Source organism: Glycine max, chromosome 17, assembly GCF_000004515.6.
Source record: "Glycine max cultivar Williams 82 chromosome 17, Glycine_max_v4.0, whole genome shotgun sequence".
In the NCBI taxonomy this organism is placed as follows: domain Eukaryota; kingdom Viridiplantae; phylum Streptophyta; class Magnoliopsida; order Fabales; family Fabaceae; genus Glycine; species Glycine max.
This window is the reverse complement of record NC_038253.2, coordinates 38,305,133-38,428,984: the sequence shown is the minus strand read 5'-3', so window position 1 is coordinate 38,428,984 and position 123,852 is coordinate 38,305,133. Positions and strand designations below refer to the sequence as shown.

The 123,852-nt window shown below is 30.7% G+C and overlaps 11 protein-coding genes across 23 annotated transcripts; 3 read left to right on the top strand and 8 right to left on the bottom strand.

Annotated features, from left to right (window-relative positions):
• Positions 1 to 4,570: 4,570 nt before the first annotated feature.
• LOC100812097 (abscisic acid receptor PYL2) lies at positions 4,571 to 5,662 on the bottom strand. The gene has a single exon (XM_003549308.5). The coding sequence runs from the start codon at positions 5,442 to 5,444 to the stop codon at positions 4,878 to 4,880; it is 567 nt and encodes a 188-aa protein (XP_003549356.1). The 5' UTR covers positions 5,445 to 5,662; the 3' UTR covers positions 4,571 to 4,877.
• A 16,156-nt stretch (positions 5,663 to 21,818) lies between these two features.
• On the top strand, positions 21,819 to 23,950 carry LOC102666362 (transcription factor MYBS3). Its single transcript, XM_006601177.4, has 3 exons — positions 21,819 to 22,099; positions 22,613 to 22,806; positions 23,435 to 23,950. Exons 1-3 carry the CDS (start codon positions 21,907 to 21,909, stop codon positions 23,669 to 23,671), a joined length of 624 nt encoding a protein of 207 aa, XP_006601240.3. The 5' UTR covers positions 21,819 to 21,906; the 3' UTR covers positions 23,672 to 23,950.
• A 3,236-nt stretch (positions 23,951 to 27,186) lies between these two features.
• LOC100811030 (K(+) efflux antiporter 6) lies at positions 27,187 to 39,096 on the bottom strand. 2 transcript variants are annotated; one of them, XR_419247.4, is made up of 21 exons: positions 38,642 to 39,096; positions 38,207 to 38,250; positions 37,105 to 37,163; positions 36,956 to 37,019; positions 36,802 to 36,863; positions 36,644 to 36,719; positions 36,460 to 36,534; positions 34,739 to 34,810; positions 34,557 to 34,640; positions 33,617 to 33,685; positions 33,423 to 33,500; positions 33,185 to 33,273; positions 32,335 to 32,431; positions 32,072 to 32,125; positions 31,228 to 31,323; positions 30,242 to 30,430; positions 30,078 to 30,155; positions 29,309 to 29,353; positions 28,560 to 28,649; positions 27,948 to 28,287; positions 27,187 to 27,349 (listed from the first exon to the last, which is right to left on the bottom strand). XR_419247.4 is itself a non-coding variant. In XM_003549307.5 (20 exons), exons 1-20 carry the CDS (start codon positions 38,916 to 38,918, stop codon positions 28,204 to 28,206), a joined length of 1,782 nt encoding a protein of 593 aa, XP_003549355.4. In that variant the 5' UTR covers positions 38,919 to 39,096; the 3' UTR covers positions 27,651 to 28,203. The 2 variants fall into 2 exon arrangements, 1 of the variants encoding a protein (XP_003549355.4); XM_003549307.5 differs by lacking the exon at positions 27,187 to 27,349 and having other exon boundaries at positions 27,651 to 28,287.
• Positions 39,097 to 42,804: 3,708 nt separating this feature from the next.
• HDA18 (histone deacetylase) lies at positions 42,805 to 48,715 on the bottom strand. Of its 2 annotated transcripts, XM_003550229.4 has the most exons (14): positions 48,548 to 48,709; positions 48,300 to 48,459; positions 48,168 to 48,223; positions 47,966 to 48,083; positions 47,431 to 47,493; positions 47,085 to 47,153; positions 46,846 to 47,012; positions 46,713 to 46,777; positions 46,585 to 46,631; positions 44,749 to 44,793; positions 44,570 to 44,620; positions 44,165 to 44,251; positions 43,943 to 44,030; positions 42,805 to 43,044 (listed from the first exon to the last, which is right to left on the bottom strand). In XM_003550229.4, the coding sequence occupies exons 2-14, from the start codon at positions 48,387 to 48,389 to the stop codon at positions 42,944 to 42,946; spliced, it is 1,047 nt and encodes a 348-aa protein (XP_003550277.1). In that variant the 5' UTR covers positions 48,390 to 48,459; positions 48,548 to 48,709; the 3' UTR covers positions 42,805 to 42,943. The 2 variants fall into 2 exon arrangements, with proteins under 2 accessions (XP_003550277.1, XP_040867420.1); XM_041011486.1 differs by having other exon boundaries at positions 46,585 to 46,777; positions 48,548 to 48,715.
• A 2,364-nt stretch (positions 48,716 to 51,079) lies between these two features.
• LOC100810494 (calcineurin B-like protein 10) lies at positions 51,080 to 55,929 on the top strand. 4 transcript variants are annotated; one of them, XM_006601175.4, is made up of 9 exons: positions 51,080 to 51,404; positions 51,691 to 51,883; positions 52,690 to 52,772; positions 53,962 to 54,021; positions 54,468 to 54,576; positions 54,657 to 54,709; positions 54,799 to 54,879; positions 55,276 to 55,388; positions 55,489 to 55,929. In XM_006601175.4, the coding sequence occupies exons 1-9, from the start codon at positions 51,375 to 51,377 to the stop codon at positions 55,541 to 55,543; spliced, it is 777 nt and encodes a 258-aa protein (XP_006601238.1). In that variant the 5' UTR covers positions 51,080 to 51,374; the 3' UTR covers positions 55,544 to 55,929. The 4 variants fall into 4 exon arrangements, with proteins under 4 accessions (XP_006601238.1, XP_040867417.1, XP_040867419.1 ...); XM_041011483.1 differs by having other exon boundaries at positions 51,182 to 51,404; positions 51,701 to 51,883; XM_041011485.1 differs by lacking the exon at positions 51,691 to 51,883 and having other exon boundaries at positions 51,182 to 51,404.
• A 1,291-nt stretch (positions 55,930 to 57,220) lies between these two features.
• On the top strand, positions 57,221 to 59,913 carry LOC100780200 (uncharacterized). 3 transcript variants are annotated; one of them, XM_006601173.4, is made up of 6 exons: positions 57,221 to 57,574; positions 57,702 to 57,772; positions 57,860 to 57,918; positions 58,545 to 59,018; positions 59,269 to 59,359; positions 59,668 to 59,913. In XM_006601173.4, exons 1-6 carry the CDS (start codon positions 57,433 to 57,435, stop codon positions 59,752 to 59,754), a joined length of 924 nt encoding a protein of 307 aa, XP_006601236.1. In that variant the 5' UTR covers positions 57,221 to 57,432; the 3' UTR covers positions 59,755 to 59,913. The 3 variants fall into 3 exon arrangements, with proteins under 3 accessions (XP_006601236.1, XP_003550275.1, XP_006601237.1); XM_003550227.4 differs by having other exon boundaries at positions 57,857 to 57,918; XM_006601174.3 differs by lacking the exon at positions 59,269 to 59,359 and having other exon boundaries at positions 57,857 to 57,918.
• Positions 59,914 to 61,263: 1,350 nt separating this feature from the next.
• On the bottom strand, positions 61,264 to 65,004 carry LOC100779664 (transmembrane protein 222-like). Of its 3 annotated transcripts, none has more exons than XM_006600100.4 (4): positions 63,367 to 64,648; positions 63,108 to 63,191; positions 62,642 to 63,016; positions 61,264 to 61,819 (listed from the first exon to the last, which is right to left on the bottom strand). In XM_006600100.4, exons 3-4 carry the CDS (start codon positions 62,924 to 62,926, stop codon positions 61,397 to 61,399), a joined length of 708 nt encoding a protein of 235 aa, XP_006600163.1. In that variant the 5' UTR covers positions 62,927 to 63,016; positions 63,108 to 63,191; positions 63,367 to 64,648; the 3' UTR covers positions 61,264 to 61,396. The 3 variants fall into 3 exon arrangements, with proteins under 3 accessions (XP_006600163.1, XP_006600164.1, NP_001241013.1); NM_001254084.2 differs by lacking the exon at positions 63,367 to 64,648 and adding an exon at positions 64,687 to 64,819 and having other exon boundaries at positions 61,310 to 61,819; XM_006600101.3 differs by lacking the exons at positions 63,108 to 63,191; positions 63,367 to 64,648 and adding an exon at positions 64,687 to 65,004.
• A 5,792-nt stretch (positions 65,005 to 70,796) lies between these two features.
• Positions 70,797 to 80,602, bottom strand: LOC100779137 (probable serine/threonine-protein kinase SIS8). The gene is made up of 13 exons (XM_003550225.5): positions 79,962 to 80,602; positions 79,216 to 79,656; positions 78,695 to 78,798; positions 76,943 to 78,033; positions 75,933 to 75,973; positions 75,001 to 75,069; positions 74,818 to 74,918; positions 74,462 to 74,540; positions 73,982 to 74,080; positions 72,353 to 72,421; positions 72,155 to 72,204; positions 71,896 to 72,072; positions 70,797 to 71,276 (listed from the first exon to the last, which is right to left on the bottom strand). Exons 1-13 carry the CDS (start codon positions 80,346 to 80,348, stop codon positions 71,183 to 71,185), a joined length of 2,802 nt encoding a protein of 933 aa, XP_003550273.1. The 5' UTR covers positions 80,349 to 80,602; the 3' UTR covers positions 70,797 to 71,182.
• A 6,585-nt stretch (positions 80,603 to 87,187) lies between these two features.
• On the bottom strand, positions 87,188 to 91,937 carry LOC100778600 (protein CHUP1, chloroplastic). Its single transcript, XM_003550224.4, has 7 exons — positions 90,911 to 91,937; positions 89,296 to 90,240; positions 88,935 to 89,066; positions 88,512 to 88,693; positions 88,274 to 88,385; positions 87,765 to 87,908; positions 87,188 to 87,538 (listed from the first exon to the last, which is right to left on the bottom strand). Exons 1-7 carry the CDS (start codon positions 91,655 to 91,657, stop codon positions 87,458 to 87,460), a joined length of 2,343 nt encoding a protein of 780 aa, XP_003550272.1. The 5' UTR covers positions 91,658 to 91,937; the 3' UTR covers positions 87,188 to 87,457.
• Positions 91,938 to 99,324: 7,387 nt separating this feature from the next.
• On the bottom strand, positions 99,325 to 101,366 carry LOC100778066 (uncharacterized). 4 transcript variants are annotated; one of them, XM_003550223.5, is made up of 2 exons: positions 101,330 to 101,366; positions 99,325 to 100,676 (listed from the first exon to the last, which is right to left on the bottom strand). In XM_003550223.5, the coding sequence occupies exon 2, from the start codon at positions 100,644 to 100,646 to the stop codon at positions 99,699 to 99,701; it is 948 nt and encodes a 315-aa protein (XP_003550271.1). In that variant the 5' UTR covers positions 100,647 to 100,676; positions 101,330 to 101,366; the 3' UTR covers positions 99,325 to 99,698. The 4 variants fall into 4 exon arrangements, with proteins under 4 accessions (XP_003550271.1, XP_006601235.1, XP_006601233.1 ...); XM_006601172.4 differs by having other exon boundaries at positions 101,317 to 101,338; XM_006601170.4 differs by lacking the exon at positions 101,330 to 101,366 and adding an exon at positions 101,086 to 101,305.
• Positions 101,367 to 109,930: 8,564 nt separating this feature from the next.
• LOC100777528 (glycine dehydrogenase (decarboxylating), mitochondrial) lies at positions 109,931 to 116,553 on the bottom strand. The gene is made up of 15 exons (XM_003550222.4): positions 115,069 to 116,553; positions 114,176 to 114,421; positions 114,018 to 114,095; positions 113,833 to 113,933; positions 113,558 to 113,753; positions 113,301 to 113,426; positions 112,848 to 113,033; positions 112,617 to 112,730; positions 112,137 to 112,289; positions 111,751 to 111,939; positions 111,562 to 111,639; positions 111,351 to 111,476; positions 111,150 to 111,248; positions 110,868 to 110,985; positions 109,931 to 110,351 (listed from the first exon to the last, which is right to left on the bottom strand). Exons 1-15 carry the CDS (start codon positions 116,332 to 116,334, stop codon positions 110,257 to 110,259), a joined length of 3,171 nt encoding a protein of 1,056 aa, XP_003550270.1. The 5' UTR covers positions 116,335 to 116,553; the 3' UTR covers positions 109,931 to 110,256.
• Between the last annotated feature and the right edge of the window lie 7,299 nt (positions 116,554 to 123,852).

The following is a 123,852-nucleotide window of genomic DNA, read 5'->3' as shown; positions in this document are numbered from 1 at the left end:
GCCAAATTGGGTCAATTAATACGAAGTAGATCATGAACACTCGTAGCATCTATGGTACTACAAGGGTTTTCTCGGTGGAATATTGTAGGAAAATTTAGGATGATTTTATCTATATAGTTATTTGGTCTTTGAAATTTTGATTGTGAACTTTAGTTTAACCCAATAATAGATAGAATGAGATTGGGTCAACATGACTTGCAGCATAATATATTAATATTTACATTATTTTTTTATATTATTATAAAATATCTATCAATTTTATTAATGATTAATTTTATCGAAAAATCTGACCGATAATCTTTAATGAGATTTATCTTCTAATCACACCTTTTTCATTCACAAAATTTAAATCTAAGACCTTATGAGATCAAATTCAAGACCATTCAGATTAATGATTTATTGGTTATTAATATTAACATTATATTTTATATTTATTGTTTGAAATTTTGATAATATTAAGTGTGTGAACTTATATTTGACATCACAACATATAAATTAAAATTAGGCCAACGTGACTTTAGTTTCAATTTCAAAATTATTGTTTTCTTCATTTTCTTTCAGGAAGGAGTGATATAAAATCATTATCAAAACTAGAAAGATTACCTCTAATAAGTGAAATAAAAATACTTGGAATGCAGAATAAAAGTCATTTTACAATACTTATTTATTATTTTCAAATATTTCATGAAAAATATTAAATAAAAGCTATCATTTTAAAATGCAAAATATTCATTATGTTATATAATAATTAAACAACTACTATAAATATTTAGAATTATTTAACAATTAAAATATGACAAATGATAACAGGTTGGGTGTCCTTTTGCATATATTCTGGGATTTTACTTTGTGTCGCAAACCATAGATCGGTGTTGTGCACGTCTCCGTACTCTCTTCTCTAGGTTGAGAATTATCATTTTTCATTTACATAGATTACTTAGGGTTAAAATGTTATTTTGATTCATTATGTTCTTGTATTTTTTATATTTTAAAAGTTTTATTTTGATTTTTTTTTGTGTGAATGGACTCAAAATTATCCTTTTGCCCATTAAATTATGATGTCACATTAATTTTATAATTATTTTATTAAATTTTCTGTCAGATATTTTTTGGAGGTTGATAACCATAAAAAATTGCTTGTTTGAAACATATAATAGGCATTAAGCAATTTAATTAGATCTGAGATAATTTGTTAATACCTATTAAATCTTGAGATAAACAATTTCAGATAGTTTTAAATAGTCAGAAAATGAAACAAAAAAAATTAACATCACATAAAAAAAACTTTTAAAATTTAAAGAATTAAAATAAAAATATATAATAAATCAAAATGATATTTTAGTCCTTTGTTTTTGGAGGTCAAGGTATTTTCAATCAAATAACTCTAAATAGTTGTTACAAATGATTAAGTTTTTATTTATTTATAAATTTATATTTTTTTGTAACATCATAATTTATATTAATTTTATAGTATCATATTCTTTTTGTGACATCATAATTATTTTTTTAAAATAATTCATATTACTTTATATAATTTCAATAAATATTTGTATATCTTCTTCCTGAAAACACTTGATCATGTAATGCAAAAATATAAGGAAAGTTGGTTTGTTACTACAATAACAATGTCCTTATCACTCGATATATATAAAACACAATGTCCTTATCCATGTTGTCTGTGGAAATTATTTTCTTCTCAATTTTCATGAAAGGTTATTCCATTAATTGTGAGCACATTGTGCTAGCTGCTTGCACTAATGAGATGTGGTGAATAATTTTTGCAAGTTTAGGTAAAACTGCTATTCCTAATGTAAACCAAGAAACATTAAGTCAACATATCAAATCAAGTGAGTCTCTAAAAAAGTACGAGTATTGTCCCATTTTCTTCTCCATTTATCCTGTTGTTATTTTCTTCGATTATTGGTTGGCTCATTAAATGATACAAGACAATATTCTACCATAGGGACATCAAATGTACCAATGTGTATAACTCGTGCTCGTTCCTAAAAAAAAATTACAAAGCCATGTCCGCGACGTGTGCATTACGCTCTTAATGCACCTTGGATCATCATTCATTAACATTAGACTTAAATATGTTCGTGGTTTTATATGCTTTTTCTTAATTTGATTCGTATAATTTATTTTTAGTTCTTATAAATTTATATTTTTTTAAATTTTAGTTCTGACAAGATTTTGCCTATTTTTAGTTTCTAATTTATAATTTTTTTAATTTTAATTCCTATAAACACAAGCTTATAAGAATTAAAAATAAAAAATAAGGGACTAAAAATAATTTTTTTTTTATAGAAACCAAAATTGAAAAAAATAATTATAGTAACTAAAAATAAGTAAAAGAAAATATATCAACCAAAATTAAGAAAATGTAAACTTTCAAGATAAAAACCTTAATATTATTAAGCCATTGTTGAGTCCACTATTATTAAGTCTTAACCAAGATTAACGTGGCCGGAGAAAGTTTACTTTTCTAGTCGTCGTTTTATTTTTAGGCCCAAATACGCATGGACATGCAGTGATGACCGGACCCAAAGAATAAGGGAGTTGCTATTGGCCTTTAACCTCTTTGCTATTGGCCCCTACTAACATTTTAAATTTCTAAAAGTATCCTTCCCCACAATGCACAATAGAAACACACTTTTGTTGCATTTGTGAGGTGTTGAATAAGCGGGGGTTGATAAAAAAGTGCACAATAGAATCACAGAGACAGATTCTGCAACACAAAGAAACTATGATTCCGTGGGGTTGCCACAAAATCGAAAAAAAAAATAGAATCACAATTTCATTGTGTAATTTGAACAATAGAATCGTGATTTCTTGTGTTGATAAACATGGATAAAAAAATACCGTGCACAAGAGAGAGCTGGGTGAGGCAAGGAGGGAAGAGAGGGAAAGAGAAAAGGAAGGAAGAAATGAAGAAAGGGTGATGCCAATAATTGGAAATGATATTTTTGTCTTTGTCATGATTTGGTAGAGATCAAGAGCAATTTAGTTGGGGGGTAATAGTAACTGTCAAGAATAATAGTACTAAGAACGGCCCAAGCCCATCTTCAAGAGAGTTTCTAGCTAACTCTCTTTCGATTCAGACTACCAACCTTAACGTTGCTTGTGTCTTATGTCAACATGTCATGATCAATGCTTCGTCTAGGTTTGTTAAAAACTTGTTCAAATACGACGTATTGAATTAAAAACTTACAATAAAGTTATTATACATATACTTGTAATGAAAGCGAGTTATGTAAAGTCAATGTGCTTAACTTATTGTTCGCACTTTATTGTACTATACCTAATGTTATAGATTAGTTAGTTATGCCAAGGCTCAAAGTGGAAAATAAGGTTTGAAGTTGTATTTTGTTCTGTATAGGAAAAAATGCCGAGCCATTTTCAATTGACTTTTATCTTGCTTGTGCTTTAAAAGCAAAATAATAATCTAGTTGCAAAAAATAAACAAAATTAGGGGAAAGAGAAGCTTTCATACTCATGTTTCGTAGTCACATGATCTTGAAGGTTGGTCACAAGTGATCACGAGATCTTCTCTCTTAGTTGTGCTTGCCGTTGAATTAGGTGTTTGACATTAAGCAGCACAAAAAGGCGTTTAACTCAACTACCATCCACCTATTTTTTTTTTTCTTCTTTTTCTCTTGAATATTAATCAATGCTAAGATAATACAAAAAAACATTAGAATTATTCGTGGAATCTAATGCCACTTGAGCTATAAGTTTTTTTTCTTTTCCCTCTTTAGTGATTATGTCATCAGTATAAAGTGTTTATCAGATTTAATGATGACTAATTTTCACTTAAAAATTTGACTGATGACTTTGAACCTTTACACCAAATATATATATTTTTTAACTTTATACAATTGAGTTTTTTTTTTTAATTCTTATTTTAAAGGAGCACGCAAAGCCCAGTCGAACCCACAGGCTAGAAGCCCATTCAAATAACATGCACAAGCAGATCGCAAGTCAAATTTTACAATTATACTAATTGACGTCAAATTTCTCGACTTTTATATACAAGGGAACTTACGAACAGAAAAAAGTATATGCATGGGAACTTCATCAGTAGCATTTTTTTTCCCTTCTTCTTCGTGTCAGACTCAGTCAATTGCTTAACAAGAAGGCCAAATCCAAATATTTTAAGACCCATTCCACGTTAAGAAAGCTTGAAATCCAATGCAATCCTTGTTAGATTCCAACCATTTTTCTTTTCCATATATCCAATTGACTAAATTAACATTAAAGGGTATAACATAACCACCACACATCTAATCAACTGCATTTAAAATTGCAACCGTGCCAACGACGATACTATAAAACCGAAGTAAACCTCACGAACTTATCATCATCATTATTGGTGTATTGAACTTATGAACTAATTAGTCCAACATATACAAAATAAAAACCAACTGTCTAATCAAAAGCTCTAATAACAAAAATAAATAAACTATATATATTCTTATATAGTAAAGAATATCAAGAAAGGAATAAGAAACAAGGAGAAAAATATATTCCAAGATACCATGCAATATTACTAATCATCAATGGACAAATAGATTCCAAGTGCGTGTTTGTTTCTCCATTTTGGTACATTAGAATTCGTACAAACATGAAAACAAACACATTAATTAACCTAGCTACCCCAGTTCCTAAACATTCATGATCAATAGAGAAATTGCTATGATACCAAAAGAAATCTAAGAATTTCGTACATATATATATTTTTTGCGCCAGTAATTGAATGAGTTTGAACATGTTAAAGAAAGAGAGAGAGAGAGAGAGAGAGAGAATTTCTCAATAACAATACCAAAATCCTTGAATTTCATGATGGTACCATAGAATTTCTCCATTCACTGTTGTTGTTATCGTCCATTCATTGATGAAGCCATGGCCACGACCCCAAGTTTTTGAAGATTGAGTTTCACCACGGTGTCAACAAACATCTTGGTATCTTCCTCCGTATTCCCTTCAGGTATATCTACGATGTAAGATTCCAAAACAATAGTATAAACCTTACCCTCTTTGTGAAATTCGTTCACGGATGTGACTGAACGATAGTTTTGGAGTCGGTGTTCGCCGCCAACGACCCTAAAACTTAGGACGTGTTTGTCATCGTCCAAAATCTCGAGCCTCTCGGTACTGGTTGAGGCCGGGAGGCCCGAGACCACAGTTACTTCCCTAATACTTCCAACGCTGCCATCCCCTTTCATGTTGCACCCTTTGATGAAGTGTTTGTACTTCTGAGGGTTGTCGAAGTTCCGGACCAAGGGCCACACGCTGCTCGCGGGTGCTTCAATCCGGTGTGTTATTATGGAAAAACATTTGTTGGAAGATGCTTCGAATAGATGGTATTTTTTTATGATAGGTTCAAGTTGGGTTAGTTCCTCGGGTGTTAGGCCTTGCACATGATGGTGGGTTTCCGAGGCCATGTAATTTTGGGGTGTTACGAACTTATGATTTGATGATTTGATGATTTTTGGGTTGAGTGATGAGGCAAAGTTATCATGCAAAAGAAACAAGAATTGAAGATGGTAGAGGGAAGAGAGGGTTGTGAAATGAATAAGGAGGGTTTAGGTTACCATATCAATTATGATGTTGATATATAAATGGTGATGGGGGTAGTAGACAAAATAATCATAGGAAAAAACAACACATGACGATCGATGAATAAGCTTATTTATGTATGGGGTTGCCTTTTTTTTTTTTGGACGGATATGCCCTGGACAGTTCAGTTTTATATGACACCAAAAGATCACTTGCTACGTCATTGCTCCGGAGTCAGGATCACGTTAATTAATTTGCAAAGTATTTTTTTTTTCCACAGTGCACACATATTGCTTGAGAACAAAGAGAGAAATATGAAGGAAAAAGAAAAGAAAAAAAATAATCGATGCAAAAGTGCATTATTGTATTTGTTGTTTGTAGTCTGAATATGAGATTTTTAATGAAAAGTATATATATATATATATATATATATATATATATATATATATATATATATTTATTATACAAAAATAAATAAATAATATTCTTACTTCTTAAGTAAGGGATATAATTTGAATAGATTGGACCTCAACTTTAGCTATATGAGGAAAGGTGTTGGCTTCAAGACTCTAGCACTAAGTTTTTTTTTAAATCTTTTTTTTGTATTATGGTGATTTGAAGCTGATTCGGTGGTGCTTTTGAGGTTTGTTTCTTATTTTATTTTATTTCTCTTATGGGCATCTAGTATTCATATGTAAGGACAGGTTTATAACAAATTGTGCGTCATGTTGACCTTTGCCTTTCCATTCTTAATCCCATTTCTTTTCGTAAAAGTGAGATATTTATAATCGGATATGTCAAAACCAAGGATAACTTTGTTTACTTTAATAATTCATGTTTTGATATTTAATATAACTTGTTTACCTATAGAAGTACACAGCAGAATTAAATCTGTAGTAGACTATATAAATTGTGGAGCATATAAAAAGGAATGTGATTGTGGTTTAGAGGGTAAGATTGGATAAGAGGAGTAGTCGCAATCGTTGAAAAGGGTAAGTTGGGAGATTCACAAATCATGTGAGAATTGAAGTCTAACAACAAACTCTTATCCGCGTGATCTAAACTTCACTTTGCAGGTTGCAGGATTCCCCACCTCTCATTTGGACCCAGCCATTCCTCCACCACACGTCTAAAATTGTTCCATTTATTTAATTAACTTCATATTAGTTATTTATTATTTCGGCTAGTGTGTATATATATAGAAAGATATGAGTCATTATTATTGATAGGGGATGCTTATCATTGATCTCAATTCTCAAGTGGTCTCGATCGTCATCATCATGTTTGTTGGGCCCTTTTTGCTTGGGACTTTCTTCCATACAAAGATTGAGAGACACAGCTTTTGCATGTGTGTGGCTAGCTGTATGCATGCGGAAATGTCAGCAGCAGTAAAGTGACCATAATTGAATTGCTTCAAAGCAAGAGAATCTATCAATATGTATTGCCTTTCTCTATCATTTTACACATATAAAAGTAATTAACAACATTCATATATATATATATATATATATATATATATATAGAAGTGCGATGAATTAACATAGTGTGGTGTAAGTAAAATTAGACTTGAATCTTTTTAACCAGGTATTTGGCCGATTCAAGTATTTTAAATGAAGAAAAATATAATTAAAAAAGGAGATCAATTAAAGGTAATCAACCAACACAAATTAATTATAAATAAAATTGATAAATATTTGATATCAATAACATGATAATTAAAAAAATAAATTGTGATGAGTTAATCTTAATGATACATTTATATGTGTATGTGTGTAAGTTAGAATACTTTCAATTGTAAAAACGAGAATTTTAAATTTAAGTAAACTAGAAGTATAATGATGAATGAAATAAAAAATCATTTTTACATTATTTTAAAAAAAGTTATGCATTTTTTTTTAATTTTAATTATTTAAATATGGTATAATAAAGGAGTGTTTGTGACGTGGTTTTGTTTGATTTTTAACTAAAAAGTTATTCTCAACTAAACATAAAAACTATATGTAGTTTAGCTTCATTTGGTTTTATTTTAATTTTAAATTCAAATCAAATCAAACTTTTTACGGTTTGATTTGATTTGATTTTTGTAATTTTTATTAATATATTCAAGTTCTCTTCCATAAAATAAGTGTGCATTTTCAATTGAGTTATATTTGTTGGATTAGTTAATTTTTGTTTAATACTCTCTAACATATATTGACATGCATAAAAAAATATTGTAAAATTCAAAATTATTATACATCTCCATGGTTTCAATCCATTTTCACAAGATAAGTAATCATATTTACTTTTATAAATTAAAATTTAATCATGTGTCTTGTTAATATCATCTGAAACCATAAATAATGTATAATGATATCCCGAGCAATCCAATAATTTTCTAACACAGTCAGGTCAATAATTAAGGTGAGAACACTGGCTAGTAAATTAATGTGTTGAGTTTGTCCCTCCTGAATTTTTTTTTGTATTGAGATTGAGAAGAGACGAATAAGTGCTCAGAAATTCAAGAAAAGCTAGCTAGCTATATACGCGGGTTTGAAGATTCGACTTCAAACAGAACACTGACACTGTCTTACTGGCAATATTAATTATGAGCAAAAGGCTCATTGGACTGACTTGTGCTTTTGCATTTTTGTCCATTCTTCATGTAAAAAATGTTACCATTATTTTATTGTTAATAACATAAATATCTATGTTACTACACAATAATGTGTTGATGATCTATATTTTTTAATTTACTCGATTTGTACAAAGAGAATCTAAGTACTACACAACTATTTCTCCTACTCTAGGCAAAAACAAAACTAGTCAATGGTAGCAAAAGATGACTCATTCATTCAACTTTCAACAACGTTCCCGATTTGGTATTGGTGGAATTGCCTTATTGCTAAGTAAAGGCAAATGGGAGAGGGAGACACAGTTCTTGAAGTTACAAATGCCAACCTTTGTTGCTTCCAATCAGAATTGGAGCAAGTTTATATATCATTGATGCTTCCGCATGGGTTACCACTTTTCACTCACATTCAGCAGCGCTCAGCATACAGAAGTGGACACAGCCTCTAGAAGAACACTTTTTTATTTTATAAAATTAAACTTGCAAGTATCAATTATTACCCCCATCAATTAATAAATAAATATTTTAAGTATAGCACAACAGCAACACAACGTGATATCGTATTAACAAAAATCTACCATTCTTGACTACGAAACACCAAATATTTATTGTTTTCTGGTCTTATTTTAATCTCTATATACTCCTAACTAGTTTAAAGTTATGCATACGTTTTCAAAAATGAATAATTATATTAAATTTCATAATAAAATATACTTATTTTGTAAATGATTTATTATACTATGTAGATGAATGTTAGCCATACCCAATTTAGCCAACCGACTTTCTTCTCTTAGAAGTTTGGTTTAGATAATCAGTTCAATACCTGTTTATCGAATCTAACTTTGATTTTGGTGTTGGGTTACCAATTTGCATACCTAATGCAAGTGTGAGAGTAAAAAATCTAGTATTGGATTGGAATGAGTTTGTGAAATAACATTTAAGCAAGAATGATGCATAAATTTAACTTGTTTGGATTGGATGTGAAATTAAATTTACTTGTGTATTTTAATTACAACCTATTGATAGAGATTTTCTTACAATTTATCTCATCATATTGTTAAACAAGTGATATCAAAGTTAATGGTGTGATTAAGTGATAAAGTTCCTATTAAAGTGGAGGTCATGATTTAACTTAGTGACTAATTCAAATTACCATTGAGATGTAGTGAAATAGGCAGTGGTCCATTTATGAATAAAGATTCTTTTAGTTAAAAGTCTTCTTGATAATATAAAAGTTGAATAACTTGTTTCGTCAATATGAGCTAACACGATACTATAATGTTAAAGAGCGCTAAGAAAAACACTTAACATTATACACAAATTAAAACACCTTATTGTTTATTTGCCCTTAAGAAAAAAATAATAATAAAACAACCTAATGATACTTGGAAAATATATTAATAAGATAACATTCCATCATATAAAGAAAGACTGTAAATACATAAAGCTGGGTCAAGCTAGATTAGCTAGTGCACTAAAACACACATGCATGACACACCAAAAGCATGATCAAATGCATTATGCAAAATTTGTAGAAATTAGTATGAGAATTAAAAAATTATTGAAGCCAAACTCACCATTGCATGTTTTAAATGACCGAGATGAAATCTAGCTAATTTATAATACTTCACAATGTCCTTTCAATCAGTGATTAAGGTATTTAGCCTAGCTCTTATTAACCAAGTCATTGAAAGCATTGGAACAAAGTCCCCTTTTTCAATTTTTTTCACATAAGAATATATACTATAGCTTTTCCAGATTCAGTTGTCAATCCATGAAATAAAATGTTCATAAATAATAGTTCAATCAACGAAATATACTAAAATAAGTATAAAAAGAATGCAAAAGAATTGCTCTTAAAACACGCTTATTTACAAAAAATGAGCTTACATATTTAGCAACATAGTATTATATCAATTGTATCTCAAGAATGTGCAAAGGCAGCGAAAATAAAATAGAATATTGATAATAAAGATTGATGCAGTTGGTAAGGATCGAGTTCAAATCCCATAAAAATATGAATTCAAATTCTATTGTCAATGTAAGAATGCCTTTTTGATAGATAGTTTATAAGTATTTCTATAAATATTCAATGAATCTTTCAGACATGTCCTAATCTTAATAAATTCTCATAATCTAACTCATCCAAAATTTGTAGGTTTAAAAAAAAGGCACATTCTCAAACTAATACATACACCATATCATGGGCCTAAAAAGTATAGAAGAAATTTGACTATATGTTTCAAACATCAACCTGTAAGAAATGCAAACAAAATGTACTTAAGAAAAATAACTAGAAATAAAAATTGAGAGAGAAAAGTACTCCCTTATCCTTGGGCCACAAGTTTCAAACTCATCTTCGCATTTGTAGAGATCATTATCGTTATCAGCATTAAGGCATGCGCAATTGCTTCCTGCACTCCTTTTTTGCTTCCTCCACCTCAGAAAACCCAAACAGACAACAATATCCCTCCATCGAACCACCCAACACCACCGCTAAATGCAAACATCACCACCCAACATTGTCGTTGACCACTGTGGTGCAGGGAAGAAGGCACGCAGAGTCGGAACACGAGAGAAGTGTAAAACGCGACAGCATTTCCAAAAATGGTTTTCTGGAATAGTAAAAAAAAATTAACATTCTGAAAAGGGGTTTCAGAAATTGGGATTTTAACATTTCCAGAATGATGCTAACATAATTTTAAAATGATTTTTCATAATAGTGATTTTTTTAACATTCTAAAAAGGGTTTTCTGGAATGTTAAAAAAAATTCACTATTACAGAAAAACATTCCCAAAATGTTGTCGCGTTTCACTTCTCTCATGTCCCTGACGCCATGCATGGCTTCTTTCTTGCACCACAGTTGTGGACGATGATGTTGGGTGGCTTTCTTTGTCTATTATCAAAACATCCCATCTCTGATATCTCGTGCGTGAGAAAGTAAAATTTCTACCTTACTCACAAGAATGACAATTACCAACAAATGGTATATTTGTATCCTTAAAATGGGACAAATGGTCTGAATTCTGAAATCTATTCCCAAACTTGAACTAGGAGTTTAAGATTTAAACTTTCACATTTATGAAATCTCAAAATATTTTGTTAGCCAAATGGAAATTCTAAGGATATATGTCAAACTGGGAATTTAAGATTTAAGGCTATTTTTTTTCATTAAAAAACCCTTATGTGAAATCTATAAATATTTAATTTCGTAACCAAATACAAATTGTAAGGGTATACGGAAAATGAGAGGAGGTATAAGGGAAATCGGGGGGGGGGGGGGGGGGGGGGGGGGTGTTATAGATTTGAATATTTTACTAACAAAAAAAAAATTAACGATTAATAACTACTGTTGGCTAATAAAAAATAAAAACAAAAACCAAAAATGAGTTAAAAAAAATTAAGAGAATCTGAGTTGCTAAAATCAGCGGTTTTGTAAAAGGGAAATCACGAGGGCCCCTAGCCAGCGACAGTGAGACTAGTTGTTGTGGTCCTCTTGATGTAGCCTAGTCCTTGTGTTGCAGCTACCTAATTGGAGTATTATTTTTCTTCTCATACAAGTTAAGAAACAAAGTTGGCCTTTAAATTGTTGTTTTTTCATTCATTAAATGATGATGTTTTTTTTTTTAATCCATAAGAATTGAATAACAGAGAATTATAATACTCATATATTTTACTTAATCAACAGGGTTAAACCTTGTTTATGAAAATGACTTGATTGTACACTCCTCACACTAATGCTATATTTTTTCACTATTTTTCACGAGAGAATTAGGGTGCATATGAATGGAGATAAGAGGAATTCGTGAAAAAAAGAATATTTTAAGAGTGTTTGATTTGAAAGAAACAGGGAAGAGAAAAATAAAAAAAGAAAAAGAAAAAATGAAAGAAAAGAAAAGAGATATAGAAAATAAGGTGATTATTTGTGTTTGGTTATGGGAAGAAAATGAAAAGAAAGCAAGTGAAAAAAAATAGAGAAAAGAAAGGAAAAAAATGAAAAGTAAAATGATTTTGTGTACTGTTTGATAAGAAAGAAAGAGTTGAAAAGTAAAAAAAAAAAATAGTGTATATAAAATGCCATAGATGTTTATGATAAAAAAAAATATGTAAAAATAAGGATATTTTAATGTTTTACTACAATAATACATTATCCTTTTTCTTTCCCTCCCACAATGAAAGAGTTGTTGTAAGAGTGGGTCTCACATGTTTTTTCATCCATCCTTCCAATTGTTGCTAATACCATACCGCTAAAAAATTAAAATGAATATTGTTTTTTATCCTTCTAGCTTTCTATGTTCATTTTCATTGTTTTCAAATTAGAGTCTTAAGTTATTTGTAACTTGTGCGAGAGAAATTGAAAGAAAATAAAATTGTAAGCTTAACTCCACATTTTGACCTTAGGTTTCATGATGGTGAAATTTTGGTCCTTCAAAATTTTTTATTGCACATCTAATCATCATTGTTTTTAAAATTTAATAATTTTAGTCCACCATTAGTGTGTCATTAATTTTTTTAAAGAAAATTACTAGTGTGACATATTATTAATGACATAAAACTAATATCATGACATGCCAAATGATATCATAGTACAATACATATATTAAGTGGCACTAACAATGTGTTGTGCATAGATAAAAAAAAAAAATACTACCATGCAACACCAATCCATTATTAATACAACATCAACATATATGTTAGATTATCACATCATCAATTACATTAATATGTCAATATCATATCATTATTAATGTGTCATATTAGTAATTTCTGTTAGAAATTACTCACACACTAACAACGACAAAAATTATTAAATTTTGAAAATATAAGAACTAAATGTGCAATAAAAAATTTAAAAACCAAAATGCACAATGGTGAAGCTATAAAAATAAAAAAGGAATTTAAGCCAAAGTTATAACTTTTTCTTCATCTTATTTGACTGTACAGGAAATTAAAGAATATATATATATATATAATGACATAAATATCTTTGATAAAAAAAATTATAAAAGCATGAATAATTTCATCTTTTAAATGTAACAAGATACTTTCTCTATTTTCTTATTATTTTCAAATTAGAAAGAACCCAACAAGTATGAGTTCTACATAAATTCTAATATTTCCTTCAATATTATAAACATATCAAATAAGAGAAAGAAACATATTTAATTTCTATCTTTCCCATTCTTCCTTCTCTTTATTCTTTTTAGCCTCTTCCTAAAACGCATGCAGCATCATATGCATTGAACTAGGGGGGAAATTTTGACACTTGTTTTGTCGATTCATTATGGAAAAATCCTGAACAAGAGTAACAGGATTCAATTGAATTATAAGGTGGTCTTTCCCTGTAGGGAGGACCATACTCAACTCGGGACCATTTAAATTGGCCAGTCGTACGTTAAATCTTGTGAGGTCAGACAAACAATAAATGTGAGATCTTAGGCAACAAACATTTTCATGCCTCCAAAACTTGCAACCAATTACTGGTTCAAAATTAACAAATCTCCAACCACAATTAGGTTGGTTTATCACCATCTCACTCTTAATTCCTCTTACAGATTCCCAATGAGACTTCTTTAATTTTTTTATTTTCAAATAAAAGCTTATTAATCAGTGTCTTTAGAGCATTAATTAAAAACTAAAAAGAAAAAAATATTTTTTTTATCATAAGTAATACAATTTTTTATTTTCCAATAAAAATATTTTTATTTTAAATTTTTTAACCAAATATTCTTAAGATACCAATTAACTTTTATGTTTCAAATATGACATTTTATTTCAGTTACCCACTTTTCAAGCATTGCTGAACTCTGCAGCTCCTCAACAACCACGTGTTATATCAAATGTAATAATGGAGACAAAAATAGTATTACATCAATGAGAAAAAAGTCATATATTAATAGTATGACATTTAAAAAGTTTCAGTCGATGTAATGTATTTTCTATTATTATCAATGGGATATAAACGCCTATAATTAATACAAGATTTATCAACAAAAAATAAATTAATAGTATATAAAATAATATATTATCATTATATTAAATATTAATATAATATGTAGTATGTCTGTTCTTAAATACAAAATTATTTTTATTATTATTTTTTATTTTTAATAAGATTCTTTTCTCGAGTTATCACTTATATTAATATTTTTTATAATTAAAATACACATTAATTATAAAAATAATAATTTTATGAAAATTAATTATGGATTCAGGGTCTAAGGTATTTTTACAAATTAAACTTCAACCATTTAAACTGATTATAAAATTAATTATCAATACTTAATGTTTCTCATCCCTTACTAAGGATGTGCACATTACTCAGTAATCATAATGTGTTGATTATTGTTAGTAGGTACAATTTAATGAAGAATAATATCTTGGGTCCCTTCCTTTCTAGCATGCCTACGTACTGTGCCATTATGGGTGGCTTTTGTGTGTATATATATATATATATATATATATATATATACACACACACATATAGTAGCTTCCTTATGATGGTAAGTTAATTTATCTACTGAAATGAAACTGAGAGAACTTGACTTTTAATTGCCGTCCTCAGTTTGCAATTGCAAAACATTGGGTGGGGGAAAGGTCCAAAATGAAAACTGTGTACAATTCTGTAATTTTTTTTCTGCACACTTCCCTTCCCTAAAAACTGCACCTTTCTGCTTCCACTTTGCTCGTTACTAATATATATCCACCACCAGAGACGACAAAAGGTTAATGGGGATTGGTGATTCCTCCTTTACCTTTTCCTCTGATTTCTGAGCCACACACACATGTAATATATACTACTCTATCTATCTTAATTTCTTTTGAGTGTTAGCTAGGATTCATGTGATGAGTCCATGCAGTTTGTACAATTGTACTATATATACATAATAATAATTACTATATAGTATAGTAGGATATTGTTATATTAATTACATCATTATTGTTCTGGTCAGTGAGAAATGAGGACGGGAAGAAAATGCTCCTATTGTAGAAACTTTGGTCACAATTCAAGGACTTGCAACACTCATCACAAAGGAGGACTAAAGCTTTTTGGAGTGCAACTTATGTAAAAATATACATACACTGATCTAAACATGCAAATAAATTTAAATAGCATATTTAGATCAAACAGCGGAAATTAAAAGGAATTACAAGCGTACCTCCAGCCATTGCAAATCGAACGGGAAGCGGCTCACACACAAACCTGAAAGACAGTTTTGTTCTTCCAGACCCTTACTCACTCTGAATAGATGGTGTATTTTTTTTTTGAATAGAGAAGTGGGTTTGGTGATACAAAACTGAGAGCACCCCATCCTATTTATAGAGTCTGTCCATCACAGAGCTCTCTCAACTTGTTATCAGAACGTGAGATAGGAAGTTATCAGACGTGAGATAAGAAGTTATCAGTACGTGAGATGATGGGTACGTGATTTGTTACTGAAGGTAGTTGCAAATATATTTTGCAAAGATATGGGATGAATGTGGATGGAAAATGGACCAGATTCAAAATAACTAATTTTTTCAAAAATAATAAAATTAATTAATTAAAAGAACGTGCACATAACGTGGGCCTCTAACATTCTCCCACTTGGTCCATTTAACTCAACATCAACCATAACAAGAAACATAATATATGAGTCATGGCGATAGGTCCTCTGATGATGAGTAGTATCTTCCATGTACCACAATATATCGAGTCTCTCAACACTAGCTCTCAACTTAATGAATAAACCATATGTTTATTCTATATCTAAACCGAATGATTTTTCTCGAAATAAATAAATATGTGCACAAAACGATATGAGAAAATATCTAACTGAATAAGAGTTTCATTGAAAATAACAAATGTACGTACAATGAAATTACATCATGGAACCAAGTCCCATTCGTACTACATGATCCTTAAAATTCTTTGGTGGCATGCCTTTAGTTAAAGGATCAGCAATCATTAACTCAGTGTTAACGTGTTCAATGACCACTTTCTTTTCTTTAACACGTTCTCTTATGACTAAGTACTTGATGTCGATGTGCTTACTTCGACTTCCACTTTTGTTGTTTTTAGCCATAAACACTGCAGCAAAGTTGTCACAATACAACTTTAATGGCCTAGAAATAGAGTCCACAACTCTAAGGCCAGATATGAAACTCTTCAACCATACACCATGCGAGGTAGCCTCAAAACAAGAAACGAACTCAGCCTCCATAGTGGAAGTAGCAGTCAAGGTTTGTTTGGCACTTCTCCAAGATACAGCTCCACTGGCTAACATAAAAATATAACCAGATGTTGATCTTCGTGAATCAACGCAACCAGCAAAGTCTGAGTCGGAGTAGCCAATCACTTCCAGACAATCAGTTTGTCTGTACATGAGCATGTAATCTTTTGTTCCTTGAAGATATCTCATCACTTTCTTTGCAGCTTTCCAGTGGTCAATACCTGGATTACTTTGATATCTTCCCAAAACTCCAACAGCGAATGCAATATCAGGTCTAGTGCAAACCTGAGCATACATAAGGCTTCCGACTGCTGAAGCATATGGAATATTTTTCATGTGTTCCCGCTCAAAATCATTTTTGGGGCATTGACTCAAAGCAAGTTTGTCACCCTTCACAATGGGAGCTACACTTGGTGAACAATCTTTCATATTAAATCTCTCTAAAACTTTGTTGATATAGGTTTCTTGAGACAAGCCTAAAATGCCTCGAGATCTTTCTCTATGGATTTTTATGCCTATGACATAAGATGCCTCTCCCATATCCTTCATATCAAAGTTCTTTGAGAGAAATTGTTTCACCTCATATAGCATACCCTTATCATTAGTCGCAAGCAGAATGTCATCTACGTATAATACAAGGAAACAAATCTTACTCCCACTGACCTTCTGGTATATACAGTGATCCATGACATTCTCTTCAAAGCTAAATGAAGAAATGACCTCATGAAATTTTAAATACCATTGGCGGGAGGCTTGTTTCAATCCATAGATGGACTTATTAAGCTTGCAGACTAAGTGCTCACCAACACTAGATAAGAATCCCTCAGGTTGTTTCATGTAAACCTCTTCTTCTAGATCACCATTCAGGAACGCCGTTTTCACATCCATTTGATGCAGCTCAAGATCAAAATGAGCTACTAATGCCAGAATTACTCGAAGAGAGTCTTTCTTAGATACAGGGGAAAAGGTCTCTCTGTAATCGATTCCTTCTCTTTGAGTGAATCCTTTAGCAACAAGTCTTGCCTTATGTCTCTCAATGTTGCCTTCTGAGTCTTTCTTTGTTTTGAAGACCCATCTACATCCGATGGCTTTTACACCAACAGGCAACTCAACGAGATCCCAAACTTGGTTAGATGCCATAGAATCCATCTCATCCCTCATAGCATTATACCACAAATTTGATTCCTTAGAACTCATGGCTTGTGAAAACGTCTCAGGATCATTTTCGGCTCCAATGTTGTAGTCTGATTCTTGTAGGTACACTACATAATCACTAGGAATTGCTGTCTTTTTTATTCTAGTAGATCTTCTTAATGTTGTTTGGTCATCTTGCTGAGGAACTTGTTCAACTGGTTCTTCATCAGTTTGTTCAATATCATCATGTTGTTCCTCACAAACAACTCGATCTACATGATCACTTTCAACAGCTTGTGGAACTTCAATCACTGGTTGTCTAACACCCATTTTAACTTGAGGGGTGGGAATGACTACCAACCTATTACTTGTCCCAGAAGGTTCAGCTTCACAGTGATCCCTTTCAGAAGAAATGTTCTGAAATTGATCACTCCCACTGATCAAGTCATTTTCAAGAAACTTTGCATTCCTTGATTCCACAATCCTAGTGTTGTGGGATGGACAATAGAACCTATACCCTTTAGACCTTTCAGCATATCCAATGAAATACCCAGTAATAGTCTTAGGGTCTAGTTTCTTCTCTTGTGGATTATAGATTCTTACTTCAGACGGGCATCCCCAAACGCGTATATGTCGCAAACTTGGTTTCCAACCCTTGAATAATTCAAAAGGTGTCTTTGAGACAACCTTGGTTGGAACTCGGTTTAATATATACGCAGCCGTCTTAAGAGCATCAATCCACAAAAATTGAGGAAGCTTTACATTACTCCTCATGCTTCTCACCATGTCTAATAAGGTTCGATTTCTTCGTTCTGCCACACCATTCTGATCCGGAGAACCAGGCATAGTGTATCGGGCAACAATCCCATGTTCTTGAAGAAATTTCGCAAATGAACCTGGTGCTTGTCCATCCTCTGTGTATCTACCATAGTACTCCCCACCTCTATCTGATCTCACGATCTTAATTTGTTTTCCACATTGTTTCTCAACTTCAGCCTTAAAAACTTTAAAGGCATCTAAAGCTTCATTCTTAGAATGAAGTAAGTAGAGATACATATATCGTGAATAATCATCTATAAAGGTTATGAAGTATTTCGGACTATTTGCATCCATGTCTGGACAACATATGTCTGTATGTATGATTTCTAATAAATTAGAACTCCTCTTTGCACCCTTTTTAGACTTGTTAGTTTGCTTACCCTTAATGCAATCTACACAAGTCTCAAAATCAGCGAAATCCAAAGTACTAAGTACTCCTTCATTTACTAATCGCTTGATTCTTTCAATAGAGATATGTCCTAATCTCCGGTGCCACAACATAGAGGATTCTTCATTCACAATACATCGTTTTAACCCAACAGAAACGTGCATAGAAGTAGCGTCATTTTGCAATTCAATCGAATAAAGACCATCAACCAATTGACCACAACCAATAATTTCAGATTTATTTAGTAAATTAAAACCAAAGTCTGTAAAATTAAAATAGAATCCCAAAGGTGCAAGTTTAGAAACAGAAATTAAGTTTTTACAGAAACTAGGAACATAAAAAACTTTCTCCAAATGTAATTTAAAGCCACTACTTAAGACTAAGACGCACGTTCCAATGGCCTCTACATGTGAGCTCATCCTACTCCCTGAGTAGATGCACTGCTCACTTCCCACTGGCTTCCTTAGGCTTTCCATACCCTGCAAGGTATTAGAAACATGGATTGTAGAACCAGAGTCAATCCACCATGTATTATGATTCACATTAATCATATTAGATTCATAACAAACAAAGGCAAATGGTGTACCTTTCTTCTCAAACCAACTTTTAAATTTGGGGCAGTCCTTCTTCATGTGTCCTTTCTTTTTACAGAAGAAACACTTTGACTCCTTTTTAATTGTTGGTTGAGTCGGAATCTTTCCTTTATTGGTGCCTACAGACTTCTTCCTATCCTTTCCAGAATTAGAAGTAGTCAAATTTACCTTCTCACCCTCTTCCATTATCAATCTCTCCTCTTCTTGAACACACATGGTCATCAATTCATTAATAGACCATTTATCCTTATGTGTGTTGTAGGAGATTTTGAAGGGTGTATACTGTTGAGGTAGGGTGCACAAAATGAAATGTACCAGGAAGGATTCAGACATGGTAACTTCCAAGGTTTTCAACTGAGCCACTATGTCCCTTAAGCGCATGATATGTTCACGCACACCTCTCGTTCCAGTAAGCTTAATGGAAGAGAATTGCATAATGAGTGTGCTAGCAAGTGACTTCTCAGAGGTTGTAAACTGTTCATCAATGGCTTTCAACAGATCTCTGACCTTATCATACTGGTCAACTGAACCCCGGATACTAGCGGATATGTTGGTTTTTATGAACATAACGGAGAGACGATTAGATCTCTCCCACTTTTCATAAAGATCAACAGCATCAGGTTCGCTAGTTTCAGTAATAGCCGGTGGCTCATCCTTCCTTATAGCATAGTCAATATCCATCCAGCCCAAATGAAGGAGAACTTTTTCCTTCCAAACCTTATAATTATCACCTTTCAAAATGGGAAGGTCACAAGAAATATTCATAGATTGTGAAACTGCAAACAAACACACATGCTCATTAAGAAAATTTGAGACTAAACAAATGTCATGTTTTGCCAATGCAAATCATGTCTCAATATATGAATCTAGTGACACAAAACTTGCCTGTGGGCTAAAGTCCTACTCAATTAGATTCATCATGCAACTTTATGATAAAACTATTAAATCATGTTCTTTTCTTTAATTCCTGTGGGTAAATTAAGAAATATAATTTAATATTTTATCCTAATTAATCATACAAATATAACAAAATTCCTGTGGGTAGATTTCATCACATTACATATGATTAATCACAATTAATATTTCTAATGTGATTATAAATTTAGTATATAATTTTACTCAATTAAAGATGTTGTGGCTATTCTCTAATTTAATAAAATTATATTAATCACTTAACATTTAAAAATAAACCTTGCATAAACATACTTAATAATGCAAATATGTTCAATATTGAATCATAAAAATTACATGTATACCAATTCAAAATAACATTGCACGTATATTCATTCAACATGTAATAAACTTTAAAGGATTAAATCCAATGCATACCAATATTTAACATAATATTGCATGTTCAACATAACTTAAGAGACAAACAATTTTTAAATAGTTTGTGCATAAATGATTTATCCTTCAGAAGTTATAAATACACGTGAACTGCAGCTAATAAACAATTAAGTTGCAGTAGCTTAGCGGCAAAGGGAGTCCTTTCATGCTTGTAGGGTGAGGGTTCGAAACCAGCATAAGGCGTTTTCGTTTCATTTATACTTCCTTTTAATTAATTAAAACGAAAACAAACAACAAAGGCAGCAACAAGATTCGAACCCAGAACAATGAGGTAATACACATCACATCTACCACTAGACCAAATCGTGCTTTGTTTAATATTGTTAATTTAAAATGTATATTAACAATTCCAACACAGTAAACAAAACCCGCAAGACTTCGTCTTCAACCTCCAGCAGTGGTAAAAAAAAAATATTATTACCTCAATTTCGAAAAACCCACACATTATATACATTTTAGACACCCAAAAATACGTTTTAAATCATAGAAAAATTAGAAAACTCACATCATTCCTAATTTTGATGTTATTTTGAATTAAGGAGGCTTAAAACATAACACCCATATACTCAGAAAATAAACTCCACATAGGAACGACCCAATAAGCAAGACAGAGGTACAAATAGGCTCTGATACCAAATGTAAAAATATACATACACTGATCTAAACATGCAAATAAATTTAAATAGCATATTTAGATCAAACAGCGGAAATTAAAAGGAATTACAAGCGTACCTCCAGCCATTGCAAATCGAACGGGAAGCGGCTCACACACAAACCTGAAAGACAGTTTTGTTCTTCCAGACCCTTACTCATTCTGAATAGATGGTGTATTTTTTTTTTTTGAATAGAGAAGTGGGTTTGGTGATACAAAACTGAGAGCACCCCATCCTATTTATAGAGTCTGTCCATCACAGAGCTCTCTCAACTTGTTATCAGAACGTGAGATAGGAAGTTATCAGACGTGAGATAAGAAGTTATCAGTACGTGAGATGATGGGTACGTGATTTGTTACTGAAGGTAGTTGTAAATATATTTTGCAAAGATATGGGATGAATGTGGATGGAAAATGGACCAGATTCAGAAGTAACAAATTTTTCCAAAATAATAAAATATAAAGGAATGTGCAACGTGCACATAACGTGGGCCTCTAACAACTTAACCTTTCTAATTGTCGTTGTTGTTCTTCATTATCATCAACTAATTCATCCTCTTCCTCTTGTTCATCAACACTCATTGATATCATGAAAAGAAGAAGTTTGAGCATGAATTACCACCTTGTATCTTCACGAATCACCTCATCATCACCCTCTTATAATTTTCTGCTTGGTGGTGGTGTGGATGAAAATTCAGATAAAGCAATATCTGATGGGTACATAGCCAATGTCGGTGGTGGTGGACTCACTTCAACAACTCGTCATCAAGAAAGGAAAAAAGGTTCTCTCCCAACTTTAACTCGCGTTTGTTACGGTGTATGGTTCCTAATAATAAATTTTGCATTACTTCTAAACAAGGAGGGAAAAACAAGAAAAAGAGCCAAGTGAGTGATGAGATGGCTAATATATGTATTATATAAGATAGATAAAAGAAAGCATATACTGTATAAATAATTGTAGTAATTGTGTTCTAAACTCGAACAAAAATCTAGGAATTGGTGCTTTTGAATTAAAAATGTTTTATTAGACAATGGGAGGAGAGTCAAAGGAATTAGTAAATGTGGTTTGAAATTATTACTGTCTTAATCATTCTTTACTTAACATAATTTAGTGTATATTTTATATTAATATCATATTAGATTCACAAATTTAATTAGGATCACGACTATATAGTATATAATGATTTGAGATTATATAACAATTCTTCCGGAGACTTAGATATATATATATTTTTAGCTTTGTTGCTATCTTTGGTTGAACAAATTAAGTACTGTTACTATATGTTTATGATCAGGTGTGCCATGGAATGAGGAGGAGCACCGGAAATTTCTTGAAGGACTGGAGAAGCTGGGGAAGGGTAATTGGAGAGGCATTTCTAAACATTTTGTTACAACAAGAACACCATCCCAAGTGGCTAGTCATGCACAAAAATATTTTTTGCGTCAAACTAGCTTCAATAAAAGAAAGCGCCGTCGCAGCCTCTTTGATGTGAGTAAATTTAATTAGAATGATGATACGTGGATATAATCACATGTTATAATATATTCCATCAATGCCTATTATTAGGTTTTATTTCTTATACTATGATTTTTTCTGGTTTTTATTATAGGCAACAAAAATCACTTATTTTTTTTATTTCAAATATAAATAAAAATGAACTAATTTTACCTTATTTTATGAGATTATCTTTAAAATGAAATTCATTTAATAGGGTTAAAGAATTTTTTATGGTTGATATCAAATTCTAATGAATAATAGTTTAATTAGGGAAAAAATTATTTTTTGTTTTAAAATTAACACAAATTAATGAAATTAACTATTTTTTTTAACAAATGTGAAATTAATTATTTTTTTGCTTATAACAGAGATAGGAGGATGTACTATCATTTATTATATTTAGATTTTTTTTCCTCTTTGAGTGTTAACTAGAAAAGTAGAAATAGAAATTAGTATCCACGCACCAATTAATATTTTCCCATCCAATTATCGTGTTCCATTTACCATTCATATGCAATTGGTTGTTTTTAGTTCTCTTTTTCTTTTTTTGCCCCCTTAAATGCTAGTTAACAAAATTGTTTTTCTATGGAATTGTGCAACATATGTTGTTCGATTTCAGGTGGGAAGATATGAAACCACAACTACACTTGAACCATTAAATACTTGTTTAAAGGCAAGTGGTCAATTTGGGTCCCTATTTGGGACTATAATTACTTGTCCTCAGTGGGTTTCTTACAAACATTCAGTGATGAATTGGGCCACCACTTCAACAAACTACACTCATCAAAGTGCTGCCCCAGATCTAGAACTCAAGCTTGCTGTTCCCAAACAAACAGAGCCATGCGAAAGAACTTAATTATAAGTACGTGTGGTGTTTGAAATATTATTGTAGCTTCCATTAAATGTGCTAATTAGTTTATGTGAATTGGGCATTCAGAAAAAGTTAAGTGCAAGTATATTCTGATTATTGAATCTTTAAAAGAGTAAGCAGTTTAATTATTAGTTAAAGTGTGAAAGTACTTGTGACAAATTGTGCTTCTTCTTCTTTTTATGCTGTGAGGAAAATAAAAAAACAAGAAGAACAAACAAGCTACTCTCTTATGGAACAAAGTTGTGGAGGACAAACACCCCAGCTATAACACAGAATGAAAGTTCGGAGGATCCCATCTTCGCTAACTTGTCCACGCAGAAATTTCCTTCGCAATAAATTGTGTTTAGAAGAATTGATTTAAAAAGGTAAAAAGTTATCTTTTAATGATGAGAATTTACTTTAAATACAAGATTTATATATTTTTATATTTATTCTATAAAATTTATTCCTTTTTATGGTCTAAATAAAATTAATTATCTTTTTAAATATACTTTAAAATATAAATGATTTTTTAAAAGTAATTTTACTCAAATTTAAAACAAACTCATCCGTAGTTTCGTGAACTTTAGATGATGTTTCATGTTTACCTAGACTAGGTTGGTTATTTGCTTGGTTTTGTGGTTATTTTACCAAAGCAAAAGTTAAGTTGTCCCTTCACGACATTAGGAGTTATTTAGAGGACATGCCAATTATCATGACGTTTTCAACTGCCAAATGATGAAGTATCATGAATTGATCAGTGTCAAAATTATAAAAAAAATAAATTAAAATCATATTCCATGCATAACATATATGGGGTCGAGATTGGTCAAGCTGTCTGAGATATTATTCATCTAGCTTATATGGGATAGAGCTCTGGTCAAATTTTTTGAAAAATAAATTTGATCAATATTTTTTAAACCATTCAAAAATTCTTTTAAATTTAATAAGTTAAACAATTTACATAAAAATAAACAATAACATTTTATTAGTGTGATTACTATATTAAATTTCATATAATATATTAAAATTCTATCTGTATCTTTTTTTGCATAAAAAGTCAAACTATAGACCTATTAAAAGATAAATTTATGCACATAAAGGTTGAATTAGATCTCAAAAATAGATTTATATCATTTAAAAGAGTTACACTCAACTTTTTTAACTCCTACTTATCTATTTCCACCTTTGTTTCATATTTTAAATAATTGGAAGTAATTTTAATTTTCATAGTTTATATTTTACTTTATATAAAAAAATTCTCATTATTTTATCAGCCAAACCTATTTAAAATTAAAATACATCATAAAAAGTTTTAACATAAATGGATTTTAATTATTAGGCTAAAACGTTAGATTGAGCTTAAAAGAATAGCACATAACAAAATAACAAATATGGGGAGGCTTATAATGCAAGTTCTTTAAACAAGTTTATTTAAATGAAGTCTTTTTTTAAGGATTACTTCATGTGGTTTGGTTTGGTATTTGAACAAAAATTTACTGAATCAAACATAAAATAATAAATAGTTAAATTTGATTTTACTATCAAATTCAAATCAAATCAAACCAATCTCGTACAATTTGATTTAGATGGATTTTTTGAATTTTAGTAAAAATATGATTCCATTAAAATTAATATGCTTTCTTTTCATCTTTTAAATCAAATTATATTAAAAAATTATTAATAACAATCTACAAAAGTTGTTAATATATATGCTAAACATTATATAATAAAAATCCTGTAAAAATTTCATATATTTTAAATCAAATATATTATGAAAAAATCATCTAAAGTGATACATACCCTATAAATTTCATACACATAATAGTATATAAAACTTGAGTGATATACGTGTAAAAAGCATAACATTAAAATAGTATATAAATGCTGCGTTTCCGTTCGATGTTAGAAACAAAAACTACAACCTGGACCAAATCGATGGGTTTGAAGTTTGAACACAAAATCATTCAAACAAATTAAAAAACTATCGGTCTGATTCAATTTTTTGGGGTTTTTAAGCATAATTTTGATTTTGGATATATTTGGATTTGAACATTCTTATTTTTTTAATTGAATATAATAGATTGCAACTACGTATTTTTTTGGATAAATAACCAGATTTACCCCAAAAAAATATGATACGATGATAAATTAGTTATTAAAAGATGAAAAATATAAATTTAATCATTAAATATGTAAAAAATAGATAAATTAATGTTGTCATTAAATTTCTTAGACCAAGTTATAATATTCAAGTATCAATTTAATAATAAATTATATTTTTAAATGACTAATTTAATATCAAATTTCAAAATTTAGAGACCAATTTATTATTAAATTTTCTTACACTTTTTGGTTTTTCAGACATTTATAAACTAAATTTGAATTTTTTTAAGTTTTAAGAACCAATGTGTGTGACTGTCTCGCACTTGGAGAGATTATTTACCTTTTTGTTTTTATATGCCATAGTTATTTTTAAAATATAAGACAATGATATTAATGCCCTAAGTGAAAGAACATGAAACCCTAATAAGAGAACCTCAGTTTCGCAAGTCTAAAGATTGCAATGTCTATGAAAGCCTGAAGAGGGTGATCATCAACCCACACGATGGAGGTTTGAAGTTGATGGGAGAAGCAACTCTCTGGCAAATGAAGGTGTGGTGGCTTTGGTGATGCAATTAGGGATAAAATTGAATAGAAAATGGAAGATCAAGGGGGAAATATGGGATGAAGAGCAAGAGAGAGGGTACGACTAGGAAATAGGGAGGCGACGACGTAGTCGCCACTATTTCTAGTTCAAGTCAGAAAAAAAGAACGAAAGGGGAAGAATAAGGGGGGACTGGAAAAGAAAACAAAAAAATGGAAAAGACAACAAAAAAGGGATAGAAGAAGGCAAAAAAAAAGGGCATTGTCACCCAATTTTTTTTCACTCTCTTCTCTTTCTTTCGTACTGCCTTTTTTTTTTTATTAATGATTAATAATTAAATCCATCAAATTTGGTTTTATTTTTATTATATAATTCTTATTTTTTTTATAAAAAAAACTAGTTTTGTTTAGTCTTATTAATGTATTAATGATTTCACAGGATTAAATTTTTATTACAAAAAAATATTTTGAAAAGAAATTATTGTATTATTTGTTTCATATTTTTTCTGAGCAGTAACTTAATCTATTATTTGTTATACATTTTTTCTGAACTTGTCATTTCTAAACTTTCACTCTATCCTAACATCGTTAGAGACTTAGTTCATGACTAATTACTTACATAACTCACTTCGATTTTACATTCTTACTATCAAACATCTTACCACAATAAATTTTCCGTAAAAAAAAATTACAAGACTGATGTCAATTTTCAATTTAGAGGACAGAAAAATACTTATCCCAGCTTTGAGAGATTAAAAACATATTGTCTTTCATTTAATAACTTCGCCCATAATTCTATAGTCTCCAGTAAATTTTAGATCAATAGTAGATTGCTAGAAAGAGTATTAGAAAATGGATTGCTAGCACTCCAGAAAAAAGGTAAAAGCAATTTACATTAATTTTAAAAAAAACTCGTCCAAATGCTTCCTAAATATAAATTGTTTTACTAATAAACATCCAAGGGTTCAATGGATAAATGTTATGCATCTCGAAGAAGCACCTTGCTCTTCTATATCTCGTGGTACTCACCTCCAACACCTGTCCATTTGCCATTTTTAAACAATCGTTTCATGAGTAGCACAACCACAAATTCCTAACAGGGCGTTCAAACTATCGATATTGAAACTATAAGGTATTTTATACACAAAGACATAACCATCCCCATATCTTGGAGCAAAGAATACTGCTTGCTTTGAACGAAGATTTCAACTTCAAAATTTTACTAGTTTCTGAAAGTTGAAAACATCGCAAGCAAAACTAGGGGCGTTAATTCTAGATAAACGAAACGATTATAGGAGATGGATTAGATAAAGCAGCATGTCAAATGTTTGTTGGCAGATTTTCGAAATGGATACATGACATCTATTATAATTTATACACACTTGAACGTATCGATTGATTTGTCCAAAAACACAAATGCAAACTTGCCTAAGATATACAAAAAAGCCCAGCCACACAACTGATGGCATTGATGCTAGAAAAGAAAACTTTTGATACACTAAGACTACGCTTGCAGAAACAAGGATAGTGACTATTCAAATTACAAACCATATCATACATTTATGAGCATCCCCAGCCATTTTTTTTAAAAAAATGAATGTAAATTGAAGTTCTGGAAAGAATATCTTCCACATACCTTCATGTGTACGACTTCTTGTCAGTTTTCTTTCAATCTTTTATCGTTCCTCTCCCCTGTTCTTTCCATTTTTGGGGTTCGGATGAGTTGCCTTGGTTAGTATTTGGTCAGTTTGGTATGCAATATCCATCATGGAATGGGTTTGCATGATTCGAGAAAAATTGCAGTTAGATCAAATTCTTTTCAGCAACACTTAGAAAACCTTGTCAAAACTATGGTCGTGCAAAAATGGAAATCCCTTCGTGCAGTGCAGTGATTAAGAATCATGAGATTCTTGGTCCATCAAAATTATCCGCTGCTTACCACTATCTGAGCGGAGGTTATCTAGCTTATATCCAATCTACATTAGGACAACAAAGACAAGATCTTCAGAATAAAGAAAACATAAAATAGAGGGAAGGCATCCAATTACTCCAGGAGTAACTCGTCATCCTCACCATTCATTTTCTTAAGATCTAATGGTTGTAATTAATTTTAACCATTAGATTTTAAAAAAATGAATGGTGAGGATGAAGTGGATCCCTTTTCACATATATATATATATAGAGAGAGAGAGAGAGAGACTTTCAGGCATATAGAAGTCAAGCAATTCCATGACAGACAGGTGATTACCTCCACTGAACTATCAGGAGAGAACCATCTCAGTAGGACACCAAGATGCACTACAGCAGGAATTAGCTTGAAAAGTAAAGGAGTTGTCACCTGGAGAAATGAACCAAGAAATTATCAATGGGACTATTTATTGTTACTTCATAATGATAGTTGTACCACTGACTTTAAATCATGGAAACAGGTTGCAGTTTATGATCCTTAGATTTCAAGTTATTTATGGCAAGATACTTGGCAAGCTTATAGAAGCAACCAAGTGTCGCTTAGAAAAGTTAGCCAAGAGTTTGCCTAACATTCCTTTTTTCCGTTATTGGATAAAATGAACATTCATTTTGAAAGATGAAGCAATAAAAGAAAAAAACAAGATAAAATAAAATGAAATTATTGGACTTCTGCCTTTTCTTTGCACAGTCTTAAATAAAGATTATCAGTAAATGTGTGTATTGGCAAGAACATTGTATTTCAAGATCTAGAACCCCAATAGTATTGCCAGCAACTTGAATAAACTTGAGCATTTTACATATCCACTACCTGCACTATCATATAGGAGTACGGGACATAAAAAAATAATTACAAAAGCTAATTTAAGGCTGCTTGTCGTGTCCACAATGTGTTTAGGTAATTCAGAACTTCCATTCAGAATAAAGTTTGCATAGATTTGGTTCTTGAAAATCAAGCATGGATCAAAGACAATAAAGCTAGCTATGAAATCTAGTAACTGTTAATTCAAACAAATAAAAACAATTTCATACCAGACTAAGAGCTGTGGTCCCAAGAAGCAGCAGATATAATTTACCCTGAAATTAATCAAATATTAGAATCCATAATAGCCAGCACAAATTTAAGCTGCAACTTTCAAGTTATATTACCGAGTAGGAGTGGAAATGAATTGAACTGAATTAGTCCCAGCTCAAGCATTTCTCAATAGCAAATTGAGCCTATTTTCTTAGTTCACTTAAAAGCTCACAAGCTACTCAAGCTTAACGAGTCAATGGAGCTTTGTATTAAATATTAATATTGATTGAATAATCCAAGCTCAAATTTGTAACTTGATACAAAAGTTCTTTTATATATTTAGTTAAAATATAATTGTCAAACCAAAAATTAAATTAAATGCTAATATAAATTAAACTAAAGTATAATAATATTTCTACTTATTAGGAAAAATGCAAGTCCCACATTGGCTAGAGATAGTGCCAAGATATAGTATATAAGTGGAGGACAATCCTCACCCTATGAGATAGCTTTTAGAATTGAGTTAGGCCCAAACCCTTCTAAGACTACTATTATTTAAAATGTGTTTATACATTTATATATTGGGTTGGCTCTTAAGCTAATGAATCAAACAAGTGAAAGCTTAAGCTAGGTTCATTTGCCAAAATCTAGTTCTAGCCCTATCACCAAGTCTAAGTTAAACCAATTTAGCAATATCACTGACATTTTTATCTTCATGGTCAAGTTTAGAAATCTTTAAACAACTGAACACTTAATTACCATAGATAAATCCTTTTTGTCACTAACCTCAACTAGATGAAGGTTTGAAGCACGACTGAGAAGAACAAAAGCAAATTCTCCTATCTGTGCCATCGACATTCCAACCTACACATGGATGATTTCAGGTACCCTAATCAGTAAGAGGGTGAAAAGAAGAGTATCTAACCTACAAATTCTGAAACAAAGCTTACAAGTATAGAAGTCTTGTTATTGTAACCAAATCCTTTCACAACAGATGCAATTATGATTGTTTTTATAACAATCACCAATATTACAGATGCTACCAAAATATCAACATGGTTCCAGAGAAAATGAACATGAATCAGCATTCCAATGCTGGCAAGGAAAAGAGCAGCAAAAAGATTGCGAATAGGTTCAATCTGCAAAATAAATGAATAAAGAGGTCAATCTTCTTCCATAAATGTATCTTACCACCAAACATTCCAGACTTCCAATTCAGAGTCTAGGCTCATGAAATAATCAGCAAGTTTGTCATGAATAATCTAGTGAATAAAAGGAAGAAAAAAAATAATAGCCACATATGAAGAATGCAGATCAAAATGACCAACGAATGTGCATGGATCTCATCAAAATTTGTCCAGCATATGCTGATAAAAAAAATTGCAAACTACTACTAAGAAAAGCAATATATTGCATTTTCACTCATTACCTTGTACTTCCTTCACATCGTGGGTGATAAAAACATAGAATCTAATGCATTTCTTAATACCAATATTAGAATCAACAGAGATTTGTTTGAATACATAAAGCTACATCTATTGAAACAGATCAATCTTAACCCCAAAAGATAGCTTAAGGGAGGAAAATTGGTCATATTCCTAACAGATGTGGACATCTTAACACACACACACCTCATCTTGCCCAAGGCTGGACATTTGGAGGGTGTAGTTTCCAGAACTAGACATTTATGAGCGGCCCAACATCAGGATTGGATAGGCTCTAATACCATATTAAAATTAGACCAGGCCAAACTCAGCCCCAAAACTAGCTTAAAGGGAAAGGGGAAAATTGCCCTAGTCTTATAAGGACTACTACTTTTAGCCATATTTATAGCCAACGTAGGACATCTAACAACACCAATGCATGCCAACGATCAGTTGATATTAGCGTTAATTTATTCACACGAGTCTTTTCCAGATTTTGTATGTAGTCTTACTTGCTCTAGTGTATGTTGAGCCAAATCAGTGGTTGCAATCATCACTCCAGCAGCAAAGGAACCTAGTTCTAGACTTAGTCCCAGCTTATCGCTACACTGCAAATATAAAAGTAATAAAAGCAATGACTAATGAGATACAAAAAATTGTGTGCAAGTAACAGTAAGGTGATCAATCAACAGAACAAGCATACATTATTTGAAGACAATTAAAAGAATATCTATATGCATAATTTCAAGCCAAAGGAGAAGTACTGGAGTCCTTTAAATGTAAAACCAAGAAAAAAACACAACCAAACACTCAAAAACACAATGACTAAGGACGTTTCTGCTGAGACACAAGAATCCAGTTTACCTTTGACATCATGCATCTCCATCTTCTAAAGAAACATCAATTACAACTAGATGATAATTCCCACACATGAACCAGGAGGCCTTCTCACAAGAAGATAATCATTTCCTCTATTTTGTCATTCTAAATTCTAATGAACATTTCATCAGTTTCTTATTAAATTGTTTTCTACATATTCAAAGATTCCTTTTGGCTGATCTAATTCCTAGGATCTAGTAAGCCAGCTAAATCCTTTCCAATGGTTCAAAATAAACAAAGATTTATAGTTGTAATCAAGCATGTAGAAAAAGAAGGCCCAGAATACAGATACTTTCAATGAATCAAAACATTAAATGATATGCAGAAAGATTTTGATTCAGTACTCGTTATCATACCCTGTGAAAGTAAGGTAAACTACAGCAAATGATAACTACTTGTAAACATTTTTCTGCTTATAAAAACAAATGAAAACAAAGCATTTCAAATAGAAACATAGAAATCTGGAAGAGAACAAACCCAGGCTACTAGCAAGCAGAATGCAACTGATGCCAATTGATAGAGTTCATTTGTCTGCACAAACAAGGTTATCAATTATCATTGAACCACTAAGACAGTCAGACAAAAATGTATAGCCAATTAGCTATAAGATGTAAATAGCTAAAGAACCAATTACAAATTTCAAATTTGATTCCACTATCCCTGCCAATATAATTAAGAAATAAGAAGCAAATACTTCCACAGGTAAGATTTTATTATTAAAGTGGGATAGTAGTATGAACCTGTGATGAGAGGCTTATCATCAGCTTAAGCAACCATGGAAGGCAAGTGCGAGACAATATTGACAGAACAGAGAGGAATGCAATTAATGTCACCAACCTGGATTCAGAAAGGAGTATAATGTTTATGCTGGATGAAACTATAGGTTACAGGCTAAATAAAATCTTCCATAGAATGCAAAACTGACAAAGTGCATTTTGATATATCAGTCCAGTGCCAAGCTGAAAAAACTAACTAAAAAGCCATTCAGAGAATTGGAGTTTAGCCAAATTATGATTTTTATGGAAAAATGGCTCAAAATAAGAGGTCAACAAATGTTAATTAAGGGAAGTCTTCAGTGACAGTGTTGGAAAGCCACCATAATTGCAGCCTCTTTGGGGGCTGCAATTGGTGGTGTTTAGTCCCACATCAACTGAAGGCATGGCTTAAATAAAGCTTATAAAGCTTTTGTGAGATTGAGTTCAGACCTAAGCCCAAATTCTAGTACCATTTTTCTTGCTTTAGATGACAGATTTATTTTTTACTGTAACTTTATTGTTTGACTGTTGCAGTGATACATATTTCCCTCTTCCCTTAACGAGAACATCAACTTGCAATCTTTCTGGTTTGAGCTTGACATGTAATTTCACCTTTTTCCTTCATTTTCTTTTTTCAGATTTCCCACTTTTGTCTATTTTTTAGTTTGAATTAATTTATGCAACATATATAAGCATATAATTTCAAAAGACAAAATTGCATGAACTTGTCTTAATTTTCCTTTGGGAAGGTGAGAACGAGAAGAGAAAAAAAACTAGAAATAATGAACACATAATGGAAATATCAGTTCAAGCACTCCAGAAGTTCTACACTTACAGCTTGGTCATTGATAACACTCCTTGAAAAACACCTGAGGTGCCACCCAGAACTGGAAGCAATGCAAAGAGCAATCCAACAGCACAATCCTTTAAGCAAAAATAAATTGACGAGACTTAATAGAACATTCTACTGGCATTTATTATCTATATCAGCGAAAAAGTGAGCAAAGAATGATATAGGGACATGACAAAGCAGAAGAAAAAGTTAGATTCACAAGCAACCACTGACTAAGTACCTGCAAAATCAGGGTCCCAATTGTGACTTGTCCATGAAGAGCATTAGTGGTGTTCTTTTCCATCAAAAACTTCAAGACCTAAACCAAAAAAGAGTGTATAAGAAACCAAAACCGAAGTATACAACCAGAAGTCCAAACAAGAAGCATCTGCATTTTAAAAATGAGATCGAATTAGATTGGTTATGTTGATATACCACTGCTGTTGAAGACATGGAAAGGAAAGCACCAACAAAAACCCCTTCTGAAGCTTTACCACCACATAGCTGCAAAATAGCATTCAATCAGCGCTGCAGCATTCAGAATGTCATATGCCAAAATTTACTGATATTAAAGATAATTAAATAAAACATTGCCTGCCCATAAACATCGACTAAAACTACAACACCAAACAACTTAATTGTAAAAGAGATACTAGATCAACTTAAGGAGACAAAAAGAACACAACTTCCTGTTTTATTAAATAATTATCATCATCTCCTTTCATTTAAGCTTTGAAGTTTAGAAATACGAATACATATATTATAATGCTGCTACCTTTTTCCCATCTATGTCACCAGCAATTGAAGTCAAATTATACAATTTTACTTTACTAGCATCAAACATTATGGATTTTGTAAAATAAGGAATAGAACATATCCCCAAAGGAAGATAAGAAATTAAGAAAGACAGATGAGACAAATTAGATTGTAGAAACTGTTTCTTGGTTAGTATACCCATGAACATTTCCATTATACAAGTTCATTGTAGCAGTTTCAACCTATCAAATTTGTCATTCCTGGGGACTTCAAGTGGAATTTGGTTTTCCCAAAATCTACTTACTGAAGGAGAAACCATCATTCAATCAACACGTATACTAATTTTAAGATTAAATGATGAAACTTAACCATTTGGTTTGAAAAGCATTTTTATGTATTTAAAAATGACAAGAGTTAGATTGTGCAATTAATAGATAAGGTAGGAACCAAGTCATATTAATCTTGCATATGACATGAATTTCCATAAAGGACAACTACATGATCCAAGGGTTACTTGTTTTGTTTGTGATTTGAATTCCACATTAATCTATAAAATGATATAAGAATAATAACAAACAAGAAAATCAGAAATAGGATGAATCACAATTATAAAACATACTGATACTGTAAGCCCACACATGCACATAAATAGAAAAATCTGAAGTAGGCCTCCAAGAACAGCAACAGCTCGAACAACTCGAAGCTGCAATCATATAGGTAAAGAGCAGGGTAATCAGAGCTAATTAAAACATAAACAGGAATAAGAGGGAAATATATAAGAGAACAGAAAAATAAGCCAACCTTTGTTGTGGAGAACTCCAAGCCCAATGCAAACAAAAGGAATATTACCCCAAATTGTGCCACTGTTTCCACCTACATATTTGAAAAAAAATTCTTTTGATTAAATATTAAAGTAGTTTCCTATTTTTACTAGGATTTTCTTTTTAATTGTTGTACATTTGTATTTTCCTTTAACTATGTTGCTCCCAAATTTAATTAGGGATGAGGACTTTGTATTGCATACGCTGTACAGTTATACACAAAGTTATGAAACCCGGTCCAGTCAGTAATCCGGTTGAGGTACTGGGTCAGTGGGTCAATGGTCCAACGGGTGGGCCAATAATTGGTCCAGTTTGACCCGGTATATATTAAAAAATTCAAAATTATATATGTATCTATTATATATAAGTATATAACTAACATTATTTGATTAAGAAAAATTCATTCATATTCCAAAATCCAAAATAACAATTGAAGTACTAAAGTTGATAACACAAGTCCACAAATAATAATTCAATAACACAATTACACAAGTCCCGGATTTTTTTTTGAGCATTTTTTTTGTTTTTTTTTACGCGAAACGGATTTTAAAAATCGGACTGGGTTACCTGGTTTACCCCAAACCGGTCAGGTCTAACCAGACTAGATGCATGACCGGTCTAATAAACAAACCGGTCCGGTTATGCCACCGGGTCCCGATTGGACCAGTCCGACCGGTCGGGTCAGACCGGGTTTTTGAACTATGGTTATACCATAAGGAATAAAATTAGTCGCCAAAGGACTTTTTTATTGGAGAACACAACCCCCTTGAAGAGATCACCCTATAAAAGCCTCAGGTTGTTATCAATAGATGGCTTTTGATAAGGCTTCAGACAATCAACTTGGTGCCATTACACATTAGTACACAGCTTGACAAGATGACAGTGTAAAAGTTACTAATATCACATTATTTGTGATTTAGTGATTCTATAAGCCATAAATATCAAAAGGGTGACTCAAACTCTACATGATTAAGGCAATCCTTGGAACAAGGAGGAGATAATAACTAAGCTTACTAACATGTGATGACTGAATTTCCTCGTTGGAAAGGCAGAGACAACATAGGGTGGATCTCTTGGGGGGGCTGAAAGGTACTCATATTTCTGAAATTTAGGGATCCTACAATATTATCCATATTTAGATGCAAGGTTTGAAGGAATATCTGTTAGCATAAAGTAATACTAATATGCTGATAGTCAAGTTGATCAAATGGAGTGATGTGCAGTTTTAGTTGGAAAATTGAGAGTAGTGACATTCTAGCATTTTGCAATGAGATGTGATACATGTATACAATAATTTGTACAATATTAATTTTTGTGTCTATCTCTCTCCATCATTATGACATGTAATAAATGATGTGCAGAAGAGTGATAGACACAAAATATTGTTGTACAAAGTGTTGTATGAATTGTTGTACAAATAACATAATTTCTCTTCTACAATACCTTGCAAAGAGCACATAAGGTATCCTATTAATTTTCAATGTATAGGGCACAACTTTCGTACTTACATATGTTTTTCAACACTTTTATCATTTGATAAGATTATTCTTACAACCTAAGTTCAGGCTTGCACATACCTTATAAAAAAATAAGAAAATAAAATCCTACAGAACCAAACAGTAAAAGTATACCACGAAAAAAAAAGACAATATTTTGATATTAAAGAAGCTATCACAAAAGCAATTTACTGTTTCCCAATACCTGCACCATTTCACTGATGAAGTTAAAGCCGCCAGGTCCAACTATGGAGCCAGCTAAAAGATATCCGGTAATGACCTGCCAATTTATACTGAGTTTTTGTTAGAGAGAGTTACCAGAAATTATACTACAACAGATTCTAAGATTGCATTTGTGAAGAATGAAGTCAGAATAAGAATGTTCAGACCGGTTGTCCAGCAAAAGCAAATGCAACGCCACCACAAGTTGCTGAAACAATAGCAACTACCAGGTCTGAAATCAATCTATATGACAATAATAAAATTTCTAGTAAGTAATAAAATCCATTTTGGGCCAAAAAGAAAAACATAAGCAAAATAAATTTACCGTAAATCTAGCTGGAGCACGGGATACTTGGATTTAAAGTTAGAAATGATAAAGACATTGTCCTGAAAGAAGATGCAAAATTCATACACTTAAAATTTGCAAAACTTAATTGAATGTCAACAAAAATAACAAGCCCAAGATTGAGCTATCTCACCTTTCGATCTATCAACATTGGGGTTTCCTCAGCTCTATTGAATACATGATGTAGTTGAAATGACCTGTAAGTTTAGAAAAACATACTTAAATAAAATCATGCATCAAATGCACCATATTGGACAACCAATGAAGTAATAAATTAAGTACTTTTCATCTTTCGTGTCATTCTTGTTTGGTGTGACTCTGGCCACAGTTTCCAGAACAGCCTGATCCACGAATAAGGCAAGAAGAGTAACTCAGCATATCATGACGCTCAGAGAAGACATAATATACTGGTACCATGGATGCATATTGGTAGAAGAACAAAGCCAGATTCATCACTAACTAAAAGCTACAAGTCTATAAACTCAAAACACATTACAAAAAAAAAAAGAAAAAGGTAACTCAATAGTGCCATTAATAGTTAAGACCTCTAATCTATATATCTATTTACGATATATTAAAACAATGACTCTACAAGAACACATGTCAGCTCTTCACCGTTTTTTTTCTCATTTCCTCACTTTTTTTGTTAACTTCCCTCATTTTTTTATGATGTTGTGGTTATATTATTTTTATTATCATAATTCTATTACACTTAAACAAGAGTAAGACAAAATATATGCATTGCAATTTTAGCAAGAAACAAGAGGGACATGACTTGGAACTCGGAAGTAAAAAGGAAAGATGCCATATCACAAGTTTCTAAGTTTAAATATTTGGGATCAATACTACAAAATGATATGAAAATCAATGAGAACATCACACATTTATCATACTGCTGCATGGCCAGCTATACATAAATGAATATTGGACTTTTAGGAGACAGCAAGAGAAAAAAGTGGGAGTAGCATAAAAAAGATTGTTAAGATGTATGTAGCCACCCAAAAAAAGACAAAACACCTAATGATAGTACACAAGGAGAGATTGGTGTAGCCCCGATTGATGAAAAAATGACAACAAAAAAAAATGGTTAAGGTGGTTTTTACATATACAAAAAAGACATTAGTGAGAAGGAGAGGGAACCACCAATGTATATATAACATCTCTGAAATTTTAGTCTTTAACCGAGCCAAATAACTTCGTGTGATCCATGCAGCGGAGCTCACTTAATGGAATAAGAATTTAATGTTATTGTTAAATTGTTACATTATTATTATTAAATACAACTATTATTATTGCTACATGCATAATGACTAACGAGCGACTAGTTTTGAATCAAAGTAACTATATCATTATTTCAAATCAAGGCTCAAGGTAAAAGACCAACCTGTTGTTCTGCTACACTGTTGTTGAAGCTTCCCGGATCAGGCGCTGCTAGCACAAAGAAGAACAAACAAAGCGTTAAAACCGCTTCTGAAACTCTTCATTTCAAAATCCTATGCGCGGAAACCAAAATTTAAGCACAGGTAAAAGCACACACTAATCCCTAACAGAAACGCCAAAAATAAAAAATAAAAAAAAAGCAAAATCATAAAATGCAGCAACACAGTCCAAGTGACACGAATTTGAATGAATCCGGCATTTATAAACCGGTTTAAGTTCACAGATCAGGAACCAAAACCCTACGAGAGAGCACGTGGAGCAAACGGAAACCGCAATTTGAGTTTCTAAGCTACTGAAGCAAAAACAAAAAAAGAAGGAAGCCAGAATCGTTGAAATTGAACTGTGAGAGGTGGAGGAATCTAGGAATCCGATACGGCACCTTCATTCTGGTCGTTCTCGGTGAACTCGTGCTCGAGCGCGCGATCAATCATGTCGGCGAAGGTTCCTTCGCGAGGGCGCGAGAGGGAGGCGTTGCTGCTGGACTCGGTCGCGTTGGCGAGTTCGATCCGATCCGACTCGGTAGGGCGAATAGCGAGCGAGGAGTGAGGAAGCAGAAGGAGCGAGTGGAAGAAAACAGCGAGCATCACAGGCAGCAGCAGCACTAAGTGAGTGTCACCGCAGCACGGTGACGGTGAGCGTGATCTTGCTCGCGACATTGCTCCGCCGGCGCACGTTAGCAGGTGGCGGTGCTGCGTCGTGTTGGACGGCGGTGACCGTTTGCCGGCGTGGCGGAGAGAGAGAGAAGAAGTTGAGAAGTGAGAAAAAACGAGGAGCAGAGCAAAAAGACAAGAGGGAGTAGAGGACTTGAAAGTGGTGATTGGTGAAGGGTCAAGTTGAGATCGTTCATTAATTATTTTTCTCATTATTATTTGCTATTAATTAGTATTAATTAATTACCGTGGGACTTCTTGTCGTTTTGACGATGGTAACCTTTCTTAGTTCTTACATCCTCTATATTCGGGATAACACTTTTTAATCTCTATTTTTTTAGAGGGAAAAAATCATATTAAGCAAGATTCAAAACACTTGCTAGATAGTTAAATTTCAAAGTTTAATTATAATGCATTAATTTTATACCGATATTCAATCACTCATCATCATTTTTATAGTTTATAAAATTCAAAACAAATAACAAATTTATCATAAATATTGAATTTTAATTGGATAATAATGTTAAATTATTTTATACTAATGGTGCATAGATTTTTTCTCTAAATTTTATTAACCTTCTAGTTTTTTTTAATAAGGATTTGGTTCTAAATTTTATTATTAATTAAAATTCATTAAAAATTATAAAATTATAAAATTATAAGTGAGCTTTTTTAAAATAAGAAGCAGTGTAGAAGTATTTGTAATTTATAAAAAGTAATCTATATTTAAAGAGTGTTAGAAAATGTATTACGAATATTTATCTCTTTTACATATTATTCGTTGTTGTTAAATAAAATTTGTGTTGATTTTATCAAATAGATTTAATTCTTTTTATTTTCAAAAAATAATATGAGATTTCATTTAATAATAAAAAATATAAAACTTATCATAAAAAATATGTTTTTTTCATATTTTTCTTAAATTTTAAGGTAATAATAAATTTTAAAAATTAATTAGTACAAATATAAATGTAAATATACAAAATATTGTTTTGTAAATTTAACACAGCCCAATCAATTCGGCGTGCTTTAAGGTACTTTGTATATGCAAACATTTCCTGCTATATTTTGCAATCTTAAAACTTAGTTGAAAAAATCTAAATTAAAAAAATAGATGAAAAAAAACATTTCATGATTCTAGTATAAAGGAAGCAAGCAATGGAAAAGAAATCAAAATGTAATCTAGTTAGTAAATTATTCTTCAAAATAAATATAGTAATTTAATCCAAATAAAGAAAGGATTCGGGAACTTTATAAATATACTAAATAAAGTTTAATAAATTCAACACCCCTATCAGTTTGGCGTACCTTAAGATACTTTATTTTTGTAAATATTTCCTTTTATATTTTATAATCTAATAAATTAAAGGAAAAAACATTTAATGATTCTAGTATAATCAAGTAATTAGTTTAATCTAAATAAAGAAAGGATCTTATGTGTGTTTAATATTTTACGAATTAAAGCATTAAATACATGCACTTTAAATTAAAATAAAACAATCTTGGCAGATTTTTTTTTTATGTTTTTAGTCACTCATTAAACGTTTTTTTAATACCAATAAGTGTTTCCATAACTAATTTTAAATGGTGTAAATTTATTTTACAGTGCTAAAAAATTGTTAATAAGTGTGTTTAAAGTAATTAGTTAAGAAACCGAACCCTTCTATTTATTAATTAATTCTCTATTTAAGGACCTGGTTAGTAAGATCATAAAACTAAACCCTATGAGATTAATTTATTTCATTTATTTTTTTTTATGCGTAAAAATTGAACATAATATAAAAAAATTTACGACACTCATAGTTAGGAACTTCTTAATTAGCCTATATGTTGTACTGTCTGTCTTATATTTATAATAATACATTTCTCATCTCATTTTTTATTTATTTATGTTATATGTTTATGTAAGTATATTTATTTGTTTCATAGTGTATTTGTAATTTTACAAAATAAATAATATAGTACTATTAATAAATTATCAATAAATTTTATTTATTAATATTTTTTACTTAAACATTTAATATTAAATTTTATATCCGAAAGGTTCCTTTAAAACCGATTCATAAGGTGTGGTCTACCCAATTATATATAAGTATTTATCATGTTCATGAATTACTGGATGTGAGACTATTCTTAACATTTAAAGAAATTAGAATTATATTTTTTAATAAAAATAGTTTTCTTAATTTTGTTATATTTATACTAACATACAAACAATATAATAAAGAGATAACAGCTCGCAGATGGAAATGTACGTGCACGAGCAACATGCACGCACCCTGCACGTGACGCCCTTACAAGTTGCCAACTTTTAAGTTGGATTTGTAAAATGTTGAATTTGTCGATGGAAATATGAGACTCTAATAAAGGAAAATTTGTTAACATTTCTCAAGTTATGATTATAAAAAAAAAGTATTTCATTATAATAATGAACGATTATTATTACTTTTATATTTATAATTCTAAAGTGTGCTCAACGATTTTGTTGCCAAGCTGAACTGGTAATGAATTATAGTTGTGTAATTAAATTACTAGTTTTTTTTTTTTTTTACCACAACATAGTACCTCTGGATCCTGCTCCCTTCAAATTTTTACTATCACCAATAAATATATAGTTTAGGAAATGTAGTTTTTTTTTATATGAAATAAAAAAGTAAATAAACTGAAATATTTTTTTTTATATTTATATCTGAAAGAAGTGCTTTTTACAGAATCATCATATTTCATTAAATTAAGAATAAGGTGCTGCATCACATCCAAATAAATAAAATTAATGTTTGGATTGCTTAACAAAAAATGTAATTAAGCTGCCTTAATATTCAAGATTGACATGCAGCCCTATGAATAGCTCATTCAATAACAAAAACTTCATCTAAAAACCCAACCATCGAACATTCCCTGCCATTGAAATTTTTACATCGTGATCAACCTTATTCTTTGTGCAGTTAACCTCCTGTAACAAATGATCTTTTTTTCACTCACTCTATTCCTCAATTAATGTATTAAATTTACCTAAAAATCTGACCATATAATAAATCATTAGAAACAGCAACACTGTCAATATATTTTAAATAAATTTTAGAAAATAAACTATAATTCTATTTTTCTTGAAATTTTAATATATTAAGAGATGGAAATAATACTAAAATAATATATATATATATAAATGATAAATAAGGAAACATGGAAATATCTATGAATAAGCCGATTTGGTTAGGAATGAAGCATCACTTTAATGAGGTAGAAAAGACACACTCTAGATTTTGACTAGCACTGGCCTTTGCCACCAACCATATTAAACTGCTAAATATTTTTCTGAATTCATCTCGCACAGATATAATGTAGGTATAGAATACAGAGATACTACTACATATCGCCCACCTGGTCACCCTTGTTCAAGTTTCAGAGCAAATCATACTACCACCATTCCAAAATAATGGTCTTTTTAATTTGAATTCCAAAATAATGGTAATTAAAGTGTTGCTAAGGAGTGTTATTAAAACATTAGTTAAAAAAAAATTATTATATAAATAATAATAAAAATCATAAATGTCTTTAAATAAAAATATTTTCCCTTTTAAAGTTTTTAACCAATATCTTTACTATTTATATTTCCTTTTAAGTTATGAGGCCCTAATTAAAAAATATTCAATTAATACAAATTTAGAATAAATCCTCCATTTTTCAATTACTTTTGGCATAAATTATCCTACTAACTACCAATAACAATACTCTCCACCAATTTTTATGACAAATCAAAACAAAAAGCTAAAAAGACCATCGTTCCAAAAAAATGATGAAATAATATACAACTCATTTATGCATTATGTAGTACTAATATACCAGCAGCATTTACGGACTTGTTACAACTCACGTAGAACACATTTTCATCTACACTAAGTTCTTTTTTATATTAAAATACTGTACATCAAAGTTTCCACTAAAATGGAAACATTCTATACCCAAATACACAAAGGATCTGGAAAACTCTTACAAGGGACCATTCATGATCAGTAAAACACAGGAGCACTTTACGTAGACTTTGGAGCTCCACTCGTTTCTATCAAGCATTTCTTCGAGAGATTGACTATTGAATCTGCAATGACTCCAGCACTGGACTTCATGTAACCACCTGAAACATGGAAAATAAAAACAACTTGATAAACATCAAACAAACAATCCGAAGAGAAAATAGAAGAAAATTTCCAAAAAAAGCTGTCACACGGATCGATCGGTCCGGAATGTTGCCAATTTCTACAATTAGTTATCTAGATCACATCTCCCTTAAGCAAGTTATATCAGCTCAGAACAGGGGAAAACATTAGTGTTTGTTTCACAATTCATCTCAACCAAAACCCACATTCACCTGGACGAAACAAAAATTTACTTCTACTTCTTGTCTCTTGGAAAACATGAATTGACGTTTAGAACTAGGTGCATCGCTAACAAACTATATAAGGTCAGATAAAGTTACCAATCGGATTCCAATTAACCTAAATAAATAATCCAAAAATGATTGTCTTATAAATTATTAATTATAACTGATTAGTCATATTTTCACTTCTTAAAATTTTGTTATTTGATCACATTTAAGTGGGTCAAAGTTCTAAGAATCTTTCAATGTAACAGATGGTTATATTGATGATGAAAACACAGCTTTACAATACCGTATCTTCCTACATGAAAGTTGTGCCATAGGACCTCAGTCTCAAATAACTCGCTAAACAGATCATAGTATTTTAAATTTTTGGCATAGAATGACACATGCTCATACATAAAAAACATAACCTCTTTGAAGTCAGACATACGATAGGGTAATTTCAGGTTTCCTTCAGATTACTTTTTCACATAATAAGATACTTGCATGAGTGAAATGCACAAACTACAAATAAAAAAAAATAAAAGACCAATAGTAAACAAAAGATTGTGGTAATATAAGATAAGACTAGAGGCCTTTGTTAGGTAAGTTTCCTGTGCACACAAAAGACCATAGTAGCCACCATATAATAGGGAGGAAAACAATAGCAAACCTGAAGTGAGCATAACGATAGGAATGTTTTTTTCACGAGCAAACCGGAAAACTTTCTCATCTCTAAGGGTAATTCCTTCAGGACTGATCTGTGTGTACAAAATAGCACAAGCACAACCTATGGTGAGTGGTAAAGGAATAAACTAAAACACTAACTCATAATAATGAAATATTCTTTTCACATAAAACCTACATATAAGAGCAAATCCAATAATGACATTACCTCCAACCTTCCTAATGGATCACCTTCTAGGATGTCAGTTCCAGCATTATAAATAACCAACTCAGGGTTAAACCTATGCCCAGCAACCTTGAATCACATTGACATGAAAAACAAAAATTAGTAAAAGAACTTGAATGTTGGTATACCTTCACCTGATAAACAACTCTATGGTATCTTATGGGTATGATAGGGAGTTAAGAGTAGAAAGGAAAGGGGGAAAGGAAATCAATGGGAAGGGAAGGGTAGAGATTGGGAGGTAAATATACAGTTTTCCTTTCCCTTGTTTTTATTTTTAAAATAAAGAGAAGGGTAAGATAAAGTGCATCATGAATCAAATGAACAGTTAATATAATTTGACTTGGATAGGATATAGAAATACAAAAATATATAGACACACAGCTATACCTCAAGTGCTTCATCTAATTTTTGCAGGTACTCTTCTGTAACTGTCCCACTCTGAAAGTTCAGGGGGAAACATACGAGGGAGAGAGAATCTTAAAGAGGCAAATCAGAAAAACAAATATGATTCACGTTTAACCTTCTTTTTTTTTTGGTGAATCGTTTAACTTTTAAATCGAATATACCTTTACTTCAACTTTCTGATTTATGTAGTTTCTCGCCTCATAATCCTGATATAGAAGGCAAAAAGGAATGGTAAGGGATTGCCATAAGTTGGTCTCAAGATGATAAATTTATGATGACCATATCAGAATATATGCATAATTCAAATTAAAAGCAAATAACAAGTAACTGTTGATGATGGACCATCCATCTTCACAAATTAGGTCTTTCATCCCATTTTATCAGAAAAAAACATTATTCCAACATCACGATGAAGCATCGCTATTTGGAAATCAGTAAGCACTAATGTTTTAATGAACCCATCTCAACATATTTTCCAGCAAAATCATTTGCTGGCCTCCTGCATACTTCATTTACAAGTCAATTGCAGATGCAGACAGAAAAAATATCAACATTTGTAAGCTTGAGTGCTTGACATAAATGCCATTATCTAGTATTTGAATAGGTTTTCACCACCGGATTTAACACTTAACAGGTAGTGTGGACAAGACCAGTAAAGACCTTAGTAAGAAGGGTTGATCATATCAAGATTAGCCTAATAAATAATGTTATATGGAAGTTATCCCCACAAACAAAGTAGAGTAGAGTAAGACCATAAATTTTAAGAGAAATAATTTTTAAAAAAGACCTTGATCTAAATGGCCTTTCTCAAAGTTGTTTTTTTACTACAAAAGCATCATTTGATCCATGTAACTGACCCACTGTTAGAATCCAATTGCAAGGTATGGGACTTGAGTCCACATTGGAAGTATGGGATTTAGGTGTGGAATTTATAAAAGGCTTTTGGAGTTTTGGTTCTCCAACTACAATGGCTAGTTTTTTATCAAACTCTTGACCATATCTTTTAGCTGGAATTGAGGAGTGTGGATGGTGATGCCAATATCGCAGTGTTAGCCCGGGGCTAGATAAATGGCTAGTACACAACCAGCCTGCATGGGTGTTGGGGCTGTTGTTAGGAAGTCTCACATCGTCTACCTCAGTTCTTGGGGTATAGCTTATATATCTGTTGGACAACTTCACTTGGTGCGAATTGATTTTAAGTTGAAATCTAACATGGTATCGAAGCCTATAGCCCATCTTAGTTCTTGTTTATTCTAGTAGGCCTGCCTGTTCTGGCAGGCATCCATGGAGGGGGGGTGTTAGGAAGTCTCACATCACCTGCCTCGGTTCTTGGGTTGCAGCTTATATATCTATTGGACAACTTCACTTAGTACCAATTGATTTTAAGCTGAAATCTAACAGCTGTGACTTGTGGCAGGATATTAGGATCCGATCCCAAGTATGGGACTTGACTTCAGCATTGGAAGTATGGGATTCTGGTGTAAGGTTTATAGGGCCTTAGGCTATCTAATTACAATGCCTAGCTTTTGTGATGTGATTCTCCTAAGGCTCATATTGCCCACCCAATACAAAAAGACTTTTGTTGTTGTTTATTAAAAGGGCAGCACCTAGTGGATGAGGCTCCCACCATGTGTGGTCTAGAGAGGGTCATATATTTGCAAACTTGTTCTTACCACTAACTCACAAGACAGCAATCTTCCTGATGTACCAAAACTCGCTCTTTTTCACCAGTGGAATATAGAAAAGAAATTGTAATATATTCTTTCATACCACTCCACAATTTTATATACATGGAGAAAAATCCATGCTTCATTCCAAGACAAAGGACCAGACAATTCAAATGTACAATATAACAGGACACTGCAACAACACATCAGATGCCAGCCAGTGATTTTGAATAGATGAGACAAATGAGCAAAAACAGAAACAGAGAAAAATCACCTCACAATACTAGATAGTAAGAAAAATTATGTAAAACAAATCAAGGAGCAGATTACCAAAGGATATATTCCAGGATTGTACATATCCAGGATATAGACTCGGCCTGCCATTACAAAGTCCCCATTGGTAAAAGCACTAAAAGATAAGAAGTCAAACACTTGAGCAAAAATTTTTTTGGACATACTATCATAAGCGAAGTCCATTTCATGACCGTTTCCTTGATGTGCATCAAGATCAATGATCATCACCCTGAAAATTTTGCAATCAATTTTTGCACGGGTATTAATAGAATATTCTAACTTGCAATAAGATAGTACCTTGATATATTCAACCGAACAAAAGCAAAGTGGATGCATAGAGAAATATCTGCGTAAGCACAGAATCCACCCCCTTTTTGTGCAGAACAGTGATGAAAACCACCTCCCATGTTAATGGCCCATCCTCTCTCCTTTGCAAGTTTCGCAGCCAATATAGTTCCTCCAACCTACCATTTGATTAGGAGCAAGATGAGATTTTTGGAGATGCTAAAAAGAATTCAATAAAACAGTTAATTTACCTGCTTCCTGAATGGAAAAAGAACTTTTTGTTGCACAAGACAATTGGGAATTAATGCCACAGGAGGGACCTATATTTTAGTAATTTATATTAGTACTCAGTAAATAATTCTTAATACATCAACTGTATAAAGCCTCAGCAAATACATATCTGTTATCATAGAAATTAAATAACAAAAACAAACACATTAAAGAACTCCAGCACAACCATATTTGCTTCATTCTATTCTACTAAGTCAAGATAAATTTCCATACAAGAGCTCCATAGTTAAAGAAAAACATGGAACTGTATGTAGAGACAACAACTACGTAAATGGTTGCCTCGTGCCTACAAGTGAGTGAAAGTACCTCAACTATCATAGCAACTTTTGAACTCTGCTTCAGGGTATTCAAATACGATTCAGAGTGTACCTTCAAAGAAAAAGGAAAGAGAAAAAAAAATCAGATTCAGCACCAGACATTCTGCTTAAATTACATTATGCGTCTGTTTGGATACAAGACTAAAAGTGCTTTCGACAACTTCTCTATTGGAAAAATCTCTATATTTCCAGTAAAGAAGCTCTCATAAGCACTTTATATACCATGTATCCAAACATTTTGTTTGTTGCTGCTATACATGTGATTTGAATATACATACACAATTTTCAAACGAATTAAGCTTCTCCTATTAATTAAAATCAACTTGTGCACTTCAACTTTTATAAAAAAAAAAAAAAAAACCCTCTCATCTTCCTCCTCCAAAACAGAGGTACAAAAGTTGACTTTAACTAATTTGATTCATTCTTTTTCTTTCTTTTTTTTTTTTTTCATTCTCTGCTATAAGCGCTTATGAAGAAGTATATCCAAACAAGGTCTTACTGATCAAGTATTACACAACGCTTACCACTAGAAGATCATCCTTGGAAGCTTCCAAAGGCTCAACGACGCATTTTTTGTCAAGAATACCAAACGAAACGAGGAATCCACAAATGCGTCCCCACTTCGACGAATCAAACGGATGCCTACAACAATCAGCAAACAGTTACGCAACTCCACACGCTATTCACAGCTTCGAAAAACGACGTCAGTGCGAAGAAATTGCTTACAGTTTCTCTATGCCGAGAAACTCTATGTCGTAAGACGCGGAGTAGATTAGCGGAACCTGAGTCACGATAAAAACAAACCTAAGAAGTAAACAATCGACCCGCGAAGAGTGCGAGTGCGCGGAGCTCGCTTACCTTGGACGGAGACACGTCGAAGTAGAGCTTGCTGGAGAGGATGCGGTTGCGCCGGAGAGCCTCGGCATCGTTGGCGGAAGAAGACGACATCGATGGCGACGGTTGACGGCGGCAGCTACGGCGGTGGTGGAGAATCGGAAACGCTTTGACGGCGGCGAACCTGATGCAAATTGGACGAGCCACCGAAATACCGAGTTGACTCAGTAACGATTTCCGGGAATTTCGTGAATCGACGAAGCTTAACTCACCTTGCTTAACTCGGATACTCGATGCAAAAAACGCAGCGGTTGATAAAAATCATGAATGGCACCGAAAAAATGGAATGTTCCACATTACATAAGCTACAGTAGTATTATCCAGAAATACACCGTTTTGTTGTTTTATTTATTTAATGAAACATTCCACTATTTGGTTATTTTAATTCAAGAGTCATGTTATTACCAAACAAAAACAATGTGCTTATTATGAGAGCTTCACTACTTAATGAAAAAAGAAAAACTCTATATTTATACTACCCATGATTTTTATATTACCAAATAAAATTACACATTGTATTTATATATATTTTTCTTTTACAATCTCATATAAAATCTCATCATACTAAGTTAAGTTATGATTCAATTTTGATAGTGATAATATATAATTCTACTTATGTTTATTGTTTTTCAGTTATTTTAAATTATAAGTTCATGATATTGACAATGAATAACTAATTTATTTTGAATGGTTTGTACTTTGTATATTAATAAGTTTGTAATGTAATTAATATATTATGAGTGATTTTTTAATATATTAATGTAATTAATATATTAAGAGGTTTATAATGATTTTTTTTACTATATTGCTTATTTGCTTGTATAATTACGTCAATGTTATTTTGAAAGGTTAATCATAACTTAATAAGTCATTAATTTTTATTCTGTGTTAATTTATTTTGTTATTTGTTAAATTAAAAATAGTTTTAGCAGTTTTATAAAAATAAATTATTTTTAAAAATTATCAAACCGAGTTATAAAATGATAAAAGATTAATTTAGTTTAATTCGTATCTAATATTACATTTGAATTGAATTAGACAGTTTGTATATTTTTTAATGTTTAGTTTGAATTATTATTTATTTAAAAATCAAGTTAAACTGCATTAAACAATTTTCTTATAACAAAGTAGGATTAATTTAAATAAAAATAAACGTTAATCCTATTTAATATTTAAAACAATAGGGCAAGTTCTTAGTGTAAATCGTGAAAAGGTTTTTAGTAAGAAGGTTAGACAAACAAATTCTCAGAATTATTTTTTTTGACAGAGAATTCTCATAGATTTTTTTAGCAAGGAAGTTTGAATCTAAAATTCTGTATTAATTATTCAAATTTCCATTAATTACTAGATCTTAGATGGACTCTAGTCTCTAGTAGTAGTACGTTACAACTTACAAGTTCTCTTATTATATATTATGTTACTTTTTCTATAATAAATAATCCATTCATCTTATTTGCATAATGAGTATTTAATGTTGACATTAAGAGATGGAAATTAACATCGATATTCCCGTGGACACATCATCCTTAATCCGTCAAACATGTTTTGTCTTCAGAACGATCATTACGAAAGCTACTACTCTTATAACATTTCTATGCACCAATGCACGTAAACACGTTTTTCAACAATCGCGAAGGTTTCGTTTTGAAACATCCGTCCTCGCATATTTGCAGTATTAGCATAATTAAGCATGAGTTCTTCTGTTGTTAATTACCATATTACTACTTTAAGTTTATTAATTTATCATTATCTGAACTGATATTGCATGTTTAAATTATTACATAGTTTAAAATTAGAGTATATTATAATTTATTTTTTAAGACACTTGTTTATTTATTTAATTTTATAAATATCTGACGATAAATTTATCTTTTAAAAAAATTAAAATATATTTTACTTACATGCAATATTTTTTTAGTTTACTATTTAATTTTTTATTTTATCATATGATATTTTAAACTTTTCATTTTAAGATGTGTATTAATTTTAATCCGTTAAAGTGATTACATAACAAATTAATAAAGAGTCACATCATCCATGTGATAAATTAAAAGAATATCACAACATCATTTAGATTAATGACATATATTCAAAGTAAAGAATTGAAAATGTCAAGTAATAAAAAAAATAGATAATAAGCTTGAAAAAAAATATTACAAGTATAAAAAATAATAAAGTTATTCCTTTCCCTCTCTATTTCTGTGGCTGATCTAAATAGTGACCAATTTAATTAACAACTGATTTTTCAATATAGCAATTGATTTTGTCGGCCACTAAATGATATTTTTCTAATTATATTTTTGTAAATTAAAAAGTAAAAATAGATGAAAATACGAAATAAAAGTATAAATAAACAGACCCTTAGAATAACCATATATGGATACTTGCATGATATGAACATTTTATTGATACCCTACTATCACACATTTTATACCACTTACTATGTATACACTATCACTCTAAATGTCTAGTAACACATTGATATTCATGCATTGTTTTAGACCACATATATCATTTATCTGAGACAATATGATGTTCGAGCAATGTTGAATTACTATATATAAACTATAAAGCTTTCTTTAAATATGCAATTGCATATTTACGATTTGAACCTGAAATCATAAATTAGAATAATTCATACCACTTAATTCACACACTTAATTCACACAGTGATTTTTTTTTTCCCAATAATTTATGCAAAGGGAAGTATTGATGATGAGGTGGGAAAGTATGGTCACGGGAGTGTCGTCACATATCTTCAAACTTGTTTGAAACAAATAGGTTGAGCTGGGGCCACACGCAACACCAGCATATGCTTCTCTCTGTGTATATCTCTATCTTTTCGTTGAAAATTCAGCTCAATGATAGATTATGTTTGGACCAACTATAACCATCATTTGTCTCTATACAACCCAAATCATGAAAGACACTCGAGACTAAGAAAGAAGGATCTGATCTATGAGGAATACAATGCCAAACTGAAGACCATTCAGAGCATACAATATTTTTCCAGAACAATCATTATTTCTTCTCATCTTCATGAGTTCCACCATAGCCACGGATTCCCATGTAAGTTTTTTTTTGGCCACCAAGTTTGGCCCATGTTTGAAATTGATTAGTATACTTTAGCTTAGCAATTATAATCGATCGCCTTTTATATATTTTAAATTGTCTAAGAAAATTACTTCAGAATAAATTAAATTAAAGTAGATAGCAAGCATGAATCTTATACTAGTATGTTTCAAGTTTCACTCATTATTTCATTGCTTGATAATAAGTCATGATTGATGAATGGATGAATATATATATATATATATATATATATATATATATATATATAATTAAATTTGAACAGGGTTTGTCAGATTCTTGGACAATAGGGGAGCGCGTGTGTGCGGCGTTGATGCCACTCATAGCGGTGGTTGAGGTTTTGATTTTGACTGTGACAGGTTGTTTCAGCTATTGCCCATGCATCAGCATTATTGATCAGAACCATAAATGTACCTATACTGCTAAGGACTTCGCAATCCTTGCTGATGAAACCAGATGTAAATTAATATTCCCTAAGTTTAACTTTCTGATTATTAATCAAAAGTGTATATATATATATATATATATATAATGATGGAAGAGAAGCTATATTAAGTTTGTTGATATTAAGCTCAACATTTTTTCATAAAATATTAGGAAATTTCTTGTTTATAATATGCTAGCCCGCCCCTAACACCCACTTTCTGTTAACTGTCTATTTTTATTTTTATTTTATGTGTGACTAAAGTTAAAATTGCATGCACGCTACATCCTTTCTAATATCTTACTGTGAGTTAGTTTGTCTTTTTCCTTTACAAAAGTTCAAGTTTATTTTGATTTCTTTTTGTGTGTACGTTCAAAAAAAATTTAATGATAAGAATTAAAAAATAAACTTCTCTTTATTTCGATAAATTATTTTAAGCAGCTTTGAAAAAACAACTTTTATTGTAACTAATTAAAATTTTAAAATATTTTTTTTTATATATATATTAATCAAATAAAAAATTACTTTTACTTTTCATGACATCATTATTTTATACATTCTTAAAATCAATTTTTTTAAAAGAAAGAAACCTATACTGTCATATATATATTATTATTATTATTATTATTGTTATTATATGAGTTGGTTATGTTCAAGTATTATAATGATTCTCTTCATATTTGTTATTGTTAAAACTTTCGGCAAGTAGGTTTCATGCCAGCTTTGATGGGGTCCAAAGGTCTATATATTAATTTTTTGTGACAGCTCTCAAATAACACAAATGTTATAGTACGAATGTATGAGGTTCAATGATTGGTTTTTCTGCTGTTAATAATGCAGTTACAGTTGAAGAAGTGGAGGCATTGCATGTGTTGTTTAAAAGGTTAAGTAGCTCCCTGATTGATGATGACTCGATTCACAAGGTACGTACTTGATCTGTCAAGTAGTTTGGCATACTTCGTTTCTAATTAGTACTTTCTATGATGATTTAGTGACTTACTAATTACTACTGCTGTATTTTACTGCTTTGCCCTGGCTTTCTATGATTCACATGTTTCTCCTTTTATGTGAGTGTCTCTCTCATAGGGAGATTAGCTGCATGGTTGTGTATTTTTGTTTATCTTATAGGATAAAACAGTTGTTTTTTTTTCGTATTTTGATGTTGTTTTCTAATTAGAATTAAAGTTTCACTTGTTAATAATCTATAATGACTTTTTTGTCAAAAAAAAAAATAGTCTGTAATGACTTTAATGCATATGTTTATTACATATATTACAGAAGTAAAACTCTAATTTTGATTGAAAAACAACATTAAAAAACTCAAAAAAAAATTATATCTAAGTTTTCTTCTTATTCTTACAATGTCAGAGTTTGTATGCAATTAATTAGTCGGATAATATGCGATTGCTCTCTAGGTATCTTGGATTTATCATACAAAATGATAAAAAAATAAATAGAGGGAGATGTAAATTAAAAAAATTCAAGAAAGGTGAACAAAATAGAAGGATTATTTGATATAGACGGATCTTAAGCTAAAAGGAAAAGTTTACAGTATAAACTGTAAGATCAATGATACTTTATGGTACTAGATGTTGGTTAATAAAGGACTGACAACATTTAAGGATTGCAAAGAAGAGAATATTGAGTTTGATGAGTAGTCATACAAGAAAAAGATAAGATGAAAATTGAAAGTGAGAGAGTTGGAGTGACTGACATTTTTAAGAAAAAAAGATGGTAGACTTGTGTCTAAGATGGTTTGAATGTGTGAGAAGAAGACCAATAGAATAGAAACCCTGCTTGGAAGACTTAAACAAATGGAGGATAGCTCAATAATTATGGATAGATCAAGAACGACTTTAAGATAGAGTTAGATCAAGAAATCATAAATGAAACACTTAAAAATGATCTAGAATTAAATTTGGTTGGGGACAAACCAGAATGGTGTTATTCAATTCATTCAGCACCTAATGAGAAAAATCTTTGGCGGTTTGTTGTAAAAAATCCCATTTCCTCCCCAAATGGTAGCCAAAATTATAATCATTTTCTTGTTGTACAAAATCAATAGGTCAGTGATGCGGTTATCATGATATTAGTATGTTTTTTCTATTGTAGGAGGAGCTTCAATTGGCACTGTTTCAGACCCCATATGGGAAAAATCTTTTCCTAGATCGAGTAAGCAATTCTTATATTTCTCGACCATAGCATTTTTCTTCATGTTGGTTACTATATTGGAAATCCAATTAAGTTTCTAGGAAGACTAAAACTGACTTGTATTATAGTAAAATGACTGCATGAAACAAAGCATAAATAGATATATATAGCAAAATATTGTTTAATTTTCTAAAATACTTAGGGAGAAAATGATTGCTGCCTTTTAGTTGTAATCTTGGCATTATAATTTTGTGTTTTTATCGGTTAGTTGTAATATGATTTTTGGCTAATAGGTGCATGTGAGGCTTAAAAAACAGTTACATGACTCACATAACATGCATATGGAGTTTTTATGTACTTTTTTCTTCCTTTCTTTCATGCATTCATTAAGTTAAGGTATTCATGATTCATGATTCATCCACAGAGCCTTGAACATACTAATGTGTGAAACTATTACACTTCTTCAGGTTTTTGATGTTTTCGACCAAAAAAGAAACGGTGTAATCGAGTTTGACGAATTTGTCCACGCCCTCAGTGTTTTCCATCCATATGCCCCCATGGATGAAAAAATTGATTGTATGTTAAAATTGAAGACAAACTCATGAAACTCAATTTTTATTCACATCTAATCTTTGTCCCTCAATGATATTTTGTAGTTGCATTTAAGCTCTATGACTTGAGGCAAACTGGGTTTATCGAGCCAGAGGAAGTAAGTGTAGAAATTCATTTAAGCCTCACCATAATTGGTGGTACAAGTTCATTTTTGCTGATATGGTTATATGGTTTCCTTGGTTTTAGGTCAAGCTAATGGTTGTAGCCATTTTGATAGAATTTGACATGAATCTTCCTGATGATCTTCTTGAAGCAATTGTTCACAAGGTTATTTTGTAATCAAATATGAAAATTTAGCTTCAATGGAGCATATAAATTAATAGGGATGGACAAAATAGATGAACTGAACTGCATAAGAGTTCAGGCAAACTGGACTGAACCGAACTACTTAAGAGTTTGGGCAAACTGAATTGAACTGAACTGCTTTGAACTGTTATAAACTACCCACAAACTATTCTCAATAAACATATTTTAAAGCATATTTTTCACATTTTTCAATCTCATAAGTTAGAGTTCAGTTTAGGAGCAGTTCAGTTTTTAAAAACTGAACTAAAAAACAATTCAGTTCAGTTTTTTATTCAAAAGCATTCAATTTTATTTTTTTTACCTCAGTTTAGTTCAATTCAGTTCAGTTTTTCAACAGCCCATTTTTCCCTTTTGCAGACAATTGCTGATGCGGATAAAGATAATGATGGTAAAATCAGTAGAGAAGATTGGAAAGCTTTTGTGAGCCGAAATCCATCCCTCTTGATAAACATGACACTTCCTTATTTGAAGTATGGATGATTATAAAAACTTCCCTTGTGTATGATCCTTCTTTTATGTGGTCACCCTTTTGAAACTACAACTAACTGTGTCATTTTTGTCATCTACCAGGGATATCACCAGTGTGCTTTCGAGTTTTGTTTTCAAAACGGAGGCAAAACCTTGAGATCAATTTGTTTTGTTATTTTGGCATCAAGATGCTTTTTGTTTGAGGTGAATAATTGTGATGCCCTATTGCAAAACAGAAATGTTTTGTGAACAAACAAGCAGGGCTTTTTTAGGGGAATTGAGATCCAAATTAGTTAGGAAAGGGTCCATTAATAGATTAGAAGTTGTAAATTATTAGGAATATATGCAATAAGAAATAACTTATTTCTATATTGGTAAATCTGTATTAGTAAATTTGTAAAAGAAAATAACTGATTTTGTATTAGTAAGTAGTTCTTTAGTAGAAACTGCATGATGCCAGTTATACATAGAACATAATGGCTAGCAGATATGTGTATCATGAGTATATATCTGAACAATCAATCAATGGTTAACATCCGATCATTTTGTATTTTCTTTTCTTATTTCCCTCTTTCTTATTTTCCTCAGATCAACTGCTCTTAAAATTTACTCTTTTTTCACTTATTTTCATTCATCTTATCTATTTATTTCTTTCATTTTTATTTCTCAAATAAACTCTATTTCATATTGATATATAAAAAAAGATCTTTCATATTTTGTTCATCTTATATTTTTTGGTTAATTAAATTTTTAGTACTTAAATTTTTTCAAAATTTATTTTTTAATCATTGAACAAAAGTATAAATGGTCAAGCTCACTCAACATTTTTCAGTTAAGTTTTGTAGTCATATAATAAAAGTACTTAAATTATTTTAAAATTTGTTTTTTAATCCATTAAATCTCATTAAATAAATAAATAAATAAAATAATGGAGTTCAAATTTTTTTTTAGAGATAAAACTAATTTTTTTAAAAAAAATTAAAAATCTTAACCAGTCAAAATTTTGTTAGGATTAAAAATCAATTTTTTTAAAATTCTAGCAACTAAAAACTTAGTTAAACTTTTTTTTGTCTTTTACCAAATAGATCCCTAACCAGTCATAAAAATATCCTTAGTGACTAAATATATATTTTGCTAACACATAATTTTAATAAAAAAAATTGAGATAACATAATAATAAAGAAAGAAGGCGAAGAAGATTTAATTATTATTTTGATTATCTAATTTACTTTTAATATTTAATTACCTCTCTTATTTTTTGAAATTTTAATTAGATTTAATAATTCAATTAAGTTTATTTTCTAAAGGTTCAATTAATTTTTTTATTTTTTTAAAATAAGTTCAATTAGATTTTTTATTTAAAAAATTTGACAGGTTTAAATAAGATTAAGTTAAACACATTTTAAACAATAAGAGATCTAATTAAAACTTTTAAATCTAATTGAACCATTTTTAAAAATGATAAACATTATTAAATTATTTTTTTTGTTAAGTTTAAAGTATATACTGACTTTGTCAATTAATAATCTTTGCTGAAAAAATTTGACTGATGATCTAGAATAGAATTTTCATTTTTAATTATTATAAAGCTTGAATTCAAGATTTTGTTTCAAGAAATTAAATTTGAGTCTTATTTTAATTGAATCAATAGTTTATATTAAATCATATTTTTTATCAAGTAAGAGAATATGAATATTTTCTAACCACTCAGTGAATGACTAATTCCGTTTATAATAAGAGACTTTTGTTAGCCCAAAAAATTATATAGTATAGAAATCGAATGAATATAGATTGTTCCATTAAATACATCTTTCTCAACGCAACCTTACATCATATATTTAATCCTTTGTATTAGATTGAACAATAATGAGAAAACTAAGCTGAACCTTAGAAAAATAAATAATTAAACCGCAAAAGAACGTGTCAGAGAATTCCTATTTATAAACAAAGGTCTTCGTTACAACGTAGCATCATATTCGCCAAACAATCTCTACACTCTCTGCATCTGATTCCAAAATTGTGAAAAACCCAAAAGCTGAATAAGCAATGGCCGATAAGCCAAGCCGATCCCTGGTCTTATTCGGTGATGGGTTAGCTCGTTCCATCGATTCATCGCACTCCCACTTTCACTCTCTCGCTTCTCTATCTTCCTGCGGTTTTTTGAGTCTCCCAAATTCTCCCCCATCAGGTTCCCTTCTTCTCAATCCATGACCCCTTTGTGTTTGTAATAATGTCTAACACACGCTTCTCAATTATTATTTTTTCCCATTTGTGCCCCTGCCGGATTCAAATTCACTTGAATATGTAGTTTTCAGAAAGCGAGGATGAGAGGACAGTTAGAGAATTTGCAGTGCTGCTGGATGCATGCCACACTTATTCAAATATGGTGAGAGTGAAACCCATATGCTCAAGTTTTTTATTTTATTTTTTTCTATCTTATCATTGGTGATTTTTTGTTATTTCTTGTTAGAAGGGGCAAATCAGTGATCGTGACAACCAAGAGGATCCACCAAAACAAACCTTGCCTGATAGGTATTCTCTTTTATTTGTTTGTTTTCCATTTTCCATTTTGTTGTTTGTAGAGATTAAATTAATCATTTGATATGTTTAGATAAAATTCTCTATAGCATTTATAATCATTTGGGCCATGTATGGATAAACATCTCTATAGCATTTATAGGAGAAGAAAATAAGTAAAATGAATTAAATTTTTCCTGTAAGTTAAAATTAGCTTATGAATAAGTTACAATGAGCTTGTGGAAAAGTTAAGTGAGAGAGTTTCTATAAAAGTTGAAGTGAATAAGTTGAATTTAGCTTAACTTATAAAAGAAACTTAACTTATTTTATCTTTTTGTTTTCTTCTTTTATAAGTGCTTATTGAGAAAGTTATCCAAACAGGGTCTTGATCTTTATAGGTGACACTCATTCAAGTATAGGAAAAAAAGAGTAAGTTTTAGTCCTTATACTTATAAGGACTAAAAGTTAAGTTTTTAAGGGACTAATAATACTTAAGAAACATAGGAACAACAAGGACCAATTTGTACTAATTAAGGACTTACAGGTACTAAAGTTTTTTCACTAGGGACTGATTCTTAAATGAGTGTCACCTGTAAGGACCAAATTATTGATTTAAATAAAGGATTTCATTTTCAATACAGGTTTATCGGAATGAAAGCTGCTATTTTGACCAACAATTCAAGCTTGAAGTCTTTTAGTGCCAAACTTGGATTTAGTGTTCTTAAATTGGATGAGTTAGTGGGAGGAGGTTCTGCTGAGGTTGTGGCCCTTGAGCTGCTCAAGTTTCTTGGCTTTAAAGAAGGGAAGGTGCTGGACAGTGACCACTTTGATCTTGTTTTCTTTCACATTGGAGCTGGTGAACAAAAAGTGGTTGCTGCTGATGTGGGGTATATGGATGCCTTGGTTGGAGGGGTAATGAGTCAAGCACAACCTGGATCTGACATCAGTTCACGTCTGCACTTATCCGTTGTCATGAGCTATGGCAATGTCTTAGAGGCTGATGATTCTAAGTTTTCTGTGTTAAAGAGGGTAGATGAGAAGAACTCTCATCTTTCAATGCTTTATCCTCTCCAAAGTTACACTATGAAGGGAGGAATTCCTCGAAAGGATGTAAGGTAATTAAAGTAGCTTTAGCGCATAGATAGAATAAAATAGAAAATTCATTTTTTGTTTGTTATCCTTGGTTCTATCCTTTAAAGAATGGAGAAATCTTTTACCCCCTTGTCATGTTCTTTTATATAGAGCTCATGTTATGATACGCACACGTCCACCAAACACTTCCTAAGTTATAGTATTTGAAGATTAGTAATCTTTGCTTTCTCTTTGGATTGTCTTGAATATTTATCTCCATATCAAATGATACAGACATTATTCTCCCATGTTAATTGCTCAATGGCAATCTGCGGTGACTCGCAAGGATAATGCAGAGAGATTTTCTTTTGAAGATTTTATGGAGGTTTGTTTCAAGATTTTACTTTAGGTTTTATTAACAATTTAGTAATGATTTATTCCAATTAGTGTTTCTATGTGTGGTTCTGAATGATGTTCAGTGTACACAACTTTCCATACTTCAATATTTAAAACCTTCATGTTATTCATCAACATATTTGATTCTGTGATTGTAAGTGTTTGCAGTTTTTGTAAAATCATGGTTTGAGTGCTAGCTGTTATGGAATTTTCCTTGGCTTGTTATCCATTTAAGTTATACTGTAATTCTTGGTTACTGTATAATCTTTGCTTCTTTTTTGTTTTCTTGTAATGCAGCATGGTGGAAATCTTACAATACCAGCAGATAGGTTCTTGCATGAGATAGCCTTTAAGCTTTGGAAAGCTCCCAAGTATGGAGCCTGATTTTTTTTTTTCCTTTTTCTTTTCAACTTTTTGTTGGCCTCTTGCCATGGCAGCAGAGCTATTTAAAATTTCTGATTAACATGTTTTCTTCGGACTCTAAACTAAAGTATATACTCTGTTCCATCATGTAATAAATAAGATTTTGATGATTGAAGGGTACACCTATCTACTTAAACTCTTTTCTTGGTAATGTTTCTCGTAAGCAAAGATCAGAAATTTATATTTGGTAGTCCTTTCTTGTATAGTAAAACATCTCTTGAATTTTTTACCATATCGTTTCAATATCAAGACATGCCACGGATATAAGTACTCCTCAGTAGCTATTTTTCTATGTACATTGTCTTCCACACAACACAAGCCCAATTTCTTTTATGGTTCAATAGGTTTTTAGTGCACAATTTAAAAAGAATGTATGATTAAGACTTAAGAAGAACTAGTTTTTATTATACAATCGTAATGCATGGTTGAAATTAAAATAAAACTAATATCGAACATCGGTTTATGTTAATGAAAATTATGAAAATCATATTCATTTTTATATCATTAATAATTTATGAAATGTGATTTTTATTAATTCAATTATAGTTATAAATTACTTTAAATGTGTGTTAAATTAATTTTTTTTATCAAAATTAGACTCTAGTGAAAATATAATAATTTTTATTTTTATGTTACAGTATGTTATTGAAATATTAAATAATTTTAAATTTCATAAATATAATATATATAAAATGTGAACTTCTAAAGTTCTAGGATAAAATTACTTAATAAAATATTAAGTTATATTATAAGTATAACTTGAATTTAATTAAAAATATACTGACAATATAAAATTTTACATTGTTATTATATTTTGAACTTTTTTTAGTTACATGTCGCTATATTTTAACTTTATTAAATTTTGTAATAATTATTTTAAAATTAATCCCTCTAATAATATTTTATTGATTATTGATTAACATTGCAAAAATATCTAACCAAAAATATATAAAAATTGAACTCTTAAATAGTCAAAATTAGCTAATCATGTGTCAAGTTTTCACCATTTACGTTATGGGCATAATTTTTTTTCCATTTACTGGTATGTTATGGGCATAATTTTTAAGCGGATCAATTTTTCGTTTTTGTACCATCCATCATTTTCTGAATTAGAATATGATCATTTTAAACAACAAAGGAAGGTACTAAGTTTTTATATTTTAACATTACACTGTTGTAGCCATTTATTATTGAACAAGCATAAAATAGGGTTCGATATTAGCTGGTTGTCTAGAAATAATAAAATAAAAACAATGTGTACCGTTCAATCTTGAATGAGTTCTCATTGCTTTCAAATTCTTAATTGGAGTACATTCTTCACATTATTTCCCAAAACAATACTATTTGATAAACGTCTTCCCATCTTTTCATCTCAATGCTTGAAAGAAACATGAGAGAATCTGCAACTAGAACAGTTTCACCAACAAGGCAATGCAATTGCATAATGCACGGTCTAATGAGGCCTCAAAGTACACTTTTAAAAGTTATTTCATTAACTTTCCATAAGAGATAACTATTTCTTGTTCAAATAACAACATTTAAACTTGTTATTTGGTGAAGAGGGAACACAAATCATGACCATCTTTCAACTCAACAGACCATTTTAGCACTCTAATAAGTTTCTAAATAGGTAAGTACCCAATATAAACCACCCTATTAAGAGTAAAGAGAAGGATAGTAGCCCAAGTAAGAAGGGCCATCCAACCATAAAAACACCTAAGCAAACAACCACAATAAAAGGCAAGAAAGACCTTACAATTGACCTGAAATCAACCCAGTGCCCCTTGAATAGTACCAAAGCTCCTACATTCACCATATTCCAACTCATTGATCCACCATAACACAGTCGATTCAGACAGTTCGCGACAAACGAGTGGCAGTTGCAAGTGAAAAGGTTGTGAGTTTTGTTCTCAAAATACAGCAAACTTGTCTGTAATGCATGGTCCCATGTGATTGCAGTACCATACTCAGCATGCAGGTAACCATGCTTGCATGTATGCGCAGATAGGTTAGGAGGGAAGCAACACTGCAACATCTCAGGTTACACAGCATGTCAAATAAGAGTTTATACTTTTAAAGAATTAAAATTGACACCAAACAAAATTTTAAGGGGTGGAGAGAAAGGGAGAGCTTGGCAAATGGATTATTCTATGGATAAAAATGTCAACACATCTATAACTGAATTACTTTTCCAAAATCAAGGTCATATCACCGTATTAAATTAGGGCCCAAATGGGGTGTCAATAATCTGAAATTGTTGGGTGGTAACAAACACAACTGTTCGAATTTAGCAGACTTAGTGTGCTGATTTGAATTAGCATCTTAAGAGATCTATCTATTAAGAAAAGGCAATTTCAAATATAAGTGAGTCCCTATGAGGGGAAAAAGGGTAAAATAAAAAACAGATTCAATTTGATATATGGAAAAGTAAAAGGTAAGGAATTTCTTATTTAAACTAAAAGATTTATATATCTCAAGGTGAAACCTCTAAGATACAAATGGGGGACATGACTTGTAGGTTTTGACTTGAGAGCCCTGTAGGTGCAAATGCAACCTATTTCCAACAAGGACATAATCGTCAACATCACAGTTAGTTATGGTGTTTTCCCAATACATCAATGTTTCACCTTATAGTTTCACACTTGACTACATTTTGGCCATAAAAGTTCTGTAGTCCCTTGAAATCCCGTCACCAACCAAAAACTAAAGTTAGTTGAATTTGGTATAAAACTGTTTTGCAAATTGCAAAGCATGCATGCATTTGTGAATGGTATGCTAGCATGAATGAGAACAATCTGTAAGAAAGAAGGCAACAAGAGATTTAGATAGTGAATCTGAGAAACAGTACCTGTCTATGATCGAGTTGCAAGTATCTTGCCACTGGACCAAATGCAAAATCATCAACATTCACAAGATATGATCCTGAAAAATCTAAAACAACTCCATCCTCCCTGCAAATGCCAACATGACCAATGAAGGGAGCCAACCATGACACCACAGGAAGTGGATTCCAAACCAAACAACATGGAAACTTTGCCTTCTTTGGATCAATTGGATCTAGAGGCCACAGCTCATGCTGTATTCTTTGTGTAGAATGTGAATGCTCAACGTCATAACTTGCATTTAAGTACATAGTAAAAATCTAGGGCACGGCATATAGCTTTACTCAAATATCTGTGGAGATGCATCACTGTATCAAACTACTACTCCAGACATCCCAACTCTGTACAATGAAAAGATCAAGTGAGAAAGTTAATCCTTCACCAATTTGATAAAAATTTATTCAGCAATGACAGACTTTATGGCACAAATACCTAATTTAGAATTGGGTGTATGACTAACTACTTTCTAAATCTCAAAGGTAAATAATGGAGGGAATCACAAGTATGCTTTAGGACCTGTAGCACATAAAATAAGGCAACATCAGATATAATATAAAGCTCAGAGCATAAACACCAACCAAATCTATGCTTGCACAGTATAAATGTTTCCTCAGGAGAATTCACAAGGACAAAGATAAAGAAATTTTGGCCACTGATTCTTCCTAAGTGTGCCACATTAATTCTTCCTTACCTGACTCTTCATGCCATCTCATCGTACAACTCACAGTGGTAGATTTAGTTTCAATCACTTCAACTACCTACCTCCATCCGTGCCACCAACCTATTTATCTACTTATTTGTCTATTTGCTGTCTTCAATGATATATAATTGCAACGTATTAAGATACCACAACATTGTCAATTGCTTTATGAATCAAATCTGTAAGAATCAAGGTTGGGGATAAAAAACATTCTTACAAAACAGCTCACATGGAGCAACCTTCTTTTGATGGACCAACAATCAAGTGAAAAGACAAAAACTAAGATCTTTTGAAAATACAAATCTACTTTTCCATATTATCAATTCTGTAATTATTTTTCATTAATAAGCTAAATAACTCTCCTGCTTCATATATTTTGAGCTTATTTGCATATATTGCTACAACAAATTTATATCTAAGATGCTGTAAAAAAATAACTAATTTGGTTTTTTCATAAAATTTAATATTACAATCTTAAAAATAAAAGTTCCCATTCCTGTTCAATGAATAGGTGCATCTAGTTAGTTTAAACTTGTTCCTTTAATATTAAAAGTCGCCATCATTTTTGGTCCAATTACATAAACAATATTTACTTTAATAGGTTATTGTTTCCCTTCCCACATTTGATCTAGCAACTTAGGAAAGGACACAATTATAAAAATAACCTAAGCAGACAATGAGTATTCATAGTACAAAAAAGTACCCCAAAATATTTCAAAATATCATTCTCCTAAATAGCACAAATGAAATTATTAGCAATAAAAAAAAATGTGCTTATTCTACTCAATGCTGGAAATTAATTAGCCCCTTAAGAGCATTCTTGCACTGACACCACAAGAGGTTTACATTGAACAGTCCAGTTCACAGATAAATTTTGATAGAATGGATGCCCATGCCCCCTTCCCACCATACAAGAAAATGTAAAACATAAAACAACAGTGTCAAACCATAGATTCAAGCAGAAAGCCAATTACAACACCAACAGAGAAGACCATAGAGATGAGAGAGAGAGAGATGCACTCAATTACACACTAATTGGTCACAGAATCCTTTATTCATGCAAGCAATTAACTTTAGCCCCCAAAAATATAAAAAGAGGAAACAGAAAAAGAAAAAAAAAAGTTCTTTCAGCTAAAGGGGGTAGCATTTTAATGCCCCATTTTATTTGTATGAATACTCACATTGGAGATATATATATATATATATATATATATATATATATATATAACAGTTCATCATTTGCATAACATGTCAGAAAAACAAAAAGACACATCACTGTCTGAACAGAACTGAGGTGCCCCCAATCCTTACCTGAAGAAAAAGGTGAAACAAAGAATCACAACACTTAGAAAAGCCACAAGGGTGTTTGAAGATGCAGAAGAGAAGTTGAAGTTGTCGTTGGGGGTCATTGCAATGGCGTGTGATTTATTCAGGGGGTGAAGCCACTTAGGAAAAATAAAAATCATAATTAATATTGCTTCACAAAGTCCACAAGCTATTCTCTTTTTGGAAATATAATAATTAGATGCAATGGATTTTTTTTATTATGTTGCTTTTAATTATTGTTTGTTTCATTTGGGAAAATCTGAGTCTCTGGTTGTTTTGGAACAGAAGCAAGAGACTGGAAATGGGAAAGGTGCATGAACCCTTCCCTGATTTTTCATTTTTATCTTTCATGGTGGGCCCCTACCATGTCTCTGGAGTTGTTGCATTTCTTTTTTCAAAGGAAAGATGCAATAAATACTAAATAGGACTCTTAATAGATTATTTGATTTAAAGATATTTTGTTTTAGAATTTTGTGTTTATTTTATTTTTGTTCTTATAAAATACTTTTTTAGTACATGTTTGTTTTATATTTAATTTTCAAACTACTTTAAATAATATTTTTAACAAAATTATATAAGAAATAAAATAAAAAAATTATAAGAACTAAAAAAATATTAAATTATAAAAATTAAAAAGATATTTAAGTCTTATTATTATTTTTTAAAAATTATTATTATTATTAGTATATGAAAGTATGGTTTATTTTATTTTATTTTTTATATAATTTAAATTTTGATGTTTACAATTTTTTTAACTTTATAGAAGATTAATTCTTCTACACTAACTTGATATTGTAGTTTTTATATAGGTTATTCAAAATGTCTTGCACTATAAATTAATAAAAAAATATTATTGTATGATTTATAAGATAATTATAGTAAAAAGCATCAAATTTATCATAACGTTTTTGTGATTAAAAAATATATTGTGGTTACATATATTATTTACTTTTTACGTTGTATTCACTCAATTATTATTGATTTGATAACCTAAATACGTGCCTTTCTTTAATATTTACGCAAAAGAAAAAAAAAACATTATGATTCTTAATATTATTAATGAAGTATAATTAAATATGTGTCGTGTATGAAATATTTAAAAAAAAAGTGAAATTATGTTTATCAAAATAAAAAAATATATATATTTATTTTTTACAAAATTTATATATATAATATTATATATTATGCATGTTATTATAATTAATGTTAATATTCTATCTCAATTTTAATGATTTAAATTGATAGTAATTATTGAAATAAAATATTAACTTTAACTGAAAATAATACCTACAATATTGTCTTTTTGTTTTGTTTTAACATGTTTAATTATTTTACTAACAACAATGGACATAATTAATATCGATTTATATTCCTTAACCTAGTTATTAATTATATATAAAATAAATTGGGTTAGAATGATAAAAAAAAACCTGTTTAATTATCGTTTGTTTTCCTTAAAAAAAAAAAACTGTTAATTTGCATAATGTGTGAGCTTGACACGTCACCCAAAATGGTCACCGCCGGTTATCTCTCAGTACGGGTGGAACTGTGGTAGGAGTGCATATAGGCAATCACTTTTTTTTTCCTTCTCCCAATCTAATGTTATTAAAAAATGTTTTAATTACTTGTTTGATTTGTTTTATGAATTAGTTATTTTAGTTTTTATGATTTATATTTTAATTTTTTTTTCTTATGATTTGAAAGTGATTTTTTTAGTTATTATTATTTGTATTTTAATTTTTTTTTAGTTCTTATAATTTGAAACTAATTTTTTTAGTCTTATATTTTATATTTTAATTTTAATTTTATTTTAATCATTATCATTAAAATATAAATAATATTATCAATTATAATTAATTATAAAAATATTAATAAATAATCTGTAACTAACTTATCGTAATATAATTTATAAAAAAATACAAAAAAAAGGAAAAAATATTGTTTAATATCGTTTGAGATGTATGCACTCCGTTTTAAAAAAAAACAAAGAAAAGGAAAAAAATGAAAATATAATGAGAATTAAGAGATGCAAAGAAAAAGAGAAAAATCAATAAAGCGATGATGTAAAAGAAAATATAAAATAAGTATGAAAATATAGTTATCTTAAAAAAACATATCAAAGGTATAGGATTTATACCTAAATGTGTAAATCAATTGACACAAGATATTATATCCTAACTAATGGTCTTAAATTAATGTTAATTATGTAATCGCGTTAAATTTTTGAAAAAAAACTTTGTTGCTCATAACCATCCTATACTACTCGAATAATATTATCTCTAAGCAAATAATATTATCTCTGCTTAGAGATGTTTATGGTCTCTAAAAAAAAGCAAGGAGGTTTCAATATTTTTTCCCTTTTATTGTTAGTTTATTATACATGGGGCACACTGCTATTTGCTCATGTTCTAAGTTTCTTGGGCAGCCTTGGAGAGGCTGAATGGCCACCAATACCTACAAGAGTGAAATGCTGGGGGAATCTTGACTTTCTCATGCTACCCTTTTCTTTCTTACCCTAAAGTATTTTTCAAATTTCAATTAAAATTTTTTTTTATCTTTCTTTGGTGCATGTACTAATTTGAAGGAAGATGAAACGTGTGGTTAGGAGTCAGGACTTTATTGAGAATTTCTTTCTCTCAAATATTTGGTATTTGTTACAAGTACGTTCAACTTACCAATCCCATTAATTGATTAAAGTGATACATGTCAAGTTCCCCTTAAACAAACTTTCAAGAAATTAGCATATACGTACATAAGTTAACGCAAAAACTAATTTCAATTTCCCTTCTTTTCTTTTTTCTAGAAGTGTTTATAAGAAAAAATTATCCAAAGAGACCCTAATTCTTCTATGTTAAGTAGCTAGTCCCATTGACCAAAAGGAAAAAAAAAAAGGGATTACACAAGAAACTGAAACTGTACATATGCTCATTTTGTTTTCAACTTTACAGTAAACATATGATGTGTAAAATGCAAATATAAGATATGTACACTATAGAATTTGATACTGAACTTATGGAGCACCCGTTCCCCCCAAATAACTACAATGTTGTCAATGCATGAAGGGTCCAGCGTTGATAATGCTTTAATATAAGTGGTCATGTATTATTGAAGATCAAGTTCATCACGAAAGGCATGTGGTTCAAATAATCTTGCAGAATCATCATTGTAAACTCCAGGTACAACTCGAACTCTGGTTCTTTTGATGTCAGGTTTTAGTCCCCATCAATGTTAATGAGGATAAGTGCACATACAAGTAATGAAGCTAGACTCACTAGAGTAATTTTCAATCTGCTTCATTATGCAGATTACTCGACTTCAACGAAAGTTTAAGTTGTCTATTTGCAAAAGGCACAAAATTGAAGATAATTGTGTCTTGTCTTCCCATTTTCTAAAAGCATGTCTATCTGCAGTTTTAAATAATTCCTGAAACTTGATGACACAATATCCCTATTTGATATGCGTATCTGTTTCAGTTACAATAGTGATCCTAGCTAGCTCACAAGTCACAACCCACATAATCTTAAATCTTCACAAACAATTATATATATATAGGTCCAAAAGAAAGTAAGAATATAAAATAATGCCTATGGCTTGGTTCACAGGAATCTCAGGCAGCAACAGTTAAGTTACGTGTAAAAGTGGCAATGTTTAATAGAATATATACTCACAGAAAATGATCCAAGGAGTCTATCACGGGCCAAAACTTCAGCAGTCTTCACCCATATCTGTTGAGAAATATTTAGGCTTAAGTAGTAGAATACAATATTTGTTCATACCATCCAAAAACAAAAACAAATGCAGAGGCATTTTTTTTAAGGTATACAAAAAGGAGCACAACAATGAACACCACAAAAGATCTTATTGACCATACTATTTAGCATGCGTAATTTTACTGGTCCAACTGACATGGCACACATCATGTCATCATCCATGCCATCAAATTATTTATCTCTGATTTTTTTCAAGCAACATCATGTGCTCATAAATTGTTAATGATTTTTTAACAACATCATATGTTATACAGCACTTCTAAGATATTAGACTTTATAATTTTCTTTACAGTTGTGGAGGACTGCACCAATTTACACTTACATGGCATATTTTATATAACAACACAAATTACAGTGCGCCAAGATTTACATAAGGACATAAGGGGAGGAGAACATACCACCCTGTCTCCTCATCTGCAAAATCAAGAGAAGAATGATTAAATAGCTTTATTCGCAAATTATTTCCTAAATTTATACAACTGAAATTGCGCACAAATCTTATACAACACCTTACTCTTATGAAAAAATATTAACTTCTTCAAACTGGATAATAACATTAATTTATTCTAATTAAATTTAGAAAAGTTTTTAATTATGGTTCAATCGCATACTATGGTAAGTTTATAACTCTTATAATATTAAGAGAATTGTTAATGTACTAATAGGTAAATTAAAGGTATTTAACTGATTTAATTATAAATTATTGTGTATGAAAAGTTGGTTGATTTTGAATTAATTACCTTGAAAATTATTAATAATCATTTTTAATTTATTAACAGTATAAATATGTTTCCACTATCCATTTGTTTATTCTAATAATGTAAAGTTCGACTCTCACAACACCCCTATTTGGTAGTTAGTTTCTATCATACTATTATTATTCCTTGGTATGTAGTAGAGGCTGAATTGGCTTTGGGTGCTAATATAGTTGGGATACCAATGTCTATTGTTTATTGAGATGCTTTCATATCAAATGTCTATTAGAAAAAAATATGCTAATAATGTAAGGAATATGGATTGATAGTGTAAATTTTACATTCGCATTTAATTATTAATTATAATGATAAGTTTATTAAGTTTTGATAATAATCATCCTAAAATCACACTCAAGTTAATTTTTAATTAATTAACCATGAAAAATCTTTTACAGTATCAATACACATTTATTAAACTTTAATAATAATAGGCATACACTAATAATCTATGCCGTCAGCCAATCAAAATTCATAATAGAATATATTGATGATGAATTGAAAGTGTAAAACAGTTTATATTACCCACCAATAAAAAATAACTGTTACTTGTAATTGGATGAGAGTTTAAGCATTTGGTATTCCCAGAAAGCAATAAACTAAGCATAGATTTGGACGAGAGTATAAGTTTTAATGCATAAGCATGACCTATTTTCTATATGCAGGTATTATAACTTTCAACAAACTTTTCATGGTTTGTGAGGAAGTTATTCAAAAAGTTATCACAAATCATGGTTTGTAATTGGAGGAGCTGGTGGAACTATTTACTCATAATGATTACCAAGATAGACAGATACATTCAACGGTGGCACTGACGCCCCCGTCACGAAGAGCCGTTGTTGTTCCTACTACTGCTGCTACTGCTGAACAAGAGCTTGTGCTGGGAATCAGAAATAATGGTGATGGTTAAAGGAATTCTGGGGTGGGGAAAAGTATGGGTTTTGGTCTTGATGGAGCAGAGAGCCTAGGTAATGGTAATGGTGACATGCTTCACTCCTGCTTTTGCTTCAGCCTCTTCTAGTCGTAATAATAATAACATCCATTATTCACTCAGAACTTTAATTTTTCTATTATGATACTACTAAAATGTTTGTGATGCCTAAAAAATATGTTTTGAACTTTAATTTTAGTTATTATAAAAATTTAATACGTTTTTTTTAATTTTTAGTACATTTTAATTTTAATATAGAGAAAAAGGATTAAACTTTTTAATATATATATATATATATATATATATATATATATATATATATATATATATATATATGTATATTTTAAAGATCTTCACTAAATACTATGCATGATATCCTCAATAAATATATTGATACAAAATAATTGTCATAGTAATAATTAATTTTCCTTAAAAATTATAAATGTACATATAAGTATTCTTTTTTCAACATAATTTATTTTATACACAAAGATCAAACATCACAACATCACTCATTTGATAAATTACCATACCAAATATAAAATTACCCTTCAAGAGATAATGATCATATCAGCTAAAAAGTACACTTGCTCAAGAAAAACTCAAGCTGAGTAATGGGAAATACATACTGTTTTTTTTTGTTTCTTTTTCTTCTTTTTACATTTGCATGAGAACCTGAGAGATCCGATGTTTACAATTCCGAATAAGACCTCTACAGACAAAGAATAATTTTGTACTTTTTTTTTTCCTTTTTGTTTCTTGCTTTTCTTCCCTCTGGGGATTCTTCATTTTGTACCTACTCCAACTAAACCTCCACTGCACTTATGCAGATATTGGGGAGGGACCTTGCTCTTTTCTGAATGGGTTGTGTCCAGTCCCAACTTTGAATGTACCTGACACTTACCAGTTCAGCAATATCTTGATATGTCAAGATGGACTAAAAAAAAAAAACTTTAGCCGTTCCGGTTCTTTGAACCAAGGAACAACTTTCAGTATTATTACAGTAGCTATGTTATAGACAACTTGGTTTAATGTGTTGCACCCGTTTTTGGGACAATCAAATTTTGAAGACGGTAAAGACGAGACATCAGTTGTGAGAATGATGGCCGCAAGTGTGGCTCCCTGCATCAAAACCATCCCAACTAAATTCAATCAAAACAAATAGAACATACCAGTACTATCAATGTAACTTCAAATAAGATTTTTCACTCATTTAGGTTTTCCTTATAAATTTCTAGTTTTTACTTATTTGGGTTCTAGTTCTTAATGCCCACTTTTTCATGAAGTTATGCTGTTATGGTCCCTATAGGTTCAACTTATTCTGGTTTTGGTTCTTATAGGGACCAATATCTAAAATGAACATATCAACCAAATCCCAAATGGATGAAAACTACAAGGACCAAAATTTTATTTAAGCCATCAATATATAATTAAAGTCCAAGATTTATTGTGACGTATATTCACTTGTCATTAAATTATTATCAAAATCATAATTTTAAAAGGGCAGGAAGATAGCAAAACTTCGATAATTACAGCAGTGGCAATCTGCCCTCAAATTTTCAGACATCGAATGAGTATCAGAAAAGGGCCTCTTTCCAAGAATGTGAATCTCAGTCCAGATTCTAATGTCATAAAGAGATGGAACATGGTTACTGCACATATTTCATATCTTCATTTGATATTCAGAGTGCTAGAAACTAAAGTAACAATCAGAAATCGTAAGTACAGAAATAGAACTTACGTTTGCCAGCAATCACGTATTATCTGTGCTACTACTGGATTGACATCTTCTGGAATTTCAAGCCGTTTATTTTGAAATCCAACAGCTCCAACAACCTGCATTGGGTTCAAACCTTGCCAGGGAATTCTTGTGGTAGTTAACTCCCACAAGATCACACCAAAACTATACACATCACACCTGCATGCAAACTTTAACTATCACATTGCAAACTTCAAAATCATATTTCCATGAAGCTGACACAGACGCAGAATTAACTTACTTCTCATTGGCTGGTTCATTTCTCAAGACTTCTGGCGCCATCCACTCCGGCTGCAGGCAAAAGATATATTTAGTTTTTTTTATTGTAAAAATTGTAGATCCTACAATGAAACCAACTATGGTGATAATTTATATCAATGGTGAATAAGGAGTAAAAACAGAATTTCCAAAAGCTTATATCCAAGTTCTGAAAAGTTACCGTTCCAGCACAGGATTTGGATGACAAATATGTATGGTGCTTCATTCGTGACAGACCAAAATCACAGACCTGTGAAAAGACAAACAAGTGGTAATAATAATAATAATAATAACAGGCTTTTCAATTAGATCACAAAAATGTTAACACATGACAAGGCAAAGAGAAAAGCACTGTTTTTCATCAAGCTTTAATTAGAATGAATGGTTAAGTTAATCAGCCGTACAAAAGTTCTATGTCAATCACTCGCTGGAGATAACAGTGAAAATAAATTATTTACTGATAATTCTTCAAAGACTTTGATATACCAAAAGCGTAAAGAGTCATTTTGTAACAAATCCTGTAACATGCTATGTCAGACATAATGTTGGACACCAGTCTAATGCCATATTAATTAAGAACTACTTGAAAACGTTTTAACATGTGCCAAACATAGCTTAGGCAACTGTCATCTTTTCCTCAAACCAATGCAATGCAAATATCTCCCCATATAAAATGATTTTGTATCTTGTACTCTGTTGTGTAACCAGACATTCATCTTAACATTCTCATTTTTGCTACTCCCACCTTTTTCTCTTGTCACTTTAAAGCCCAATATTCAATACCATAGTGTATAGTCAGACATATAACAAAACAATAAAACTTGCCTTCAAGTTTGGTAGATACTTTATGATCGCAATTAATCCCTCACACCTTTCTTCATTTTAGCCATCCTACTCCTATCCTGTGTATGACCCATCCTCAAATTAATTTTCCCATCATTTTGTAATATTGGTCTTAGGTATTTAAACCTAGAAACTTGTGGTATGACATCTCCCATTTTAATTTCCAAGTCATATTCCTTGTCTCTTGCTAAAATGGCAATGCATATACTTTGTCTTACTCCTACTTAAACAGAAACCCTTTTGTCTCCAAAGTCTATCTCCAAAGCTCAAGTTTAAAGCTAACTACTCTCCTAGATAAAAGTATTCTCCCATCTCTCTTTGATATCTTGATCTGTAACCAAAATTTTCCCTCAATATCTTGATTTGTGACCAAAGCTTTCCCTTCTTCATCCTTAATACATCTTTCATGATCCAAATATGTGGTTTTCCTTTCTCTATTTTTAGCAAGTTTATATATTTTACATTCTTTATTCTTTGTCCCAAGATCTTTGTAAAATTCTTCAAAAGATCATGTTTCACTAACAGTGCTCCTTGCCTCATTTCTAGCATTTTGATACCTTGCCCAATTTTCATCGTTGTTGGTCCCATGTAAGGCTTTTAAACATTCTCTTTTGTTTCTTACCTTGTCTTGACTACTTCCATTCCACCACAAAAGTTCCTTACCTCTCGGTCCAAAGACCTTTTAAAGCGCATAAAATTAAAAATAAATCATTCAAATAATACAACTATATCAATAAAATCCTACGACCAATTCATTGGAACTATAATAAATTGATATTTCTTCAATTTTCACATTTGTCAGCAGAATAAATTTGTTAATGATGGAGAAAAAAACATATCCATTACTCTTTTCTTAAACTCTAACAAGGAAGCATAATTGTAAATTTTCACACTCAAATAGTTTTATTCCTTTTATTTTCAGCTTTGTGAATTAAACTCCCAAGACAAAGAATTCAAGTAAGAATACCTTAACAGCCCAATGCCTGTCAACAAGAAGATTTGGAGACTTTAAATCTCGGTGGACAATGGGAGGATGGCTTGTGTGCAAGTAATTCATTCCCTTGGCCTGATAAGTGCACAGTAAATTCACAATAAATAAAGGAAAGAGAGAAATAATACATAAAGTTAAAATGAGAATTATTTGTGGGGTTCTTCTTGGTGAGAATAGGGTGAGTCTCAGCATTGGAGCTCCTTATGGTTCAGTATGAAGGGTTTGACAAGAATATTGAAGCTAAGATTCTGTGGCAATATGTTGTTTATACAGTTACTTGGAGAGGAATGCTCATATTTATAAGGAAGTCTCTGAACCCCTACACTTTGGGATAGAATTATATTCATGGCCTCTATTTGGTGTCAGCCAATGGCTAGTTGTATTTCTCCTCTCTTCTTTCGAATAAATTTATTATTTCTACTACAAAAAGAAAGGGTAAGTATTTTCAACTCGTACCACATCTAGAGCCATGCGCAACCGTTTCTTCTCATCAAGTCGAAGATTGGGTCGATGTAATAGCCTATATAAACTGCCTCTGTATGCCAAAGACAAATATACTTTAACAAGCAAAACAATAATATAGAAAATCAACTTTTGATTTGGTGACTGAGGACCAAAGTTGCAAGTTAGCTATATGTCAACATAACATCAATAAAAAAAATACACTGTACAGTATCAATAAAAGAACATTTCATATCAATATAAAAGAGACTTTTCAAGAAAATCACAAAAAAAAGAAGTCCATACATTTGCATCCTTCCTGCGGTCTCCCTACCAATAATATGTAACTTAATGCATAAAACAAAACTAACCTTGGAAGAAACTCTGTCAAGATAGAGAAATGTGGGGAGCGAGTAATAGCTCCCATGAAGAGCACGACATTCGGATGCCGCAGCCTTAACATGATCTCAACCTGCAAAAAGCAATAAATGGGCATGAATATTATATCTGCATATGACTGCCTTATACATGTGCATATAGAGACAATAGCTTACTTCGGATTTGAATTGAGCTAGTGCATCACCAGAGAAATCTTGGTCCAGAAACTTCTTTACAGCAACTTCCTGTCATGCCAAATTACAAAAATCAGTGCACAAAAAAACTACTAAGTACTTTCACTCACAATCAAAGCAAGTCTTGTATAATGAGATCTTCATCTTCCCATGGATACAAGCAACAAAAGTTCCAACACCAAATCAACATGACAGAGATGGAACCAGGAAGAGATATAATGACCGCGTGTCTATTTGCACAAGGAAAAAAAACAGTGTGCATATTCATCCATATTTCATAGTCTAATAAAAGCAATTTATTAAATATTTAACGATCATATAGAAAGAAGGTGCAAGTTCAAAGACCTGCAAGAAGCCAAGTTATCCAAAATAAGATTAATGCTAGACTCATTGTCACCCCCAACCCCTCTTGGAATCTGAAGATTGGTTGATCTTTATTTCAAGAATGGTTAACAGAAAAAATAATAGGTAATTTACCAGCTCCAGAGACAAGCAGTTTCACTTCATAAAGTACTATTGTATTTTACACTTTTTAATTGCTTTAATGAGCATGTAGATGTAGACTAGGTCAAGCCTGAACATAACATTATTCAGGGAGAATTTCATGGACATTCTGGATTCTTTCTTCACAAAATTACTCAAGGAATAGACTAAATTGTGACTTTGTGAGTAAGTAAAAACATTGTAAGTTAAAATGTGATCACAATCATAATATGACATGAAACAAGACATGGGGGCAAAAAATATTAATGTTTGTTTTAAAATTTTAGCACAAACCAGAATGGTGAAGTCATTAAGGAGTTATCTGAAAATTTTCAGATTACATAATTCCAGGAACTTATTAAATAGAACAAAATCACAACATTAGAAAGGAAACTGTTGATGTACTGAAGACAACAAGTGAGTAGACTTACAGTGCCATTACAATCGGCACGATAAACTTCACCATAAGAACCTACAATGACATGTGTGTACAAGGTTAGAGTCGAAGAATACATGATGCAGAGCATATCTCCATAAATGAAATATATTATATTAAATAGCAACATCTAAAATTCCAATTCTGCATGAAGAAACAATTAGAGTGTGTTTGGATGGAGGAATTTAAAATTCTGAGAAATTTTAAATTCTAAGAATTTCAAATACTTCAATTGAAATTCTTTTATTTTAAAAATTTTGTGTTTGGGTAAAAAAAGTTAAAATTATGAGGGTGAAAAAAAATGAATGAAAAAAAGAAAAAATATGATTGGTGTGCTAGTTATACGTGCTCCTCTACGCTCAGATCCGATCGATGGTTCACAATCCCATACAGTATTTCTTGAAGAAGACTGTAAGAAGAGAATTTCAATTTCTCACATTTTAGAAGGAAATTGAAATTCCAGATTTTTAATTGTTTAAAATTCTGTTTTAAAATTCCAAAATTTTAAATTCTTCACCAAAAAACATCCAAACAATGAATTCTAGATTACAGAAATTCAAATTCTCTAATAAATTACTTTCCTCAGTTAAAATTCTCTATCCAAACATACTCTTAGTGAAATTATAAGTTGCCAATTATCTTAGTAATGGCCATTTTGGTTAAGCTTAAAAAAAGTGTTCTACGATGCAATTTGTTTCAAATCTCTTTTCAGAAACTACTACTTTTAGCTCATGAAAAAAGCACTGAAACAACTTTTTAAGAAGCCTTTACTTTTTTATGGAAAAAGTTACATAATTATTACAGATATTTTAAAAGCAAATGCTAGGGCACGGATTAGCTACACCCTTTTTCAAAACATATCTTTTGACTAGAAAAACACTATTTAAATAAAAAAGGTGAAAAAAGGAGCCCTAAAAGATATTTATACATGTAAAGCCTTATGTTTTTATATAATATAACTTTTATATCTAAAACATAACATTTAAATACAGGAAATACACTTACCAATACCAATACGCTCACCAATATCAAGATCCTCCCATTGAATTTCCCATTCTGAGCTTTCACCAAGAACTGGGTTAACTTCCTTGTTTCTACCATCATAACAATCTCCATTGACCCCCATCTCATTTATTTGAACAGCTGAATCTCTCCCTAATTCACTATTATTAAAAGAAGCTTCAACATTGTTTCTAGAACCATTTTCATCATCTTCACAGAAACAGTCAGCCCCATTATGCATTTTGCAGGAAAGAGCTGCCTTGGGTAAGGAAGATTCAGGACGCTTTTCTTTACATATCTTATGTGAATGGATAGAAGCCAAAACAACACTCATTGCATTAGATTGCTCTATGTCATAATCTCTATCAGAAACATTTACAAACCCATTCCTTGTATTACCACCCTGTGCAAAATTGTAAAATTCAACATTTGTATGCAATTCTTTTTGCTGTTCAGCTAACCAGTCAGCTGGTTGACATAACTTAGCATCGCTGGCAGAGCCCACCCCATATGAGGGTATGAGAGACTTTTCATAGCTTAATAACAATCTATTTGTGTCCGCTTGAACAGAACCAACAATGTTTTCATTTACTTTATCTACACCCCTATCTTGGGGATTGATATCTGAAAAAAGATCAGGAGGAGGTAAGGCACCACTCTCTACTAGAACATTATGCAGTTTTTGGGCAAATTCTGGGTCCTTTGCTGCACTGAGAACATACTTAGAGACATTTTTTACACGCATATTCTCTGCAGGTGATGGTTCTGTATGAGATGAGCATTCATATGATTCTGTATGTTCAAATCTCCTTGTCTCGTTTACTTTAAAAATATTTTTTTCATCTGGCTTTGTTTGACTGCCCATAACTAATAATTCTTCTGTCTGGACCCTTTCCATTGTTGAAATTCTACCACGATCAGAAAAGACTCCCAGAACACCAGTTCCATCATCTACCATTGAATGTGTCTTGTTTGGTAGTACTACAACCTCTGAACAACCCCTAACAGCAAAACTGTTGTTTCCGAGCTGGCTGCTGGGTACCTCAGCAGGTATAAGAGTGCCAGGAGCACCCATCATATCAATAATGTATTCACTGCATCAGTACAACAAATTAATAACAGTACTTAAAATTGTTTCAACATAAAGTAAGACCTGTACTGCTTGTGTTATCAAAAGGCCATTAGCCAAATATGAGGAGAATCATGCTAAATGATACAAGATAAACAGTTTGTGGTCCAATTCCTTTGAAAAAAGTAAGCCCATATAGAGTAACTTAAAGTAATTTTAAACATCAAAATACAATAAACTGCAGTTAATGTAATCCAATGATCTATCACCAGTCTGCAACAAATTAAAAAATCATTCCCGTACAACCTAAATCACAGTCACTGCAATATCAAACCATTCCCTTACAACCTAAATCACAGTCATCGCAATATCCTATGGTTCATTGGTTAATTTAACAATGTTATATACTTGTTAATTACACAAAGGTGGACCAGCTTCCTCATCACATAGGAGACGCAGAGTTTTACAAAGCAGCAGAAGTACCAAATGGAAAGGGTGAAATGCCTCTGAAGTCTGGACCACTACGATGATGAAGTGTAAATGTTCAATATAGAGTTTCTAACTCAATAGAACATATATACCAACTGTCTTCAATTACATCATAAGCTGACTAAAAGTGTCCATTGAATTAAACTACCTAAAGCAACAATAAAAAGGGAAATATCATTCTACCATAAGATAAATACCTTCCATCATCTGCTTTAATCAAATTCACAGCCCCATCATCAGTTCCAGTATAATAGCTCCCTTTTACCAGCTTGCAGGGAACGTTAATCCTATCAGCAAGTACCTAAGCACCAGAAGACTGAAGTTAGCTTTAGTTGAAATCAAATAAATTGCATGAGCCTGACCAACTTTGAAATTGAAGGTAACATATAACTAAATGCTTTCTGCTAGAGAGATAAAAGAAGTTCATATTAGTCTTGCTCAATTGTTTAATAAAATGTATTTTTTTTCTGTTAAAACAGATGATAAGCATCAAAAAGATGTAATCATACCATCAATTTTAATGACAACACATGTCAAACAGAACAAATAACATGGGCCAAACAAGTCCACAACAAAGATGGAAAAAAAGGCCTTTCCACATACAATTGGATGATGATTAAAAATTGCACAAAAGCAGTTAGTCTTCTTAAGTCTCAATTGTTCAAATTTGAACCTCCTATGCAAATCTCTTAAATCAATAAATTGAGGCAAATCTTACCTTAAAAAGTAGGGCTCGGTGACGTGAAAGTCCGACATCAAGACAGCCAAGGGGAAGAACAATGGTCTGCATAGAATCCCGTAACTCACGACTCCTCATAGCCCACCTCTTTGTAAGTTTCTCAGCATTAACAACCGGTCCACCCATTCTATTAACAACAGCATCTGCAAGCTTCTGAAGCAAGCCACTCAAAACCAGTCCCAGTTCAGAAACACAACACTCCTCGACCAAACTACACGCCTTCCTCTCAAGATGATTGAGCTCAAGATCAACCACATGGTTCACCAAAATCACCTCACAATCAACATCTCCGAAGACAGAAGCCGTCTGCAGATCCAACAACAACGGCATCTTCCCCCGCTCAACCAAATTCGAGGTAACTCCATAAACATCATAAAACCCATCCATCACTTTCTCATCATAGCCAATCACATTGTAGTTCTGCCAAAGTAACAAAACCACAAACTCTCAAAAATCACATTTCCAAAGATAACTCCATTTAACAGTTTCATTTTATTTCCCATTTTACTTTCAATAACTATTTACTTTCTATAAATAGCAACAATCAAAACTTAATCCAGTATCCAAAATAGATAAATAAATTAAAAACTAAAAAAAAAAATCTCATTAAATATCATTTACAGTATCCTAATTGGCTAATTTCAGTTACGAGAGATAGAAAAAGAGAAAATGCCTTGTATAGAAACGTTAACCTAAATAATAGTAATAGTAATTAAAAATATTACCCAATATCGAAGGGATTGAAACTGAACTAGGGCATGAGTGTCAGTGAGGGAAGCAGAGTAACCGAGGCTGATCTGTTTGGCGGCGTCGATCTGCGCGGATTCGGCGGTGTCGCGGCGATCGGAGTCGGAGGCGCTGATTGCGAGCGCGAGTTGCATCTGAAACTCCTCCTCCTGCAACAAATTGAAATCGGCGACTTCGTTTTGGGCCTCGACGGAGACGGGGCTCCGATCCGAAACGACGGTGGGGGAAGGGAGCGTGGAAGTGGAGGGAGAGGGAGTGTGATTGTGAGCGTGCGACGACAATGCGTTGTGATTGGTGCTAGGGTTAATGGTGGCAGCGCCACCACCGATGTGAAGCTTTCTGAGCAGGTGCTTCATCTTTGGCATCGATCATCGACCGTTAATCGATGATGCAGATTGAGATTCGCTTAATCGCTTCTATTTCGTGCTTTTTGCGTTTGCGTTTCGCGTTTTGGCCTTAAACCGTTCCTTCTTCAGGGTTTCATTTCATTCCCTCCACTTTCTGTTCCTCTCTTTTCTTTTTTATTTCGAAATTAACTAATTAATTAAACTTTTGACGCAATCATGTTCTGTTATATGTAAGAACTATTTAGCATGAGAGCTGTGTTTGTTCAATTTACAGGTCGATTGAAGGAAATTTGATCTCTGATTAGAAAAAATTAATTATTAATAATTGATTATTGATGATTGTTGGGATTTAAATTGAATAAATAAATTCGGACTTTGCTGCAACTTCCAACACCCTTTGATGGATTTTATCATTGCTGCATTGGGTGGGTGTGTGATGAGCTGCGTTCGATCTTAGCCGTTGGATTCATTGACCTAACAAGGGATTCACATCCTACGGCTGTTGGAGAGGCAAAAGTCAAAGCGTGTGATAACCGTCAGAAACCACAGCCACGAATCAGTATTTGAAAATTATTCCAATCGTCTTACTCTTATCCATCTCTGTATTCATACCATGAGCTCGCGTGAACAAATTCGTAGAACAAATACATTAATTTTTTCTTACTTCTTTTTGTAGAATAAGTTAGTTAGCATAGTACAAAATAAATATATGTAAATGTATAAATTTTATCATAATTAAATTTTGCAATAAATAATTTTGTAGCATAATTAGAATTATGATTATTAGGGTGTGTTTAATTCACTAAAAAATAAGGGACTAGATAAAATAAAAATATTTGTCTAATGTTTGATTTAAAAAATGACCCAAAGATAATACAAAATAAAGAATGATGGACTAGACAAATATCTAACGACTTATAATTTACTAAATCCTAATATAATTTTTTGTCCATTATTTAACAAAAGTAAAAATATAATATTGTCTTCATTTTCTAACTTTTCATTATCCCACACCTTTTTTCTTTTTTCATATATGCCTCTTTTTTTAAATTCTCCTTTCCAAATATCATACCTTGGTCGATGGCGAGGATCGCCTTGACTGTTAAAGTGGGCACCTTAGTCACTGGCAAAGGCCATATGAACTACTGGTGTCCCCTTTTTGCTCATTATTTCTTTTTTTTTCATTGTTAATTTATTTAAATGTTCTCATCATCGTCTTTCTCATTTTTGTTATATTTTTTTCTTTTGGTCAACTCCGATGAGGACACGTCATGTCGATGTGTCGTCGCTATCATTGTTGTGACCCTGTGGCAGCCTCACGTTGCTAGACCCTGCAACCGACGGCGTAAAGTGCCGCACCTCCTCCGTGAAGGTGTCCTTCCTTTGTTGCGTCATCAATGTGCTGCTAATGCACCTGGGGTTTTGTAGTAAAATTTGCATTATTTTTTTTAATACATAAGCACATCAAACAAGATATAACAAAAATTTTTGTATTGTGCATCGACCACCAAATAGCATACAATACAAAAACTTATTATGTGACTCAATTATTTGTCCAATATTATTTTGTTTGCCATGTCTTTTTAGCGAATTAAATGCATCATTAAGGTACATTGTAATGTATTTTTATTTTTAATTATTAATAATTTCTTTTTTAAAATTGAATTTAAGTTAGAATTAAATATGTTAAAAATGATAGAGCTACACAGATAAGAAATTAAATTAAACTATACAATTGATAATAAAAGTATAAAATGATATACTATAGTATGTATGTATGTAAGGAGCATAAAATGTCTAAAATAAGTGTAAGGTCATGTTGCCTTCATTAGTGAAAAGATAATCCTTTTAGTGGAAAAATTTGTATTCATGCCTTTGTGTGCAAATTTTTTTTGGATCGACGACGACAGACACATATTCCCAATGAAATTAGTCTATAATACAAGATAAAAAAAATCTTAAAAACTTCAATAGTTTATTATACATAACATTAATATACATCTATTCTAGAAATATAGTTCCATATATACATTTCCAAAATAGGTATATATTATTTTGAAAAGATATTTCCAAAAAAGAAAAAGGATTCCAAAGGGTGTATTTCTTTAAGAAAAAAAGAATATAATGGACAATTAAAATGTAAAAAAAGGAGAATGAAGGTATACTTAGAAAAATTGAGGGGGTAGCAAGAGTCTTTTTTGATAGATGTGCTATCAAATCATATTATGTATACTTGGATTTTTAGACGACACATCCATATAAGATGATTTGGTGTAACATTAAGTAGTGAATTTAAGACTTTCATTTAATACTATTTGTCTGAGATTCTTTTATGCAAAAAATATTCTCCAAGGATCTGTCAAAGTCTTGTGAAGAATAAATGAAATTCACAATTTGAAAGTGTTGATCTTCATTAAAAGACGCATTTTGTTGTTGCAGATATGCTATAATAAAATAAGTGACTTTACTTGTTGAAGTACAAGGCATGTCAACCTATTAGCATGGATTTTGCATGAAGAAGGAACATGCATGAAATGCTCAAGACTTTAAACCAAGAATAGAGTGGAAAATTCACTCATTGTAAAACAATAGATATTTGAAGATGAAGACTATAAATAGAATAAACTTTGAAGAAACAAGACATATATCACCTTGCACGAAAACATTCTTTTCTTGTATAACTTTCTGTAAATCTCTACATAGATATTAAGCTTTCAAAACACTTTGTAAACCTTGAGAGAAAAGATTAAAGCGTTGAATAATTTATCTATCCATAAAACGATCACATATTAGTCATTGTGTAACTTTCCAACAAATATTGTTTATTTGTTTAGAGTTAATAATGACTTGGTAAGACAAAAAAATATTGGTTTAAAGTCAAGTTTGAGGTAAAACTTACATTTGTAATAGACATAAATGACAATGAAAAAATACTTGTAACTTTGTTATAAATTAGTAAAAATTTGATGGATTGACAAGAACTCAACAATCTTGAAGTAGAGATGAACCAATATATATTATTATGTGTTTTTCTTTACTGCTTATCTTTGTGTTAACTAACAAATTATTCAAATTTATTTTTAGATCTTATATATTATTTTGATCTATCAAGAAAATTATTCTTATCAATATTTAATAAAGTCTTTCTCAAACTTTCTTTATCTAATTTTATATATATTTACATCGATAAACGTGTTCTCCGTCTTTAAAAAAATTTTCTAAAAATATAATTCAAACTCCCTCCTTATGTTATTTGGTTTTTGCTTCTACATTTCTTCTTTTTCTTCTTCTTTTGTAAAATTATATAAAAAGAAAAAAACTAACCAGCATTTTGAATTTTAAATTATATAAAAAAAAATGAAAAAGTTTTTTTTAATAATTTTTTTTGACAAATTTTTCACTCCATTTTTTTTTCACTTTTTTCTTTTCTTTTTTTGTTAGTTTTTTGCATTTTATTTTCAATTGCCCGAACGAAATTGGGTGTTGAAGGTTGACGGTAATGTCTTTCATCTTTTTTGAAAGACTCGTTATCATAGAAAAAATAGAAAGTTAGTTTAAGGAAATCATTTCTTATTTTGTTATTTTAAATAAATTTTAGTGATTTATATTTAGTGTCACAAATTGGATTCTGCAGCAGTGAATCCCTCAACACATCCAACAACCTAAAACCCTAAAACTCGGTCTTTAATTTATATACCTCAATTTGGTTTGACCCGATTAAAATCCATTTTCTTCTAAAAAAAAACACACACACACACACATGGTGAAGTGTGTGCGCGCGTGTGGTGTGCCTGTGATATTCATTTTTTAACTGTGCATGTTCGTGTTATTCATTTTTCAATATTTTAAAAAGTTAGCTTAGAATATAATATAAATATTAAAAGATAATGTGTTTCATATTTTTTGAGATTTCATTATCATAGAAAAAAAATTTAGAAAATTAGTTTAACAAGGTGGGTGTATCTTTCTTAAAAGAAATAACTCCACTTTCTCATTTTGGGATTATTTTGTAAAAAAATGAAGATACAAGAATATGAAAATATTATTTTGTGTGTGTATGTGCGGTGGCTGTATCCTATATTTAGACATCAGTTGTTTGACCAATTTTATAGGATTATTTCTTTATTTTTCAATTACTTATGAGTTTTTTTTTTTATCTTGTGCAAACTTGCATAGGCTAAACATCATTAAACATCCACTTTTTACTAGTTAATTAATTGTTTTTAAAAAAACAGTAATCTCTCTCTTATTTATTTTACTGATTCAACTCTTTATAATCTTTCTCTACTCATTTTAAAAAAAAACTAGTTGATTTTAGTTTTTTTTACCCTTTTTCTATGTATGGAATCCAATGTGACATGGTTCATCCCCACAATACTTTTTCCATTGAATAAATTCATTAGGTTCATTTTCAAATATACAGGGGCAACATTAGGACATTGTATAGTAGTCCATTCAGGATGGAGTAGGAGTTGCTTAAAATCTATTCCAATGATTTATTTCTACGTCTCAATTAAAATAATTTTTAGGTTAGAATGGGAATTAGTTACCACTTTCCTTAGTAGAATGGGAAGGAGAACTACAACTTTCCTTAGTAAAGTGAGAACGGGAACTACCACTTTCCATACTGGTGTGTGTCTAATCTGTTGGAAATAATATATCCACTACTCAAGAGTAGAATAGTGAATAAATTGAGTTAATGTAATTTTCAAATTAATTAATTATAATTAAGTTAATGTAAAGGCAATGCTAATAAAAATGTTTGATTGTTAACGTAATAATTTATATTATTTAAAATAGAAATAATGAATTATAAAAAGACAAAATATTAAAAAGTAAAACAAATCATACTCAAATATTTTGCTCAAAAAAGAATGTAGTTATCTTTACAATGAAGATCATATAAAAGATAATTATAATACTTATCTAAAAAATATTATTATCTTTACAATATTAAATGAATAAAATATTTTTTTTAAAACAGATACGAAAGAAATTTGAATGAAATTATAATTATATCAAAATAAAAATAATTATTTTAATATATATATTAAAAATTAAAAAGCTAGGGGGCCAAGCCCTCAAGGACCAACGTAAGCCCGTTCCTGTGTAAAATTGAAGGTCTTGATTATAATATTGAGTAAACTTTAAGGACCCAATTAGCTTATTTTTAAAATTCAAGACCAGAATTGCACGTGTGACAAACTTAAAGAGCAAAAAAGTCCAATTAAGTATTTTTTTTACTCTCAATATCTTCCTATCACATCAACCATTTTATCTGTTATTCTCTCTCTTGTGTTTTCTTTTACAAAATTTATGTAAAACTAGGTATCTTAATATTCGACTTCTTTAAAAGAATAGAAAGACGAAGAGATAAGAGACTGTCTTTTATTTTTGTTCATTAATTTTAATGGTAAATTGCACTTCATTGCTTATAATTTCTCACTTTATTAATCATAGTTTTAATCTTAATTACAATGCTTTTCACACCAATTTTAACCTTATGATCATTCATGATATAAAAAGAAAAGTTTGAAAGGTTAGTTAGGAAACTAACAAAAGTGTGAAACTATGAGACAATAAAATAAATTTGTCCTAATTTTGAAGAGATGAGAAGCTAGAGAATAACCCATTCTGTACACTAGTCATTCTCTCTCATCCCAGTCAATTAGCAAATAAGTTTGTTTATAAATGAATTCTAGTCATTATTTTTTTAAAAGTTTAATAAGTTTGATTTTGGAGGCTAATCAAGATCATGTGATTAAGTAAATGTTTAATAATTATACATCACCTACTAAGAAGGTTTTTATATCGATAATGACCCATGTTATAAGATATGAGTCTAATCTTTATCAACCGGATCAATTTTGATTTACTTCGATGATTAATTTATTCAGATAATGAGATACTCCCTACAATAATCCACATCTTGCATTTTCTTTTTTGCCAAATTTTCTTCATTCTAGAAGCATTGTTTTTCTTCAAATACCCAAAAACAATGTACCTAAAATTAAGGTATGCGTTTCCACAGTTTTGTTTTCTGTGGAGCATGAATACTTCAAACACACCAAATTTGTACCCTCATTTCTTTTCTTTTTCTTTTGGTGTGTATTGTACCCTTATTTCTTATCTTATCCTTTCAGCAAAGGTTTTGACCGTGCGAGAAATGCGTGCTACGATATCTTTACTAGAATTTTCTATGTGACTTAGGAATGAGTCATATTTTTCATGTCCAAGTCTCAAATACAATGCACCACACAAGTTCACTTTTTTTTTTTTTTATAATAACTCAAGTAACTGAGTTAGATTCCTCAGTTGTGATATAATGTTTTATGCAGTAATGATGAGATTTTTGGATTCTCGAACTGTAATTACAATTTCTTTTATATAAATCACATGTATCATTCCTTTGACATAATTCTCTTCAAGTTTTGTGTGATCATTATAAACGATAATTTTTTTTTAAATATTTAACGTAAATGCATGCTCAGGACTCACAATAGTACGATTTACCAACTTTAAAAGTATTTTTTTCATTTATTATCTTAACAAATTATTTTTAGAAGTTATTGATCTCTATAATTATAATTTTTTCATTTATTATCCGAGTATTTGATAGTGCTGCATGCTTCATTCAGGACTGTACATTATTGCTAATGCAGCAAAATCACATTTATTAATTTAATGGGTTTGTGGATTTTTGAACTGCAATTGGTTGGCAATTTTTAAAGGGTTATTAATTATAAGAGGATCATGATCTTGGCTTTGCCAACCCTAAACTAAAAAGTGAAAATTGTTATCTGCACGTCAAGGTAATTAAACAGTTCTATAATTAAATCAAATCTAGTGCTGGAGGATTTCACTCTACCAAATAATAATATATTATATTTTCTCAGTTGTACTGAGTTACACAACATAATTTGATTTTGAAGTTGCTATGCTATTTTTAGCAACAACTGATCTCAGAAAAAAAGACCGGTTTTGTACATATAACAAAATCTTGCCTATTTTTCACTACCAAAATGTAATGCAATCACAGACCAAACCAATCTTTTGCAACTATGAACAGGGTTAATATATGGCTTACTGAGATGGTAAGCTGAAATCCATCATCAACCATCATTCGCTCATGTTTTGTTAAGAAGAGAGGCCAGATTGCGAAGCTCCTCGAATGCATGCATTGTTTCTGCATCAAACCCTCCTGCAAACTGCATTGACAATCAAATAAAGATTACTATGCAGTTTTTTATTTAGAAAAAGTGAAGAATAATTCTAGAAAAAGTATCGTTAGAATACGATGATATGGTAGAATGGTCAAATCTTATTGGATGTTTGCATGAAAATGTATATAAATTAAACTTTTGATAATAAGAGTGAAGCAACATCATGAAGTTCACTTTGCATTGGATTCTAAAAGTATATTCCAGGACAAACCTGATGGATTCTAAAAGCAAATCTCACTCCTTGGAGAAGCATGTAATCCATTGCAGGATCTTTTTCTAATGCTGACTTTACTTGAAGTTCCATAGCTACCCTTTTCATATACTTTTTAGCCAATTTAACCGAGCTTAGCTTTATCTGCAAAAAATAATTGTTGAATCAAATGTTATGTGTGGACTTGTATAAATATCTTGCTAGATGGATGATGGTTAAAAAAGACCTATTTTCTAACCTAATCCTCAACTTATGGGCTATCACATCAATAACTAATAAGCTCAGTGCTCTAGGAAACAGTTGAACACAATCCAATAAATACCAGTATTTTTTTCTTCTGTTTTGTAGAATCCATTGCTCACACCAAGGGCTAAAGTATTCTAGGATTGAAACAAGTACTAATGTTATATGTTATGATCTCAGTATTGTGATGGCAAATACCATAGTTTCCGTTTATAAACTTAATCATTTACAATTTGTAAGAATTGATGAACAGTATGGTGGTGTACCTTGCCAATAATTCCATTGTCAAGCATCCATTCTATTGGAATTTTAAACTCCTTGCTATGACGCATTAATGAATCTCTTGTGCGAAGAAGGTTATAAACTGTACGCTCCATCCTGACAATGAAACACGAACGTAAGTGTCTTGCAACACATAATAAATTTAGGACCTCAAAGACTTTGTTTTTTGTTCTTCGTTCAGGGGTGGCACAGAACACTCTTTTGGATATTTGAGTATCTTACTTTTCTGACAATGCAACCATTTTCTTTAGAGCAATGTCACCAGGTAGCCTGGGATCATCCTTGTAAGAGGAAACTTCAGATTCTAATTTTTTCAAATCTTGATAGCCAAATGCTGCTTCTCTTAATGTGTCAGCTTTCTTTTCTGGCCAATCAAAATGCTTAAGGACAGCCCTCTCATCCACCTTTGAATGCACAGAAATCATGTTTTATCAGATGCCAAATATAAGCATAACATTTATAACATTTGATAGGAATAATAGAAATGAATCTCCTACAGATCCTATGAACAATAACAACAACATATTAATTCCATTATGGATAATTTGAACCTATTTACTAAAGCTGAAAGTAGCAAAGTTTATACCATAATTTGTACATGGCATAATTTCAAGGTATACGGGTCATAAATAAAAAGTAACTTACAAGGAAGCAAAGTTCATCATCCAGCCACTTCACAAATGCCACTACATCTTCTATGTTCTGATAAACTGCATCGTTCACCTCTCTTATCAATGAATTCACGAATTCTCCCTGAGTTTCAATATCTGCCTTTATCTACATACATATCAAGGGACAGTTATTAGCCAGAGAGATGTGAGGCAGATCATTCAATAAATTAAGTTACAAAAGCAAGCCACCTTTATGTATGCTTAAAAATATTCTAATCATGAATAATATAACATGACCAGGTAGCTAAAACCATCTATAATCTAATATCATAAAAGAATTTCTCATGAAAAACAAAGAGGCTGAACTTATGTGCATAAAGTGGAAAAGTACTCACAGCAAGCAAATGCGATGAACGGTTCTCAATTTCTCCAATCATGCTGCTACGAACATCAGAAACATCTGGTGCATCAGAGAGTCCTCCATTTGAAGAATCCTTTCTTGAGTCTCTCTTCATAAGTGAATGGTACAATTCCACCACTTGTGGCGCTCGTTTCACCGATGCCATGTTACTTCTTGATGCAAAATTCATAGGAGGTGGGGGAGGAGGTGGAGGTGGAGGCAGTGGAACTTGAGCTGAAGTTTCTTGTTTTGTCTTGATAGATATAGAACATGAAGGCCTTGGAGGTGGATTAGGAATGCGTAGGGCTCTTTTCTCGACATCTGAAGAAACCAAAAGCTTGTTAGCTTCTTGGCAATTGCTAAAATATTGTGGTCTTTGGACAATCTCCAAACCAGATTGTTGAACAGACAATGCCACTGATTCCTTTTCCATTTCTTTTGAACACACAAAACAATCTGACTGTCTTCTCTTACTCAAAGAAACCTCTTCCTCTGAGTAGTTTGATCCACTGATAGAGTGTCTTCTTCTAGGGCTTCCCCCTACATCTGATTCAATCCTATTCTTCTCAATGAGACTACCTTGGCACTCTACTTGTGATAAATCATCACTAGTTATAGGCCACTTTTTTGGCTTCTTCACCATATTGAACCTATTTGCACTTCCACAATTTGAATACCTATTGGTTTGATCAGAGAAAGAACTAACACAATCATCACTACTGCTCACAACTGAATGAGGACTAGATGGCTTATCCGAATCCAACGCTGAGCATGTGTTCTTCAACTCGTTTCTTAAACATGAATTCACCCACCTCAAGTAGGCAAGCTCCTCAACCTCATTCAATCTGCTTATCTGCAAACCTTCTACTTGTTTGCACAGGTCTTCATTCGTGAGCCTCAGCAATGATGCCTCGGCTTTAATTTTGGCAACAACGTCACTCTGATCACAAAAAGAAAAGGTAAATCAACCAAACTAAAGAAAGGTTCACCCTTATAATTTTAGAAAATTATTGCTGAAACTAAAATACAAAAAAAGATAAGTATATGCAACCAAAACAAATCAATGAGCAAAAGAAATTTGGAATATGAAATGTTGAGTAATGAGTCAGAGTGCATTAGGTAATGAAGCATTGCTTAAATAATTTAAATTCCTAGTAATTAATTAAGTCAAACAAAGTGCCACTAGTAATGAAGCATCTCTTATAATTTGTATATTCACCGTGTTCACATCACATTAACTGTGTTTAGAGGAGCATTTGCAAAATTGATTTCAAATGAAATTATTTTTTTATTCTAAAAGCAAGTTAGCAGTAAAATTCAATATAATCTTTTTTATCCAACCCAAAAACCACTCAAATTTGCTTAATCTCAAAATCAATTTTTGAACATTTTCTTAACCTCAAAATCAATTCAACGCGAATTTAAACACACACTACATTTACATTTAAAATCTATTCCAATCCAACAATCAAGCAACATATATGTTTATGTCTCATGAAAATGTCAAAGGCGTCTAGTTCAATTGATTGAATAGGGTGAGTGAGTTGTTGTAAACCCAAAAAAATGTCTCAAGAGAAGAGAAAGCAAGTTGTTAGGACAAAACAACTAACCTCAGAAGATTTGTTAGGACAAGCCAGCTGAGCCTCAAGAGAAGAGAGCCTGCAAGAGAGGTTCCTCTTCTGCATCTGCAGCTCCTTGTTCAACCTCCTCAGCTCCACAACCTCCAGCTCAAGATTCTGCACCTTCACCTCCTTGTGCTGCTCTTCTTCCCCTTTCACTTCCTCACAACTCAATGCAGCACCCAATTGCTCGGTGAGAGTGGCCTTCTCTTGCTCCAACAAACCAACCCTCTTCACAACCTCATCCACCTCAGTCATTTTCTTCCTGCACTCGGAAAGTTCAGCATGCAACTTGCTTTCCCTCTCCTTTGACTCTTGCAGCAATCCTCTCATGTGATCCAACTCAGTGAACAAATCGGTTGAAGATTGTCTTCTATGAGTTGGGAAAGCGTGTGGATGAACCTGAGCAGGGTTTATTGAACATGATAAGTCACCTATGAGGGACCTTTTCACTCGAGAATGAGAAGAAGGCACAAAAGGTTTATTGCTGTTGTTCTGGTTTGTAACAACATTCTCGGATATTGCTGTTGTTGTTGTTGAAGATGTTAGTTTTTTGCTGGCAAATGACTTGGTTTTTTTGTCAGCGGAGAAGCCTTTCACAATGTGAGCACCCCACAACCTTGTTTTGTTGTTGTTGTTGAGGTTGGCTCCTTTGGTGTTTTGAGGCTTTGGGGCTTGGTTTTGGTCTGAAAATTTTGAAGCTTTGGACCTGTTCTCTGATGGGTTTTCTTCCTTCATCGTGTGGCACAGAACAAGAAAAACCCTTGTAGCTGATAGCTAGAGAGAATGAACAAATGAAATGAATGAATGAATGACTCGGTTTATGAACAATGAGAGTTCAGTTTTGGAGTGAAGCTATGTATGAAATTGAAAATCAAAGATATTGCAATAGCATAGTATGGGAAGACATGACATAGCACAATGGGGTTGTGTTGTTTGAGGATGTAATGATGTAGCATAAAGAAAGTGGAACTGTGGAAGGTTTTTTTTGTGATTTTGAAAGTTTGAATTTTGAAATGTGCAAGAGAGAGAGAGAACCATTGAAGAGTTTGAGAACTACGAGGACGGAGCCTGGGAACAAGGGAAATGCAACGGTCGATTTTTGGTCTTGGGGCCCACATTTTTTGGCCTTTTGCCTACGCTTGCCCCCATTGTACCGTACGTGTAATAAAAGTTGACTTTCTTTTAAAAGAAAGTTACATAGTACCACATGAAAATTCTGAATACGTTATGGCTTAACTATACGTTAATTATGATTATGGGTGAAGAAATAAGTTTTTAATTTATTTCGAGTGCATTCCTTTAATTTTTATGCATTTTAAATTTTATACAATTAATTAGAAGTTATAGTAGATATAATTTTTAAATCATTACGTCAATAAACTTATATATATATATATATATATATATATATATATATATATATATATATAAATAATTAAATGATAATTTCAGTAAATAGGCTATTTTTTCTTCATAGCATAAAGGTTTTTATACTAAACTAAATTACAAATTATCATGATAAAAATTGTTGATTTTTGTTATAACTATTTAAAAATTATTTCTTAATTGATTTTTAATTACTACTCATTTTGTTCCATTTTATATGATGTTTTATTAAAAGAAATTTGTTATAAATTAATTTTCGTTTTATACAATCAATAAAATATTAAATATTTATTTTCATGAAATACTCTTAATGGGAGTATTCGTTAACGAGTAGTAAATATAAAAAAATCTAATTAATTAAAGAAATAAATCATATTTTATGAAATTATTAATCGCATTTCTAAATACCTGTCAAAATTTTAAACATGGTTAAAATGGAACAAAGGAAATAACTCACAATATGAATAAGGCTTATTATATTTTTTTTACTCATCTTTTATCTTCATAAATTTTGTCACCAAACAATGAAATTTACACATTATTGTCATCCAATTTTTGAAATTTTGTGTAGTCTGCCACTCAATTTTCTTTACTACATTTTGTCACAAAACTAATTTTATAAGAATAATCTCAATTTTTTAAAACTAAAGAAAAAATTAATTTAAAAGTAATGAAGTATTATAAACATTGAAACTATGTTTACCGATTCATTCATTCTTATAACCAACTCGACCCAATCCAATCCAATTCAAACATTATGGATTGGATCTTCAAGGATTTGTGTCAAGCTAACTTGATCAGATTAGACCCATTTATATATAGGTTAGGTAAAAAAGTTATATTTTTGTAATCTGATCCAATTTATAATATATAATTAAATTTATTATTATATAAAAACTAATTACTAAATACAAATCACATTAATTTTTAGCTAATATAATTTATTAAAATATTAAATTAAACCATCCATGATTTTTTAAAGTTGTTTTTATCTCTGTTTTCATTTTTTTTAAGTTTTCTCATGTGAATAGTCTAATATAACATTTTATTTCTATCTAAAATAAAAATATTGTATATGCATTGATACCATTAATTTTGTTAATCAAATATTATTATAATTTGATCTATTTTGAGTACATTTTGTCATTATATATTTACATGACTTTAGGCAAAAATAAATTATTGTTCTAAATTTTTTTAATATTTACAAAATAAAAAATATTTTTTTAAATATTTAGACCCGATTAACCTAACATAACCCAACTCATTATGATCGGATTGGTTTGAATTGGGTCTGTCAATAAAATTGCACAAAATCAACCCGACCTAACTTGCATAATTTTGATTAGGTTAGGTAACAAGTTTAGTCAAACCAGACTTCATCTAACCCATAAACACCCCTAATTGTTGGAAAAAGTATCTGACACCTGAAGACCAATGCTTCATTCAAGGACAAGCAAACAAAATCCTCCTAGATTATGCTAATACTAATTCCAAAGGTACATTTCCCATCCAACCTAAAGGAATTTTGTCCCATCAGTTTGTGTAACATGGCATGTAAGATTATTACAAAGGTGTTAGTTGCAAGGCTTGGACCATTCCTAGGAGATCTCATTGGGCCCCTCTAGGGTAGTTTCCTTCCTGGTAGATGCACATAGGATAATGTCATCCTTGCTCAAGAAACTCTCTATCACATTCATAACTACAAACTAAAGATGGACACTCTAGTTATTAAAATTAATCTAGAAAAGGCCTATGACAAGATCTTATGGAGCTTTCTTGAAGAAAAACTTAGACTTTTCACATGCTTAAAGAAAAATAGAGCAATACTCAAACACTAGAAATAATGTTATAAAACACCAGTATCATGATCAGTACACAAACTGTAAAACATTCATTCAATGCTAGTTGAGGGAAGCACCTATATGTGGTTCAGAGAACCTAATGTCCACTCAAAAAATAAAACTAAAAAAAATTCTTTAGTTTCAATTAAATTTGATTGTAAATTGAGTTTCGCTTTAATTTAACTTTCAAACTCAATTTGAAATGAAAGAAAGATGAGAATCACTTACAAACTCAATTCTGCAAATGCTCATCCAACCACATTGAGAATTGCAAAAAGGTGTATTTACTTGGTGGGGAATTTGCGAACGAGGCCAAAGCAATCAAGTTGGAAGAGAAAGAACAAGGGGAGGAACTTGGTAAGGAGGATGGGGTCTTCGGGAAAGTTCATGGTGGAGTTGGCACAACGATTCAAGCTTTGACAAGAGTTGTTGGGCAACTTAGTGACGTTCACAAGACTCATAAGCTTTTCACGAGAAGTCGCTACCATGCACATTGTTTTTTCGACCTTGGCTGAGAGAGAAAAGGGAGACAATGTCATTGTGTTTTTCTAAGGTTTGTTTGGGGTGGAAGAAGAGGAAGAGGGAGAATGAGGTTTGTTTGAAATTTGTGTTGGACAAAGGTAGTGAATTCTTTGTGAATTTTTAAATATTTATTTTTTTAATTGAGTCTTTATATTGTGAAAATTAAATTATTTTAATAATTCATTATATGTGTAATCAGTTAGTGTTTTTTTATGGAAGTAATCAAATATTATTATAATTAATTATAATTAGAATTATTTTTTATTTTGATAAGTTTGTTGAGAAGTGATTTTGAGATTAATTTTAGTTGGATGCAATGACAAAAAATCATTTTTTACACAATAAAAAAAGAGAAAAAGGTTATGCACTAACATTATAAAAAGTTTTACGTACTCATCCAATTATAATATATCATATATGATAAGTTTATTAACTTTTAAAATAATTATCTTAAAATAATTTAAATGATGATATGTGATTGAATGACTGTGTAAAATTATTTTACACAACCAGTACATCGACATTAAACTCATTAAAAGTCAACAAACTTATCATATATGATAGATTATAGTTAAATGACTACAAAATTTTTACAGTGTCAATACATAATCCTTTTTTCTCTAAAAGAATATGAAAACAATTGAAAAGGAAAAAAATGTTAAGTAAATTTTTTTTACTTGAAATCACATTAATATCTAAACTAATGGGGTAAAATAATTTTTTAAGTGATTCCTATAATAATAGGAATATTTTTTTTATAATAATTCTTCATTTCTTTTTCTTTTTGCATGATCTAAAAGAAAAATTAAATTATATGTGTATCCTTTGAGATTTTTTTAAAAAATTATATGAAAAAGAAAATATATGGAATATTTTTTGACAAAATCAAGTAAGAAAATTTTCACTCAACTCGTGGAGAAAAACAATTTACTTGAAATTCCCTTGAAAAACAATTTAGTTAAAATCACATTAACATTTAAATAATTTTTAGGGTGAAAATAATTTTGGTAACTCATTGCTATAATAATAGCAATAATTTTTATATGAATAAAATAAATGTTTATAATCAACTTTTAAGTAAATCATTGCCTTTTTTTTTAATGGTCTAAAAGAATCAATCAATTACAAAAGCACCCTTTGTGATTTTTTGAAATTTTATGCAAATAAAATTCATGGGGAATAGATTTTTTTGTTGTAAAATAAAGTAGGAACGTTTGCACTCAACTCGATCACAAAAAATAACAAGTTACTTTAAGTTACATTAACAATTAAATAATTATAAGGGTGAAAATAATTTTTGTAACTCATTGCTATAATAATAGTATTTTTTTTTATAAATTTTTATATGAATAAAATTAATGTCTATAATCAATTTTCAAGTAAATTGTTGTTAGTTTATTTTTTAAATGATATAAAAGAAGAAGTAAATAACATAAGTACCTTTTGTGATTTTAGTAATGATATGTAAAATAAATAAAAATTAGGAGGAATAATATTTTATTTTTTGCAAAATCAAGTAGGAAAATTTACAATCAAGAAGAATAATTTACTTGAAATCACATTATAATCTAAATTATTAGGGTGAAAATATCTTTTTAGCTCATTTGTATGACAATTAGGGATAGATCCGAGTGTGTATTATATTGGGGGGGGGGGGTATACAATCATTTAAATATGTAACTTCTAAGTTTAAAAAATATATTTATTATTAATTTTATGTGTAAAATTAGATATATATGATCTACTACTAAGAGAAAATTAAGTATACATCAACTCAAAAATCTTTTTTTCTTATATAATTTCCTTTATTACATTTTTCCTTGAAATCGTCACTGATGATAGATATTTTTTTTATATAAAGTTTTATATCAACAAAATTAATATCTATAATTAATTTTTAAGTAAATCATTGTTCACTTTTTTTACATGATCCAAAAGAAGAATCAATGATTTTTAATAATTTATTTACAGTAAATATATATATATATATATATATATATATATATATATATATAAAGTCAAACTGCATTAGTACATAATTGATTGAAAAAATATTAATATTTTCTTATTTTATGTAAATGTTTATTTGTAATAAAATTTGGTATTATTGTGTTACTAAATTAAAATATTATTTATTAAATTGATTATTTGTTGAATATGATAATAAAATATTTATCTTTAATATTTTTATAACATTATTATTGTGGTAATCATTAATACGCTCCTAATAACCTATAATGTTGAGTCTTTAATGTTCAAAAGTAAGAGAAAATAATAAAGCATATAATTAATTACTAAAAAATAATCTCATTAAAGAACAAAAAAATTTAATTAAAATATATACGTAATTTATAAAGACAAAAAGAAGTAGTATGTATGTGGGTTCAAATTGGGCAGTGTATTCATAAAAATTAACAAAAACATATTTGGAACAAAAGGAACAGTAAACTTTTAAATAATTAAACATTGAATATTGAATAAAAAAATGTGATCTCTAGTGTTTTTTTGTTCTTTTCTCTATTAAGGGTCTCTTGATGACATATGAAATAAAAAAACTTTATATCAAATAAGGACAAAATAAATTTGTATATTTATATCTTGTTAGTTGATTATCGCAAAACCAAACTAAGAAATAGATGAAAGAACATAAATACATACAAATTACATTTTTCATATTTTTGTATTAGTTTCTCTGCCAAATAGATGAAAAAATTTCTCATAGCTCCAGTATAAACTCATTTTTATATATAGATTCTAGAGTTAAAATTTTAACATCGTGAATCTTAATAGAATCCAATTGTGGATAACAAACCGACATTCGAATGAGATAATCTTTCCGATTTCCAGTATTATATTTTGGTGTTGAAGTACATAATGTCCTCCAATTCTAGATGATATAAGAACAACATAAAATTCAGAGTTCAAGATACATTATAATATATAATTTCTTGTGATGACATGAAATTAGAAAAAAAATTATATAAAAATATCATGCATAAAATATTTCTTAAAAATTAATATAACTAATCACAAGAAGAGTATGTAAGAATGATTTGATGTAATATTAAATAAATTTATGATAATACTAATATAATTAATTAACAACCCATTAATAAAAAATTAATATCAAATGAGTCTAACTCATTTATTGAACAGAATATGTAAATTGTTGTAAATTCTTTGACATTTGTATTTGACTCCGACAGTTTTAAAAAATTAATAAACTTTACTCAAGTAAAAGTATAATAATTTTTTTAAAAAAGGTGAAACATAACAATTGAGAAAGAAATTGGTTAACAGTTTAATAACTAAAGCTACCAATGAATTTAACTAACTTTTAGTGACCTCTAACAAAATTTTAAAGTATTAAATTAATAATTGGTGCATTGGTTTCCTTTAAGCTTTCAGTGAGAATTTATGTCAAGTATACTCGGACCACTGCCCAGTGGTGGCATTCCGGAGCCTAATATGAATTGGTCTCTCAGGTTCCAAGCGACCTGGTCTACCCATATATAGGGAATTTAAAAATATCGTCAACCAAGCCAAGTAGAAAGGTTCACTTAAAGTACCCAAATGCCTATATATGAAGTGAGTGCAAGGGCTCAACATTTCAATAAGGTGACCTTTGATAAAATTTTCCAAATAAAACAGACTAGAATAAACTCAAAGGCGTTCAACAAGACATAGGAAAAGGTGAATCATAAAGCTTGTCCCGTCTAGAAAGGCCACTCTAAGAAGAATATAATGAACAGTACTACCTACCATGCTGTCATTTGCAAGATAATTAGTACTTAACATTACAGCGTGGGTAGCTCAATATCAGATTTCAAAACAAACATGGTTTTTTAAACTTCGCATTACTCACATTTAACTGAAAAAGGGCAATTGAAAAGCAAAATAAAATAACACTTTAGTCTGAAGATGATAGTTGGAACATTTATGCAATATCACCATCACAAACATTGTATACTGCATATAAATAATCCAAAAACAAGCATTAACTTACTTGTATCTAATAAATAGTATTGATATCATTAAATGCTAAAGAGCAGAACTGTTTATCCATCTGAATTCCATTGTGGTTCATAAAAAAACCCTTTAAACTTAAGTATAACTGAGATCAGCTAAGATGGAACCTCATAGTCAAGCATAAATTCCATTATCTACCGGTACTAACTTCAATGTTTTTTTTACTCAAGTAAATTGTTGATTTCTCCGTATGAAAATAACATAGCTGTGACACTAACAAACATTGGAATAGCCTTTTTTTTTTACACTGCAAATAAGAAGAATTAATCACACGGGCTCCACAGTCCATATAAAAGAAGTAACCGAGGGAGCTCAAACATTATGATAATAACCAATCTTTTCCATTTTTTATGCTCATGATCTCATGAAAATATCCCATCAAAACTACATTTAACCATATTTTTTCGAAACACAGGATAGTTATATAAGTTCAACCTCTGAACTTAGAAAATAATGTCAAGCATCCAAAAAAAAACAATTTTCCCACACCAAGAACTCAAGATTCTGAAATTAGACATGTTCTCTACCCAATGCAATTAAGATTAGTGTATATCTAGCCTCATCTGTAACTACGGCCAAAATAAATTCATAAACAAAACATATGCAAACACCATACAATAATTAAAATAGCAAGCCTCTAAATTGGTTTTCCGATGAACCTAGTGAAAATTCTGCAGCAGTTACAACAAATTTCCCCAGATCTAGACAACTAATGTCAATAAATCAAAAGTAATTACCTAACAAATATGTAAACTCTAAGAGCCAAAACCCCTGGTGAGTGGTCATTGCTCTACAGTCTAACCAATTAATTTAGTATCACCAACAGCTGATGATTGCAATCAATATTTTGAATGCAGCCACATTTGTAAGACTACATGGATGATTGATAGATAAAAAATTGATGCCGCAATGTAATCAATTGTACAAGTGCAAATCCCTCAACAATTTGAAAAAGGATTAAACAACTATCAAGTGAGTTTATAAAACACCTAAATTTAAATATCACCGTTGTGTGTCTTTTTCCTTTTCTTCTTGGACAAATCCCCAGTTGGATCTTCTGGTCTCCCTTCTGCATCATCACTTCTCCTATTCTTACTTTGCTCCAACTTTACCTCTTCAGCATATAATTTAGTCTCGCTTCCTTTCTTGTATTTCTTTTTCTTCTTGATTTGTAAATACTGGGAACTACCAAGCACTCCATTTTCACCCTCCAAGCTGTTGCATAATGTTTTTTCCATCTCTTTTCGTTGTTCTAGATCTTTTCCATTCTCAGCCTCACCCTTATAACTGGAAAAACTACTAGTAGTTACTTTGGGCTTCTTTCCACTTTTCTGTTTCCTTCCCTCTTCCATCCCCGTCTTGATGTCGCCTTCATTTCCCTGTTCTCTGGCTGACTCAACTTCATTTTGGGATCCATTAGGTAGCTTTCCATCAGCTTCCCTCACTCCAAATTTAACGGTGCTATCTATGTCGTGCAAGGACTCAACTTCCTGCTTCTTCTTTTTCTTCTTCTTATGCATCTCACCCCCATCCACATTTTCAGTTTGATACCCAATAAAACCATCAAGTTCTTGACTAAAATTTTCATCATCTTGATCAGCATTCCCACTGCCAGTTTGTTGCCTTTTGAACAGATCAGATTTCACATGCCCAATGCTGAGCTCCTTGTTAATATCAACACTCTGAACAGAATTTTCCACTACCTTCCCACTGCCATTGCCATTCTCTGTTCTGTGCCTTTTGTGTTTCTTATGAGAGTGAGATGACCCAAGCTCCTTGTGGAGCTGCTTGAGCTCATTGAAAGATGCAGAAGCTCGGTGGAGATATGCATTGATGACATGAGAAGCACCATTGTCAGCAGAGACAAACTTTGTGAGAATTTTAGCTGCTTTTGAAACTGATATGTCTTTTACCGAAACACAATGTCCAGAGATTGTCTTCATCTTCCTGCCCTTTGGCCCTCGCACATATACCTAATTTTAAAAGGAGAGAAAGAGAGGGTTAGCAAGACGCGTTCTACTCTTTCCAAAAACCAACTCAAACTCACAACTTTATGAATGCAGCATTTGCCAAAACTTAACAAAAAGCACAACATATACAATCAAAAAAATAATTCATTGCATTCACATAACTAAATCGAAACACAAAATCAGAGATTCTAATTTCTAACACACATTTACTAAAACCAACAGGTTGCTCAAAACCACATGAAACTGCAAGATCGGAATTCAGATTTTCACTGTAATGACCTATGATTAACACTAACAATCAAATAAATTTAAATTCAAAATAACAACCAAGCCAATTTTGGCACAAAAACAATGAGATTCAGATAAGTAACAGCTGATACGAAAGATGCATGGATTTGGGAAAGCTACGAACCCTAAGCTTTGAAGAAAGCCTAACCTACTATAATCTTATTAAATATCAATTTTTTTTCTTCTATGAGCGAAGATTTTATTATTCTTGATGCTTCAAGCCACTAAAATACATCTGGGTCTGGCATACAGAAAGTGAAACCAATAAAAATCACTAAAATGCCCCATTTGCTAACCCTAATTGAACTAATATTATGAAACTGAATAGAGAAGAAACAGAGAAAAACCCTAATACCTTGAAGTCTTACCTAGGGTTTGGGATGTTGAAGTGCGCTTCACAGGAATAAAATAATATTTAACTGATTCCTATAATAATAGGAATATTTTTTTTTATAATAATAATGTCTATTAATAATTTTTTAAGCAAATCATTCTTCATTTCTTTTTTTACATGATCTAAAAGAAGAAGTAAATTATACATGCATCCTTTACGATTTTTTTAAAATTATATGAAAAAGAAAATATATGGGATATTTTTTTGATAAAATCAAGTAAGAAAACTCAACTTGTGGAAAACAATAATTTACTTGAAATTCCCTTAAAAAAATAATTTAGTTAAAACCACATTAACATTTAAATAATTATTAGGGTGAAAATAATCTTGGTAACTCATTGCCATAATAATAGTAATAGTTTTTATATGAATAAAATAAATGTCAATAAGTAAATCATTGCCTTTTTTTTTAATTGTCTAAAAGAAGCCATCAATTACAAAAGCACCCTTTGTGATTTTTTGAAATTTTATGCAAATAAAATTCAGGTTTTTTTTTTTTACTTTTTTAGGGGTATTTTTTTCAATTGGAATAATTTTTAAATAATCACCGAAAAGGATAAGTCGTGGTAGGTGTCTCGTGACACTGTTACAACTTTGTATTTTTTAACCGAGTTACATTTTTTTTACGACTTTGAAGTCGTAAAACTTTTTTTTATTTAAATGTTAAATTTATTTATTTATTTTAAATAATAACTTTTATTATTTTACAGTTTTTTTCTAATTTTTCCAAATTATAAAAAAAATTATTTATTTAATTATTAAATAAATAATTTTAATTTTACTTATTAATAGTTTTTATTTAATATAGTGTATATTTTTTATGGTTTTATTTTATATGTTGTTAATTTATTTTAATATTTTATTATTTAAAATATATTATATAATTTTAATATTGTTTCATTTAAATATTTTTGTTTATTTAAAATTTAGATAATCTATTAATAAAATATATACTAAAATTAAAAATAATATAATACATTAATATAAAATGAACCATACAAATTAAATAAAAACATAAAACATAGAAACTATGTTAGTCATGTACTTGTTTGTATGTACAATTAGTACAATTATATCATTCACTTTTACACAATGAGTATTTCTTAGGTGTATTTGAAATTGATTCATCCATCTCATTGCATATTAAAGTTCATACTAAAATTTAAAACAAAAATAATACATTAATTTTAATATGTATTTTTATTAAAAGATTATCTAAATTTTAAATAAATAAAAACATTTAAATAAAACAATATTAAAACTATTTAATATATTTAAATAATAAAATATTAAAATAAATTAACAGCATATAAAATAAAACCATACAAAATATATACCATATTAAATAAAAACTATTAATAAGTAAAATTAAAGTTATTTATTTGATAATTAACTAAATAAATTTTTATAATTTGAAAAAATTAGAAAAAAAACCGTAAAAAAATAAAAACTATTATTTAAAAAAACAAATAACTTTAACATTTTAAAAAAGATTTTACAATTTCAAAGTCATAAAACCAAAAACAAAATAAAAAAAAAACTTTTACAAATTAAATATTGTAAAAAAAAGTTTAAATGAAGTCGTAAACAATTTTATGACTTCGGTTAAAAAGAATACACGAAGTCGTAATATGTATCACGACTTCTAGTTTTTTTTTACGACTTATTCCTTCGGAGTAATTATTTTAAAATGACCCCAATTGGAAACATAAAAAAAAAATACCCCTAAACAGTCAAAAAAGCCTAAAATTTATGGGGAATAGAATTTTTTTGTTGTAAAATAAAGTAGGAAAGTTTACACTCAACTCACAAAAAAGAACAGAACAAGTTACTTAAAATTACATTAACAATTAAATAATTATAAGGGTAAAAATAACAGCTATTTGTGGGAGGTAAAGGATTTGGGTGATACAAAATTACAAATCTGTGGGACAACCGCATTGATTGTTGGACGTTTGAAATTACTTGATGCCAAAAATTTTGGAAACACAATTGGGTAAGATACTACCTTCTATAAATCACATTGAAGAGACCAGTTAAATAGTTACAAAAACATATGGAAAAAAAATAGTGAAAGAAAGATTAATAGCCAATCAGGAACCTCCTTGCCATAGAAACCAGAACAGATGAAAAAAATGATAATCAACGATTTATACTTCACATTAGCCGCATTTCATCAAATAGGTTGTAGGCAAGTATGCAAGTTCGTTAAATACTTAAATCCCCAAAGTCCTAACATTTATTCAGGAAAAAAAATAAACTAACATTCACAAAGATTATACTAAGGTCAAACATTTAACATCCGTAATGACACATGCACTTATTTAATTCATTGCACAAAGGAATTATTATATTTTCATACTTCTAGATACATATATTGATAAAATAACTTTTTTCACTGTAATTGTATAATTTTACATCACAAATTTTTGCTTTTATTATTTTTAACGATCATTCATTTCCTGTGCCACACAAGCACACAAAATTCAATAATATATCATGAATTAAAAAATCAAAAACATATTTAAAAGCAAAAATGGATTTTGAAAAAATGTTATGCTTGAAATAGTGACCAGCTTGAACAAAAGAAAAATAAAACTTACCAAATCCAATATAAAAAAACAAATAGAAGAAGCAGAAATGAAGAGATGGCCTTCATCTTTATTTGATTTTAGAGCAATATACTCTTGCTTCAATCTAATCCTTCCCAATGGGCTGATATGAAGCTATATAAAACACATATACCTAGCTATATATAAAGAAAATACATTTTGATATCTATTTTTGTTTAAGACCATTTTATTCTTTAGTAACTACACACTTTTTATATTGATATTAGAAACTACACCCTTTAGCAAATTTGTCGTACTAAATTGATATCGTAGTTAAAACAAATCACACCTAAATCCAACACATTAATTAAGTGATAAAATAATGTTTTAACATATTACAATGGTTTGATAAAAAAAAATGGATATGAAACATATCCATTTTTTATAAAAAAAAATATTACATGTATCATTTTTTATAAAAAAAAGTTGTTACAAAACAATTTTAATTTAATATGCATTACATAATTATAGAATTAAGAATTAGATAAACGAAAGAGAAGTGTGAGAATTAGATAAAATGTTAAAGCAAGAATTTATATATATATATATATATATATATATATATATATATATATATTAAATACACGATTTAAATTGATTAAATGTTTTTTGGGAGGTTTTCATAATTTGATTTACTAATGGTGAAGTGATGATAAAAATGAATTTCGATATTGATAAATAATATGGTAATATATTATTGTGACGAAACAAGCTATAGAATTAAGTTGTAGTTGATAGCACAAGTAGTGTATTAATAATTAGTTTATTAATCATTATAAAAATATTATTTCATTATTTGAGAAATACTTATTTAATTTTGTCCTAAATTTGATTATTGATTAGTTAAAGAATATATACTAAAGAAATTATATAAAAGGTTTAAATATTCAGAATTAAATGAAAATAGAAAATTATTTTGTTGATCCGATTTGGAGAAATATGAGCATTTTTAAAATCTAATGTGGCAATGCCATGATTCACATATCGATTTTAATAAAACTATTTGATTCTATATAGTTAGAGTATATTACCATTTTTAATATATTATATTATTAAAAAGTAAAATAAATAATATAATAAATCTTTGAAAAAGATGTGAAATTTTAGGAAGATTTAAAATAGTCTATGGTATGAAAGAAATAAAATAGAAATAGGAGTTGCAAGATTTAAAAATAATGAAATAATTTTCAATAACTAATAGTTATTTTGTAGTTTTCTTATAAAAAAAAAGGGTGTCTAAATTTTATCATGTCAAGAACTGGAGAAGTTTTACAAACACATTCTATTGCACATGCAATGAACAATTCTTGTCTTCATATATAGAACTCTTGGGATACATGAAACAAAGTAGGAGCTTGTACAAGAACCTTTATATATTTATTATGTTATGATCAAATAAATTATCATATATCCTGAATTGGAAGTTGAATCCTTAACATTTTCTTGTCTCCATTTCCTATCATGCATCTAACATTGTGATGGAAATTAACCTCATTAACTGAGCACAATATGGGATTTGCTAACGAGAGAATTTCCTTCGGATGTAACATCTATTTCAGTGTTTAAGCCAGGAACTTTTGGCTTTGACAATAATTTATCATAATTCAACATTAAAATTTAAAAACACTGAAGACATATCTTCTGGTCATTGTTGCACGTGCATAATAATGCTACTTGTATGCATCGCATGATTTCAGAGAACATGCATTGTTTCCTAATACTTCAACAAACAGTTCAGCTTCCTATTTGTGTTTGCCTCAACTTGATCTCCCAAAAATGATCGAGCCAAGCCAAAGTATGATACTTTGGGATCCATATTTGCGTCTAGTGAAATATTGCTAGTTTTTAGATCTCTCAATAATCCTTAGCCTAGACTCTTGATGAAGATACAAAAGTCCTCTAGCTAGCAATGCCACTAGTTATGTTACGTTGAAACGCTTACGCCAATCTATAGAACCTTCCTTTTGGTTTCATCTAGTCAAATACATACATTTAACATGGCAGTTGCAGTCTTCTTAATTTCCTAAACTATAAATAGAAAGATTATAATAGATGTTTAGAATGAATCATAAAGGCTCGAACCAAAAGCAAAGTAGTCCAAGTGATGGTTGGCCATGTACTCATAAATAAACATTTTTTATCCTCCTTCAATGCAGCAACCAAGGAGCTTTACAAGATTATACGGTGCTGAAGTTTTGCAATCAACGCCACTTCATTTTTTGAACTCATCCAAGCCTGTCTAGATTACTTTGAAATCCTTTTCACAGCTAACTCTTTCCCTAGCTTCTATCAGTGTGTCCTAAAAAATAATCATCAACTATACCTAGAAACTTAAGAAATATTTCAAGAAAAATATAAGTTTTGGTTGGATATTAGTTTTTTATCAGACGGGTCAAATTCCCCAAACAAAATTGTTGTCGAAAATTTTTCGGTAACATTAGCTAAGACACAAATTAAAAGTTGATAAATCAATCTCTTCTTTTCTCAATATATTTCTTCTTTTCTCAATATATTTTTGTAAGGCTTGTTGTAACTTTTTTCTTGTAGTTAATTGGACAAAGTGTAAACTAACCTCCGGTTATTTGAGAAAATGGTTAGTATCAGATAAATAACATTGTTTCCGTCTTTTAAACTCCCAAAAAAATTAATGGCTGATTTATAACTGATGAAATGAATTTGTTTTAAGAAATTATAGTGCAATGAGAAGAGTATGTCATTATGCCACAACAACAAAATGTAACAATACCTTTTTGATAAAATGAGATAAATGTGCATGCTTTTTAATTAAACACATTATTATGTGAGAAGAAATTGTACAAATATTAAGTGGGAGAGGACAATTACTGACATTGGTCTAAGAGAACGAAAAATGGTAGAAATAAATTTATTTACATAAAGCAAAGATCCTAAGTGGAAGCAGTTTCTAACATTAATAAAGGAAGCGTGTAGTTATTAAAGGGTAAAGTGATCTTAAAAAAATAAATATCAAAATGTATTCCGTTTATATATATAGTTAGATATATGTGCTTTTTTATATAGCTTCATATCAACCCATTGGGAAGGATTAAATTGAAGAAAGGAGTATATTCCTCTAAAATCAAATTAAGATGAAGGCCATCTCTTCATTTATGCTTCTTCTACTTGTTTTTTACATTGGAAATGGTAAGTTTTGTTTTTCATTTGCTCAAGCTAGTCACTATTTTAAGCATAACAATTTTTAAAAATTCATTTTGGCTTTTAAATATGTTTTTTATTTTTCAATTCATGATATATTATTGAATTTTGTGTACTTGTGTGTGACACAGGAAATGAAGGACCGATGAAAGTAATAGAAGCAAAAATTTGTGACGTAAAATTATATGATTATTGTGAAGAAAGTTGTTTCACCGATACATGTGTCCAGAAATATGGAATACAGCAATTCTTTTGTGCAATGAATTGAATCAGTGCATGTGTCGTTACCGATGTTAACTATTTGATCTTTTCTAATATAATCCTTATGAATGTTAGTTTATGTTTTTTTTTCCTTAAATAAATGTTATTACATGTAATAGTATGCAGTTGGGGACTCAAAATAAAACTACCCTTTTATTATTATATCAATTTGTTTAAATTTTCATTATTCCTTTTGAGATTGTGATTATTCATTCCATGTATAATTTCAATTTAATATGTCCAAAATATGGTGTTAAAAATGAATTTATAATAAAAAATTATACATTCATAAAAAAGAATGATATTTTTCCATTTATATTATTTTAAAAATAGATTTTAATGATATTTGTATAACTTTCTGTTCTTTAGTTTTCTAATAACGTGAGAAAGACAAAAATAGAAGAGGCGGAATTTTAACTTTCCAACTATTTAAACAATATAAATTACTTTAAAAATAATTCATTCATTATTATTCCCTTTCTTTTTCTTCTAATAATCATCGTTATAGTATAATCTGATTTGACCCAAATTAGTGGAAAAAATCAAGGAAGTTGTACATAAATTTACATACCACACATGATATATTTTAAAAAATTGAAGTTAGATCATACCCAAATTAATCCATCAAGTTTATTTTTTTTATCTCCTGATATTTAATAGTTTTTTTAGGGATACATAATAAATTTTTAAAGTTTGAAACAATGAATAAATAATGTTTTGGGGTACATTCATCTCTCAAATATTGTTATAATTGTAGAATGAAAGAATTAGGGGACAAAGGTCTTTTTAGTTTTAAAGGAGTCGCATAGTCTTGAGAAAGAAATTTATACAAAATATTGTCTTGTGAAAAATTAAAAAATGTTTATAAAATATATTATAAATAACTATATTTAATAACATTTACATAATATTTATTATGTTTCTAATTACTGACATTTAATTAAATTGAGTCTCTTAATTACAAATTATCATTAAGTGCTAATTAAGTACAATTTAAAATCATCAATAACTGATTATAATTTTTTTAAGCAGTCACTGATTATAAATTACAACTTATTTACGTTTTATTAAATTAAAATTTAAATTAATGACTTCTTTATGACAAGATTGTCTGAATTGATTTTTTTATTAAAATATTTTATACAAACTTTATCTTCATTCTCTTTAATATAGGCATTCGAAATTCAAAAGGACAATTATAGCTATAAATCACATGAAAAGACTGAATACTCTAATATTTATTTTAAGATGCACTTACCTATCATATGAATTTTCAAGGTATACTTTAATTTATATATTTATATTTTAATTTAAATGTTTGGGGGTTTAGTTTGAAAATAATTGAAAATAGATTCCCCCGGTCAAATAACAAAATAGACCGCATAAAAAACATAACAAATTATGTGGTAAAAAAATTAAATAAAAAAATATAATATAATAATAATGTTAAATAAAAACAGACATTTTAAATTCTTCCAACTATCCAGTTGTTATAATATTAAAAACTGTTTTATATAATTTATTTATAGAAGGTAAAAAAGAAACATTCCAAAATCCATGATCTGCTTATACTGAAAACTTTAGATGTATTAATCTAGATTTGTTCATTTTTTCATGTCAGCATTTATTAGTTGACCAAATCAGGGAAAATAGAAGTTCTGATATCAGTTTTCTTTATCAATTGTAAACGGGTCCAAATTCATCTTTGCAAGCAAAATTGCTCATGAAAAGTTTTGAGTGACGTTAGTTAAGACTGACTTGAAAGTTGATAAATCAATGTTTTCCTTCCTCAATATATTTAAAAGGCTTGCTGCAATTTTTTTCTTAAAAATAAATAACTATAAACCAACATCAGGTAACTTGAGAGAATGTTTAATAACCCATAAATAACATTGTTTCATTCTTTTAAAATCTTTGCCCAGGAGAATGTTGCAGAAAAAAATTAATGACTGTTTTTTAAACTGATGAAATGAATTTGTTTTAAGAAATTAAAGTGTATAGCAAGTGGTGAAAATGAGAAGAGTATGTCATTATGCCACTTAACCAAAAAGACAAATTGATATATTATTGTTCTTTATATATATATATATATATATATATATATATATATATATATATATATATATATAATATAGAGAAATAGAAAATAAAAAAAACTAAGCTCCTTTGACATGGCAGAAATATAAATGTCCACTCATCCTTTCTGGTTAAACATTATTATGTGAGAAGAAACTATACAAATATTAAGTGAAAGAGGACAATTATTCGATAGTGGTCTAAGAAAATGAAAAAAGGTGAAAATATATTGATTTACACGAAAAAAAAAATCCATACGTATGAGCAGTTTCTAACATAAATTCAAAGTGTATATTTACTAAAGGATAAAGTGATCTTAAAATAAAACCAGATATCAAGATGTATTCCCTTTATATATATATATATATATATATAGTTAGACGAGGTACAAATACAATAACAGAACCGTCATTTAGTATACCAAACTTGTAGAATTTTAACGAAAGTCAGAGTTATGGCAAATGCATTCTTTATTAAAAGAAACTAATGCTGAATGTTTTTCTTTTTTTCTTTTTATACAATTCGTTTACATGAATCAAATTCATTTTTTCACATTATTGTGACAGATAGGCCTAAAATACATTCCTAAAATAAAATAGCAGCAGCAATTATACGAATTACTTTTTTTTGTTTCCTGTGGTTGGATGAAACTTAAGAGCAGTGGATTATCATCATTATCACATATGATGAAGCAATATTCAAGAGGTGCAAGAACTGTATGAATAGGAATAAGAGTTTATGTACAACGGGAAATGAAAATAGTTGTCATTTGAACACACTATGCTGTGGCAGCAGCTTGTTCTTCAACAGCCTGTGATGCTGGCAGAAGGGTGCAAATCAGGTTGCGGTCACCGTACACATTATCAACACGTCCTGATACACATGTTACATTTATTAATTAGTCTATGCATTTCTTTCTCAAACAAATTTATGAAGCCACTAGCCCACTACATACAACATAGCACCTCTTCAATAGACTATAGAAAATGTTAGTAACACACTCTATTGGCTGAAATTCATAGGTTCCATTAAATCTGAGTCTTATTCCTCATTGGGTCAGTTCTATTCCCAAATTAGTGGGAATCATGATTTTCAGCCAATAAAAGAGTGTTAGAAAGAGAGTATAAGAGAATATGTTGCTAGCATTCCTCCTAATCTATATCAAACAAGAGATAATGGAGTAGGTTCCTTGCGTGAAGGATGTCATAAGAAAAAGAAATTATTGTATTTGTATTGTCTAAAAGATCATATAATCCTGGCAAATCTCCATGAGACATGTAACCACATTTTTTAAATTGTTGTTGTGTCTCGTGAACATTGGTTGGGACTACATAGTAATAATTTCTTGAAATGAGAAACATATAGTAATGTAAACAACTACATGATTACCTGTGGTAGGCCAGAACTTTGAAGCACGGAGCCAAGGAGCTGGGAAGGCTGCATATTCCCTGGAGTATGGTTTTGTCCATGCATCAGCCATGAGCAGTGATGGTGGATGAGGGGCGCTCTGTAGAACATTATAGATAATCAATAAAAAGTTCACGAACTTGGTTGAAATTGTGAATGAAATATGCAGCCAATGTTGTGTACTACTAGACAATCAAACTAAAACAAGTATTTCTCTTCTTAGTAACATCATACAAATGAAGAACAGTGTTTTTTTGTTTTTACCTTAAGTACATTGTTGTTAATGTCAGCATTTCCTTTCTCAATCTCAGCAATTTCTTGTCTAATGGAAATAAGAGCATCACAGAACCTGTCTAGTTCAGCCTGCAATGATGTTTAGTTGAATTAAAGAATAAATTAGTTCACAAAAAATTTACAAAGAAAAAGGGGCATCATAAGGACAATAATTTTCCAGTAAGGTAATACCTTGCTTTCACTCTCAGTTGGCTCAATCATGAGTGTGCCAGGCACAGGCCATGACATTGTTGGTGCATGAAAACCGTAGTCCATGAGGCGCTTTGCAACATCTTCAGGCTCAATTCCAGCAGTATTCTACAATGGGAATAGCTTACAAGTAATCAGAACATGAACAATTCTAATTAATTGAAGAACAACTGCAATCATGGAATGGACTTACCTTAAAGCCTCTCAGGTCAATGATGAATTCATGAGCAACTGTTCCATTGACTCCACGGAAAAGAACGGGATAATAATTCTGTAGGAGTCAAAGTTAAACCAAGGATCATATACAGAATCACAGTATTATGATACTAACTAGGAAAAAAAGGTTGAAAGAAATGCATGTAATCTATAAAATGAGACAAACCTCCAATCGTTTTGCCATGTAGTTTGCATTCAAAATGGCTATCTTTGATGCATCGGTGAGTCCTTTAGAACCCATCATGGCTATGTAAGTGTAAGAGATTGGCAATATGAGTGCTGAGCCCCATGGTGCGGCAGCGATGGTACCAAGTGGTTGAGGTTTGTCAGGGGCAGGAATTCCACCAGTTGCTATCTTTAATATGATAACAGATAAAAAAAATAATACAAAGACAATGGTGTTATTAAAAAGCAAGAACTAAGTCACACAAATGTTTTGTCTTCACAAGAATTTCAGTTCTTGTGAAAGCAATGCACTATCTATTGAATATAATTGAAAACATGTATGCATATTATACATAATGTCATCCTTAACAATACAGAGAGGCTTACCACAGGGTGTGATGGTAAAAATGGTGCCAAGTGTTTCTTTACACCTATAGGACCCATGCCAGGGCCACCTCCTCCATGAGGGATGCAAAATGTCTTGTGGAGATTGAGATGGCATACATCTGCTCCTATCCAACCTGGGCTTGTGAGTCCCACCTGTAAACATGAACCAATGATAATTGAACATTTGAACATACATCTTTTGAAAATTAGGCACAAATTGATAATTTTGGACCAACATGACATGAAGAATGTGGCAATAAAACAAACAGTAGTCAATAGTTTTGTAAGACATGACTGAAATTTTGGATCAATTCACAATTTGAAGATTAAAAAATAGAGAGAAATTAGTTCCATAAACTATATATGTCTTTGGTAATACAATATCATCCTGAACTACTATGTACCCGGAGAACTATACGAGACAGACACTTGGCCCAACACTAAACGCATGAATGTAAACATATGTATAGAAAAACAAACCTGAGCATTCATGTTGGCACCATCCATATATACTTGGCCTCCATTATCATGAATAATCTTGCAAATTTCGTCAATACCTTCCTCATAAACACCGTGAGTTGAAGGATATGTTACCTGCAATTTAAATTAAAACCAAACTAATGTAAAAAAATGCCTAGGTTTGACAATACCCTCAATTATCTGGTATAGAGTAAATAATATGAGTAAGATTCTATAGGAAGCAAGTTGTACCATAAGTGCAGATAAGTTGTCCTTATGTGTTTCGGCAGCCTTTCTCAATTCTTCTATATTAATGTTACCCTTGGCGTCAGTTCCAACAGAGACAATTTTCATTCCACACATAGCAGCACTAGCAGGATTTGTACCATGTGCTGAGACAGGTATAATGCAAACATTGCGGTGGTGGTCTCCCCTTGCCTACAGTTTCCAATGGCCAAAAGAAGTAAGAAGCATCACAGGAATTTAATCAGAGATAGTAATGTAGGAAAATCATCGCATCTCTTTTAGATATGTAGCAATAGAAAATGGCACAACTAAGGCTATTGTACAATAGGCTGAAATGAAAATACAAAGTCACATTCAATAATCACACAAAAACTTTTATATCCTAAGAGTAAATCAGAAGAACCATAAATTTCCTAATAAATTATCAATTTATCATAAAGATCCAAGTATGATCCATACCAAATGATATGCACGAATAACCATAAGTCCGGCATATTCTCCAGCAGCACCAGCATTTGGTTGCAAGGAGAAGGAGTCAAACCCAGTGATGGTGCACAACAGTTCACCCAAATTATTGAACATTTCCTGATACCAGATTTGATTGTTTAGACAAAGAAAACACGACTTCTATCCCATATTTTCAGGCACGCAACAGTATATATATGTGAATTTCTTTGAGTCATAATTGTTGTAAGATTATTTAAACATAGAATTACCTGATAACCTTGAGCCTGGTCAACTGGTGCAAAAGGGTGAATATCAGTAAAGCTGGGCCATGTCACAGGCATCATTTCAGTTGTTGCATTCAGCTTCATTGTACAAGATCCAAGTGGAATCATACTGTGGCATAGTGAGAGATCTTTTGATTGTAGCTTATACAAGTACCTAAGCAACTCATGCTCAGTTTGGTACCTATGAAGAGACAAATAAAATTGATGTAAGTTTCCATAACATAATCACATGAATTCAAAGTTTGTGAAAAGGGACATACATGTTAAAGATAGAGTGTGTCAGATAAGGGCTCTTCCTAACTAATCCAGAAGGAATCGCACTCTGAACTTCTGGTGCAAGAGATGCAGCAGTGAAGGGGACCTGTATATAGATTAACATCAAAATCATGAGTAATGACATAATCGATAATTGTGAAATGGATATATAATATGTAATCATACTTACCGGCTTTCCACCAGCAAAAACTTTGAAAAGATTATCAACATCCTCTAATGTGGTTGTTTCATCAAAAGCAACAGTGATCTGAAAAGCAACCAAGCTCCATCATCCAAAGACAAGCAAATACAATTAACTGATTTGGTGCAACAAAAAGCAACACTCACAGTGTTTCCATCTACAACTCGCAAATTTATTCCACTCTTGAGAGCAGCATCAGCAATTGCATGTGCATTAGAAGTCTTAACCTTCACAGTGTCAAAGAAGGGAAGGTCCTGAACTTCCACAGTTCCAAGTTTCTTTAATCCAAGAGCAAATGCCCCAGCAAGACCATGAACACGGTGTGCAATGTTCTTCAGGCCTTCGGGTCCATGATACACAGCATACATGGCAGCCATGTTTGCAAGCAGTGCCTAAACAAAACCAACCAGTATCAAAAATATCATCAACCAAGTCAAACAAAATAAAAAATAAAAAAAAGAAGCTCCAGGAACACACTAACACAAGGCTTCATGCTAATCCATCCTTAACAGAAAGTTCCAAAACAAAAAATATCATTTGAAACATGAATACATAGTTGAAAAAATTAGAGTTTAATTTTGATACAAAGTATAAAAATTTGATATACTATCAGTCGGTGAAAAATCACCTTGAATATGACTTTCAAAGCAATTATTACAAAAGTTAGCAATCTTACGATACATAGCAATCCATAATTAGACGACAACGAATAAAACCTTTCTACTGTCAGTGCATTCTAATTCTAATTACTGCAAAACACAACAATCTTACCATACGTGAAAATCCATGCTTAGATAACAGTGTAAAAAACCTTTATTCTGGCAGTGCATTCTAATTAATACTGTAAAAGTCATCAATCTTACCATACATGACAATCCAAGATTAGATGAAAGTGTAAAAAAACCTTTGCATATTATCAGTACAATCTAACTAAAATCAAAATATTGGATATTTAAGTTCTTAATAGCTTTTGCAATTTTGCACGCCAAAGCCAATGACTAAAAATGATTGAACTACCAAAAAATCAAAAGTAGTTTACCTGAGCAGTGCAAATGTTGCTGGTAGCCTTGTCCCTCCTGATATGCTGCTCCCTAGTTTGCATTGCCATCCTCAAAGCGGTCTTTCCGGAAGAATCGACACTGACCCCGATGATTCTCCCAGGCATCATCCTCTTGTACTCTTGTGAAGTGGCCAAGAAAGCTGCATGAGGCCCTCCATACCCCATTGGCACCCCGAACCTCTGAGCCGAGCCAACAACAATATCTGCCCCAAACTCCCCAGGAGGCTTCAACACAGTCAGTGCCAACAAATCACTTGCCATAACAACCTTCACCTCATGAGCATGAGCCTTCTTCACAAACTCTCCATAGTCCAAAACCTCTCCCTCAGTGCCAGGGTACTGCACAAGCACACCACAAACATCCCCAGACTTGTAATCAATGTCCTTAAGATCTGCTGTCACAACCTTGAGATCAAAACCATCAGCTCTTGTCTTGCAAATATCAATTGTCTGAGGGTGGCAGTTACTTGCAATAATGAAGGTCTTCTTCTTCCCTTTCTGAATATTATTACACATAGACATTGCTTCAGCAGCAGCAGTACCCTCATCAAGCAATGAAGCATTCGACATAGGCAAGCCGGTGAGGTCGGTGATCATGGTTTGGTAATTCAGCAATGACTCAAGCCTCCCCTGAGATATCTCAGCCTGGTAAGGTGTGTACTGAGTGTACCAAGCAGGGTTCTCCATTATGTTCCTCAGGATCACTGGTGGAACATGAGTGTTATAGTACCCCATGCCAATGTAGGACTTAAAAACCTTGTTCTTTGAGGCCAAGTCCTTCATGTGCTCTATCATCTGGCTCTCTGTAAGCCCTGCATCGAATTTCCCGAATGTCATTTCCTTCAAGCGGATCGATTTAGGCACCGTGGCGTCCACGAGGGAGTCGAGGCTCTCGAATCCAATCGACTCTGCCATCTTGCTCTGTTCCTCGGGTGTGGCAGAGTTGTGGCGCCGGGGGAAAGTGTCACTCGGTTGAAGCGCTTCAACCGAGATGGATCGGGCGGAACCAGCACCAGCAACAACGCTGCGTGATATGTTCATGTTTCTTCCCAGAAGGGTCTCTGTTTTGGATCCCCTGCTTCGAAGAACAGGGGAGGAAACAGAGGACATGCACCTGGAGGAAGAGTAGAGCAGTATGGGGGTGGTGGAAGAGTGCAGCACGGATTCATTCTTCTGATGCTGCTTTGCCTCTGAAACCAGACGCCTCAGAATGGCGCGGTTTGCAAGCCTGCGAGCACGTTCCATCAGTGCTGCTGCTACTGCAGAGAGGGAAGAAAAAATACTGAAAAACAGAGAGAACAGAGGAATTAGTGTTTGGTGTGGAATTTGAGGTCTTTGAACTCTGGGAAGTGTTTTTTTTTCTTCTTTTTCTTCTTCTTGTTATGACTTCATTGGAGTGTGTGAGTGAGGATGGGGTGTAAAGTGTGGCTGACGGTATTATAGTCCTTTGAAGGCTATATTATTATATAAAATATGAACTATGTTTTATATATATATAGTGGTGATAAATTATATAATATAATTAAAGTGATGTTATATAATAAAAAGTCTAACTCAATTAATTAAATATAATATAAATTATTGTAAATTTTCTTATATTTGTTTTGGATTCCTATAGATAAAAAAAAATTATTTAGAGAAGTCAGTCGCTTAAATAAATTAGTATACCTCGATTAATTAGTCTCAATTAAGAGAAACTTTCATCACTCAAAAGTAATATTATAATTTGAAAGCTTTGATTTTGTGGAAATGAATGGGTGAATTTTTTGTGGGAGGGATAAAGTATGGTTTTGAGATCTGGTGGGAAATAGTAGGTGGTTGGTGACTGAGTGTCCACCTGTGAAGGAAAGGACAGATTCAAGGTTATCATTGTCTCACAAGAAAACACCACAAAGTGTGGAAGGGAAAAATGAATGGAAGGCGTTGAAGCTGTGGAGATTAAGTTTCAATGGAAGGCATTTAAGGGTGTCATATTTTGGGGAAGGAAAAAATGTTTTATTTTTTTTTATTTTTTTTTTTTATTTTTAAGGTTTGAAAATTGTAAGATTCTGATGAGTTGTTTGTGGCAGATCCTCTTTCACAGAATCACAGCAGGCTTATCCTTTGTGTCTCACAGGACAAATAAGCAAAAGGGTATTTTGGGGTATGAAACTTTTGAGCAAGGGCAATGTGTTTGTGACTTTGCGTGACTCAGATGCTAGTGAATTGTGTCATTAGTGTGAAATGAGATCACACCTAAGATGCTTAAAGGAACCATCACAATCTGAACGTCAGATTTTTTTTATTCAGGGAGGCTCTTCCTTTAATTCGTGGGACTCTCCATTTTGGGTATGACACTAAAAAAAAATGGTAAATGGGGTAGTTGAGGCAATATTTAAGGATCTAGTTCTAGTATGTCTGACTGATAAATGCAGTGTGGATTCATTAGTACGATGAATCTAAGGTTGTGTAATGAAACAAGCCTTGTGCAGTTTTGGGGTAAATGTAGAAAGTCTTGCCAATTAAAATGATTGTATTGTAATGCAAAACTTATCCTACCAAGTTTTGTTTAGTAAGTTTTTGCATTCTGAAATGATTTTTGGATTAACATGTAATGAGTGTAAAATATATATCAATTTTATTAATGATTAATTTGTGTTAAAAAATTTGACAAGTTATTTTTAATGATTAATTTATCCATCAAACTTGAATATGAAATTTAAATTTAATGTCATTTTAACGAATGCAATATTAGTATTAGTAGTGTGATTGTAATGTAATGCAGAGTATTAAAAAATTAATTAGAATATACTGAAAATATAAAAATATTTTATATTTATTCAATCACATATTATTATATATGTGCCAAAAAAAATCACAGTATTAATTTTTATAATAATTATTTTTAAAATTATAGTCATGTTAATTTGTTGATTGATAATGTGAATTTGTTATAGCATAAATTTAATATAGACTAAGTATTATGTTAGCAAGTTTTAATTACCAAACACCTGAATCAACTAACATAGTAGTTATTTCAGCTTAATCAGTTTTATCATTGTGATTAATATCTAGGCCAGTATTTTAGTCAATTGCAGGGGACCCCAATCTAATGTTGATTGGGAGGTGTTTTTCTTTTTGGCTGGAGCAACTTATTAGATTTAAAGATTCTCAACTGGTAACTTTCATCAAAGGTGGGTAGGTGAGGGAAAAGAGATACACACTTTATCAGCACGTACATTATTGTTCTTAATTAAAGCAAAAACAACAGGAACGTGTTAAATGGAATCAGAGGTTAGGTATGTATTTATCAGTGTATTGGTACCACACCAACCAAATGGCAAGAATCATGGGTTAATTGATTCTGGGGTTTGACTAGTTTTCCCCTAGTTTTACTTAAATACTAATCAGTATACTCATTAAAAAAAATACTAATAAGTATTTTTTTAATACGTATTATAAAGACATTCATAAAGAATATATTTTATCAAAAAAATTATTAATTTTTTTCAAGAGAATAAAATGTAATGTACTCTATAAAATATTACTAATTCATTTAATATTATTTTTTTAAAATAAACTGTTCTAAAATTTAAACAAGATAAGCCCCACAAAAATTTTCATTCCATAAACTAGAAATTTTATTTTAATAAGGTTCATAGCAAAATTATTAAATAAACTCTTTCTAATTTATATTAATAAACTTGATAGTGAAATTTACAAATAATTTTTTTTAATAAAAATTATTAAATAAATACTTAATTATGTGATAAGACAAGGATAAAAAAAGTGGTGTCAATTTATTTTATTTAACCCACTAAAATCGATCTAATAGTGAGACGGAGAGGGTTGGAATAAATGCATGAAGACTAGAGTGTGTTTGTTTAACAAATTAAGAGTTGATTTCCAAAATATAAAAGAGGGAATGTTATATCCTTATGTTTGTTACAAGCTTTGCAAAATTATTTAAGGGTATCATTGATTTTTGGGAAAGTTACAACTTTCATTTTTATCTTATTTTCCTATGTTTTTGTTCCCATGGATGAAAAATGATGTTCCCATGAAAATGAGAGAAGTTATTTTCTAAATACTAGAAACTTTATTTTTTATTTGAATTATTTAAAATTGTAAAAGATATTTTCAAGAATATTAAAATGAAATCAAATATTTTTTTTTAAAAAAATATACCCAAGAATAACATTTCTAGTGATAATATTCTTAGAAATATAATGTAATTCATGAAATATAAGATGATACCTTAAAGAAAACTCCCTTAAATTCAGTCTCCATTGCGACAATGTGCACAAAAAAAGGTTTGTTTTATTTTGGTTTTATATTCACTTCTTTATTATTTATACAAAATAATCTTTGATCAATATATAAGGATACTTTTGATATTCTAATAATAAAGACATCTAACTAAAGAAAGTTATTCCAAAGAATCCAACGTAAGACTTTGTAGAATAAACTGGCTCTTAAAATTGTCAAAGTTCGTGTTTTACTATTTTAATTTCTATCAACATCATAACTAATCTTCAACTGAGAACACTTCCGCACACAGTAACCAAAGCTTTTTATCGTTACTACGTTAAAATCAAATTAAAAATATAAAAATATTTTTAATTTTAATATAGAAATATTATTACAAAAATATAAAGAAAGTTAAGAAACATAAATAAAAACATATTTATAAAGAGAAATTATGATGGTAAAGAGCAAGTATTAACAATTATGTCAACATGTTACGTTAACTCAACAACGATAGATAAAAATTGTAAGTTTTTAAAAATATTAAAATAAAATATGTCAAATTAATTTGTTAAAGGTAAAATTCATAAAAAATAACAAGTTAATGATAAATTTTGTCAAAATTTAAAAAAATTTAGAGTAAAATTCATCAAAAAGTTAAAAAAAGAAGAAGAAGAAGAGAGTAAGCAATGCAATTATTTTAGCTTATCACAATAACTCAATGACAGAAGATAAAATTTGAAAGTATTTTAAAAAGTTAGAGGTAAAATACATTAAATTAATTTATTGGGAGTCAAATCCATTAAGGTAAAAAGTTTAGTTAAGAAAACAGTTAATAGCATTTTTTATAATTATTGATTAATTTAAAATTAATATTCATATCACATTTTTACATGAAAAATTATATTTTAAAAAGTATCAAATTTATATATTTAATGACAATGAAAAAATGATGAGATTTTATGTGACTAATATTTATTTTAATTCTAGGAAAATATCTTATTAAATTTTAAAATATTAGTTTTATTATTTTAAATATGAATTTAATATTATTTGTCAAATAAACTAATGTATACATTATGTTGAAGCAAAATGTAATCTTAAATATAATTCAATTTTTTGTTTTAGATTGTTTTGAAGTCTATATTTTAAAGAGAGAAGAAAAATATTAGAAGAGAAAAAAAATAGTAATATAATGGATAATGTGGTGAAAAGAAATAAAGAGATAAATTTTGAAAAGTGTTTAAGAAAGTAGTAAGAAATAAAAAAAAAGTATAATAGGTAATAGTCTTGATAATTTAAGAAACATTGATGAAATAATTAAAAGTGTGCTAGTTACTATCAAATGCCAAAATTAAAACTATTTGAAAGAAAATTAAAATTTACACCCAAAATTGTTAGAGAATATTTAAATTAATAGCTTTCTGTTGCTTTTGGGCTTTAAGGATAATGACTAACTAGACACGGAATCGTTGGCCCAAAGACTACTGAAATGCAATATATACAAAAAACGAGTGTTAATACTTAATACATGATTTATTTAATCTTTTATCTTATTTTTTTTTTATTTAGCTTAGTATTTTATCTTTCAAAAAATTCATTCTAATATTTTTTTCTGCTTAAAAGAGTTGAAAATAATCCTTTCTTTTGTATAATGTTAACACCATTAATAAAATAAACAATAAGTTTCTTCCTCTACTCCTACAAGCACCATGCACTCATCACCACAACCTTCTAACCCAACAACGATCATAGCGAGTCAAACTCGAACAATCCCAAGCACCACATTGTGTGCACCATCAACCTTAGTCGCCTAGATATGCCCAAAACAACTTAGATTTGTAACTTCAAGAAGCCCAACATTGTCAATCATCACCCAACCACCCCCAAAACACACCATCACTGCCCAGATCTGCAAACCCAAATTACAAGATGAAACAAAACACTAAATAATGAAAAAGAAAGAGGATTTTCGTGTTCAAGTTAGGGATTTTGGGAAGTGGCCTTTGAACTCCAAAACGGTGTTGTTGCATCAAGTGAGTAGCAGTGAGAGGAGTTCCAAGATTGTGAGGTTCCATGACGGTGACGATAACAATTCTAATGAGAAAGAGATTAAGAGCAGGTTTCAATAAGAAAGAGATTAAGAGTAGCCCTGATTCTATTGCTTCCGAAAAGCCTGATGTGAAGAAAAGGGTAAGTTTTGAGGGTTATTGTAATTAAAGGGAAAAAATCTTACATGATAATTTTTAGTTGTTAATATCTTTTTTTTTTCATTAAGGAGATTAACATTAGATGCACGAAACAATTATTTTAAATTTTTTTAAAAAGATAAATAACTAAAATGAATTTTTTAAAAAATAAAAGATCAAATTAAAAAAAAAAATAAGATAAATGACCAAATAAGTGATTTGACCTATTTAATATTAAAACACTTTTTTTTTGGGACAAAGACTCTCCCGACAATATTTAGTGCTCTATATTTAAAAAAAAATTAGAATAAGAGTCATATCAGTAGACTTGTATTTTCTTTTAATAATATACTTTAAATTAAATAAATAATAGGTATATTATCTTTTAAGGCAATTTTCCCTGTTTAGGGTGCTTTTAGAAACAAATTCCCAAACTAGGGCTCTTCTGAAATTATTTCCTAAGGGGTGTCCTTTTTCACGTAACTGGCCATGCATGGCGCCAGTTCTGATGGCGCCTTCAAGCTGGACGAGGCACGTGGCCACGGAAACGCCATTGTCAGCAGCGTTTTCACTTTTGCTGAGCTGTCTATGGAAGCGCCAGCAGTAGTGGCGACTAGGCCCTAGGTCCTTTGGAAGCGCCAGCAGCAGTGGCGACTGTTGTGCAGACCCTAGGTCCTTGTTGCAGTTGCAGAGGCTTGCAGGGAAGCGCCACTCATCACAGCGTTTTCACTTTTGATGCTGGGAAGCGCCATTGGTACCTGCAATTTGCATGGAAACGCCAATGGTGATGGCGTTTGAAGGTGTTTAAATACCTTCGTTTCTCAGAGGCTTCTACATTTGTTCTGAGCTTTCCTTTTTAATATCCTACTTTCGTTTTCGTAGCTTAAGCATTTTGAATATCTTGTGGTATGAAGCACTTTCGTTTAAACATTCTGGTTTCGTTGCGGCAGCTGTAGCATTTTAGTTGATTTGAAAATTTCTATGGGATGAAAAGCAATTTTTTTTAAAAAAAAATTATATTAGCTTTTATATTTTTTCTTCAGCGCTTTCCCTTTGAATTTTGTTCTCGTTTTTGTAGCTTTGGTATTTTGGTGGCTTTAGAAATTTATGTTGTATGAAGCATTTTTTTAAAAAAAAATTATATTAGGTTTTATGTTTAAAAGGCTTGTTAGTGTGTGTTTAAATTTAAAAAATAAACAGAAAAATTGTGTAACGATGTTTATTTGAAGAAAATATTTGGAATATGAAATTTGTATTATTTTTTTAATTAAATTAGGTTGGTGTTGATGGACGTATGAAGTTTGAATAAAAAAAAATTATAGATGATATTTATTTGAAGCAAGTATTTGAAGTAAGTATTTGTAGTATATTTTTAAATAAATTAGGTTGGTTTGTTGGTGAGTTAAAAATGTAGAAACGTTGAATTTGAAAGTGTTATTTGATGCTTTATTTTTCCTCGTACTACAAGTATTTTATTATATTTGTAGTAATTTTGTAATTACCTTTTTCCATTTTTAAGTTATTAATGGTTAAAATTAATTATTTATACTACTAACTTTGTTAATGAATTATTAAATTTTCTGTTAAAAATGACTATTTTGAAATTGTTCATTTTTTATAAGTTTGTCCCATAAAAGTAATTTGAAGTTAATTAAAAAATTTTAAAAGAAAAATTGAATGTGAAGTTCCAATAAAGAGATCTTTTGTGATTAAATTTTATTAGTTTTGGTTAAAAAATTAAGTTTTATAAAATCGTTTGTGTTATTTAAGTGTGTTGATGTGAAATTTATTTAAAGTTAATAATTTTAATTACATCTTGATTAGTTTAAAATTACTACATTGAAATTGTTAATTTTTTTAAAGTGTCTTAATGTGAAATTGATTTTAAGTTAATTTATTTTTAAAATTGTTTTATTTTGAAGTTTCAGTAATGATTTTTTGTGATACCCATTTTGTAATTTATTTGATGTGTTCAAATATTATTTTTGTAGGTACACGATGAATTCGGTTATAACAGTGTTGTATTTCAATGGAAGGGTATATGAAGACAATGATGGTGTAATATTTGAAGGCAGTAAAAAAGCGATTCAGATTAAACGTGGAATTAGTTTCAATGCTTTGAAGAAAAAAATTGGAGATAAGGTAAAGTTACAAAATAATGAAATTATTTCTGCTATTAGCTGTAGATTTTTAGTGTCAGGAAAATATATTGCCTTGCAAATTTGTGACGACGAAGACATTGAAACAATGTTGGAAAGTTTTAAACAACAAGACCAAATGTCAGTTCTGGAATTGTACATAGAAAAGGATGTGGCTGGTGGTTCAATGTTTCATTCTGCCAATTCGC

Bases quoted from the DNA above. Each gene is read 5' to 3' on its own strand.
- LOC100812097 (XM_003549308.5), bottom strand. From the start codon at position 5,444: ATGGCCTCGGAAACCCACCATCATGTGCAAGGCCTAACACCCGAGGAA.
- LOC102666362 (XM_006601177.4), top strand. From the start codon at position 21,907: ATGAAAAGAAGAAGTTTGAGCATGAATTACCACCTTGTATCTTCACGA. The intron at 22,100-22,612 runs GTTCTCTCCCAA...GTTTATGATCAG, and splicing joins TCATCAAGAAAGGAAAAAAG to GTGTGCCATGGAATGAGGAG. The intron at 22,807-23,434 runs GTGAGTAAATTT...GTTCGATTTCAG, and splicing joins GCCGTCGCAGCCTCTTTGAT to GTGGGAAGATATGAAACCAC.
- LOC100811030 (XM_003549307.5), bottom strand. From the start codon at position 38,918: ATGTCGCGAGCAAGATCACGCTCACCGTCACCGTGCTGCGGTGACACT. The intron at 34,811-36,459 runs GTATTGGGAAAC...TCAAATATGTAG, and splicing joins TCATCAGTGAAATGGTGCAG to GTGGAAACAGTGGCACAATT. The intron at 33,501-33,616 runs GTATATCAACAT...TTTTTGGTTTAG, and splicing joins CCATGTCTTCAACAGCAGTG to GTCTTGAAGTTTTTGATGGA.
- HDA18 (XM_041011486.1), bottom strand. From the start codon at position 48,389: ATGTCGTCTTCTTCCGCCAACGATGCCGAGGCTCTCCGGCGCAACCGC. The intron at 48,224-48,299 runs GTAAGCGAGCTC...ATCGTGACTCAG, and splicing joins TCGACGTGTCTCCGTCCAAG to GTTCCGCTAATCTACTCCGC. The intron at 47,013-47,084 runs GTAAATTAACTG...ATCAAATGGTAG, and splicing joins TTTTTCCATTCAGGAAGCAG to GTTGGAGGAACTATATTGGC.
- LOC100810494 (XM_041011483.1), top strand. From the start codon at position 51,197: ATGATAGATTATGTTTGGACCAACTATAACCATCATTTGTCTCTATAC. The intron at 51,884-52,689 runs GTAAATTAATAT...TTAATAATGCAG, and splicing joins CCTTGCTGATGAAACCAGAT to TTACAGTTGAAGAAGTGGAG. The intron at 54,880-55,275 runs GTTATTTTGTAA...TCCCTTTTGCAG, and splicing joins TTGAAGCAATTGTTCACAAG to ACAATTGCTGATGCGGATAA.
- LOC100780200 (XM_003550227.4), top strand. From the start codon at position 57,433: ATGGCCGATAAGCCAAGCCGATCCCTGGTCTTATTCGGTGATGGGTTA. The intron at 57,575-57,701 runs GTTCCCTTCTTC...TGTAGTTTTCAG, and splicing joins CCCAAATTCTCCCCCATCAG to AAAGCGAGGATGAGAGGACA. The intron at 57,919-58,544 runs GTATTCTCTTTT...TTTTCAATACAG, and splicing joins AAACAAACCTTGCCTGATAG to GTTTATCGGAATGAAAGCTG.
- LOC100779664 (XM_006600101.3), bottom strand. From the start codon at position 62,926: ATGTACTTAAATGCAAGTTATGACGTTGAGCATTCACATTCTACACAA. The intron at 61,820-62,641 runs GTACTGTTTCTC...GAGATGTTGCAG, and splicing joins TGCAACTCGATCATAGACAG to TGTTGCTTCCCTCCTAACCT.
- LOC100779137 (XM_003550225.5), bottom strand. From the start codon at position 80,348: ATGCCAAAGATGAAGCACCTGCTCAGAAAGCTTCACATCGGTGGTGGC. The intron at 75,070-75,932 runs GTAAGTCTACTC...TTGGCATGACAG, and splicing joins GTGCCGATTGTAATGGCACT to GAAGTTGCTGTAAAGAAGTT. The intron at 74,081-74,461 runs GTACGAGTTGAA...TGCACTTATCAG, and splicing joins TGCGCATGGCTCTAGATGTG to GCCAAGGGAATGAATTACTT.
- LOC100778600 (XM_003550224.4), bottom strand. From the start codon at position 91,657: ATGAAGGAAGAAAACCCATCAGAGAACAGGTCCAAAGCTTCAAAATTT. The intron at 90,241-90,910 runs GTTAGTTGTTTT...TTTTGTGATCAG, and splicing joins GTCCTAACAAATCTTCTGAG to AGTGACGTTGTTGCCAAAAT. The intron at 88,386-88,511 runs GTAAGATACTCA...TTTCATTGTCAG, and splicing joins ATGGTTGCATTGTCAGAAAA to GATGGAGCGTACAGTTTATA.
- LOC100778066 (XM_003550223.5), bottom strand. From the start codon at position 100,646: ATGAAGACAATCTCTGGACATTGTGTTTCGGTAAAAGACATATCAGTT.
- LOC100777528 (XM_003550222.4), bottom strand. From the start codon at position 116,334: ATGGAACGTGCTCGCAGGCTTGCAAACCGCGCCATTCTGAGGCGTCTG. The intron at 114,096-114,175 runs GTGAGTGTTGCT...GTTGCTTTTCAG, and splicing joins GAGTTGTAGATGGAAACACT to ATCACTGTTGCTTTTGATGA. The intron at 113,427-113,557 runs GTAATTCTATGT...ATCTGGTATCAG, and splicing joins ACCAGGCTCAAGGTTATCAG to GAAATGTTCAATAATTTGGG.